This window comes from Nelumbo nucifera, chromosome 4, assembly GCF_055504915.1.
Source record: "Nelumbo nucifera cultivar China Antique chromosome 4, China Antique-T2T, whole genome shotgun sequence".
Lineage (NCBI taxonomy): Eukaryota > Viridiplantae > Streptophyta > Magnoliopsida > Proteales > Nelumbonaceae > Nelumbo > Nelumbo nucifera.
Genome location: NC_142652.1, coordinates 85,285,464 through 85,408,991, shown reverse-complemented (window position 1 = coordinate 85,408,991; position 123,528 = coordinate 85,285,464). Strand labels below are relative to the sequence as shown.

Genomic DNA, 123,528 nt, shown 5'->3' with positions numbered 1-123,528 from the left:
CTTATGATGATGATGATGATGATAAATTAAATGACGATGATAACAAGGATCATAATTTTTCACTGGGTCTTTCAATGTTCCTTCTATCTCATTCAATAGTTGACGGATCACTTCCTCTAATATCGGGTTTGTTTGATACCATTGTCGTTTCCAGCTGAAACCCTGCCACATCAGTGCCACCTTGACATTTTAAAATACAATGGGAATTTTTTATTTGGTTGAGACTGTTTTAACTCAAAACAGTAACAAAAAAAAAACGTTTTGTCTGAAAATAGCAACAAGTCATTGCATTAAAGAAAACGTCAAATTGAGGTTTCCCCCACAGTCATTGCATCTCACAATGTTTTAGCTGATATGGCACATACCTGTCATCCGATGTGGCACGGTGATGAATTGATACGGTGCATCACGTATCACACAACACTTTGAGCAAAGATATAAATTTATATAACCTCAGTCTTCTTCATTGTATAAACTCCATCATCTACTTCTCAAAGCAGCCTGAAGCTCTTGACCACACATTTTCAGACATAGCACCCCCGTACATTGGATAAAAATAAAATCTGATGAAATCCCAAATTTGAAAAATTCTTATCCATTAGATTGGCATAACAGTAATTGGAAGTGTGATTGGTGTTACATAGAATTAAAAAATTTACTTTAAATACTTCAACATGAAACAGGACATACAAAACACGTATTTACTATAAATGCCTAATCAGCATTACTGTTGAGATTATAAACATTAAGTATTAACCAAACAGATTTTTCCTCTACCCGTTGAAACTTGCATCACCCACACTACTCAAGGTTTCAACCTGAAATGGTAACGATACCAAACACGACCATCATTTACATTGTGCCTTCTTAAATTTGAAAGGGGTGTTTGGTGAACTTGGATCTTCTACCCACGAGAACGTATTCACACCTACCCAGAAAATATCTCCTTCTGTATGAGGTCATAATGTGTTTTTGGTACAATAGTGTAGTCAAGTGTGGTATGGTTGAATCCGAGTCGTTAGTGTGGATTTGAACAATCTTTACATAGTTGTAAAGCACGTTAAACGCATGCATATTTGATGAAATGTCTACGTTACCTAAAATCCCAAAAGTAAACAAACAGAAATTGCAAAATCCTCTTTTCTAGCAACTTGTCACCGACCAAAATCTCTCACAGATCAAACCGCTTTATTTTTTGAGTAGGTAAAACCAAGTAATCGAACCCGGATTTTCTGCAGTTGGTATGGTGTGGGACGCGGTACACTTCCAATGAGATTCAGCCACGTCTCACTCCACATGCATTCTCAACTCGCATGTGCAGATGTGTTCTAACGGTAAGGTTAGGGGTGTTGGTCTCCAATTTCCTTGTTTTGATATCTTAAAAATAAGAAAAAGGTAAAGAAAAAAATAGGAAAGTTGACTGTCCAGTCGAAATAGGAAAAAGGCTAAATAAAAAAAAGGAAACTAAAGCTTTTTCAAATCCAGACGCCATTAACAACCAATTTTTAGAAAAGTGAAAAATGTTTCTTCTTTCAACGGCATTGAGAGAAGAGATTTGCTAAGAACGGTGGAGTGGAGAGTGGTTACCATGCATGGTTTTTAAAACTTAATCTGCTTGAGTGAACTGTTATATGCATGGTTTTTAAAACCGACTTGGAGACCGAACCGGTTAGGGGTCTAGTTACCGGGTTGAATGCTCGGCCCGTTTTGACAAAAAAATAAAAAAAAAATGAAAACCGGTCAAAACCGTTTGAACGGTTAACTGCCCGGGTCAGCGGTTTGCTGATCAAAATCAATGGTTTTTATGGAAAATCTGGTTTTGGGGAAAACTGGAACCGGTCACCTAACCGGTTCTTGGTTTTTTCCGGTCCGGTCTGGTTTTGAAAACAATGGTTATGACCCATTTTACCATCCATTAAATGATCGTTACAAAACATGCTTTTTCAATACATAGTTTAAGAGCATTGGATGTTTTAACATAGTTACTATTGACCAAGGTTTTCAAACCGCTGTGACCCCGACAGCCGGACTGTTTGGTCTGGGAACCGTCCAGGCAAATGGTTCCGTTTTACCCCAAACCCATTTTTTTTGTTAAAAATTATTGAAAAAGTCAACAACCCGTTGACTCAAGCGGTTGAACAGTCGACTCATCGACCCCTTCAACGATTTTGACCATTCTTTAGTTTTAATTATTTTTTTATTTTATTTATCAAAATGGGCCATTCGTTCGAACTGCCGACCCAAAAACCAGTGGCCGATTCCGTTTCCAGGTCATTTTTTAAAACGTTGCCATTGACAAATCTCTATTCCTGGGTTGAGGTTTTTTTTTATTTGTTTTTTGTAAAAAGACTTCCAAATGATGGTAGCCATAAAGTTGTAACTATTTAATACAAAATTGATTTTAAACATGTCCCATCAAATGGTTAAGAATATGGGCTGAAATTTCAACTCTCTAAACTATTTATCACAGTAACATAGATTTAGTGTGGTTAAAATAATTCAGACTTAATAGCAGTGGTTCGATGGGATTAAAGTAGAGATGTATACAGAATCAATCTATAAAAAGGAGTGAGATGTCACAATTTTGGTGGGAAGTAAGTTACCTATGATTCGTCACTGTGTGCTGTTCAAACAACTGCAAATTTCTTGTTAGTGCTGCCCAAAGAACCACTCTCCACCGTTCTTAGCAAATCTCTTCTCTCAGTGCCGCCCAAAGAAGAAACACTTTTCACTTTTCTAAAAATTGGTTGTTAATGGTGTATGAATTTAAAAAAGCTTAAGTTTTCTTTTTCTTTTTTTTTTTAGCCTCTTTCCTATTTCGACTGGGCAGTCAACTTTCCCATTTTTCCCCACCTTTTTCTTAGTTTTAAGATGTCAAAAAAAGGAAATTGGAGACTAACACCCTTAACCTTACCGTTAGCCACATCTACACATGTGAATTGGGAATACATGTGGAGTGGGACGTGGCTGAATCTCATTGGAAGTGTACCACGTTCCACACCATACCAAGTGCAGGAAATCCGGGTTCCAACTAATCTGCCAAAGAATCATTGCGTAGTAGGATTTGAAAGGATTTCTGCTGCAAATGAGAGATGAGAAGAGGGATATCACTTTGTTCGCTTTCCAGTTTCAGTGATCTGGGTTCAACAGACTCGATCCAATAATGGAACAAATTGGTGGAAGAGTCTAACTATGGCACATTTATTTTTCATCGGTTCATGTTTCAAAGATATATGCATTCATATTTATCATTGTCTATATATATATATATTTTATCATTCATTGTCCAAATATGTTTTTTTTGGTACTCAAGAAGTGATTGCATTACTGAAAAAACAGGAAATCAGCCAAGGAATTACAGTTTTGATTGGTGTAAGAAAACAGGAAGTCAGTCTTCACTAACAAGGAAATGTCATGCCAGATGGCCCCAAGAGGGGAGAAGGACAAAGATAGCAATTGCAAACGGTCCCGTTAAATGACTCGCACATGTGACCTGGGATATCATGCAAAGTCTGACGTGTTTCAATGTAATTGGAAGTGCACTACAGCGCACACATAACCAAGTGCAGGAAATCCCGACTCCTTCATTTGAAGGTTCAAATGTGTATATATGGATACAAATGGCTAGCTCATTAATTTAACCATGTGATTCTTGTCACGTTGCACAACCAACTGTTTTTTGTTATAACCAACCTACTTCTTGTCTAGCACCCCCTCCCCCTCAAGTTAGGCAGGGGATTCAACAGTGCCCAACTTGGACACTAAGTAGTGAAAACGATCAGCACCAAGAGCTTTTGTGAGAAGATCAGCTGATTTATCTTGACTAGGAAGATGGGAAGTCTGGATTTCATCGCGCTAAATATGTTCACGAACAAATTGACAAGCGATGTCTATATGCTTGGTGCGTTCGCGGAAGACCAGATTTGTAGCAATATAGATGGCTGCTTTGTTGTCACAATGAAGGGGCATTGGAGTAGAGAGATATAGTGAGATCAGGTAATACGTGTTTGAGCCACAGTAATTCTGATGTTGTAACGCCATGGCACGGTATTTTTCTTCAACAGAAGAGTGAGAAACTGTGTGTTGCTTCTTGGTCTTATAGGAGAGTGGTGAGTTGCCCAAGTGATGTACCCAATGGTGGAGTGTCGAGTAACGGGACAACTTGCCCAATCCAAGTTAGAGAAACCATGAAGGGTAAGGTCATTGGTTGAGGAAAGTAGTGACCCATGAGAGGGTGTGGCTTTGAGATAACGGACCACTCATAGATCTGCAGTGAGATGCTCTTGTCATGGTGGTTGTAGATGTTGACTGAGAACATGAACTGCAAAAGGAAAGTTATGGCCGTGTCACTTGAAGATAAACTAGGAAACCGACTAGTCGTCTGTATTGTATTGGATCCCAGTAGAAGTGGACTTGATTCATCATTGAAGTGGTTTTACTGTTCCATGGGAGTGTTCGATGGTTTACAATTTGTCATTCTTGATTCAATGATGATGTCTTGAATATATTTCTGTTGGCCAAGAAAAATGCCCTCATGAGTCCGGGTTGCTTCAATGCCTAAGAAAAATTGTAACGGGCCCAAATCATTTGTTTGAAAACATGTATTGATGTAAGACTTCAAAGAAGAGATATAACTTGGGTAATTTCTTGTGATGATCAAATCATCTACATAAACCAACACTGCAATGTATGACCCAAATTTATCAAAAATAAAGAGGGAGTAGTTAGCTATAGACTGATGAAATCCATAGTCAAGTAATGCTTGAGTGAACTTGGCAAACCACCGGCATGAAGCATGCTTCAACCCATAAAGGGATTTGTTGAGACTACACACTCTATGATCATGAGGAGAACGATAACCTAGATGAGGAGTCATATATACTTCTTCATGAAGACCACCATGAAAGAAAGCATTGTTGACGTCAAGCTTATGCAATTCCCACCCTTTGATTGTGGCAATGTCTTATAGACATTTGACATTACTAGTTTTGCTACAGATGCAAAGCTATTGTAATAATCAAGGCCCTTGGCTTGGGTGTGACCTTTTGCGACAAGGTGTGCCTTAAAACGCTCAATGGAACCATCATCTTTAAACTTAATACAATATATCCACTTACATCCAATTGCTTGTTTTCCCAATGGAAGATCAACAAGTGTCCAAGTATGATTGCACTCAAGAGCATCAAGTTCATCTTTCATAGCCTGCTTCCATTTTGGGTCTTTGGCAGCTTGAGTATAAAATTGTGGTTCGGAGTGGGCAGATGAGGAGATGAGAAGAGCATGGTGGGAACCGGGAATTTCATAAATGAAGTTAGCCAAATGAGTGGGTGGTCAAGTCCAAATGGGCCTTGGTGGTTCAGGCTTAGAGGTGGGAGGTGAAGCTAGTTCAAGTGTTGGTAATTTACGTTGAGTTACGGGCTACTCATATTCAAGTTCATTAGTGGGCATGGGTGAGGAATGGCACTGGTGAAGCCAAGAAGGTGAGTTGGATTGCAGTCCGCCATCAACCACAGGTAATGGCACAATTATATGTTCATTACCAAGGAGCTCAATTGGGGATTGAAATGGGAATACATCCTCATAGAAGACATCTTATGAGATAAGAATTTTCTTTTCAGCCAGGTCATAAACACAATATCCTTCTGTGTTTGGGAATATCCGACAAATATGTAGTGAATTGCTCTTGCAGCAAATTTTTTAAGTAGTTGAGGGCGAAGTTGCACATAACAAAGATGACCAAATACTCATAAAGTGTCATATGAGGGAGCATGACCATGTAACACTTCAAAGGGTGACATGTTAGATAGCAGTGGTGAGGGTGTAAGACTGATGAGAAAATCTGTTCTAAGTAAACATTCACCCCAAAATTTGATAGGTAAATGGGCTTGGAATTGGAGAGATTGAGCTACTTCCAAGAGATGGCAGTGCTTGCATTTAGCCACGCCGTTTAGTTGTGGCGTGTCTATGCAAGATCACTGATGGATAATACCTAGTTGTAAGAAAAAAAATTGTAATGGGTGAGATAATAATTCAAACCCATTGCCTGTCCAGACCTGTTAAACATCACGATGGAATTGTTTTGCAACCATATTCCAGAAACCAATAGGGAACTGAGTTGCTTGTGATTTATTTAGTGATAGAAAAATCCATGTACATCTTGTAAAGTCATTTACTACTATTAAAAAACAATGAGCGCTAGAAAACAATGGGGTTCTATAGCCCCCCCCCCCTAAATGTCACAGTGTATCAATTCAAAAGGAGAGGAAGTGTGAATGCAACTACGAGGAAAGGGAAGTCGTGGAATTTTTTCTAGATGACAAGCATCACAACAACATTCAGAACTAGCTACAAAGACTAGGAATTTGAGCAATACGGTCATGAGCAACATGACCAATTCGTTGATGCCATAGAACGTAATTTGACAAAGTATTGGCGGAATGTATCACGGTGGAAGGGTCTAATGTTGCGGTGGGGGAAATGAAGTAAAAGAGGCCTCCTTGAAGCTTACCACACCAATCAACTTCTTCGAGGTTAGGTCTTGAAAGATACGACAAGTGGGAAAAAATTGCACAACACAATAAAGTTGTTGTGTTAGTTTGCTTATAGAGAGCAAATTACAGTGAAATTTAAGAACAAAGAGTGCATGAGTAATGAAAACACATTCTGTCAATGGGATAATGCCTTGGCAGGAAACAGAGATATGATTGCCATTTGGCAAATAAACTATTCTTGCAGGTGAGAAATGAGAATGAGAAGTAAATGAAGACTAAGAACAAACAATGTGATCTGAACAATCTTATCGGAAAGATTGATAGAGGCATCCAAAGATTCACGACTAAGAATAGATAGAAGCTAGTTGTACTGTTGCAAACTGAAACCAGCAATGGGAGAAATAGTGGGGCTTACTATTGAAGGATCAGTGACGCAAGAATTTGCACATGAGTTACAATGATCAGCCTTTGGTTTGTTAGATTTCAAACGATGATTTTTGTCCCAATTTCTTGGATACCTGATCAATTCATAGCACCATTCTTTTGTGTGACCAGGCTCTTGGCAATGACCACAGAAGTATTTACTTCAGTTTATTGATGCTCCAATTTGCCAAGAGGTGTTTTTTTTTGTGGAAATTTGCATTACTGTGGCTTCTAAAGTCGGTGGTGTCTAGAGAGCCATGGTCTGTTGGTGACATTTCCTAAATGATGAGTGCATAATCTCTACTTAGGCTAGGTGGTAGATTGGATCCGAGGATGCTTGATCGGATCATGTTGAAAGAATCGTTGAGACCCATAAGGAACTAGTGGAGTCTCTTTGTTTTACATTCTTCCATAAGAATCTTTATAGCTCCACCGGATTCACTGTCTGAAGCAGAGATCGAGAGATTCAATTCGTCCCATAGGACTTTCAACTTCATAAAGTGAGCAACAACAGGAAGATCTCCCTGTTGCAACATGGCTATCATGCCTCAACTGGTAGATGCGAGGGATGTTGCGATCTGAGAATCTTTCTTTTAGTTTTTGCCAGATCTCATATGTTGATTCAATGAAAGCAATGCTCTGTTGTAGATCCTTTGATATGGAGTTAATGAGATAGGGAAACCACCATGCTATAGCAGTTTATCCAAGATTCTTCATTTGACGATGAGTTTGGTGGTTGGGGAATTGAACCATCAACAAACTTGTATTTGTTCATGGTTTGGAGGGCATTTTTCATTGCTCTCTGCCAAGTGAAGAATTTGTCTCCTAAGTGGAGAAGAAATAGAGAAAGCTCCTAGATTGTCCAAGGGATGCAGAAAATACAATGACCTTGGATCCAATTCATCAGAGATAACCATTGATGTTCCTCTTGTTGAAGAAGTTTATGACATCGTTAGCGGTGGTTGTTGCAGATTGCTACCTGTGGAAAGAAAGAAACAAAAACATGGGGAAGCGGTTTAAAGCCAAACCATGTAAAAATGGTATTAAATGCAAGAGAAAGGTGTCTTCATTTGAAGGTTCAAATGTGTTTATATAGATACAAATGGCTAGCTTGTTAATTTAACCATGTGATTCTTGCCACGTTAGACAACCAATTGCTTTCTGTTATAATTGATCTACATCTTGTCTAACAAACTTTCTAGAACCCTCTTCGATCTACCTCAATATAGGCTGGTCTTAGTGCTTGGCTTTCCGCCTCTTCAACTGAATTGCATAGAAGGGACAAGGTGCTCCCTCTTATTATTCGACTTAAGGAATCTCTATTAACACAGGTCACCGAAGCACTGCATGTTCTTGCCACAAAATTAGCACCTAAATTTATTTTGATCCAGTCTTTTGGGGGGGGGGGAGCCAAGATGGGTCAAATTCTGATTGAAGATGACTGGCGGGGTTTTAAAGAAGCTAACCCATGCAACTCCGACTAGAGGGAGGAGCCTAACTCTATCACTTGTGTAGGAGAAATTCTTCATCTCTGGAACACCAATAAGTTATGAGCTCTCTGAATTCCCTAGCATGTTTTTACGAAGGTCTGGAACCACTCCTCCGTAAGAGAACTCCGAACAGGAAGGCTGAACAATGGACTCCACCCACTCTGCAAAAGACTCTTGAGAAACGTCACCCGATCGAATGGTCAATCAACTGGCCATCCACACAGCCCTAGAAAACTGGCATTTACATAATATGTGCATAACATCTTCAGTAGAGTCCTCACAATGAGGGCAGAGTGGAGATGAAATAACTTTTCTCTAGAACAACAACTGGTTAACTACAATGGCAATGGCTTGCCAGATGAGGTTCTTTAACTTGGATAGGACTTTAAGCTTCCATAATTTACTCCACACTTTGCGTGAAACGTGAGAGGTGCTACCGGAATGGTGGGAGCTACTAGGAAGGGTGTTAGTGGAAATATACCTTGCAAGGTGATACCTCGATTTCACTGAATATCTGTCATCCTTGGTCAACTTCCAAATCAACTTATCCTCCATATCATTCAAACTAAGGGGAATTTTGAAAATAGCCAAAACCTCGAGGGCTGAAAAAATAGTGCACAAAAGATGAATGTTCCAACGTTTTGGGTTATCCAGGATTAGCTCCTTGACCAAATGAACATCATAAGCCGCAAGCTTGGGGGTGAAAGACTTGTAGTCCAGTAAGCCTGGGATCCAATTATCCTCCCAAATATGAACTGAGTTATTGTCTCCTATGCACCAAATAAGACCCCTCTTAAGTAACAAAAGTCCATGGCAGATACTTCTCCATGATCAGGAGGGACGCCGACCTAGAGGAGATGTGAGCAAAGGGACTCTTAGAAAATAAACTCCTTTGTGAACAGACCCCCAGTGAGAACTAGGATCCTTGAGAAGTTGCTATCTAGCCTTTGCGAGGAGGACCAAGTTGAAACTCTTTAGATCCTAAAATCCCATTATCCCAGTCCTCCTTGACTCTTGTTTGAACAGAGATGACGCTAGCTTATCCAACTTGATTATTTTTTTTTCTATTGATATTTTTATGCCCCCAATAAAAGCCAACAAGTTTTCCATTAATTGTAGTGCAAAGTCTGTCTAGAATTTTGAAATGACTCATAAAATATATTGGAGTAGGGATCGCAGTTGCTTTGATTAAAACTTCTCCACCTGCATGATTCAGCAATGCCCGTTTCCAACCATGTAGTTTGGAATCAATTCTCTCTGCTATATCAGCTAACATTGTGGATTTATTTCTTCCAAAGCTTCTTGGCAGCCCTAGATATTTGGGTGATCCCAGCCCCTCTTTAATCTCGAGAATTCTGGAGATAATCCTTCAAATTTTACAAGGGGTATTCTTGTTGAAGGTGACCTATGAATTTTGATATTTTATCAACTATCCTAATGCTTCTACATAGTTAGCTACGATCTTCTTGAGGTACTCAACATTTTGAATGTCCTCCTTAAAGAATAAAAGGCAGTCATCCGCATAAAATATATAGGTGGGAGACATCAGGGCCGTTATGCTTGAGATTCATATATTGGAGTCTTCCTTCTAAGATGGCCTTCTTGATAGTCATTGAAAGTGCATGAGTAGTGAAGATGAAGATATAAAGGGATAGAAGGTCTCCCTAATGGATCTCCTTGTAGGTTGAATTCTACCCTATTGAGTCTCATTGATGTTGAAGGTGTACATGACTAAGCTCAAACAACTCAGAATTAATTTCCTCCTGTGCACATTTAACCCCATATGCTCAAGCACATTTAAAATGAAAGACCATTCAAGATGGTCATATGCCTTGTTGAGGTCTAATTTAATGGCCATGTAATAGATTCCCCCTTTCGTTCGGCCGTTTAAGGGATGGAAGGCTTAATGGGCTATTCTAATGTTGTTAGAGATAAACCTATTTTTAACAAAGGCACATTGAGATTGATCCACCAAGTGGAGGAGCAAACTTTGGAGCCTAAGGATCATACACTTAGAATCCAGTAGGAGACATTAGTAAGACTAATCGGGCAATACTGGCCCACCTCGGTTGGGCCCTTGCACCTAGGGATAAGGGTGATCCCTATAAGATTAGTTGAAGTTGGAACTATCGCACTGGAGAACCAATTCTGAATGGTAGCAATTAAATCGGGACTAATGGTCTCCCAAAAAGTTTGGAAGAAAATTGTTGAGAAGTTATCTGGTCCCAATGCTTTGAGACCGTCAATGGAGAAGATTGCTAAGCAAATTTCATCTGCTGATAAAGGTGCACAGAGGTCGTTATTCATTTCCTCATAAATAACAGGGACAATTAAGTTAGTAATACCATTACCAAGGTTTGAGCAAGAGATGGAAAACAATTTCTCAAAATCTATACTATATAAAAGTGTGGATGCAAAGCGAAAGTTTTTTGGACTAAAATTACCCTATGTTTCATTGTTTGAGAAAGGGTTGAAAATATAACTTAAATTATTACTTTCCACCTCATTTAATCCCCTCTCATTAAGTCTTATAACTCAAGGTATTAATTCACATTTCTCTTATTAAATCCTATATTTAAGTTATTTTTCACTAATAAATGCTACTAATTAGATCTATGTTGATATTTTTAACAATATAAACCCGTATATTTTAACACTGACTCAAAAACAAAATCATTCTTTATCAAAGTGGTGACTAAGAAATTAATTCAACCATCCGAAACAAATTGATCAACCAATGAAGTCATAATTAGGTAATAAAAATTTTAAAATAGAAATAAATATAGAAAATTATAAAAATGTAGAACAAATTAGACACATTTATGGTATTTTTATTAAACAAATTAAAAAAATAAGTGCAATAAATAAGAGTTGTTTTTATTGATAATGAAAATTAAATACATAATTTAGAAATGACAAAAAACGAAATTATTTTATTGTTTGGCAAAAATCAATAGTTCAACTTTTGGGTCAAATGCATTAACATTTAATGCCATAAATAAATAATAAAAATTAATAAAATAAAAAATACATAAATTTTGCAAAAGAACATTTAGGCAAATGTATAATATCATATAATTATCATATTAAACAAGAAGCAAGTGTGACATATTAGAAAAAAATATATATATATACATTTATATATAGAAAAAATTGAACACAACTATAATTTTATATTTACACTACCATTAAAAATATGAGTAAGATTATAGAACTTTCTTTTGACTAAAATACTCACTTTTGAATTTAGTCCCTATTTAATTATGAAGTTTAAATTATAAATTGAATTACTACTTTTTACCTTATTCAATTTCCTTTATTTAAATTTTATATTTCTTTGATAAATGAACAAAAAAAAGATACATAAAAAAGATTAAAAAAATACAAAAAAAAATCTAGCCAAGTAAGTAGGCCTGTCAATTATCATCATATATTTGAATGAGATGTTTATATAATCAGATTCGGATTTTGCAATTTGCATCCGATTAATAATAAAAAGAAAATAAATAAAAAATACATATTTATAAAAATTTTTGAATACATTATTATTATCATTATCATCATTTAGAATTATCACGTGTAAAGTATGTGCAAACTTACTAATAATTTAAAAGAATATATTCTATTATAGCAAGGAACATATTCTATTTTAGCAAGAGAATTAACCATCTGACCTTATAACAGTGGAGAGGTGAAAGAAACAGGTGTTTCAATCACCCTCTTTGAACCATTGTATCTTGACTCTTTTAACAATGGAGTTCCTTTTCAAGTTTTTAAGATGCACACACCGGTGACCGAATATTTCCAAAATTCCTCTCTGTTAGGCCTTCTGCAAATCTAGGGTTGTTGGGACCCCACTAATGTCAATTCAAACCTTGATACTTCACTTGATATTCCCATCCGCTAGACTACTTTGGCCTAATTCCCTAACCGAGTAGGAACCAAAAACCAGAGATGAAATATTGAGATGGTTTTGGCACCAAATTTGAAATTTCTGATGAATTGGATTCTGAAGTTGAGAAAGATACTTTTATTAGAACAACAATAATATCATTAATCATGTTCTAATAAATAATATATCTCATGCCTAACAATATTATCATTAATCACGTTTTAATAAATAATATATCTCATGCTTTTTTGTTTACCAAGTCCTCTCTTCCTATACAATGCTTGCTATCAATATATTGATTCTCTATCTTAATTAATTGTTCTCTATTTAGTATTTACATGAGCAATGTTCTCATCTCTTCTAAGAGAGTTGCGCCTGGAGCTTCTTCCCTGATTCAGAAGCCTTCGGCAAAGATAAAGAATCCTCTCCATCGCTTGTGGGTAGGTCATCAGACTGTAACTCGGGTTGGTTGAGGTTCCTCACGAACACTGTGAAAGAAGGAAAATGTTCTGGTGAGAAGAAATAAGCTCCCATCCTCTGATAAGTGAATGAATCAACAACCACTGCATTCTCCCCTGACAGATGCTTCATAATCTGTTCTAATCCCCCAGGAACTCCAGAAACTGATGAATTCTCCCCAGAAACCAGTACACCATGCTTTAAGCATGCCTTCTTGATCTGAGAGAGCAATGACTCAGGGCTGGAGAGCGATTCCTTTGGTTGGTTTGCATCAGAGAGGTCCATCCCTGGCACTATCATGCTGCATGAATTCTTTGCAAACATCTCAGCTATGGCATCATAACCATCTTTGTTGGCAGAGTTGTAGAAACCAGCCGTCAGCTCGGCAGGGTGGGAGCGGGTCTTGTACCATGAATGCAAGACGGGGACTTTGGCAGACACAGTCACAGGAGAGTCACTGAATGTGGTGGAGGCGAGGGAGAGCAGGCGGTTGCCATGGGAGATGAGTTGGTTTGAGTACCATGTGAGGAAGAAATTTCCATATGGAGTCTCCCATGAGCCTCCTCTTTCCCTGAAGAAGTTGTTGGAAAAGGGTGACTGATCAAAATTGGGGGCGTCGTGGGGACCGGCGAGGCCCCAGTAATGGTTTCCGGTCGCCTGAGCGTGTTGTTTGAGATGGCTCAGCATGTGTTTGTCATAACACTGGAATTCTCCTGCTCCCATAAGCTTGTTACCTTTTGCAGATGGTCTGGAAGGGTATCTGAGCTCACCATCTGGACCCAGACTCACCGAGACATCCTGAAAATCACAGAGCAGCCATGGATTAGAGCCAGTGTTCCAATAAATAAAGATGGGTTGCTCAGAATTAAAGGTTGGTTGCTTAGTGCTTACCACGATTGTAGAGCCCATGAGACCAGAGAATGAAAACTTGAAGCTCTGCAAAAATTCCTTGTAAACTTGAACTGGAGTCTTCCCATCAAGGACTGGTAATTCATCGACGGCCAACGACAAACATTCCTTGAACCGCCGTCCTGACCGGTCGTTGAAGAAAATGTCCGGCTGTGCTTCACCAATCTTTGACACCCAGTCAGGGAGTGGGATCTTTGCTTGCTTGGAGGCATGGAAGTTGAGGGAGACCCGAATCTTGAGACCTGCGTCACGGATCATCTCTGCAAGTTCAAGGTAGCTAGACCACTCGTACTTCCCCCGGCCTTCCTTCTCGACTACCCCCCACCAGATTGGGAATTCAACCCCATCCACTCCCAAGAGCTTCAGAGCTTTCAGCCCTGCCCCAACTGCTCTCACATGGTTGACTGTTTTGCCGTCGGAGACAACATCCAGAGGAAGCCCAACAAATAAGCTTAATCCCTCCTCTTCCTGTAGACACAAATCAAACGGTTGGTATACATACAAAGACTGGCAGAACTGTAAACCATGAAATTGAACAGGAAATCTTGATTCATAAGTTGTGATACATGAAACACATAACGCAGAAATGAGGACTTTGATCTGATCGGATCAAATCAAATGGTTGGTTATGATCCAGAGGTTACTAATCACTCTACAAAAGCCAATTTCAGAATTCAGAGGTTTACTAATCACAGTCGAACGGCTTCTGGACGGCGGGAATCGGGAAATTAAAAGATTACAAAGATTAACAGTCTAACTAAACCCTCACTGAGTAACGTGCAAAAATACCATGTTTCGTACAGTTAATCGAGAGACAGGAATCATCAGTATAGAAAACGCGGAGGTTTTGGGATTTTATAGGGGGAAAAAAAAAAGAAGGGTGATTCACAGAGCTAAATCAATCGAATCAAATTCGAGAACTTAGTTGTGAGAAGCACCAAAGGAAAAAAAAAAAAAAGGAAGAAAACAGAACACTTACAAGCTTGGATCCTCTAGCCATGGCTGTTGTGTCTCCAGCAATTTTTTCCGATCGAGAGACCTCCGGTTGGGTTGCCTTGAGACTGACTTGAATTCCAGATTTCCTCCATCTCTTCTCCGGATCAAAAGAAATCCCCAATTTTCTAGAGAAGACCTGCTTGGAACTAAAAAACCCAAGTTCCCGGGGAGCTAACTCGGTCTTTCCTATCTTCGCCTGAGAACATCCAACTACTGAGACCTCCATCTCAATCTCAACTCACAATAAAAGGAAACTTTTCCAAGTCGAAAAACTATGGACAGTAATGAGAGACAGATATTTCAAGGAACCAAAGATCAAAGAGACCTCAAAATCTACCAAAATTCAGGTAATAATCTGCGGAAAGAAGCCTTTTCGGAAGAAAAATATCAGAAAGCAAACTGGGTTTGTAGCCCGTTAAGGCAATCTGGGAAGAATAAGTAGGATAAAGAAGGTGTGAACCTCAGAAAGGTTACTTCTAACTGAAATCGGAAGCTTCGTTCTTTTTTCAGGTGGTTGCTCACGGTGGTTCAAGCCGTGAAGCAAAGCCACCCTTATATAGAAGAAGCAAGGGAGGCCAGCGGCATTTCGGAAAAAACGTAGAATTCTACCAGAAACGCCACGTGCAGCCACAGGATTTTTGCTTCAATTATGTTTGCTCAAATTCGCCCTTTTATCCAGAAATTGAAAATAAAATATCCATATCCTAATGCTCATTTACATCTATACCCCTAGCTGGGCAGTAGATAGAGGATGAATCCGAACCGCAGAATTGGAATATTTTCTTTGATGTTTCTTATAATCAATCCTGAGAGGCTGTGAGAGAATATCCCGCCATTCTGGCCTGGGCCATCCATATCCACTCCAGCGATTTGGAACTTGGAGCACAACTCGGAGGATTCCCATTTCCCAGGGGTATTATGGTAATTTTGGGAATGGGGAATATTTTTATCCTGATACTTGGAGGGAAGAGGATATTTCTGTGGATATGGAAAAACGAGGCAGGTGAGTCTACGTGGAAAGCGCAAAAGCCAAAAGGTTAGAACCGTCAGATGTTTCTGTGGCCAGAGACTTTTCTAGAGAAAAGCATGCGGACGGGGAGAGGCACATTGCCACGTGGCAAAGTGCTACCATTGTAGCCTTGTAGGATAGACGATTCGAAGTTCGAACTCATCCACACCGGGTTGTCGGCGCGGCGCGTTCGAAGTTGGATCGGCACGCTGACTCAGGTCCACGCAATACAACAAGGCTACAAGCGCCTCGAGTTGCGGGTTTAGCCGTGATTCCGTCGCCGTTGATCACCGACACCAGGAAAGAAAACGCGTGTGTCGGCGACTTTCCGTGTGAATGTGTCGTCCATCTTACGGTCAAGACTATCTTACTCTTATCTGGATAAGCCAATCTCAACCGTGTAACAAGACGCGACGTGATGTGATGGATTCGGATCCGAAGTGAGGGCTGTTCGATTGGAATCTTTCGTTCTTCTCCACAACCCATGGTGTCCACGTGTCAACTATGGAGGGGACCCACCAAAAACAGTGAAATAAAACCAAATTTGTCTGTTTCTCGGGTGTCACATGTGAGCAGCCAGTGGCCTGCCGTTTTGAAGTTTGAAGTATTCAAGACGAAAAGGGAAACTCCACGTCCTACGCCACGAGAGGTTGTGGAGTGGAAGGTTTCATCTTTCATCTTTGGAGCTTTGGGGTTTGGGCCGGATAAAGGAAAGAATGATCGAACGATTGAAAATTGTTCTATGCGGCTACGTTTCTGGCGTTGGCAAGGCAATCTCCAATGTAGCAGGACGAGCGAATGAGTGGGTCCCGGCATAGTCAGGAGTGTTAACTGCCAGCCACATATCCAGAGGAAAGAATAAATGGTGGACCCTACTCATGCATCGCAGCTTACTCAGCTGGTGGGGTCTACCACTTACCTCGCTCCAAGTCACAAGACTTAATTATGTACTTGTTGCAGTGAATAATAATGGCATAAAATACATTTTATTTGAAAGCAAAAGCCAATGCAGTTGGCTTTTGAGAGGTTCGTTGATATGTTAGTTGATTTATTTAATATTAATATAAAATAGATTCTTATAATTATTGGAGAAAATAGGGTTATAGTGGTGTAAGCACGCAGCAGCACCATTATTATTGATATTCCGAATTGACCCTGCATGAAATTTATATAAGTAAACCAATATTGATGTTCCGAACACAATAAACATGACTATAAATTACAACCCTTAACAAATCTTTTGATTTGATTTGTTGCCATGACTCCACTTTGAATTAGATAGAGTAATTTTTTTTGTGGGCTATGATTTTCTACTTTTACATAGCTAAAGTGAATTTTATAAATTAAGTATATGTTTGGTATCGATGTTGCAGTTGTAATATTGTTGATGTGTGGGTTGGAAGCATTATTTTTGTTTTTTTTTTTATTTGGAATCGTTGCTATTAAGTAGGATGTTTCTTTGAGCAATAGTAACTTTTTCTATTTGGTACCAATATTCCAAGAAACGTTTTTTGCACTTCTACCCATTATCCAGTGCCACATCACTGCCTTGTTGGCAGCAACGAGTTACAGCTCCAAGAAACACCAAATTTGGCGTTGCTCCAAGCCATGCCTTCAAATTTCCAAGACATGGCTTGGAGCACCATTTTCAATGAAAAAACAGTTCCAAACAGATGACCATTTCTTAGAGCACCGTTTTTTCCTATGTGGTGCTAATATGGCATCGTTGCTCCAGGAAACGACAACGATGCCAAACAGCCGCTAAAGTTACTTCAAATAATTTATCCGGAACACTGGTGTTTAATGATCACAGTTCAATTAACCTAACTCACCTCCAAAACAGAATCCCTCCCAAACAGGCTCATAAATATGAAAACCCAATCAGTGTTGTGTTGTGTTTAGATGAGCTTCAAGATTTGTGCTTTTAAACCCAAAAGGAAAAAGCATGAACCCTAATCAAGTTCTAAATTTTATTTTAAAAGAGTTTCCTTTTCAGTTTTTTCTTATGTTTTTAAAACCAACTATTACCAAATGCTCAAAACATTTCTTTTTTGGCTTATTTTCTGTTTTCTACCATCCAAAGATCGAAAGCTAAAACTTTTCCAAACAGGGCCTGAGTTTTGCTTTGAAAAATAATTTTCCACATCCCAAACCTCAGAAACAGAAATTAATCCAAACAGAGCCTGCGTTTTTTCAACCGAAAGTATATATGCGGTCTCAAAATTGACGTCTGGGATAAGGTTCTAAATTTCAGCAATTCCGGCTGTCTCAAAATTCAAACTCTTGGACCCTAATAAAAATATTCTAGTTTTAATATTTTACAAGAAATTTTCTTTTTAATTATTTAATTAATATTTTTAGTATATGTAAATAAATAATTGATTTTATCCAACTCTAATAATACTTCAAAATTTTCCTCATAAAAAATGAATAATTTATAAACATAAGAATTTCAAAATTCTGACTATTATTATTATTATAAATAAAAGAGCCCAAATGTCCAGTGCAACGAGTAGGTGATCAAGACTCAAGAGGCAACAGTTGGAAAGAATGAAGGAAAGAGAAACCGTGATCGACGCCCCTGGATAGTGACTAACGGTTAACGGAGTCCACAAGATTGGAAAAACTGGGTCTCAATGTCCGTGTGCCATGACATAAAGAGTCACGGATGGAATTCGGTTAGGCCGTTTAAGTTGAGGCTGGTCCTCATCTCCTCCTATAATTGCATTGATTCAGTTCATCTTTGTTCTCTACTGCCCAGTGCCCATGTGCTCTGTGTTCACTCCTCCATTTCATTTCAGCTATGGCCCATGGCCTCACTATCATCTATTGGGAGCGTTGCCATGAATTGGGCTTCAATTGGACACATGGCATGGGCTTAGCTTGTGGGAACATGACAACATGCCCATGTAGGAATAATGGGTGAATAGGGAACATGTGGGCCTCTTCTTTTGGGCCCCAAAAGATGATTCTAATGTTCAGAATTTTCTGATTCATGCACGTCATCATTATTATCATCATCTATGCCTTATATGAGGTTGATTACATGAATCCTGTTTCTTCAATCTGTTTTTATTTAAAGTTATATTCATTATTAAATTATTAGTGATTAAATCATTTTTTATTCTGTATGAATCATTTGAAAAAAGCTTACAAGAAATTAAGCTAAAGTGGAGGAGCTGATACATGGCCAAATGTGCCCTATCCTATATATAGAATTTAATAAATGAAGCTAGGCTGCAACTGCAAATTGATCCTATCCAGATCCGAATTTGATTAGTCGATACTTAGATTTGAACCGAATCTTATCCATTGGATTTATATCGGATTTGGTTCGAATTTTTAGATTGTAATTGGATATCGAATAGTGTTAATAAATTAAATTAAAAATGACCAAAATATCACATTATCAATAAAATTAACTCCAAATAACCTGAACCTATATATGTGCAACTTTTAAACTAATTTTATTAATAGACACAAGTTGGGTACATGATATACATGAACATTTGTAAGGATAAAAGTGTAAGAGTGGGAAAAAAATCCTATATAATATGATGCTAGTAAAATATTGTGATTTAATTTTTATGGCCTACACAAAAATGAAAGCAAATGTTTTTATTATTTAGCATAGGTTTTGATTTAATTTTTATACGTGAAACCAAAAAAAAGGTATCCATACTATATAGTAAGGAAAGATAGAATCACAAAATAAAGGAAAAAAAAACTATGGTAAAAGAGTAAGTGAGATACAATTTAATTTACCTGGTCGTAGAATCAACCATCAAAGACTCCTTACTTTATTATTTACCCCAAGGGTGTAAATGAGCCGAGCTTACTCATAAATGTAATAAATTTTCTAAAATTTTTATAAAATTATATTTTTGAAAATTAAAGACAATTTAGTGTACTTTTAGAAATTTACCATGTGGTATGGTTGATACTCAGTATATCTTTTTTATCATTTTTGTCATCATATTGAATATTGGGTTGACGGGGAGTGGGTGCCTTGCCTTGAACCCGCCTGACACTAGGGATGGGGTGGAGAAAATTCAAGGATTCCCCATCCTTGATGAGAAGTGGGTGCCTTGCCTTGAACTCGCCTGACTCTGAGAATGAGGCAGGGTAATTCGAGGATTCCCCGTCCCTAACAAGGAGCGGGTGCCTTGCCTTGAACCCACCTAACATTGGGGACGGGGCAGGGATGGGGTAGAGTGTATTGACTACAGGGCAGGGATAGGGGTGGAGTGCTGCGCCCCGAACCCACCCCATTGCCATTCCTACATAATTGTTAATCATTAGTGAAATTACTAAAAATGTTAGCTTTGTAATTTTATTTATTTATTTAAATTAAATCAAAATTTCATTTAAAAATAATGAAAAAAATAACAATTATTAAAATTACTACAAATGTTTAATAAAATTAATTTATTAAAAAATATTTGTTCATATTAAATTAACAATAATTATTTTCTCTAAATAAATATTAAATGAAAATACAATTATTAAAATTTTAAATATTAACAATAACTTTGAATACTTTTAGTTAACTAACAACAAACTTTGATTATAAATTTATCAATTAATTAATAGTAAATAAAATTATTCAATCTTTCAGATCTTCCCATGCATCACACGGGTCCCCGCTAGTTTGTCAAAATCAAAGATCATTATATCACCATTAAGGGAGATTGGAAAATTGTCATCAACCGACTATTGAAGAAAATTGACCCCATGGAGATTTAAGAACATCATAGAGGAATGTCCTGTTAGAAAGATTGGAGAATGGCATCAAATGTTGCCAGTCAATAATTTTTTTTATCTTATTTTTGTGATTTTTGGAGACATGTTACCCCTATCTTGTGTAGCCCTTTTTTCAAATTACCAAAAAAAAATCTAACATAATCAGATTGGAACAATCTTCGGTCAAATGAAAGCCCTATAAATGGATATATGTAAAATTGTGAATGCCTATTAAGTTTATATAATATTGACTGTTATGTAGCACATCCTGTGTTGCTTATAATTTTGAATTTTGACTAAAATATGAGTTGAATTAAAATTTATACATTTTAGTTAAGATTACAAATAATTTCTTAGTTAAGTTGGATAAAATAATAAGGTATTTAGTTGTATATATTTACTTGGCATTGGTATTTAAATTAATAGGGTTACAACAATGTTTAATTTCTTAAAAATTATGTGTCCAACCTTTTGTAAACAGTGAAGTTTATAAACTGTCATTGGAATTTACTAGATTGGGTTTTTTAAATGAGATTATAAATCTAATTTAATATGCCAAATTCATGCAAAATGCAAATTCTGTCTGCAATTTTTTATTGTATGATATTCAGTTAACTAACATTTGGCTTATGTATTATTTCTATACCGAGGAACAATGTATTTGCCTTAGTTTGTTGTTTGAAGCTAATATAGAGCAGACCCGCACTCACACCTGATCATCACAAAAATGAAAAATCAAAAGCATTTAATTTAGAAATGAATTCCGATGCAGCCAAGCGAATTACGCCAATGAAGAGGTGACACGTGTCCCACGTCAGAGGGCAATTCGGTCAATCCACCTGAAAGAGTAAGGGTAACAGCTGGCCATTAATTCATGCGCTTAATACGGACCAAACGGTGGCCTCGTGCACAACTTTCCGAATGGGATCACCTGACAACAGAACACGTTCCAATGCCACACATGTGAGATGGGTCCCAGTCTCATAGTGACATGCGTAGTGTACGATCATGTTGGGAGAGGGTTGGAATGTGTTGTTGGCAGGTGATACCAAGTCCAACTTGCCTGCTATGAGCAGAGAGGAAGCGGTTCGAAATGGGGAATCATTACGAGATATAAAATACATATATATAAATATGTATTTTATCAATAAATTATATGTATTTTTATATTTTTTTTATTTTTAATTTATAAAATATATTAAAAATTGCAATTTAAAGTCAAAAAAGTTTTTTTTTTCTGAAAATAGTGGGGCAAGGTGCCTACGACACCTAGAAACACAGATATCGAAAAGTTGCCCAAAATAAAAAAATCACCACAATCAGACATTATAGTGCAAAGTTATGGCCTTCGAAAGTTTGCATACATTAAGTGTGCAACCTACAACCCGGTGACCAGGTCGAATGGGTCAATGGTCGAACGGTTCTTGACCAAGTCAATGATTTTGACCATCTAACGGGCCTTGACTGAACTGAACCCAGAATCCTAGCCAGGTGATAGTTTGAACGGTTCGACTAACCAGGTTAACGACAAGTTGAAAACACTACCCTCCCCTATAAACATGCGAGCTTTTTTCAAAGTTACAACTCTCTAGACACTCCTATTTTCTTATGGTCAAAAGAAAATATGGACAATTACTATTTTACCTTGGTAACGTGGTATTCCCAAGAAGTTCTCAACAGCATACGCTGCTGGCCCCCAACATCCAAAGTTTCTCCCCGTCGGGATATCACCTCAAGATCCCTAACATTTGCTTGTGACCACAGGTGACCTCCACGATCTTGGTGCATTTATAGATTTCACCTTCCCTGCCAAAACTGGTCAGCATCAAAATTAAATCTATAAACTTACAAACCCTCACCAAAAGAAAAACCTCAATCCAAGGCCCACTAACCTGTATAAATTGATTAATATATATGTATATATACATATATATATATATATGGACTTAATTAACGAACCAAACTCAGGCCACGTCCTAGGAGAAGTGGATGCTTGCATGATGACATTGGTAGAACTAGACAAGTAGCCTGAGAATGATTGAATGATGTGGATATCCCTATCTTACATGTTGTCACACATTCAAATTTGCTATGAAACCAAGAGAGATGAGATTCATGCTGTGACGTGAAATGTGAACAAGAATTTTGGAAGGCATCCATAAATGGACTGTATCAGGGTTCCTTAATTGCAAGAGATGAGTTGCTCTATGATCTACATCTACCACATGTTTTTGTGAAGAGGAAGGCGACCCACCATTGAATAAGTCCATGTCAAAGATTGCTACTGTTAGGACCAGGAATTTCCTGCCATACGAAGCAAGCCCAGAATGAGAATGGTCCTTGTGAACAATCAACAATAGAGAAAAAGAAATCAAAAGTGTTTCAGGGATGAGCAGCTGATCATACTAAAGGAGATACATGAAAAGTGAAAGTGCAAACCATTGTGGAGAAGTATAAGAGACCCATTTGGTAAATGGTCAAAATCATGGAGAGAGTGACCATGAATGGAACAACACATACCAAAACTATCCTCTTAATTATGTAGATCTGGATTATTTTCTGGATACATGGAGACTGATCAGAGTGAAGATATCTTGTCATCATGGGAAACCCATTTTTGGTAAAGAGACCTGTCTAGACTCTTAGAGGAGGGTTAAGGAAGGCTTTTGGGTAGAGAGAAATTTAAGTGATTTTGTAGTACAAACATCATTTGCATTAATTCTAGACTCTTAGAGGAGGGTTAAGGACCCGGAGTGCAAATTCTATTTTAATTTTGCTTCAGATTTGACTGTTTTATTTGTTTGTGAAAAATGAAATGGTGTGGTTGCCATTTTATGTTAAAGAAAATTAAGACAGGATAAAGGGTTTATTTTTTAGGGAAAGTTGGGGTTACATTTTAGTGGGTATTCTGGTGATCCAACTTTTTTGAATAAAAGAACTAAGGACTTGGGATTGTTATTATTTTTTTTTGTCAACTTTTAGATGGCTGATAAAGAGAATCAGATGACATTTGAAGTGTATTTGTGTCTTTTCAAATGCCACTCAATGACTAGTTAACGGGCTGGTTAGCGACAGGTACTGGATTGACATGTTTTGAAAGTTTGGATACCAAATGGTAACACTTTAAAGTTTAAAGATTAAAATGGCAGTAAATCCAAAGTACAAGATACTAATAAGGAATTCTCCATAATTTTTAGAGTAACAAAAATATATAAACAGGAGGTATAATGATATGAGTCAAAATCAGCCCCCCACAAGATAGTTTCCCACAGCACATCCCCACTGTGTATTGGAAATATCTCCTGATGATACCCTCATCATATTTGGTACTATCATCGGGAGATGTTTCCAATACACGGCGGGAATGTGCTATGAAATGTTGTGGGGGGGCTGATTTGAACTCTAATAATATAATCCCATGAGAAAGGCTCGAAGAAGATGGTGTAAATTTTGCATCAATAATTAAGGTTGGTGTTTTTTTATTTGATGCATCAGCGGCTGAACAAATGTGACTCACACTAAACACAATGGAAGTCTTTCTGTTTGAATTTTCTTCTTAAATAAGAAAACTGAATTGCTATCATCTCTCTCTCTATCTTTGATGGGATGAGGACTAACGATAGAGAATACGAAACCGGTCAAAGACAAAACACAAAACGGGTGGAATGCTTTAACCAAAAACGCTGTGGTCCAGTTTGAAAATTGTAAACGGAAACCGTGCGGTCCAATCCAATTGTAAGTTTTCTAACATGACCGGCCTTTTTTGCTTGGATATCTTTATTTTATTAATCTCAAAATTTATCGATAAGCTTCAATAAAGTAGTAAATGGCGACGAGACGTTATGTGATTGATCCGTGGCGGTGACGATTCTGATCTCATCCCCTTCCTACCACGACGAATCTTCCTACTTCCACTGATTGGATCTGGATCTGGGACAATTAATTAGTGGGACCCAATAGGGTCATCGAGTGCCAGCCACATGTTTCTGTTTAGAATTAACAGGTGGACCCCAGCTTGGCGTGGGCTCTACCAACCGACCCCAGCTTTCTCAGTCAAAGGCTCAAAGCCATGGCCAAAGTAGTGGTCGTAATACAAGATTCCAGCAATCTTAACCTATTTTTGCTGAGTCCAGACTCCAGAGTCCTTTTGTTTTCTATGTTATCAGATAACGCCATAACGGTACACAGCTTGATCACGTAATGGTGATGTCAATGACTGGACAAAAACTCCTGAACCGAACCAATATTCAAGAGAAGAACGAGGCGACTGAATCGATGCAATTCTAGCTCTGGCGTTTTCCCAAGACAGATGCAAATTTCTCAGTTGTCAGTTCGTGTCACGGTTATTTTCTATCCATTCTTGGTTTGCCTTTTGCACCTTCAACTACTACGTAGTTCTACTAATCAATGAATACTTTTGGTATATTACGATAGAATTTTTTTTATCGGATTAAAAAACCCGGTCCAAGGAAGAACCAGACATTCAGTCGAGAACCAAAAAATAAGTGGGGAGCGATTATTTGTTTGAATCAGGTGACCTTTTCTTACCAACTGAGGTACGCTGGCTCGTTCAACTGCGAATCGAATCCAATGCATAGCTGTATAGTGTATAGATGTGGGTAGGAGATCTGAATTGAATTGAATCCCCCACTAGGTAGGATTGCAACTTGAGCTGGCCAACCCGAGCCCAACTCGATTCAACCTAAGTTTTCACATGGGCTGCCCGTGTGTTTTTAGGCTGTGGGGTGGATTGGGCTGGGCCAGAAAATTCAGGCCTGTCCTAAACTTGGGTTGAAGTCTCAGGTAAATTGAGCCCAATCCAACCTAATCTGGGCTGGATTCAACTCGAGCCTGTTCAAACAAATACATACATACTCATGGATTTTAAAACCAGGTTGGACATGATGGTCGGATTGGAAAACCGGAAATCAATCACTTCATTGGTTCTGTTTTACCTCAAAACTGCTTTTTGGTAAAAAACTGTTGATTTGGTCAGTGAACCACTGATCTGGGCGGTTGAATTATTGATCCGGACAACAGTTTTTAATCGTTTTTTGCTTTTTTTTTTTTTTTTTTATTTTTCTATCAGAGCGGGTCATCCGTTTGGACTAAATGGTTGGACCGATCGACCTAGGACCGGACCCCAGAACAGTTCCCTATCCAATCTAGTTTTAAAAATCTTGTACATACATACATATATTCTAATTATATATATATATATATATATATATATATATGCACATTTGTAAATGAAATCTATACATATTTTCAATCAACTCTACTCTTAAATTAAGCTATAAAGACCATTAAAAGATGGCTATATGAAAATATATACATAAATTCTTTTAAACCTTACCATTATCAACCTGCCTAAGCCCGACTAACTCAACCCGGCTGGGCCTATGGGTCTAGGGAATGACTATTCTCTGTGGTTGTGTAGTCCAATAATAAAAAATAGAAAAAAAAATAGCTTAATTTCTTTTAAGGTGAGGCTGCAAATGAGTGGGACCTGATCTGATTTCAAAGGTGGGGGCTTAGGTTTTCTTTCCTTTTCTCAAAGTGAGCTAATACCCAAAAAAATGTTAATGCTTGAATTAGAACTCTGCACTGCTTGGAGTAGATTCGGGCTCCATTCAAAATTGACAAAAAGTCCAATCTCAACCTACCCAAGTTGCAACCCTAATTTTACTCATTGGGATAAAATCGTTTTTACCCTAATGCAAATAGGTAGGAACAACGCTAATTCCACAAAGATTCAAAATTTTGTCATGTATCAGACTATCGATGAGCCACTAATACTCCAAATTTGCATTTTCTGGAAATTTGACTTATTTCAGCCTCTACTTTGTTTAAAAAAAAATAAAGAAATAAATAAGAAGAGTATACTTTGAACTTTAGTCCCACATCATCTAATAGAGCTAAGAGATATCACTGTTCTGGCTTTCAGTTACAAAATGTTTGCATAAAACTTAAGAAAAAAGGGTTCGACAAAGATTTGGGGCTACTTGGAGAATCCAAATCTGCTGGTCACAAGATCTTAACAGCTGCACATTAGGAATATCTCTTGTATTTTGTGTTCTAATTCATGGAAAGATATTCGGGATATGCAACACTGTGGCTACAGTATCTTTTGGTTAGATGTGATCTATGGTCAGCATTAAACCAAACACCCTAATCTGGATTTCCAGCACATTATCTATGCTCATGAACATTCATACCCATAAGATAGAGTATTTAAAAATTAAAACCAGTTAGCTTAATCGATGATGTTCATTCCATTCATGATTCATTTGAAAGAGAATATAAAAAACGACTAGATCTAGGAAGCACACTTGATTCCAATTGATTAAATCAAGCTTGGCCTGGCCCAAATCTGAATATGTCAATTTTCAGGCTGGGCTTGATTATTGAAAAGATCAGACTTAATCTCAGGCCCAGTCAGCTCAGGTCTTAGGCCCAATATTTAGGGTCGGGCCTGAATTGACCTTAAATCCCATCTTCTTTGCTTCACTTGCACCCCTAACTAGTAGCAGATGTAGCGCTTCTGCATGACACTTTTTTCAAACCTTAAACATGGCTAGAAGAAAAGGTAGAGCAACAAATGCACATTCATCTCTGTTATCATTCATGGAGAGATATTCCTAATACAGGGGCTAATTTAATTATTGTCTGTGTATAAGCATACACCAACGAACCAGCTAAGCTAATACAGAATACACCAACGAACCAACCCTCGGTTGGTAAATTTCAATTTGAATACTTCAAATTTTTTGTGTAAACTTTATTTCATACCTTATTAAGTGGTGCATTTGACATGAACATAAACACACAAATTAAAACTTCATTCCTACCCATTTTATTCCATAAACATACATGCACCGAAACAGTAATCAATACACAATAGATTGAAAGAGCTTCCCGATCAAAAGGGACGTGGAGGTGGGCCACCAGGACCAGGGGGTCCACCAAAGAATGGTCCACAGCATTCTTGTAGGATGCAGCAACAACACAGTACATAAAAGCTGCAACCAAAGCAACACCCTTCCCTTAGTCTCGTGTAAATTCTACCATAAAAGTAAAGAAGTGTACTTTTGCCCCATTGGTTTGTCGGTATGTAATAGATGTTAGTTGGTCAAATGGGTAATTGATCATAATTCCTACTTTCAAATGCCGTTATATTAGGTAAGCTAAGATAACAGAGAGTATCAATTTTGTAGGTAATTTACCCGTGCAATGATAATATGTTTTTCCTTTTACCTTTCTCTTTACACAAACAAATAACTCGTATTGCACAAGAACATTAGACAAGTAAAATCTTAGAAATAAACATATTTATCCATCTAAGTGAAAACGATTGAGGCCTTTGTGACATTACATGTTGTAAATGTTGCACTTTAGAACTATAAGTTAGGCATCCTCGGTGCGTGCAACTATAACCGCAATGCTTATGATCATAATGTATGCAAGATTCAAAGGACTCCGGATCTTCTGCCCACGAGAACCCTGTTCATGCCTACCCACAATATACTATCCCCATGAATTGTGAACATCTCCCCCTGCATAATACTATGCAGAGGATGAGATGTTCTCCATGTGTGGCTGCGATAAATATGGACAGGAGATCCGAACTCGATTCAAAGTCTTATTGGGGTGTTCTACAAAGTAAATGTTTTTGTTTTCATTTATTTTGGTAATTATCACATCAACAAACAAATAAAAACATATTCCTAACTGTAAATTTGTTTTAACAAGCAAAAGCAAGTTGGATTGTTTTCTTTTGTTTCAAAAAGCAATTTATGTTTTTAAAACCATCAAAATGATGATTTTTTAAACAAAATCAAGTGTTCTAGTGCAGATATTGTATTATTTACGAAAGATAATGAGATATGTACTATGGTTTAAAACAAAATCATGCTTTTCAAATCAGAGATTCAAAAACACATTTTTTGTTGTAGTTTCAAAAACAAAAGAAATTAAAAAGCATACATTTACAACTAATAACAAGTTTTCCATGTTTTTGTTCTGAGAAACAATTTATTTTCAAATCAGATGGTTTTTAATTTGTTTTTGAAACTTACAACAAGAAAAAACAATTCACGTTGAAAAATACCCCTATAGTATTTGGGAAAAGTACTCTGCAGCTCACTGCAGAATTCTGAATTACAGCCTCCCTCCCCTTATAAACCATATTCTGTCCATGAATTTGACATCAATCCACGGTCACGATTCATCCCCCCTATAAGGTGGGGCTAAAGAATTCTAAGCTGGGCTGATCAGTCATTCTCCCTTAGTATTTTGGTGGTACAGATGCCATAAAACTAGTCAAAAATTCTAATATATTTCAAATAGAAGAGAGAGAGAATATATATAAAAAAGGGCGGTTCAACTATGATTACAGAAAGACATGATATCAGAAAAATTTGCAATCAATCAACCAGTATAACACAAGGGGTGACCAATCAGGTGGTATCATGTCCTTCCGGTCAAGGTTCAAGGATGCACTAGTAGGGCATATCAGCCTGTATTGATACTTTTTTTTTAAATTCTATTTATTTTTTTCAAAACTAGCATGGCTACCTTATGAACCATGATCTGACCCGATACAACCCCTGGAGGGATGTATCAAAAAAATCATCAGCATGATACATATCAGTCGATACAGGCTGATACATATCGATACTTTGAACCTTGCTTCCGATACCATAGATTTTCCCAAAAAACGTATATAAACAAACAATACAATTTGATTGAGTGCTAGGAAATTTTAGGCAGCATTGAATTGACTTACCATGACGATATGAGTCTGCATATCCCATCACAAAGGAAACCGAAACACCCAAAAGGAGATGGAGGTAGCCCTCCTGGTCCAGGTCCCCATCCCGGCGGCATCTCTCTCTGTCAGTCTGTCTGAACAAGAAACCCAACTAGTTTGTGAAGAATACAGTAGTTAGGCTGAAACACAGCTCCGATTGATACTTTATAGAATTGAAAAAGACTGGTTGTTGAGCAAGTGGGGTGACATTTTAACGAGATCCCAGTTAGACTGGTAAGTGAAAGAGTCATGCCTTTCGAGATCCCAGTATGTAATTGACACCTACTTTTCAAACCGACCGACACAATTTATGTGCAATCAGTGTGTAACAGGTGTTTTACTTATAAGATTAAAGAGTCTATATCCAAAAATAGTCCCAGTTATTGAGGGCCATTGGTAGCAACCTCACACTTGGCATTTGTTATATATCAAGTAGCCATCTTCTAAAATAGTCTTTCTCCAACAAGAGAAGTGAAGATGGTGTCTACTTAGGTATTTGCTAAATTTTTGTACAAGTTAAAATATTTAATGTATTGAACCCATTTGGCTAAAAAAAAAAAGTGATTATATTCCACGTCAGAATTTTGAATTTCACTGAAGATCTATAATAATTTAAAATTTTAAATATTTTCACACATATATTGGCATCAATTCCAAGCTGTCATCTACCTTAACCGTACAATGAAGATAAGGTTTGTAACGGTGGACTGAATAGCAAAAACCCCCCAAAAAAATTTCTTAGCCGGTTAAGCTAATATATGATCTATCAAAGTGTTCATTCTACTCCACATGTTTCTAAATTGAAGGTTTATTGCTTTGGTTTAGTGAAAACAAAGCTAGCTGCATTTAGAATCGAGGTAAATGTAAATTAAGATCGATGTAAAACTTCATTCTCGGTTCAGATTTATCAGTGTTTAGATGGAAGTTTAATTTGGTTTGGTTTTCTTGGCATTTGGATGGAATGTAAATTAAGATCGATGTAAAACTCCACTCTCGGTTCAGATTTATCAGTGTTTGGATGGAATGGAGTTTTACATCATAAATTGATGTAAAACCTCATCTAAAATTTTACATTGGTAATCGATGTAAATAGTATATCGATAAAATCGATGTAAAATGCCACATTTTTCGAAACTCAACGATCAGAACCTTTTTAAGGTTTGGTGTGAAACTCCATCGATGTGGTTTTACACCACTTCCAAATGCAGCCAAAGGCTCAATTTGGTAAGAGTAAAAATATAAATATGTACAATATAAATCTTGTATTTTATATTTTTAAATCTTGTATTTATACTATATATATTTATAATTGTACCCTTTCCATATCGAGTATAAGAAGTCTATTTAAACTTTTAAGGACAAGGGGCAAGTTTGAAATGTTAATTTTAGGGTAAAATCAGCACAATAATGAAGGGTAGGTGGGATGTGAAAAAATAGGTTGTTGATATAACAGATGGCTTTTTGTGATTTTACCTGTGGTCCTTGTAATTTATAATCATGGACCCACATCAGAAAAGAAAATAAGGGAGTGTTTGGGGTCATGAGAATGGCCCCATCAAATGGTTTTAATTAATTAATTATTATTAATTAAAAGTTAGAATGACCCCAAAGTCCAGTGGTTTTTAATTAATTAGCTATTATTAGTTAAAAGCTAGAATAGGAATTAGCTATTATTAATCATTTTCAAAAATAAGTAATGATTAATGAATAATAAACAATTAATAATGAGTCTAAGTTTTAATTAACTATTATTAATTAAAAATTAGAATGGGCCTAAAGCTCGATGGGGAATTGACAAATTGTTTATTGGGAAATATAATAATTAATTAGCATAAAGTATTAAATAAAATATTAATGTTTAATATACATAACTAAATAACAGCATTAATTTCGTTTTCAGTTCGGTTGGATTGAAAATTTCAGTCAAACCGAACCAGGACAAAAAACCGATTTAAAAAAAAAACAAACAAACCGAACTGGTACCCAAATTAACCGAACTGAATTAACTTTTTTGGTTTGGTTCGGTTTGATTTTTGATTTATCAATCGAATTTGAACACCCCTAGTGAAACATTTTTTAAGTTGATTAATACAAATTACCATTTCTTTCTAAAACGTCAAATTTGATGCTTCTCATACACATGCACTTTTGGAGTTAAAATGACACTTCTACACATCTTTCTTGTTAATTTCTATTGATTAGCCCAAAGCACAACAGCAACTCAACAAAACCACTGTACCAAACACCCCGTAAGAAGGCAATGATCTAACACGAGTCAAGGTCCCTCTGGTGTAGGTCTGCCAATTTATGACCCAACCTACTTAAATCTGTCACTATATCTCTCTCACACACGTATACATATAGAATCCTATTCATCCATTTAAAAGCTTCTCTCTGTTTAGGATAATTTGAAATAGAAAAGGACTGGTTCATATGATCTTTGGCTACTTGATCTACCCTATGTCATGGGATATTGTACTGTCTAGAAATAAAGTTAATATTTACATTACTAAACAACAAAAGAGAGTTCTTAGTCTTAAGCAAAAGATTGAGACAAGTTCACATAATTGGTCTTTGATCGCTTTTGTTGCTGCTTAGGATGAGCCAAGGGCAATAAGATAATTTTATTTATGTGCGGAGGGTTGATTGAAAAGTCCGAGGTCTGTTGTGGCCGAGGACCAATAGGCCAGTCCTATAATGAGGGAGAGAGGGAGAATGGCAGAGGCCCCGAGTAAGTATCCGAGGCGGAGACTTTGATGGTCAAGTTAGTATAGGTGCAATACAAGGTGGATGAAGCCTGAAGTTAAGACGCTCAGACGAGGCCACGAAAGGAGTAAGGGAGCTCTTAGTAATCTCGAGTCCAAATGCTTACCTTGGAGGGGTTGCCCCCTATTTATACTTAAGGTCGCCTAGAGGTAGGTGGGCGCGGATGGCCAGGAGGTGGTCTGGCCCTGAGGAGTGCGGCCATCCGAGGCCGCTGCATTCGGCCATGCCATTGGCCCTATGACGTGTGTTGGCCTCTGCTCTGCATGTGCCCTCGTTGGGTCCACCCTGTGCGTCACCGTCTACCACGCTCTATTGGTTTGAGACATGAGCGCCTACATCAGCTTTCACCACATGACCACATGAAGGGAGTCACAAAAGTGCTTCAAATGAGACCGGATATTGGTTCCAATTGGTTCCAATTTAGATTGGGTCCAAGCCAAACCTGGTCCATTGACACTAGTACTCTTATCTTGTTTTAATGGACCGGATATCGGTTCAACCTGATCTAATCCAATATATATCCATTACAAATGGATCAGGTCCAGTCCAATCCAAGTCCATCCAATCAGTTCAAATTGATTTAGATTAAAATGGGATCCAACCCAAATCCGACCTATTAACACCCCTACATATAAGTTATTTTTTGTTCTAAAAAATATAAGTTATTTTCAAGATATTTTGTTCGTGGTACACAGTTTCAGAACTATTTTTTACTTCATGCTATTATAATATGAAATATTTTGATTATTTTTAATTTAATTTATTCAATATTATTCAATATCCCATTACAGTCCAAATTCAATTTGGATTATTATAAATGTAATGGATATGATTCTATTCGAATACTCGAATATGAATGTAAATGAATCAAATTTGGATCTACCTAAACCCAACATTGTTTTGCAGCCCTAGTGGGTGGACTTAATAAGTAGGTTGTTGTTGTTGAGTGGGCATTCAATTTATGTGCAAATTCAAGATAGATAATGGTGTCAAGTAGGTTGGACTGCTGGTCCATAAAAGTGCTTCAAATGAGGGCTGTGATTCGATCCGCATTGAGTCTCATTATCAAATCTTTAGACCTTTATCCTACCTTGTTAGAGAATAATAAATTTATTTTGGGACCTCACTTAAGTGCTTAAGGTTGTGTTTGGAAACGATGCAAATAAGTGTAATGGATGCAAGCATGAATTCTAATAAAGCATGTCTTTTTTTATCAAAAGCCTACTTAAATATAGATTTAATTTTTTTTTTATTACTGTATTTTTATATTTTATTATTCATGTAAATTTGTATTGAAAAATGCATTTTCTGTCATTTGTCAATGCAAAAATGTAATGTTATCAAACACAGGCAAAAGTGAACCAGAGTATAAATTTACCCTGAACTGAGATTTACACTTTATTTGCATCGTTTCCAAACGCAGCCCAGTCTTTTAATTTGAGCAATTCTTTGATACAGTATCATAATCTGTTTGAACAAGTGGTTTAGTGTTTGATTCTCGTTGTCCCATTATAATTAATTAAATTTCAGACAAGGTATGAATGTTTATGTGTTTGTCTAAGCTTCAAGCCCAATAATAAAATTTCACATGAAAGATGTGTTAAAGAACGAAAATCGGTAGATAATACAAATTAGGGTTCCACTATGATATCGAAAAGACATCATACTAAACAGATTGATTAAAGACATATTTTAAGAGGCATGAAGGGTAGATAAAATTAAAGTGCAGCAACTGAATCCGTATTTGCCTTTCACAATCTCCATGTGGCAGTTCATTAGTTCATACTTCATACCAGTAAATTGAAACTAGATCTTCTTTTATGAAACGGGCAATCAGTGATCTGATCACACCGCTGTTTTTCATACACAACACAAGCAGGAACACTGGATCAGTAGAGAGGTCCACCAGGCCCAGGTGGGCCGTAGGGTCCTCGAGGCCCACCAAAGCACTCTTGCAGCATCCAGCAACAGCAGCAGAAGTAGAAGCTGACAAATGAAACAACAAAGCACAAAGTAATTAGAACTGTGTCATTTGTAAAAAAGAAAAAAAAACAATATTCTAAATCAATATCCCTTCGGTCTTTGTTTGGTTGAAACAAAAAAAAAAAGTTCACGAAAGGTTCTCAAGAATTTTCACAAAATTTGTTCAGAGTTTTTCCCTTGATTTCTTTTTCTCTCTTACTTTCTATCAAACCAAACATAGCCTTAATGAGTTCATATGAAAAAAAAAAAAAGCAAAAGTATTGTTCCCATCATTCAACCAAGAACATAATTAATGGCAGAAGAAAATAAAGATGACAAACTCAGAAACAGCAACAGTTAATTTTGCTTACCAAGAAGAAATTAAGCTGCACAAACCATTTCCAATACCACCAAAGAAGCCACCAGGTCCCCAACCAGGCCCAGGCCCCCAACCTGGACCAGGACCCCAACCAGGATCAGGGCCCCAACCAGGCCCAGGTCCACCAGGTCCAGGACCCCAACCAGGCCCAGGGCCTCCTGGTCCTCCTGGTCCTCCTGGTCCTCCTGGTCCCATCCTTTAGCTTTATACCACCACCTGCTGCCACCACCACTATGCCCACCGATAGTATCTGCAGAGATAGAGAAAAGTCTTGAAGCTATAAGGTGCCACCACCTTTGAGCAAAGCCGAGAGGATCCAAAGAGAGGTTACTGATTCTTATATAGAAGACTTTCTATGGGTTTGGGGTTGGGATTGGGATTGCTTAGCCTTCAAGTTTTCCATCATAAATTCTAAATTAAGTCCAACAGTATGTCAACTCTTCTTATCCTATCTACCATTCAAAACAGCCCTTCCACATATGAGGTTTTCTTGTATTTGCAAGTAATTGCCAAAACAAGCTACAATATCTTCATATCCTGGTCTCTCTGCTTCTTTTCCCTTTTATATGATTCAATGATCTTTTTCTAGGATGAAATATTTTAGTTATTATTTTCACCCACCCTTTTAAGGTGTGTTTGGTTTGATAAAAAATAATAGAGAAATGGTAAGTTGAGAGTGAGTTTTAAAAAGATTTTACAAAATATGCTTGGAATTTTCTGCAAACTTTCTGTTTATCTCTTATTTTATTTTATTCATCAAACCAGTGTTTTAAAAACTGACCCAGCTGGTTGTAGGTCATCGGTTTGACCAGCCGGGTCGAATGGTTCAGACCGTAACACGCCACCGCATGTATGTGTATATATATAAAAGAAATAAATAATATATAAATATGTTTTAGATATGTTATATGTATTATTATGTATTTAATTTATGTTTTAATTCAGTTTTAAATTATTTTATTTATAAAAAAATATTAAAATTTGTAATTTGAGGCCAAAAAGGGTTTTTTCGTGAAAATAGTGGGGAAAGGTGCCTTGGGATGCATAGATCTCAAAAAGTTACCCAAAATAAGAAAAAAATCACTCCAATCGGGCATCGGAGTGCAAAGTTATGGCTTCCAAATGTTTTGCATGCATAGAGTGTGCAATCTGTGACCCGGTCACCAGGTCGAACGGATTAATGGTTGAACCGGCCAGGTTGAATGTTTTTTTACCATGTCAATGGTTTTTTACCATCTGATGGGTCTTGACTGAACTGGACCCAAAATCTTGGTCGGATAACGGTTCGAGCAATTCGACCAATCGAATCAATAGCGGGTTGAAAATATTGTATCAAACCAAAATTAGCTTGACAAACATGAACATAAAACATGGTGGTTGAGTGATGATTTGACTGATCGGGTCAACAGCAAATTGAAAACATTGTATCAAACCAAAATTAGCTTGGGGAACATAAACATAAAATATGGCCAATATGAGGTTGGGGTTAGAAAGACGCCTACTCATGATTAAGTTCATCGTTATCATCATCATTAACATCTAAGCCTTATCCCAACTATATAAAGTCAGCTACATAATCTTGTTCGGCTACGTTGAACCTACAGAAATATTTGCTTTGGACGGTGCAATTAGACAGACAGATAGCTTCTATCTATTATTTGCCTATCTAACTTCAGTTTGGATCCGGCCGGCACACATTGTAAGCATGTTCAATGAGTACTTAAAAATTTGTTTGACGTCTCCCTTAAAATACCCTCAGTCCATCCTTGAAAATGATTAAAACCCACTTTTGATAGTTGTCAAAATACTTGTCAAATGCTCATTTAACTTGCTTACTTATGGTGTGTCTACTAGATCTGGTCCCATCTAACTTGTACCTTTAGAGTAAATATTTTGACAAGTTCAGCCTTTAGGCTCTGATTGAGAAAAGTGCAAATACAAAGCTTAGAAAGACAAATATGAACTGTATACAAGGTTTTGCACTGAACATATTTGTATTTGCACATTTCCAAAACAGATCCTTAGGCTCAACTTGGAAGGAGTACAAATACAAATATGCACAATACAAATATATAAAAAATAATACAAAATACAAGATTTTGGGCTCTACAAATTTGTATTTGTACTCTTTATAAAACTGAGCCTTAGGTTGTGTTTGGTTGCAGTGTAAATTTATTTGCACTAATACAAATGCATGGGAGTGCAAATGTAAAGGATGCAAAATTCTTGTTTAATTTTGTTTTAGATTTTACTTTATTCTGTTTCATGTCTTAATTTACTTCATTTGTACTGCAATCAAACAAAATAAGTTAAAACTTGAAACAAAAATAAGTCGGAATTTACACTCAAATCATTTGTAGTGCCATAGTTTTGTATCAGTGGAAATTTATTTGCATTGCAACCAAACACAGCCTAATATGAATAAAATTTAGAAGGGATATTGCCTACCTGATAAAGTTTTATGTCACAGTTAGTTTTCCCAAAAGATTAAAGGGGTGTTTAACAAGTTGTGTGGTTCTTTTTTTTTTTTTTGAAAAACAAATCATTCATATTAATGAACACCCTCTAAATTTTGATAAATCAGAACACACCATTATTACTGGAGTAAATATTTGTTTTGCGTTATGACCTATTTGTTCCATGTTGGTAATATGGGATGCTAATGTGAGGTATCCCACATCGATAGTATGGGATGTTATTGTGGGGTATATATGTGCTTGGATTCCCTCCCTTCAACAGCTAGCTTTTAGGGGTGAATTCTCCTAAGACACATAACGTTTTATTATTTATTCATTTTTTTAATTTCTTGCATGCCCCTTCCACTATTTTTTTCGATCCTCTCGGCCTCTCCTTCCTTCCCAAACCCTTTTCGTCCCCAAAGGCGACCTCAACGAGTTTAGCACTATTTTGTATATTCAAGATGTTGATCGAGGCTGTGATTAAAAATAGTGATCGGAGTGAAAGCTAGGAAGATGATGGTCATAACAAGATCAAGACTGCCAAGTCCTTCTTCCCCAATATCTGTACGTGTTTGGCACACAATCTTGTATGCTCAACTGAGATTGCATCTATGGTTGAAATCAGACCAAGGGTAAAGGAGAACCATGAACTGCATATAAGCTCACAAAAAGCCTTGTAATAAAATTTGTAGATTAACGTTTGGGGAAGAAAGAAAGGTTAAGAAAGACAGAGAGGGGAACGTGAAGTACTTAAAAAGAAAAAAGATTTAAAAAGTTAGATAAATCAAGGCTTTTGAAATCGAATCGGACAATGAACCAGTCAGGGGTCTGGTTTCCGGGTCGAGTGATCCGACTATTTGAACCGAATGGATGGCCCGTTTTGATAAAAAATAAAAAACAGTCAAAACAGTTGAACAGTTCGAATGGTTCAACTGCCCGTGTCAGCAGTTTGCTGACTAAAACAACGGTTTTTGGCAAAATGACAGTTCTGGGGTAAAACAGAATCAATCACCTGACCAGTTCCCGGTTTTTCAGTCCAACGGTCCGGTCAAATCCAGTTTTATAAACCATGAGATAAATAATGAAAGAAATATATTCTGTATTCTATTAATTATCGCACATAGGAAGAAAGCCACATGTGTAAGTGGCATTTAGTTATTGGGTATACAGCACAGTTCAATGCTTTAAGACTACAGCAGATCCGGACTCCATATTTAGGCATGAAGAGCCTTTCTAGTTTCTACTACAATTTTCCACCTGGCTATTCTTTTGTCTTTTTTTTTTAATTTTTAGTAGAGAATACAGTGGTTAATACGTCAACAAGGCAGAACTATTCTTATTCTTGAACGGACACGCAAATACAGACCCACGATTGCATGAATGCCATCACGCCTCCTCCCAATGGCAAAAATCACCAAATCACTAGGGTGGTCCAGGTGGACCAGGAGGTCCTGGAGGCCCACCAAAGCAGTCTTGTAGCATCCAGCAACAGCATACGAAGTAGAAGCTGTAAAACATGTAAACAAAATTCAAACAGTTAGCAGAGGTTCATAAGAAAGAAAAATGCTTTGCTTATACGCAATGTATACATACAACCTGTATTTATCCATGGTTCAAAGTATCGATATGTATCTTTTCAGTCACTGAAACCCTAAGGCTCAGTTTGGAAGGAGTATAAATACAAATTTGTAGAGTATAAAATATTATATTTTATATTATTTTGTATATATTTGTACTTTTTCCAAAAAGGCTCAGTTTGGAAGGAAAATAAATACAAATTTATAGAGTACAAAATCTTGCATTTTATATTATTTTGTATATATTTATATTTATACTCTTTCCAAACTAAGCTTAAATATTTCAGAGAAATATGGATAGGCCAAATGCAGATTTTTTATTTTCACTGCTGAGCTATAAACATCCAAAAGGTCAAAAACCCACACCCTATACATCCATACCGTCCATGAATTAGCATCAATTCCGAGCTGTCACCTACACCAAATGTACTTTAAGCCTACAAATTCTGACCCTGGGCTGAACCGTCATTCTTAGGACATGTAGTCATGTTCAATAATTAGAACGCTTCCTAGCTAGAGATCGTTATGTTCAAAGCTTGACACCTCCAACAACTTTTATCCATCAGTGTCTTCGAATCATTCATTCACTTTAATGGGTTAGGTAGGGTGATTTCCTACACGATTGCACCTGTTTCTAGCATGCAAAGGGATCTTATGGTTAATCTAGGGACTGTTTGGTTCCATTGCTGTTTATTTAAAAAATGTCTTTTACTTTTTTATCATGAAAAATAAGGAAAACGGTTGAAAAAGCATGGCAACTATAGATGCCACATAAGCTAAATAGTGAAAAAATGCACAAACGTTGGTAGAAATATTAAAAAGAAGTTTTTCCATAGCGTTCCAAAGGAAAATGTCTTTGTGGCACTAAACTAGCATCATTTTTCAAATAAACAGTAACGGAACCAAACACCATATAGATCAAATATACTTGAGAGGTGTGAATCCGATAGTCTTAACCCTTTTCTTTTTTTTCTTTTTTTTTTTTGAACAAAATGACTGCTCTCATACTCAAACCGGCTTCTTACAATAGAAAGCTTGAGATTTTACCAGTACACCAAATAATCGCCTTTAAAAATGACTAAAGTTAGGGCCATCAAACCAGAGAAAACAACACATAATTAAAGAGACACTAACAGACGCAAAACACAGCAGGACCCAACAATACAATTAGTCTACCTAAAAGACAGCAGCAGAAGAAGAAAGCTCCAAGAGAAGCAGCTCCTCAAGCTATCTTGGTGGATACCCCACCGAGAGGCCGCGATCCGTGTTTCGCAATTGCAAGGGTTGCATAGTTGCATTGTATTGGCCTGTCAAAACCTAAGCTCAAACCCGGAATTTTCGGGTCAGACTGAAAATATCATCCCAGTGGTTGTTCAAACTTCATACTTTTAATAAAAGCCGTCTAAAGGTCAATTTTAAACACGTGGCAAGATTTTCTGGGCTAAACTCTTTTCCTGAACTTTTAACTTAAGTTGAAACCGAATTCAGCCAGTGCAAAGCCCGTCAAACACGCATAAAAGTGTGGAGATATTCCCTATGCAACGCTGTAAAAGCTGTTCCAATATGCCTTGCACTGATTGAAGCCGATCTCACCTTAGGAAAATTGTTTCCAACACAAGATACAATATAAGAAAATTGTTTAAAACTCATCATGAGTTTTCAATATTTTTCTTAAACTCATAACTTTTCAAAATGTCTAAAATTCATCATCTCACTAACTTTACATTAAACAGACTAATGGGTGTTAATATATTATCATTTTAACCTTTATAGAAAAATATAAAATATATACAAAAGAAATTAACATGTGTTAATATATTACCATTTTAATATTTAGACATGAAAAAGAAAAAAGTTTAAAAAAGTTAAATATAAAACACATAAAAACATAGAAATTACAAAAAAATATAAAAAATTATAGAAATTGCAAACAAAATAAAAAATTATTTTCAAATTATAGAAACTAGAGAAATTGAAAAACGAAATTAGAAAATAAAAATTGTAGAAAAACACCAAAAATTATAGAAAAACACAAAAGTTGTAAATAAATAACAAAAATACAGGAAAATTTATGGATTGTAGAAAATAGAAAAATGTAAAAAAAAACAGAAATTATAACAAAACACTAAAAATGCAAAAAAACAAGAAAATTGAAAACTGAAAAAGACAATTTTTCCTCTTACTCACCTCCATTAAGAAGCATTAACGGTGCACTAACGGAAGGTGAGTTTTGGAAAATAAAAAACTTACTGAGTTTTAGACAATTTCCCTACAACATAACACTTTGTCCCAGTTATTCAACCCACTGTGCAAACTACATCTCTAATATAATGGTGGAGAATAAGAGAACATTGAAGGGGAGTGGAGTTGAAGGTGCATTGGAATCAACTGCCGGCTGAGTGGGTAAGGTCTTTGGCTGGTTGTAGCAGTGATTTGGGATCAATTTCTGTGAAGGTTGGGGAATGAGAGACGGGTTATTCCCATTGAATAGTATGCGTGAAGCCCCAAGAAAATACATCATTTAGAGAGATGGAAAAATCTATGATACCGGAAAGACATATTACCGAAAGAGATTTAATCAATTAAAGCACCCCATGAATTCCGATATCATAGTCGAGTGCTTTAGAGGTAGAAGGCAAAAGAGGGTTTTCTTTTTTGGGGGGTATAACTATAAAGGAAGAGGAATTTTTAAAACTACGAAGTTAGTGAGATTGCTCACCATGAAGATATGAAGCTGCACAAACCATCTCCTATACCACCAAAAAAGCCACCTGGACCTGGAGGGCCCCAACCAGGCCCAGGGCCAGGTCCTCCAGGTCCAGGACCCCAACCAGGGCCAGGTCCTCCAGGCCCAGGACCCCAACCAGGGCCAGGACCAGGTCCAGGTCCTCCAGGCCCAGGGCCACCTGGTTGCATTTTTAGCTTTGCTTGTCCACCACCGCCACCGCCACTGCCTCCACCACGAAGGCCACCACTATGCCTTGCCAAAATCCACGAAAAATGGTGAAACAGAGCTTTGAAGCTTGAAGTCTAAGATGCCAACTTTGGATAGAGGGAATAGAAGGGAAGATATTGGTCTCTTTATACAAGGATTTTCTGGGGTTGGTTGCGTACAATGTAGACTCGAAGCTTTCACTCTTATATCTTCTTTAATGGTTCCTAGTCCTCCAAAGCCTGCTCCACTCTTCTACAAACTTCTATGATCCCATCTGCTCTTCTAGTTTTGCATTTCCCTTCAACCTACCATTCAGAATTCAGAAGTCAGATCTCTCTCTCTCTCTCTCAAGCATACAAGGTGGATGGTAACCGGTGGATATTACACGAGTATCACTGTTACCGTATCTAACCAACGTTTTAACCATAAGTCTATAACTACAAATCAACGAATACATAGGGTTCTGTTTGGTTGCAGTGTGAATTCATTTGCACTGGTATAAATGCATAGGAGTGCAAATGGATGAAATGTAAATCCTAGTTTACTTTAGCTTTAGATTTTATCTTGTTTTATTTGTTTGTAAGAAGTAAAATAATTTGGTCCATAATTTAAATGAAGCAGAAATGAGGTAAAAGGGTATTAATTTGAGGGGAAGGTAGGAAGCAAATCCATGTGATCCACACTTTATATGAAAGAGAAATAAAGAGAAAGTGCAAATTTTGCATTAAAAGAGTACAAATCATAAAACTATAAATCAGGCACAATTTGTACTCAATTCAGATTTACACCACAAACAAATGCAACCTAAATAAAGAAAAGTTTAGAACATTCCCATTCCAACCTGCAAAGTGCATAAAGATAAAAAGCTCCTTACCAACTCCATCAGTGTTGCATTTTTGCTTTTTTGACTGTGTTCGGTTGCAATACAATTTTTATTTGCACTAATACAAATGCACAGAAATGCAAATTCTGATTTAATTTTGTTTTGGGTTTTATCTTAGTCTTCAGATCTTATTTTACTTATTTTGTACTGCAATAAATCAGAATTTGCACCTAAATCATTTGCACTATCATAATTTTGCATCAGTACAAATTTACTTGCACTACAACCAAATGCAGCATTTAAATAAATAAAAATTTAAAATTAAAAAAAAAAATCTGGAACACTCCCACCTGCAAAATTTGCATTCCATCCCAAGTTTTTACATATCGAGACTTTCCTTTGATCAAAACCCCTTTTTTTTTTACTGTCACATGAGTTACATCTCATCTTATTTGGGCGACCCTGAAAACCGTTCGAGGGGAGTAAGGTTATTTTATTTGTAACGCGTACAATCTCACAAGTCACAACTGATGCATAAATGACTGTTGAAGTTCAACAATTCAATCAAGGACGAAATAGTGATGAACAACAGCAGAAGGCAACGCATAGATACAGTCCACCTGATGACTAAACCAATGCTATTCCTTTCACAAATTACCTCTCACTTCCTTGCAGACTTAACAATGTTGCCCAAAATAAATGAGAAAAGGAACTCAATATAATAATGCAATGAGATAAATAAGCAATGTTCTCCATTTCGGATTCCATTTGTTCTCTTGTGGAATTGAGAATAGCCAACATTTTTACTAACTTGACTAAAGCAAATTCCATAAACTCCACAAATCTTCACTCTTCAGCCTTGTTAGCCTAATTAATCTGTCATTCAAATTCCGTTTCCAACAAGTCTTTACTTTTTGTTTCTTGAAAGATGAATCACTTTTGCTGCCGCTACAGCAGAGTCTTCCCGCTTTACAATGTTTTCAAGCTCTTCAACCTTCTCTGAAAGTATTTTGGCATTTGAATTGGCAAATTGGACCAATTTGTCTGCAGTCTCCAACGCAGTACATAACTAAAATAACATATTACAATCAACACAATCAGATTAGCTGGAGATTAGTGCCAGTTCAATGAAGTGCCTAAAAATAGGGATCCATCACCTTGAGAGTAAGAGATGACCACGAGTGGTCAGTCCCCGCCAATGCCTCGTTCAACTGGTTGTAGTTTTCCTGATGTAAGAATCATGGAATGAGACAACAAAGACGATTACCAGAAATGTTGTTATTGAAGTAGTCTATACTCTATATGCACTTGGCATTTGTCTCAGAGAAGGTAAACCAACTGTTCCTTTTGTTATTCAGGGTTATATTTATATATAAAAGAAATGTTGTTATTTGTTATAGCAGGACTTTGGCATTCGTTTTGTGCACCATCATTCCAGCTTTCAAGTATGATATTAAGGCAATTCTTTGTACAAGTAGCACACTTAATCATACTCTGAATTCCAAAGTAATGAAATGAAAAGTGAAAACGCTCAAAATCTGAAGAAAATTTACAAAAAGGTTTAAAGTAAAAACAATGATAAATTACTTTTTTATGGTTGTACATAAACTACTTCAGTGAACCTGGTTAAATTCAATAAACTTTAGTGGCACTTCTAAAACAAGGGCTTGTAGGTGAAACAAAAGGGCAACAAGATAAACTAGTCTAGACTCCAGATAACAAGGTAATAGAAAGAATTACCTGGAAGAGTTGCTTAAGATCAACTGGTTGAAGACAAGCATTTATATTGGAACCTGAAGAAGATGAAGATGATAAGGAAGGGGCTTCCCGGTGCTCTCCACCATCTCTTTCCCCGACATCACCCAGCAGATCCCCTATGCACAGTAATGGCCCTCCCACTCCTCTCATGTTTGTCTGCCCCGAGATTTCAACAGCTGGTACAAATAATTTGCTCGTATAAAATAAAATGTCACATTGGTCTGTTCTACTTACCAGCAAAACATCTCTAAGATTTTGCAGTGCATAACAGATTTCCCGATAATTAATCCACACATACACATACATTCACTTTTTACTCCATGAAGTTCTAAATGTTTTCTTTTTTCGATAGGCAAAGAAGAATTTTATTAAGAACTAGCCAATCTGGCATACAGAAAGGCATCCCAAGAGGAGGTGCAAGATGCAGCCTCAGGTAAAAATCAGCTTACAATTGAGCCTGAAAGATAGATTTCCTAAAAACCCCTTGCTTAGCTAAAGAATCTGTTAAGCCATTAGCCGACCTTCTTTGCCACTGGATTCTAACAATCATATTAGAGGTTAGCCATTTGAACTTCTTTGCAGCTTCCTTGTAGTTCCAAATAACTGAGTCTGGATCTTTTAGCCACCCAATTACCAGCTTGGAGTCCCCCTCAACTATCAATGAAATTCTAAATGTTTCAATTTTTAATTAGGGGTGCAATGCTGGGAGTTTCAATTCCCACACATTGCACCCCTGATAAGGACATCTAGCAATATCTCATTTTCTGAAAAATCTAAATTAGCAAATTTTAGCAAAAACCACTTGTACCCACATCTATTTCTTATGCAAGACAATCTATATAAATTTCTATGGGCATCAACTTTCTCAATCATTCACAGGAGTGCAAAAGTTTGAGTTTTCTAATCTGACCAAAGACAATGCCCATAGTGGATTAAAGAAGAGATTTCTCCCTATGTTACCTATATAGGTCATATCGTGTGCATGTTGGACATCTTAACTTCTAGTGTAAATTCTGTATCCAACACCTGCCTTGAGTAATATAGTTTTCTGCAATGCCATTAGGGCTCAGAGGAATCTGAGTTATATCAAGATCCTAGTAAGTGAAATACAACTGGTGACATACAGAAGTGCACTTACATCCAATGCTATACAACTGAAAAGAAACATAAAGGCAAGGTCATTCAATTTAAAATTGATAAAACAATCACCCAACCAATACCAATGCAAGTACTTTTTTTGGTTACTAGTGCATATCTTATGCACTCAAGCTCAATGATTTAAACGTTTGAGTTCTTTACTCACAAACTTATCAAAAAAAGAGTGATTTACTTGCAACCCTCGTATTCCAATCTGGAAAATAGAAATAAAGAAAGCATACATGGTTGGGGGATAGCTGCATGTATTTGTTTGCACATGTCTAATCATACTAATAGGTGAAGCCTCATATTGGCAGTGGATCAATCATATGGCAAGGACATGCTGTAAAGTTAAGATAGACTCATGGTAGATTTGAGCAGGACTATGAAGAACAATTTATGATTTCATGTTGAAGCATTTGGGAATTTCAAGATAAATGGCTCAATAAGTTTTGTATGAGGCTTGTCCATGTCAAAATATTACTGAATCTGGTTTAGTAAGGAAAGTAATATTGTGGTGAGTTGCAAGAATGGTTGAAGATCATGTATGAAAAGATTTGAATCATATAGCTCCATCAATTGTCAATATCTAAACAGGTTCCTGTAAATAGTACTCAAAACTCTGGTAGAAGAATATCTCAAGGATCAAAGTGAAGAATAACACCATTTGCAGAGAGTCTTGACAAATCTTCCAGGGATGATGTTGTTGATGCCAGAAGCATGATGGAGGAATATGAGTTAGAGGATGATGATGAAAATGTCATTTTACATGAAAGTCAGTAAGATTGTTAAGAAAATTGATTTGAGCAGGGTTATGGAAAGGACATTCAAATTCAATAACATGAGTACTGCTTTAAAGGCATTAGCTGTCTAGGACATATAACCATTTTACTTTTCAGGTTTTAAATATCATTTTTTTGATTCATAGGTTTTAAATATCATTGAAGAACATAATTAGAAGGAACACATACACACACATACATACATATATATAAACTTCATTAAGTATAATATTTTCAATCAAACCACAGTACAATCTATATGTAACACATTAAAAATCTCCAATGATTTCAATTACAAACTGGTTTAATAACAAGAAATTATGCAATAGAAATTAATAGTAACAAAAGCACACCAGAATGGATAAATTGTTTCATCTCCAAAGACAACCATGTCTAGAAACAGGTTTGTGATATTAAAATCTCAGATTAGCATTTTGGCACATTCTTCCCTGCCACCAACAACCCAGGTAAAAAATTACCTTGGTGCGCAGATGTTGTTGAGGCTCATGCCTAATGCTGTCATCATTGATAGCACGGAAATCACTTTTTTTGAAAGCTAAAGAGAAATTCACTAAAAGAAAGAGAGAATGCAAAAGGAAGGTGATAAGAAATCACCCGAGAGCATGGAAATCACTACCAAGTTAAATATTGTTTGAAATTTGGGTGGAACTTATTTGCAGGGGCTACTAATATAAATTTAGGTGGAATAAACTCAAAACCTCAGATTAGCATTTTGGCACATTCTTCCTCACCACCAACAACCCAGGTAAAAAACTACCTTGGTGCGCAGATGTTGTTGAGGCTCATGCCTAATGCTGTCATCATTGGGAGCATGATAATCACTACAAGTTAATTATTGTTTAAAATTTGGGTGGAATAAGCTTAATCCAATCCATTACAATCTATATGTAACACATTAAAAATCTCCAATGATTCCAATTACAAAGAACCTAGTTTAACTCGGTTAATAACAAAAAATTATGCTATAGAAATTAATAGTAACAAAAGAACACAAATGGATAAATTGTTTCATCTCCAAACACAAATATGTCTAGAAACAAGTTTGTGATATTAAAATATCATATTAGCATTTTGGCACATTCTTCCTTGCCACCAACAACCCAGGTAAAAAATTACCTTGGTGCGCAGATGTTGTTGAGACTCATGCCTAATGCTGTCATCATTGGGGGCATGGAAATCACTACAAGTTAAATATTGCTTAAAACTTGGGTGGAATTCATTTGCAGGGGCTACTGATATAAATTTGGGTGGAAAAAACTCAAAACCTCAGATTAGCATTTTGGCACATTCTTCCTCACCACCAACTACCCAGGTAAAAAACTACCTTGGTGCATAGATGTTGTTGAGGCTCATGCCTAATGTTGTCATCATTGGGAACATGAAAATCACTACAAGTTAACTGTTGTTTAAAATTTGGGTGGAATAAACTTAATCCAATCCCGTTACATCATTTGCAGTGGCTACTGCCTACTGATATAAATTACATACTCGAGCAAGTTACCCAAGTCATATTTGACTTTATTTAAACAAGTGGAGAGAACGCATGCAACATATATGGTATTAATTGTGAACAGAAAATGCAAGATTGAGAGACCCACCTTATGCAATTTTCTATGTGCATTCACATGTGTAAAATATATGCTTTATATGGTAAAGATATGGAACAACTAAGAAAACTCAAACAGAGCTCCAGCATCGGATGGAAACAGCCAATATGACAGATTGTGACCCAGAAGAGAAGTAACAGGACCATAAGTTGCAACTTGGTTGGATCAGAGTGGGTTAGAACGACCTTAGCCAAAAGGTAGAAGACCTGAAAGTTTACAAGTGGACCAAATCCAAACCCAATGAAATAGATTCTTTTAGTATGTAATAGGAGTTTCCTGGACTGGATGAGTCAGCATGTACCATTGTGATCCCCAGTCTGGATATGAAGCCAGGTTTAGAGCTGTCTCTTTTATTCATCATAAAAGAAACTTCTTTGATCATGCTGATGATTAAAGAAGAAAAGAGTTGGATTGGGTCAAACTTGGGTTAAACCAAGTGGGAATTTTTTTTTCGTAAAGGTAAGGTAATTTTATTAAAACCAAAAAGAGGATACAACAGGGCCTTCATCACCAGGGGGGCTGGTCCAGAAAGAAAACAAAAACAAAAAAAAAAAAACAGAACACAGACCCACAGAGACCAACTCAAATTACAGGTTCCAAATGAACTGTGAACTAAGCAGCTGAGGCACACTCAGGTGCTTAAATTCAAAGTCAGCAGCCACCCAAGAGATCAGCTTAATTACAGCCCTTTTCACTAACACATTTGTATTTTTAAACCTGTTACAGAAGAATCTGTTGTTTCTTTTAGACCAAATGGACCAGGGGACAGCTGCTGGAATAGTTTTCCACACCAACAATCCTTTTTTTATTAAGGCCCCCCACCTTCCAGCAACACAGCAAGTCTTTAACCACACTCGGCATAACCCAGATGATTCCCACAGCTTTCAGAAAATGCTTCCAAACCTTAGAGAAGATAGGACAGTGAAGACAAAGATGATCTGTAGTTTCCTGATGAGCTCCACAAAGCCCACAAGAGATATCTGGAAGCTGAACACCTCTTATCTCTAGATTAGATCTAGAAAGGCACTTATCTAGAGCCATAGCCCAAACCAGAAAATTAGATTTTGAAGGACTGATCAGATTCCAGATCTGCCTGAAAGGGAAGCTTGTAAGGCCTGAACTGCTAAGCTTGAGGGCCACAGATTTTACTGAAAAGCAACCATCACCATTCCACTTCCAGCACCACTCATCCTCCATGTTAGTATCAATCCCTTATCCCTGTAAGAGCTCCAGCAAATGGACAATTTCGTCCAATTCCCAGTCATACAAATTCCTCCTAAATTGAGGGGTCCAGGTCAGTCCATTTTCAGAAATAGAGTTAAGAGTCAGCCACCGAAGCATCAGGACTAGCAGCACAGTGGAGCAGTAGGGGGAATGCCTCAGCCAAGGGACCCTCCAAACACCAAGCGTCCTTCCAAAAATTAATTCTGTCACCCTTACCCACTTTAAAGCTTACTCCTAAGATAGTAGGCAAAATTTTCATTATGCCTTTGCACAAGGAGCATCCCCAACTTGAAGGGGGATAACAAGATCTCCAATTACCACACTCCACCCCATATTTCACAGCCAAAAGATTTCTCCACCAAGCTGTTCTTTCTAAGGCAAATCTCCAGATCCATTTATTGAGAAGTGCAGAGTTGAACACTTTCAACTTCATAATTCCCAATCCACCTCCCTCAGTGGGGGGGCAAACCTGGTCCCAACTAACTAGGTGAATTTTCTTCTCTTCATCCCAACCTTTCCACAGAAAATTTATCTGTAAGTGTTCCAATCTTTTTGCTGTTTTAGTTGTGATAGGAAATAAAGACATAAAGCATGTCGGCAGATTGGATAGTGTGCATTTAATTAGTGTCACTCTGCTCCCAGCAGAAAGGTACTTGGTTTTCCAAGAAGACAACTTTTTCTCCATCCTTTCAATGACTAGAAGAAGAGGAGGAACATTTAGCCCCGAGAGGTAAGCCCAAGTATTTAATAGGGAAAAAATCAATCAGGCAAGCCAACCAACTCAGAATCCCCAGAAGGAACTCCAACTGATCAGGGGAATCATCCACAAAATAAAGAGTATCATCAGCAAATTGAAGGATGTTCACCCTTTCCTTCACAGGAGCAATCACAAAGCCTTCCCAATAGCCAGAAAGAGCAGCCCTCTTACCGAACAAAGAAAGAATTTCCATAATACAGATGAATAATAGGGGAGAGAGAGGGCCTCACTGTCTTAAGCCCCTCAAACTTTCAAAGAAACCTGCAGACTGCCCATTTATCAGCACAGAAATTTAGCGCAAGAGATGCAAACTTTGATCCAGTTCCTCCACTTTTGGCCAAAGTTCATTTTCTCAAGCACAAAATCCAAACACCTCCAATTTACATGATCATAAGCTTTCTCAATGTCCAGCTTACATACCAAACTTGGAATTCCCTCCCTCTTCCTGGAGTCAATAACTCCATTAGCTATAAGAACAGAATCAAGCATTTGCCTCCCTGGAACAAAGGCAAACTGATTATCAGAGATCACACTGCCAATCACCCCTTTCAACCTTTCAAGCCAGCACTTTCGCCAAGATCTTATATAAGCTGTTCAGAAGGCTTACAGGTCTGAAATCTTTGATATTAATAGCCCCTTCAATTTTTGGGATGAGAGTGATAAAGGTGGCATTTAAACTTCTTTGCAAAGACACATTGGAATGGAAAGACTGAAAGATATTCACTAAGCCTTGTTTTATAAAATTCCAGCACTTCATATAGAAGAGATTGGTTAAGCCATCCAGCCCAAGAGATTTATCCCCTTCCATCTTCCAAATTGCAGTCTTGATCTCCTCCACCGAGAAAGGTCTCTCAAGAAGCAGTTTCTGATCCTCATTTAACTGCTTAAAAGGTCTTATTTTATAGCATATATAAAATAAAAGTGTTTTATGATTTGAACTTGAAACATCCTCCACTCAGCAACAGAATCCTAGTGATCAGCCAACCTCCTACTACTTTGCTGCTTCTATATACACTTTATACCTTTTTAGGATTGCAACAATATTGCATCCAATATGAAATATATAAGATGATGTAATTATAATACCTCAATACCAGACATATCTCAATTGGGTCCTCTACAATAAAATGTATAATGGATGCCCTTAGATTGGAACGATGCACCCAATAAAGCTCACTTCTTGATATCTATAAGATGACAGAAAAATACACAGGACTAGTAACACAATATCAGTCTACTGTCCAGTCCAGCACTACCAGTGAATCTCCTATATGTTTTAATACATAACCAAGAAGATGTAGAATTAAGGTTTGGACTAGTATGGATTGCCTAAGGCCAACCTGAGCCTAACTCAACCTGGCCTAGGTCTGGAGTTTGGATCATCATCATCCAAACCTTATCTCAATTATATGGGGCATCTACACAACTGTTTTTTTTTATTTTTTGATATCTTGTGAAGGGCTACACAATGGAGGTAGCCCAACCCCCAACCCAGGTGCAAGTGAGATTTGATCCAAAATCTCCGCTACGACTAGTAGGAGACCTTACCAACCCGCTGGTTGGCACCTTGCAACTGTTTCACCATCATCATCCAACTATATAGGGTTGGATAACTTACGTAAAGATTAAGCTGGATGATGATCCAAGTTGCACATTTACGAGGCCCTTGCAAAATAATTAGTTTCCATCCAATTAATCAAAAAAAAACACCCCTCAAAAACAAGAAATAAATTGCAAGTAAATTTAAAAATATCAATTAAAACCACCATAATTTATAAAAAAAAATATATATTTTCTATCACTCAAATAGTTTGAAGGTTAGCAGTTAGTTTTATTAGGTATAACATTCTATTGATGCTCTCAATGATTAAACAGTCCACACAATCAAATGCTCAAAACATTTTGAGTAGGGATGCAACTTGGGAAGGCCTAGATTGAGCATTTCTTAAAATTTAAAGAGCCCAGATTTGAGCTGGGACCAATGCCTGACACAGAGTAAAATTTCTAAATGAGATACTCAATATGGAACTCTGATTGGTGAATGGCATGTGGAACTGACACACTTATACTAAATTGTGCACAAACAACTTTAGGCCACTCAAAACTGTCTAAACTTGAAATGGACACATGTTTAATGCAAAACAAACCTTACCAACCACATCAAAATATACCTCTCTAAGTTGCATCATGTCAACTCAGATTAACGTTTTGGCTTATTCTTCCTTACAACCAACAAGTCAACAACCCAGGTAAAAAGCTACCATGTTGTGCAGATGTTGTTGGATATTAGGATCCACAAATCTGTAACATGACAAATGAATAAAAATAGAGAAACAAGCAACAAATAGCCCACTTCAGGGGGACAGTCTTCCATACTCCAAATCACTTGACAGTGATTGCCTCCTAAACATGATTCTTTCTTCTCTACTCAAAGGCCACACAGCATCTACCTAATTAAGACAAAGAAACCTTAAGTTGCTTAATGTGATACAATCTGTATCTAATAATAGAAATTTAACGTTAACTAGATAATGGGAACATATCAGCTGTAAACCCCTGATCATTCTGAGTTGCTTTTAAATACTAGATGTGTCAGGGGCCCAAGGCCAGCAAATGTGACAGGATAGCATGCATAGGCCCCAAGAAGAATTGGTGAGCTCATGTCAAGGAACCAATTAAGGCATTATATCAGACAGTTGGTGAATGTTGTGATCTAATATAGCATGCAAGCAAAAATACTAATAATAAATATTACCCAATACAAAACTGCTACGGAATTTACCAGAGGCTTCCAAGGCAACAGGAAGACAGATTGACACCAAAAGGAAATACAAAAGACTAAAGATCACAGCGCAGAATCTCTAGAAAAATTGACCACACAATCAGAACGAAAGTTTCCATAACAGCATACATTTGAAAAGAGAAAACAACTTCGGTAAAATCAAAAACACAATTACAGATGACGCCATTGTGATTCGGTGATAGTTCTCCACGAGTGGAAACGAGGTGGAGAGAGGCTTCCTCTGCACAAGTTAGAGAGATGTTTCAGGTTTAGGCATAGTTTTCAAGGTGCCAAGGCGAGGCTAGGCGACAAGGGAGCACAGCCTAGGCAATGGATTCTTTTAAGTAAAAAACATATATCCTAGGGTAGTTCCCTAGATTCCATAACCATATGTCCTTAATAATTATCCATAGTTTTCATAAGAAAAGTATAAACTTCATGTTGAAGAATAGAAAATCAACATATTCATAAGAAAAAGAAGAAAGAAAAGAAAATTCAAAAAAAAATGGGGACTACACCCCTATTTTGTTATAGAAGAAGAAGAATAAGAAGAAGAAGAAAATACAGCATTTAGCAATGTTTGTGTTGATCAAACCTAACAAATAAGAAAATAATAAAAGGAAATTAGTAAAATAAACACACAAAATGAAAATTTTAGTTTAATGATGTTTATTTTATAATTATAATCTCAAAAAATTAAGAATATAAAAGTATTTTATAACACAATGTACAAAACTACTTGGCAATTAGGCGAGGCAAGCCTCCAAGGGCGCCTTGTCGCCTACGTGTCGCCTTGAGGCCCTTGACAACTATAGGTTTAGTGACTAGGGTTTCTTCCAAAAGTTTCATCTCCTAATATACAGAACGTGGGAATTGGGAAAAAGGGAAAAAGAACCAGGTTTTGGATCGGACCTACAAAAGTACAAAACCATTTGGACAGTTAGATTTTTGGAGCTATACTATACAATACTGCTCGGGTTAGTGATGTGGGCCCCTGAAAAGTAGATTGGCAATTGTATAGAGGGCATCAGTCATCCCAATCAATTTCCAAGTTTGGGAGTGCTTATCTGAAAAATAAGTGGTTATTGAATAAGTGCTTATTGGAATAAACTTATCTGTATTTGGTACTCACCTTTTTCAAGTGTTTATTTAAAAAAAAAAAAACACTTATTTCATATTGGGCAGTCGATGGGTTTTTTTATTCGATAAGTGCTTATTCATTTAAAAAGACAAATTTAACCCTCATTTTAAGACAAATTTATCCAATAAGGGCTTTTGTTTTTCTGATATACATCCAGGCCATGGCTACCCACTCACTACAAGACTTGTTGGCTTGCCCGAAACCACAGCAAGAGAAGAGATTGAGGCCTCAACTCAACAGGCTCTCAAATGTCCAAGATGTGATTCCACCAATACCAAGTTCTGTTTCTATAACAACTACAGCCTCTCACAACTACGGTATTCCGTATTTCTGCAATGCATGTAAGAGGTATTGGACCAAAGAAGGATGATTGAGAAATGTTCCAGTGAGCGGATGTTGCAGGAAGAACAAGAGAACTTCATCTTCAAAGAAGACACAAGATACAAGACCAGACAAGACCAGGTTGAATATGACTAAAATGAATTTACCCATGCCTTTGTTAGACTACAAGAACAATCGACTAGGCAGTTAAAGATAGATATCGGGTATATATATCATTTTCCCATGGTCGAACGAAAATGAAAAACTATTCTTCCATGATTGAAAGTTGTACCGGATCTAAAAATCCTCTCCAATTAAACGGGTGAGATGATTGAACAGCAGAAAAATAAGATATTCAGAACAATCATGAGTGACTGGAGAAGAAGAACAATGAGATTGATTTCAGTAAGAAGAAACGAGTATTCAAAAATATATATGAGAAACAGATAGCTTATGGTTCAATTGAAGATGAGAAAACAAAGAAAAAAAAAATAGAGGAAGAAGAAGAAAACTAACCTGGAAAATACGAGATTCTGCTTCAATTCTGGAGTGGGGAGGCCACTGCTAGGAATTTGTGAAGTGATAAAGAAAAGTGGAGAAGCAACATCGTCACCGATGAGAGGGAAACCCTATGTATGCTATTTCAATAAAGGGTAATTTAGCATTTTAAAAAGACAACAGGGACTTTTTGGAACGAAAAAAATCGAATAAGCGCGTTATTGCATGAGAAATTAAAAACAAGCTCGGTGTTTTTTTTTTGTAAACCCAAATTTGGGCTTCTCAAATAAGCGCTTAATTTCAGATTTGGCATAATCAGATAATTTGAATATGATAAGATTCATAACCGGTCGAATTTGATATTCTACTCATATCGTTTAACTGATTCAATTAAATTTGGATATCACATGTGATGGAGGGAGATTTGGCCCGACCCCTTGGCCACGTGATACGTGGAAGCAACCGAGAGTGATCTGGTAGGAGCGCTAGCTCGGCACGGCAGCAGGCCCACAACCCGAGTTCCCCCAAAAAAGGAACCCACGACCCGAACTCTCCCTTAGAGGTCCTGAGCCTTACAAGGAGCGCAAAGGGCAAAAAGCCCGAGCTAACCCACCCCGGGGCAGTTCGAGCCACACTTCTATCCGAACTTAAGACTTCATCTCGCACACCACTTCGGCTCCAAGTCACCTGACTGAACAACCGTACCTGACGCCAAGGAAGCCCGTACACGGAGGCGACGCGCCTGACTGATTAGGGGTCCGACACATGACAGCTGCCCTCCAACGGCCACCTGACACCGCCATCTCAGACGTGGCAGAGATGGCCCTGACAAGGAAGACAGTGGCGGTTATGACACCCGAACTGGCATCTAGCAGAGGTTATGACACCCGAACTGGCATCTGGCAGAGGTGATGACACCCGATCTGGCGGAGGTGATGATACCCGATCTGGCAGAGGTATGGGAGTGAGTGTACCAGGGTGATTATAAAAGGCCCCCTTCCCCCAAAGAAGGAAATATGTGATTTTTGTGCTTTCTGGTCTTGAATTTCCTCATTTCCCTTGCCTTCTCTAGAGCACTAACTTGAGCTTCAGAGTGTTCCAACCGGGTTTCTCCCCGGAAGTCTCCAGTTTCTTCCTTATTTCAGGCACCTTCAGCTCCGTCAGAGGCGAGGTAACCGACAACTAGGACCGACCGGATTGCGAATCATCATTTGGCGCCGTCTATGGGAAAGACTTCAAAAAGCCTCCCCTAACCTTTAACTCTCTCTCTCTATCAAAGAAACCTTAGCTTCCATGGCTTCCTCCAACAGCAACAAGCACAACGCCGACTTGAATGTTGTAGGGGAACACCCTCAGCCCGCCACTGTATGCATCGAACAGTTCACCATCCCCCTCTCAACGGACGGAATCCCTAGCCTCAATGCACCAAGCACGGTGGCCCCTGTGAGTGTTCCCCTTCCCCTCCCTACCAAGACAACCTTCGCCGAACCAACCGTTGTCCCTCTGGCGACCAGCCATAACTAGCTTGATGACTTGATGCAGTGCATGTGGGCAATGCAAGCCCAAATGCAGCAGTTCCAGCAACATCAGCTCCATCAGCAGCAAGTACTACACCACATTTCCCAGCATCACTACCAACAGCAGTTCCCCCAACTGCCTCTGAACCAACCGCAGCTCCCACCTCGGCACCCTGCTCCCAAGCCGGTCAAGCCCTCCCCTCAGAGCAGGCGCCTTCACCGAGGGGAAGCCTCCCAACTTCAGAACCCCTCCAGGAGCCAGGCCTCATCCATGGGCAGGAGGGAAAGACTAATTACCCCCGCCTCGCAGCTCGCCAGCGGATCGGGAACCTCCTTGCCGATCAAGTCAGCACCTCGACACTCAAAGTTCGAGCTCCCGCTCGCAGAGAACCAATTCGGCGTCCTGGCCGCGAACTACCAACAGTCTGGGCCAATCGAGCTCGGCAACACCGAGGCAAGTAGCGCCAATACCAGGCCTTCTAAGCAGCAGCGAAGACGCCGACGAAGTCGCCGAACTACCACCCGCATCCTGCCCGAGCTCCGAGGTAAAGAAGAAACAAGCTCGGACGAGGTAAAAGTTGCCCCTATTCTTTCAGTTCCTTCCCCCCTGTCATCAGAACTCCTTGTGGTTCTCATGCCCAAAGATTTCAAACTCCCTCCTCTAGACAAGTATGATGGGTCCTTTGACCCCAATGACCACGTCAATGCTTTCCAGTCCCAAATGCACCTGGCAAGGACCAGCGAGTCCTGCATGTGCATGGCCTTCACTACCACCTTCAGGGGAGTGGCCCACACCTGGTACAAGAACCAGGCCCCCGGGTCGATAAGAAGCTGGACCCAGTTGGTGCAAGTCTTCACCGCGCACTTTGTTACTAGCAAGCGGTGCCCCCGAACCGAGGAGAGCCTCCTCGGAATAGTCCAGAGGGAAGGAGAGTCCATCCGGGGCTATGTCAAATGGTTCAATGACGCGTGCTTGCAGATACCGTGCCTAGACCCTGCGGTACAGCTCGCGGCAGCCAAGAGGGGTGTGACACACAAGGAGTTCAAGTGGCACATAGTAGTCAACCAACCCGCAACCGTAGCTGAATTCCTCAAGCTCGCGGACAAATTCATAAGAACAGAGGAGGAGATCAACCAAAGGACTGAAAGTGGGATCGAAAAAAGGAAGAGGGAAGGCGAACCCTCCAACCCAGATGACAGGAGAAAGAAAGACCCAGCTCGGGGGACGAAGCCAAGCCAGCCGTTTCGAGCTCCCTTAGCAGGTCGGACGGACTACACGCCCTTAAACGCGAAGCGGGCCGAGATCTTAATGACGATCAAAGATGCCCCGTACGTGAAATGGCCACCTCGTCTGAAGGGAAACCCGAACGAGAGGAATAAAAACTTATACTGCAGTTTCCATAGAGACCACGGTCATAGCACCGAACATTGTAATAATCTCCGCGACGAGATAGAAGAACTTATCCGTCGCGGGTACCTAAGAAATTTTGTACAGCATAATAATAATAACAATAATAGTAATAAGACAGGTCGGCAAGGAGAGCACAACAGAGATGCTCCCGAGTCCAGCAGCCGGCTAGCCGAACCGCAGAAGCAGCCCCCGGAGGAAAGACCAGTTCGGGGAATAATCCACGTGATCGTTGGAGGATCGATCGTAGCAGGATGCACCTCGGTAGCAGCTCGGGCATCAACCCGGGAGGCCGCCAGAGAAGAACAAAATCCCCCAAAGTGGCCTAGGACCGAAGACCCCATATTCTTCACCGAAGACGATACGCGTGGGGTCCACTACCCCCACGACGATGCACTTGTCATAAAGGTAAAGATCAACGACTTCGAAGTCCGACGCATACTCGTTGACTCCGGCAGTTCGGCAGACATCCTTTTTAAAGCAACCTTCAACAAACTCTAGTTCCGGGAGAGTGACTTGAAGCCCGAGAACACCCCGCTGGTCGGCTTCAGCGGAGAGGAGGTCAGACCCCTAGGAAAGGTCACAGTACCTGTGGAAGTCGGCACGTGGCCTAGCACGGTAAGACTCAGGCACGACTTCTTGGTGGTTGCAACCCCCTCCCCCTACAATGCCATAGTAGGTCGGCCGATCACCCACACTTTAAAGGCCGTGGTGTCCACTTACTATTTAGCTATGAAGTTCCCCACGGGCTTCGGCATTGGGGTAGTGCGGGGCGACCAGCTCGAGTCCCGCAAGTGCTACGCCGTCGCCCTCAAGGGAAAGGCCAAGGTAACCAGCGACCTCGAACTAGAGCGACCGGTAGAACAGAATGAGGAGCGAGCTGCACCCACGGAGGAAATTGTTCCCATCCCTGTCTTGGCAGAGGACCCAGCCAGATCGCTTCAGGTCGGTGCTTCCTTGGAGGAGCCCTTGCGATCCAAACTGGTACGCTTCTTACTCAGTAACTTAGATGTTTTCGCTTGGTCCGCGGCAAAAATGCCCGGCATAGACCCTAAGCTCATAACTCACAAACTCAATATTGACCCTGTAGTTATACCCATTAGACAGAAGAAACGCAACTTAGCCCCAAAACGCTGGAGGGCGGTCGATGAGGAGGTCGAGAAGCTCCTCGCAGCAGACTTCATAAGGGAAGTTCATTACCCGAGCTGGGTAGCCAACCCCGTTCTGGTAAAAAAGGCAAACGGCAAGTGGCGCATGTGTGTCGACTACACCGACCTGAACTGAGCTTGCCCAAAAGATTGCTTCCCGCTCCCCAGGATTGACCGCTTAGTGGATGCGGCCTCGGGATACGAGTTGCTAAGCTTCCTGGATGCCTACTCGGGCTACAACCAAATCAGGATGGACCCAGTCGACGAGGAAAAAACCGCCTTCGTAACCGAGTTCGACCTGTACTGGTACAAGGTTATGCCCTTTGGACTGAAAAATGCTAGTGCAACCTCTCAGAGGCTAGTGAATAAGTTGTTTCAAACCTTAATTGGCACAAAGATAGAATGTTATGTAGACGACATGGTCGTCAAGACACAGTTTTCGCATCAATTGATACAAGATCTGCATCCAGTCTTTCAAATTCTGTGTCAATTTAACATGAAACTATACCCAAATAAGTCTGTCTTCGGTGTCCCCTCGGGTAAGTTCCTAGGGTATATCGTCAACCGATGGGGTATTGAGGCCAACCCGGACATGATAAAAGCCAACCCTGAAAAGTGAAAGAGATTCAGAGGTTAAACGGCAGAATAGCCGCTCTGAGTCGTTTCATGTCTAAATCAGCAGACTGTTGCCCGCCCTTCTTCAAGGCTATAAAAGGCAAAGGGTTCGAGTGGAACCTGGAATGCCAGCTCGCATTTGACGAGCTCAAGAGATACCATGCCAGTATCCTAGTATTGACCCGGCCCGAAAAGGGCAATATTTTAGAACTGTACCTCTCGGCAAGCGACGAAGTGGTCAGTTCGGTACTGGTAAAGGAAACAGATCGGGTCCAACGACCCATCTACTATGTTAGTAAAATATTGTAAGGAGCAGAAACGAGATATCCAGAGATAGAAAAGCTAGCCTATGCGCTGGTCATTGTGGTCCGCAAACTCCGTCCGTATTTCCAAGCCTATACCATCATCATCCTCACCGACAAACCCTTGAGGCAAGCATTACTCAGGCCCGAGGTCTCTGGTCGATTGATGAAGTGGGCCATCGAACTCAGTGAGTACGACCTCCAGTACAAGCCACGAACTGCTATCAAAGCTCAAGCCTTGGCGGATTTTGTTGCAAAATGCACGTTCAGCTCCGAGGTCCTCAGCCCGATTGAGCACGAGGCTCCCAGTTCGGGTGAGCTCAGTGGTCCCAGGCCGGTTGAGTCCGAGCCCCTTGAGGTCGCACCCAGTTTGGTATCTCTCCTGGTTTGGCCGAGCGCGAACTGGGATGAAGAACCCTGGATCCTTCACGTAGATGGCTCCTCAAATCAACAGGGCAGCGGAGCCGGTGTAGTTCTTTACGGTCCGAGTGGCACGAAACTGGAGTACGCGCTATGCTTCAAGTTCGTGGCATCCAACAACGAGGCAGAATACGAGGCGTTGATAGCTGGGCTAGCCCTGGCGAAAGAGGTAAAGGCAAAACACATAGTTATCTGCAGCCATTCCCAGCTTGTGGTCAACCAAGTTACAGGGGAATAAGAAGCCCGCGAGCCAACTATGACCGCTTACTTGGCAAAGGTAAAAGAGGCTCTGCTTAGCTTCCAGTCACACTTCATCAAGCAAATCCCGAGGTCAGAGAACGCTGAGGCCGACGCCCTATCCCGGCGAGCCAGCACCAGTGACAACACCATGAGAACTGTGTACATAGAGGACTTACCTCGACCTAGAATTCTCCAGGGGGCAGAGGAGGTTGCTCCTGTCGCCCAAGCAAAACCGAACTGGATTGATCCACTCGCGAGCTTCCTACTACACGGAACCCTCCCCACAGACCGCAACGCCACCAGGAGGGTAGAGCGTCAGGCAGCCAAGTACATGCGCTGCTTACAGCCTCCCGAAGCCGAGCTCGTACTCCACGACATTCATGAAGGCCTATGTGGCGGACACTTGGGGGGCAGGGCCGCCACTCAGAAAGCACTATGACAGGGGTACTATTGGCCAACAATGAAAGCAGACGCCGTCGGGCTAGTCAGGAAGTGCGAGAAGTGCCAAAAGCATGCCAATATTCACCACCAGCCCACCGCCGACCTCAAGTACCTCATCAGCCCATGGCCCTTCGCACAATGGGGTATCGACCTACTCGGGCCATTCCCGCCAGCAACAAGAAGAAGGAAGTTCCTAGTAGTGGCAGTAGACTACTTCACCAAGTGGGTTGAAGCTGAAACTCTCGTAACCATCACAACTCGAAACGTCCAGAACTTCTTCTGGAAGAACATAGTGTGCCGATTCAGGCTACCTCGGGTGCTGATCTTCGACAATGGCAAGCAGTTCGAGGACATCAAATTCCAAGAGTGGTGCCAAGACATGGGAATCCGGCAAAACTTCACGTCGGTTGCGCACCCACAAGCAAACGGTCAGACAGAAGTCACGAATAGAGCTATCCTCCGCGGACTAAAAGCTAGGCTAGACCGAGCTAAAGGGTTATAGGCAGACGAGCTGCCCAGTGTCCTATGGGCATACCGAACTACAGAAAAGACCGCCACCGGAGAAACTCCCTTCAACCTCACCTATGGCACGGAGGCAGTCATCCCAGTCGAAATCGAAATCCCCTCACTTCGGTTGGAGGCATACAACGACAATACTAATAACGACGAGCTACGTACCAACCTCGACCTACTTGACGAGGTGAGGGACCTCGCATACATCAGGACCACAGCGTACCAGCAAAGGGTAGCTCGGAACTACAACACCAGAGTTAAGAGACGAAACTTCTACGTCAGTGACCTGGTTCTCCGCAAGGTCATGGTACCTGAGCCCGGCGTTGGCAAACTCGGACCGAACTGGGAAGGACCCTACCGAGTAAAGAGAGCACTCGGGGGAGCATACGAGCTCGAGACCCTGGAGGGTAAACAGATACCCCGGGCATGGAACATCATCAACTTAAGACGATATTACCTATAAATTATCAAACTAAGCAGGCCATGAGCCACTACCAGAGCCTAAGGGCCAGAATGCCGAGGTAACAAGGACCTCGACACCATAAGAACCAGAATGCCGAGGTGAAGATGACCTCGACACCTCATCAACGAAGCAGGTTGCACGAGTATGGATCCCGAGGTGCATAGCCCAGGTGAAAAATAGATCGGGCGTATAGCCTTACTATGTTAACTCGCCTCGGGGCCTAAGTCTAGTAGTTTGGCAACATAGTCAGTTCGGCAAAAAGAGAAAATGACTGCCCAACACTTAAACAAAAAAGGGGACTATTCATTGCAAAATAATTTTGCTTACATTTCATTCCAAAAACAAAAAAAAAAGAAAAAAACAATAGCGACGAGCTCATTTGCCCGGAGGTACATCTTCCTTGCCTTTGGAAGGGACTTCGACAATACCCGAAGGTCCCGCTTCGTCTTCAGAATCCGCGTCATCATCAGCTGCTGCAGCCATTTCCGGAGTGATGCGCGAAGTGGTTATGGCACTAATGTCAAGCTCGGGGTACGTATTCCTTATCATCCATCGACTCAACTTGAAACCCCTTCTGTACGAGCCCACCATCATGTCATCAAAGTGCGGCGAAGCGATGTAATCGTTAACGGCCTTCACCTTCGTCTCCTCGATGGCCTAAGAGAAGATCTCAGTCTTCTCTCTGATATCATCCTGAAGGTATCCGACCTGATGCTCCAGGTCCAGCTTCAGGTCCGCCATGTGTTTCACCACCAATCCTAAGGCCTCGTTGTCCCTCCAAGACCTCGTTAGCTCGACTCGAGCAGTGCGGGAAGCCTCTTCGGCAGCTTGCGCTCGCTTCAAGCCCCTCTCCGCCTGGATTTTAGAGCATGGATGGAGGAGTTCACCTGCCAAAACGAGAACAAATCAGCCCGACAAAAAAAAAACTACTTCGACTTACCACCATGGCGTGAGTAATTGCACGCACGCCTATGTGTTTCGGAGGAAGATCGACCCACGCCGCGACCTCTTCAGGGCAAATAGCCTTCTTACTTTTTTGGAGAGCGTACCTCGGCTTCAGCATGCTCCCAGCCCCATCCTAACTTCCCGAGCCTGAAGGCACAGCCCGGGTATAAGCAGTATCGGCTTAGGGGACCCCTGCCGCTTCCTGAATTGGAGGGGCCACCTCGGGCTCCCCAAAAGGCTCCATTCTCGGTGCCTCGGGCTCCACAACCCGGGAAGGATCGGCACGGACCCACTTAGCGGCTCGTTTCCTCCTCCTCATACCATCAAACAAGCTCGCACCTCGAGTCTTCTCTGCCTCCATAACACCTGCAAAAAGAGCTCGACGTCAAAAGACGAGAATAAAAACAAAGCAAAAGCAAGCCTCTGAGCAAGAAACCTACCCGAACTCAGATCGGCCTGAATAAGCTTGGCCTCCGTCAGGTAGACTTGGCATTTGAGTCCAAGCCGGGCCCAGTCCTGGAGGCCCTTCACTATATCTTCATCTAACGTGGCACCTGTTAGACAGTTTTGTATGCCCTTAGTGTAAATAAATAAAGTGCATGTTTGATTCATGTTGTTTGGTATAATTCTGTGTAAGACCCTAAAACTGGACACTTATAGAGACTCGTGTTAGTTTTAAATGTTCACAGCCATTGGATAAGTCTGGGGAGATTTATCCTGCCAAGGCTGATACCGGTGTGCCACCAAGTGTTGGGATGGCCTGTCTCGGCCACCAGGGTAAGACCCAAGGCACATACAGTATGGGATTACTTGAATCCTTGAACCGGACCAGATTTCCAATATTGCCCTGGACCTTGGAGACAGATGGGCAAAACTGGAAAGTTACACCTGACCCCTAAACTCGATTATGATACTTCACTAGGTGTCGGATCATACTGTCTTTGATATGCCAATCAGTGAGATCCTTAGCGGGGGTCAAAACCTAGGTATGTTGGGACAGTTTGAGAATTCATCTGAGTGGGTGATCATAGTGACAGGATCAGCCCCTTTGTCGGACAAAGGTAATGATCGGGAATGCACTCTCTCTGATGGAAACCAAACTGCCGGCAGTTGATTTCAATCGTTGGAATTTTGTTTTGCAAAATTTATATATATATACGGTTTCAAAATGTTTGCAAATGGTTTTAATTCCCGGGATCCATGTGAGCAGAGAGTGCGACACTGTTCCTTGCAGCCGAGGGAGAGGTCATCTCTTGTCGGGCAGTGCTTGATCATTAAGGGCTGAGAGGTTAAGTGTAAGACCATTTAGGATAGTACCTGATGGGCTAATCTTGCACCTGCCCACAGTCCCTAGTTTTTTATAAGATGGCTTGGCCCAGGGACCTCTTAATGTAAGTGTTGGGCCCATAGGGTCCATGTGAAGGGCTCAGGGGTTCACTGAGCTTTTCAGTGAATTCGGATGGGCCTTGTAATAAAGGCTGGGCCGAACCCATGTGGCTGGTGTGTAGATCAATGCTTGGGTCCCACGCCATAAAAAGAAGCCCAATTGGGCAGCAGATTGGAAACTTGTTAAGCACTGAACACTTAATGGGCCAAAAGCCCATTTCGAGCTGGGCTGATATGATCACCCATCTATGGGGCGGATCTGAGATTAATGTTAGCAAAAGGATTGGGCCTTTAACCTTATCCACTTTGGGAGACCAAATTCAAATCAGATTTGAATCTGGTAAACTCCTGATAAGATTAGGAGTAAGCTAACTTAATCTGCAGATAGGATTAAGATCATCCCCTATCCAAATACTGATTTGGATTGGGATAACACCTAATTAGGAGGTTTCTTATTCAAGAAGAAAAGAGGAGAAACCCTAAGAGAAAAATATCAGATTTTGAACCAAGGGTGGTAAGCAAGAAAACATCCTACGAATTGAGATTAGATCTCATTTTCACACTCCAGAGAGAAGAGAAGCAATTCAGCCCTCTTCGTCCCAGGAGTTATCCTCTAGGCGCCACCATTCTTCCTTACAAGATTCGATCTTTGAAGAAGAAAGAGATCAAGAAATTGTTTCTTGACATCAGTCTTGCAGAAAAGACTGTAAAAGATTTGGTGCTCAGAGTTTCCAGAGGGTTCTTGAGAAGGATCCAGTGTGTAGGACGCACTTTGCTGGTTCCGTTCCACCTACAGTTGTGTCATCTTTAGCAGGAGCGGATCTTGGTGTCTTCTTTGGACGTGAACACCAACTTTGGGAGATACTGCTTCTCCGGATCAGGTATAATCCTCCCTTTTCTTTTTGGTTCAGATCTGGTTCGACTATGGTTCAAGTAGGATCCTTGAATATTGTATTCTAAATTTAGGGAATACGATTCCAAGTTGGGAGAAGGTAAGAAAAATTTTGAAATTCGCCCACCCATTCCGCAACCTTTATGGCGTCCATTAGATGGATCCTACCATTCTTTTAGCACCGGGGCCAGGAACAACCAAACCCCACTCGGTAGGAAACGGCCATCCCATAGCACTTCGAACCACGAAGTAGTCCCGCTTCCATGCCGGGACCTTATTCGAAAGATCGTGCAAAAGCTTGAACCTCAGATGAGGAGACAAGTAGTAGGCCCGCCTACGCCCGGGCAGGGGACCCGCTTGCTTCTTGAGCATAAGAATGGCGGAAAAGATTTCCAGGTCCAATGAAAGGCAGTGTTCGCAACAAAGGGAGATGGTCCCAACAAGGTTACGAATAGAGTTCGGGTGGAGCTGACCAACAGTAACGCCGAAGTGATTCATGACCTTGACGATAAGGGGATGGAAAGGAACGCGCAGTCCGGCAACAAGCTGCTCCCGGAATATCACGATCTCGTTCGGACCGTGCTCCCAAGGGAAGTTGCCCGAGGGTAAAATGTAAGTATACTCCCCGAGCAGGTTATATTGAGCAATAAGGGACCAAAGTCTCTCGGGCGTCATAGTGGAAGGCCCGAACTTATCTGGCATCCGACCTCGATGGGAGGTGGATGCCAAGCTACCCGAGGTGACTCGACCTACGGGCTCGAACTCGAGCTCTACCTCGGACTCATTAAGGCTATTAGGGGCAGCAGCTCGGTTCGTGGAACCAGCATCTGACCCCCCCAGAAGACTATCTAAACTACCCGAGCTAGACATTGAATCGAAAAGAAGGCTGAGGACTCACCAGGGAAAAGCTACCGGACTACGAAGAATGACGCGAGCTGACAGCCTTGGACGCGAGCTCAAGGAATGAATGCTAAAGAATGGCGAAGGAAAGTGACTAGGGGCCCCCCACTATTTATAGCCACTGTACTCGCGCATCAACGACCAAGATCAAAACCATCCAACGGCTCCCCGCAAAACTGGCTGCGCGCCCCCCGAGGTGAAGTCAGTTTAGCGCGCATTTTTTACGTCCGAAAATTTATAATCGTTTGGCGTCCGCGCGTGAGCTGCACGCAACCCGGGATTGACCCCTGGTCGAACCAAGCTGACCCTGATCGGGTCGAAAGCACAAGCAGGTAAGAGAGAAGCTCCAAACCAAGGCCAAAGCGTCACGAGGCAAATCCACCCGTCATCCTGTGAACTCCCCACGCCGGGTCAGGACCCCGGGCACGGGGAGTGGGGGGCAATTGATGGAGGGAGATTTGGCCCGACCCCTTGGCCACGCGACACGTGGAAGCAACTGAGAGTGACTTGGCAGGAGCGTCAGCTCGGCACGGTAGCGGGCCCACAACCCGAGCTCCGAGAAAAGGAGTCCCGAGCTCCCCCAAAAAAGGAACCCACGACCCGAGCTCTTCCTTAGAGGTCCTGAGCCTTACAAGGAGCGCAAAGGGCAAAAAGCCCGAGCTGACCCACCCCGGGGCAGTTCGGGCCACACTTCTATCCGAACTCAAGACTTCACCTCGCACACCACTTCGGCTCCAAGTCGCCTGACTGAACAACCGTACCTAATGCCAAGGAAGCCCGTACACGGAGGCAGCGCGCCTGACTGATTAGGGGTCCGACACATGACAGCTGCCCTCCAACGGCCACCTGACACCGCCATCTCAGACGTGGCAGAGACGGCCTTGACAAGGAAGACAGTGGCGGTTATAACACCCGAACTGGCATCTGGCAGAGGTGATGACACCCGATCTGGCGGAGGTGATGATACCCGATCTGGCAGAGGTATGGGAGTGAGTGTACCAAGGTGATTATGAAAGGCCCCTTTCCCCCAAAGAAGGAGATATGTGATTTTTGTGCTTTCTGGTCTTGAAGTTCCTCATTTCCCTTGCCTTCTCTAGAGCACTAACTTGAGCTTCGGAGTGTTCCAACTGGGTTCCTCCCCGAAAGTCTCCAGTTTCTTCCTTATTTCAGGCACCTTCAGTTCCGTCAAAGGCGAGGTAATCGGCAGCTAGGACCGACCGGATTGCGCATCATCAACATGATTTGATTCAATAAATATTTGAATTCAACGAATTAGTTAATATTTATAAATAATAAAATATAATTTATATATAATAATTAAATTATAAATAACTTATATATGTATATACTTTATATAAATAAAATATTTATTTTATATATTTATTAATTATCTAAAAGACCAAATATTCAAATATTTAATCGAATTAGAACATTTATTTTCAATATCCTTCAAATATCAAATAATCGAATTTGGATTCAAATTCAGATATTGCTTGATTCGTATTCAGTCTATTCAAAATATTTCAAGCTTTTTTTTCCAACTGCCAATAAGTGTTTAATGGTGTGGTCTCAACCCAAAATAAATGCTTATTCGAGTTGGCACTTACTAAAATATTCTTGACATATTACTTTAAGATATGTTTGATTTGATAGGAATGTTGAAGAAATTCATTAAAATGTATCCCCTAATTTCCGTTTCTCTCTTATATTTTCCCTTAAACCAAAGTACCAAACACAACCAATCTCTTATTCAAGTATCCTCCTTTATCTCCTCGTTGATATCAAGTTCATTGTTTGCATTACAAACGCATAATCTCTAATTAGGAACCAGGGTTTTGGAACAGAACCTATCTGTCAAGACGGTTTCATAGTTGGTTCTAAGGATGATCATTTATGACCCTGCCTAGTCCGATACACGAATTTCTAGGCCTATGTAGTCATGTTTCTATCAAACCCGGCCACCCCAAATGTCCGGCCCGGTTTAACCCAAGATTGGGTTTGGACATGTAATATCAGGCCCAGCCGGGCATATAAAGAATTGGATCACAATTCCTAAAAGTAAAAATCCTCTCCCAATGACAACATCAAATATTAAGCAATAACAACAGGTTGCAGCTCACAAAGGGCGCCTCACACTGACCTCACATGTACATCCCACCGTGTATTGGAAACATCTTCCATACTTGTGTAGTTATGTGTTATTATTTACGGAAGATGTTCTCAATGCACGGTGGAATGTGCCAGTGAGATCATTGTGAGGCGCCCTGTGTGAAGAGCAGATCCCAATTCCTTTCAAGGTATTTAAAACTATATATGCTCTATTATTGTCCATTTTCATTATAATTCAGTCACTATTCCTATTCACGTTACTTTGGATACTGTTTATTATGTGCTTCTCACAAAATACATTTGTTATCTTGGAATGTAAGAGGGTTAAGGGTATAGAAACCCGAAGAAATGGTGTAAAACTTTGAACCTACATATAATTTTCCTTTTTGAGACTAAGGTGAACGCTGAAAACTCCATTAAACTTTGTAAAATACTCCATGGGTTCTTGTGGGGGATTTAAATTATATCCTCTTTCTCTCTAAATGTGGGGTTTCCAACAGACATGTTCATACCTCTCAACCCCTCAGAAGCTTTATAGATTTTTTTTTGTTCTCTCTGATCTTGGCCATTCTGGACCTTACTTCACATGGACAAACAATCAGCCTAGATGGAGGTGTGTTCGTGAGAGGTTAGGCCGAGCCCTTGCTAGCTCACAATGGCTCAGTTGGTTCTAGGAAGCTAAGCACTTCATTCTGCTAGCCATTAATTCAGATCACAACCCTCTTCTCTTAGGTTTTGTTTGTTTGTAACAATGCAGCATACCCAGGTAAATGTTATTCATGAAACATTTACTTGGGTAAGTGCACTTGCCCATGTTCTTTTGATTTTTAGGATTTACAGGTAAATAATAAAATGACATTTTTATTGTAAAATTTTCTCCTAACTATGAAAGTTACTTACCCACCTAGGAGATGGGTAAGTCTTATCCAATAAAGTAAGGGTAACTTTACTGTGGAACCCATTGCTTAATGCAAAAAGAATATGGAAAAGTTGGTCAATAAATAACTTTTACCCATTGACCAACTTTCCCATGCTTATTTACCTACAAACAAACAGGGTCTTAAACACAAATCCACTGCCCTTAGAAGGGAAAAAAGTCTTTCCATATTCTGCTCTAGAGCTTATCGTGTTGTCAATGAATTAAAAGATATTAAAAAGAAGCTTTCCTCTTTAAACAGAGGTTTTTTGAGACATTACAAAAAAAAAAGAAAAAAGATGGAACTGGAACTCCAAAGGTATTTATTTGAGCAAAATGATTCAACAAATCCTTCAACCCAAGCAAATTAAAAGATGTTGAATCCCAATACAATAAATGCCTGAAATTTGAAGAACACTTATGGAACTTGCAATCAAGAGAGTTGTGGCTTAATGAGGGCGACAAAGCGTCTGTTTGGCATCGATGTCGTTGCTCTAGAAAACAGTGACACATCAGCGCCACATCGGAAAAAAACAGTGCTCCATGAAACATCAATATTTTAGGAACCGTTTTCCCATAAAAATGGTGCTCCAAGCCATGCCTTGGAAATCGAGAAGGCGTGGTTTGGAGCAACGCCGCATTTGACGTTTTCTCATATTGGAGCTCATTGCTACCAACGAGAACATGATGTGACAGTGACATGGACTTCCTATAATGGGTATCAGTGCTAAAAACAGATATGGAGCACTGGTACCAAACATAAAGTATTGTTGTTGCTCCAGGGGAAATATCATACTTGACAACAATGCTTCCAAACAAAAAAAAAGGCACCGTTTTCTCAGAAAATGGTGCTTCCAACCCACACATCAGCAACACCATTTTTTATTAAAGGCATTGTCACAATAACCCCACGAAGTCCCTACCCAACTATCCCTCGAGGTAAAGGAATTTTGATTCTCAACTCATTAATCATTATTACATCCATAGGATCCTTCTTAGTTTGGATCCATCTGCTCTTTTACAACTTGTCCTGATAGACTATTCATCTCCCTTATTGACTTGAGCATCGGAGTACCTTTTTAGGGAAAATCTCCTTGGGCATATGATATCATTATGTGCTTGCAAACCTTAGTGCATGATTTCATCCTTCCACCTTAGCCTCGTCTAGTTGGCAGGATCTCTTTGTTGTGTGTTCAACTCGACAAACCTTAGATCGAACAACATCACAAACTTTCGAAGGCCCTAACTTTGCGCTATGATTTCCGATTGAGGTGATCTTTTTGTAGGCACCTTACCCCACTAATTTCATGAAAAAATCACTTTTTTACCTCAAATTGCAAATTTTTAATATTTTTTACAAATAAAAATTTAAAACTAAATTAAATATAAAACAATACATATATTACCTATAGAGCATAACTATATATTATTTATTATTTATTGATAATACATACATTATCAATAAATAATAAATAATATATAATATATAATTATGTTCTCTAGGTAATATATGTATTGCACGGTCTAATCCATTCAACCCGAAATTTATAGGCCACCACAATCGCACATTCAAAACAAGCTTTTACAACAAAAACTATCCCAACATGCTATGCATATGATCTGTATCCACACATCTCACCATGAGACTGGAACCCACCATAAAACTTTATGAGACCCATCATGTTTGCGATGTGCAGACACAAATCATATTGAAACTTAGGGAAAATCTATGATATGAAAAGAGTTTTGACCAATCAAAATCCACCCATAAATTTTGATAAATAACACCATGTTCCCTACCCCTACCATGTTTATGATTTTGGTTAATTGGTCGGTTGTTTTTTCGGATATCATATCTTTTCCATATCATACTCGAACCCTAAAAAACAAATTTTTGTTGTACTTGTGAGCAAGGTTAATTGGTCGGACTGTTCAGCCCGGGAACCATCCAGGCAAGCGTTTCCATTTTACCCCAAACCCGGTTTTGGTAAAAATCCATTGAAAAAGTCAACAAATCGTTGACCCAAGCAATCGAACCATCAACTCGTTGACCTATTCAACGATTTTGACCATTTTTTATTTTTAATTATTTTTTAAATTTATTTATCAGAATGATATGTCCATTCGAACCCAACAATTGGACCGTTGACCCGAAAACCAGTGGCCAAAACGGTTTCGTTTCCGGGTCGTTTTTTGAAACGTTGCTTGTGAGCAGACCTGAGCCACTAGGGCATTGTTGGTACAGTAGGTTGGTAGCCGATCCGAACTCGCAAGTTTAGACTATACACTAATACAACAACTTCGAGCCCGGATCGGCTCACAACGAAAAATTGTTCGCATTCCAACATGATCTGTATTCGCATAGGCACTGATCAGATTCGAACCGTGTTCGGTTCAATTTTTGTTGTGAGTAGATCCCAATTCCACAACTCCGATCAAAGACTTCCCACTACATCACCTGCTGCATTCTGATTTCTGGCTCGATCTCTGAAAATGTATTCCCGTCAGCCCCCGACGCGAGTGCGGAGCTCTCCAAACATCGAGAGACACAGCAAAGAAGTGGGAGGCTTAGAATCTTCGTTGCTTCAACTCGTCCAGGATCATCAGCAGACCTCCCTCAGGGTCCGAGAAGAAACCGGTCTGTTTTCTTTCTTCTCAATTTTTTTTTTATAAAATTATTTCTTCTAAAGTTTATAGGATGGAGACGAATCAAATTCAGTTCACTCTGTCTCTGGTTTAACAAATTTATCATCTCATTTTGAGTTTGTTTTCTATTATGGAACAAATCGTCGATTCATTTCTTTTATTTTTTCTTATAATTTCGTATTGATGATTGAAACCCTAGTGAAAGGAAGCCCTAAAAAGTGCATTTTTTCCCCATTTAACAGAGAAAGCAAAGAAGGCTGCCATTAAAACTGCAATTCGAGTTTCAGATGCTTTGCTGGACACGGTCAATGGTGGAGTGCAAGAATCTTTCATCAATGAAAAACGAATTGAACTCGAAATTCGATCTTTATCTGCTACGATTATGCGATATGCGAAGCAAACAGATCAGTGGCTTGCTGCTTCTCATGCCTTAAACTCTGCTGTTAAGGTTAGTCATTTGTGGTTGGCTGGCAAGTAGAGCATAAGGCCTTTTCATGGAACTTTAGGATTCGTTAATCGTTATATATTGTTTTCCTTTTTGGCTCTTCCTCTGGTATGGTCATGCCTTAATCTCTGCTGTTAAGGTCAACCAATTGGCAACGACACTGCTCCAGCAGAAGCTATCAGAGCACAAAACATACTGATACATAAACCTCGAAGATAATACATACAAATAAATTCAAAGAAAGTCCGAACAAAAACGAAGACATCAACTACAAATGTTGGCTAATTTGTAAGATCTTAAGCTTTCAAGAAAAGAAAACCGAATTTGTGCTGCGAGGACGTCAAACTACAATCTTTTCAGGGATGGAAAATCAAAACAAGAGCAAAAACCAACCGGCTTAAATAGTTTTAATCCATATCTGAAGATTAGGCAGTAGTTTCCACAAATCGATATGATCCAGCACGATAGCTACTTACAATAAAAGAACAAATGTCCAAATTTCATGAACACATTTGACAGAAAATTAGGATTGATTAGATTGTCCTTGGAAAAGCATTTTTCTTTCTTGCTTCAAAAGCAAAAGAAATATTGTTTTTCTCACCAGGTAACAACCTTCTCTCAAAGGAGCAATTAAACCATTTCTTGTTTTTGGTCAAAGTCCCAATTTGGACACAGAGGTATGGTGAGTTCACACATGATGCGCACTTGAGTTTACAGTGCCGCCTTAGTGGGTTTTACATATTTTGCAATTGAGTGGATCCGGACATTGAAAAAAGGGTTTATTTCATGAAGATGTGTTTCCAAACCGATGTATTTGCAGTTTTTCTTTTTGTTCTGAAACCAAATAAGATTATATGTTTTTAAAGTCACATCAATCCAATTATATACTCTAGCTTAAAGCACTTTACTCTCGCTTTTTCTTAGGAGTTCAACTGAGCACTCAAGCAAAAGCAAACTTAATGCAGCTTGAAAGAAAAAAAAAAGACAAATTTGAAGATTCTTGGGTAAACTTACTTGTTTAAGATTATTCAGGACAACTGAAAAGATGTGTCCTATGGTTTAAAGCTACAATGTGGAAAAAGTTTACACTCTCCTTGATTGAAATAGTTGCAAAGTTCTTATAGAGCTTGCATCTGTTCAGAATCGAAAAGTAATCACTCAATGTGCTACCAAGAGGGTTTGAAGACAAACCTTGTTTAGGTTGAGGCGTTGAGTCTTGAATATAACTTGGGGATTTTAAGTCATGACCATCCTATATATATAGTCCATTATCAAAATATCTGGACATATCTGTGGTATATTAATCCTAGGTTCATCAATAGTAATCACCTTGAAATCTTATCTTCCACTATGTCCTTCTCCTACTCCAAGTTTCCATGATTCCCAGTTTCAATGGATTTGTCTACCTTCTTGACCTGGGAAAGTTGTTATGATTCCAATCGAATTTATTTATAAGGAGCAAGGAGCAGATTTCCCACAGTAAGTGGGAATTGAGAGAAAATGCGTACACAAGGAAATCAATAATAGAATATTAAAAGGAGAAAAAAGGAAAAATTTAATGGCAATTCATGAGGTGACCCAAGTTAAATTACCACTTGAAGGTTGAGATGTACTTGGAAAGTTCCAGTTGTAAGCCTGGGCCATAAATATAAGTATCATGCAGGGCTAAAACTCAAGTTGTGGTGGTCCTAAAACAGAACGTGGATAAACAAGAAATTGTATACAAGAACTCAATCTTCACTTGACAATCAAGAGTTTTAATGGATTGAAGTTCTGGTACCCTATTGGACTCCCAGAGGAATCATTTTCCTTTGTAAGAATATTCAGTTTTATAAGAACCATTTTCTCTAAAATGTACAATAAGTGAATACCATGTACAAGTGTGATAACTATGACTAAATTTCTGTGTCAAAATTTCAAATTTCAATTAGATATAGGATGCTTCTTTCATTTAGGAATTTTCTTGTATTTTCTGTGTAATTTTTATGGCATTTGACATTATGGCATGCTGTCATGTGTTACTTCATTCACTAGGATATGCTATTTTCATTCCCCATTCTTAGAGTACCTTTTTACCAGCATCCAACTTTTGCAAAATAAATTACTGGTTTTTACTTATATGTCATTAATGATGATACCTGGAATCCTGAAAATGATTAGTGTGTCGATGTTGACACAATATGATAAGATACCCACACTGTGTACTACATTGATATGTGTACAGTAATATCGTCATTATTTTCAAATATTATCCTCTTAACTTCTAATAACTTATGTATTTATCCTGTTTAAAAAATTGTAAGACATATTTAACAAATCTTACAATAAGATTTTCATATTTTTCATTGAATTTGAGAGGATATAAGTGTTTGGTTAGATAAATAGCTTAAAACACTGACAATAGGATCATGGGATCAGCTTATGTTTCCTAGATTTTGATAAATAAAGAGTCATATCCACATATCCCATATTAGTACAAGTATCTAGGCATCTTGGATATAAATCATATAGTTAATGTTCTTCCTCTCTTTATTCCTTCCAAGGGTTTGCTAGCCTAAGCATTGAAAGAAGCTACAAGAATTGTGGGGGGGGGGGACTTTCTTTAGCATAAATTGATCTCATGCTTAGCAGTATGGGCTGTTATAATTTAGATTAAAGTAGATTTAAATCTCATATTGATTATCTAATATTCAGATGAGTTCCTTGCCATATTTATACCTCCCACATTTTTTGTTGGGCATTTACTTGAAAAAACCAAACTATGGCTATGCAAGAAAATTTACCTGCTCAAATGGGAGATGGCATTAATAATCAATTCAAAGGTTATGCACAAATGGAGTTCTATGAAAACAATTGCCTGGTAGGGGGTAGATCGATCTAATTATACCAACTACAAAGAAACATTTCTAGCATCTGGCAATTGATAGTGCTTAGTTGCATACTTAATACTTTTTATCAAAACATTAGCAAGATAATTAGGTGTGGAAAAGAATTCTCCATGAGGGCCGATATGAAGTATCTTTTTGTCATGCAGGTTTCCTTTGCAGTGATTAGACCTGTTCATGGGTCGGGTAGCCCTTGATAATAGTATATATATAATAGAAATATAATAATTATGTTAATAATATATAATATATATTATATAATAGTGAAATTAATAATGAAAAAAGTATTATATATATTAAATATAATAATATATGCTTAATATAATATAAAATACATGTCAAAATTGGGCTTTGGGCTTTATATAGGGCCAGGCTCAGGCTTGGGCCTCGTGATTTTCTGTTTATAAAGAGGCAGAGCCTGGCCTGGGCCGCCCGGCCCGTGAACAGGTCTAGCACTGATTAAGTATTATGTTGCTTTAAATTGAATACTTGTTTCCAAGCCTGTTATCCTCTTAGTAGATAGATCATTTAATGGTTCATTAGTATGTTGATGACCTCAAGGAGGATGCATGAATTCAAGACTTTGCCAACAACATAACCTTTTTGAATTGTAGGTCATCTGGTAGTGTTTATTTGTCTTCATGTTAGGTATCAAATTTATGTAAAAGCATGTGCAATCCAATCCCAAAGCATCATCTAATGCTCTTTGTAATCTTTTCTTAAAACTTATGATCAGGAAGAAGCCTTTCATGTTGATTTGGCTAAAACTACCAATATCATTTAGTGAATTTAGTTCATTTCGATGCATTCTGGAAAAGCAGAAACACAAGATCCAATTGTTTGGAAGCTCAAGTGCTGAATCAATTTCTTAGGCAATTGCAGATACTGCTATGTGTGTGTGTGTGTGTGTGCAAGTCATAAAAGTTAAATCCAAATACCATATATACTATGATATGTATGATATATCATATATGGTTTGTACAGCAAATTAGTGTATATATATATAAGCCCAATTACTTTGAGTTCTAACATTCTTATGGAATATGGATCTGATGACACAGGAAATTGGAGACTTTGAGAACTGGATGAAAACAATGGATTATGATTGTAGAAGTATAAATAAAGCAATTCACAACATTTACCAAGCATGAACTCAATGTAATGATTTCTCAACTCTTGAAAACCAATTTGTTGAATTCCTTAGAGAATACACATCTGGAAGAAATCCACTTTAATCTGGCTGATCTTTTTCTTCTACTTAAATATATATATATATATATATATATATTAAAAATACAGTGTATTAATGTGGAAATTATCAACAACCCTTACCAGATACTAGTGTAACATTAGCAATGACCAATATTGCAGGGAATTTCAATATTATCTTTCAATGCAGCTGCATATTTGATTATCTTTTCATTGTACTGGAACTTAAAATCAAACATGTCAGACATTCATTGCTACCATCAATCTATCAGCTTGGAGAAAGACAGGAATAATTGTCAAAGCTTTAGAAAATGGCTTTGCTTCTTAGCTTGTCTGTATGTAGAGGTGCAATACCCAATAACAAGTATGTAGGGGTGCAATGTCAATCAGCTTCCTTGCTCTAGCTTGTGATGTCCCACTTGTGGGCTGCACATGTACAAAAGCAAGTAGTTTTTTTTCTCAGAGCGAGTAAAATTTCACCCCTTGTTTCTATTAGGTAGAGTACTTTAAAAAGGAGACGGAGAAGAATAAAATATTAACGATAAACGATGAGAAACAAAACCATCATTAATTGCTATGCAGTTTTTGAAAGCTAAGGTTGCATTTGGATAAGCTTCAGGATATGTGTTTTTAAGGTCCAAAATTTTAGACTGTGTGTTTTCAAGGTTTTGCCCTTTGGGGCTGAAAAAATGTTTTGGTTTTAGATTATCATCAACTTAAAATAACTCTCACCAAACACTCAAAAACACGTTTTTGCTCAACTTCGTTTTACATAGTCCAAAACTGAAAAGCAAAAGCTTATCCAAATGGAGGCTAAAATTAATAGGAATATAGAGGACACTGTTTTCAAAACTGGCCGGACCGGAAAATTGGGAACCGATCACCTGACCGGTTCCGTTTTCCTCTAAAACTGCTTTTTCCTCCAAAACAATTGATTTTGGTCAGCAAATGGCTGAACTGGATGGTTAACCGTTTGAACAGTTTTGACCATTTTCCAATTTTTTTATTTTTTTGTCGGAATGGGCCGGCCATTCGGGTCGAACGGTCGGACCATTCAAACCGGTAACCGGACCCCTGACTGGTTTGATCACCGGTTCGTTTTTAAAAACCATGATAGAGGACATTTGCTATCTTTATTAGGTTCAAAATTCAAATCATTGGATTGTAAATTTTAGTCTTGGAAGCTAGATGAGACTTGAAACTTGAGACACGAGACGTAAGATTGATCCTCAGAATTCTACAATCTCTTTTTTCCCCTGAAGCCTAACAAGGCAAAATTCATTAATTACGTGCTCAAAATACAATCCTCCTCGATACAACTAGGAAGAAAGGAAGGGACACACAGACCAGGTCTGAACATGGTTAATGGATAAAGCAAACCTAGCTAAATAGTGTGCTTAAGAATTAACAGAATGTACAGTCGGCCATGGTTAATAGATAAAACAAAATCTACAGTCGGAAACACATTATTTAAACGCCAAAAAGGAGAGCAATTAGTCTCCAACAGCGCCTTTTATGATCATAAAAGCATCTCCCTCAATAAAGGATTTTTCACTCCAAGCTCACTAGTGAATTTGAGGATTGTCTAGCCTGTTGACGCAACATAAATGGTTCGAATTCGAATTGAATCAGAAAGTATCCGAATTCGAATCTGATTATAAAATTTGATATCTGAATTTAATTCGACATCCGACGGACATTGAAAATTAATATTCGGATTTAAATTCAATTAAATATTGAAACATTCTATTCAATTCAAATTCAACCAATTAATTTAGGTAATTAATAAATATATAAAAAATATTTTATTTATATAAAGTATATAAATATATAAGAATTAAATAATTGATCGAATTCGGATATTTATTGAATCAAATCAAGTCATTCGAATTCGATTTGATTATGTCAAATCTCGAATTCGAAATTGGATTTTCGAATATCGTAGACACCCCTAAATGAAACTCTTTATAGGCAGCAGACACAATTAGTACCCCAGAAGATTTCTTCGTCCAAGCTAGTAGGGATGTCAATTTGACTAGATTCAGTCCAATCCGATATGGCCAATATGAGTCCATTATAGATGGAATAGGTCCAATTCAATCCGATGAACACCCTGGACCATTTTGGACCAATCCAATTCAATGTCTAGACTATCCAATCTGTTCAAATTAGTTTTAATTTAGATTGTTTCCAAACCAAACCCGGTCCATTGATACATGTTTATCAATGGACCGTATATTGGTTCAATCCAACCCAATCTAATACATAAATCCATTATGGATGGACCAGGTCAATCCAATCCAATGAATACTTTGGACCATTAAGTTTGTATTGGTCTAATTTAATATGTCTTATAGTCCATCCAATCTGTTCAAATTGATTTTGATTGGATGGATCAAACCCAAAACCAGTCCATTGGCAACTACAAACTAGGACATGTGCTCGCTCAACTATATGTCTATTGGCAATCTGATTTGCTGTATTGCTGCATACTGTACTTGGTTGAATGTAGACCTGAGTATGTGCTATCTTCCTTTGACCTGATATAAAAGGAATCATTTCTTCAGTAGACGTAAAAGAGGAGATCACATCTGCACCCAACACGCACATCTCAGCGTGCATTGGGAACATCTCCCAAATTTGTTAGTGGGAGATGTTCCCAATACATGGTTGGAATATGTTGTGGGACACAGATTTGATCTCGTAAAAGAGGACCAAGTATCCATGGGTCAGAGAGAGCATCGATGAATCAACCATTCCCTACCAATCAACAGGTTCCTCGCCAAAGATCAGCCCTACACAACAAGACTTCAACACACTACACACCGCAAATTAGGGGTGGATTCAAGCTGAGTCGAGCTGAATAGTTAGCTATTTGAGCTTGGCTCGCCAAGACAATATGAGGCTCGAGCTTGAGCTTAGTTTGAGCTAAAGACTTGAGCTCGAGTTTGGCTCAGCTCGAGCTCGACTATGAGCCAAATGCTTTATAATATATATATATATATAAATTTATTTTTATTTGATATTTAAAAAATTAATAATTATAATAATTAGTTATCATTACTATATATAAAAATAAAAATATTATATATAATATAGAAGCTCAATTAGGCTCACGGGCCTCATGAGCCGAGCTTTATTAGGCTTGAGCTTGGCTCGTTTAGCAAACAAACCTATAAATTGGACTCGAGCTCGGTTTAAACCAAGTTGAGCCGAGATTTTCACGAGCTGAGCTCGAATAGCTCGTGAAAAGCTTGGGTCCTTGCCACCCCTACCGCAAATATAGTATTTGAGTTTTTGGGTGTTGCCCCATTAAGATACTTAGCTCAAAGCACTTTGGACCAAAGATCATTTGACATAAGAAACCTCCAACAGAGTTTCATCACCAAGGCTCTATTTCTTGGTTAAAAAAATTTTCTTAATCCCCAACCCACCTTTTTCTTTAGGTAAGTTCACAAGTTGCCAACTCCAAGAAGGAAATATTTGTTTCTCATTGGAGCCATCCCATCAAAAGTCCCTTCCAAGAGAAGTAATAGTATAGCAAATATTCTTAAGGAAATGTTTAGTAGGCATATGATAAAATGGGATAGCAGCTATGTACTTTTCAAAAGTACTGTTCTTCCTCGTATAATAAAGAAAGCTAGACCTCTAACCATGGATACGTCTCATGTTAATCCATACACTTCACTCCCAAGACAGAAAGTAGCATGTATTTGTTCTTGTGGTGGGTATTTATACTGAAAAGTTGGGTTAGAGTGAAGGATATAATTTTGACCTATGGAGAGTGGTCATGTCTACAAGTAAAATTTTCTAGCAAAGTGCCAACTGGTTGGTTGGTAAGGTCTCTTGGTTGTAGTGGAGGTTTGGGATCGAATCCTTTCTACACCAGGCTTGGGGGATGGACTACTCCCATTATGCAGCCTCATGGAGTAGGAAAAAAAGTAAATTTCTCTAATTCTACACTCTAGTGCTCATTTGGGAGGGTTTTTGGGAAATATCTTCTTGTGACGGTTCATCCACCAACATTGCCATCAGCACGCCATCCGAGTGTTGTCATATGTCTCTTGGGTGGATCATTGTATTGTATGCATTTTGTATAGGGGTATGCCAATGGCAACATTGTAAATACTAGTATGACTATTCAACATTTTGATGTATCCTTCTGTCAAAGCCCCAAAAGCTTAGGTTACTCTTTGAGGGGAGGTAAATAGTTGAGTGGTGCTAAGATCGTGTAAAGGTTAAGCATGAGGTCCCCTCGACACAAACTTGTGTGCTTGTGCTTTCAATATTTTAAGGCAATACAAAGAGCATTTTGTCTAATTTATGTGTATTTGTTGTTGCCTTATTTTTTGCTTTGTTTACTTCTTAGGCTTACTCGACTACCATCGGGTGTCGCACAGGGCCCCAATGCATAGCCTTGTAATAGTTGGTACCAGAGCACGGTTGACACTAGGAGCTACCAAGCCCACATAGTCCCAGGTCTACAATAAGGACATGCTTAAATGTATTTCTCCTAAAGAGAAAGGCACCAGATCGAAGGCTAGAAAGCGTGAGAAGTCTATTAACATGTTTGCAGCCATGGATAGATGCATCATGCGTTGCAAAGTAGTGGTTGGTGAAACTTGCGATCGTGTTGATGAGCTTCACCTTAACCTTGAAACCATGGTAGCGATTGTTGAGAGATTGGAAAAGTGGTCCATTGACAACCACAATGGACCAAGGAACCCACTAAAAGGCTTGGTGAAGTGCCTATAAACTCAGATCAAGGACTTGAAAAGCGGTTCATTCACCTCACATCCTCTTCATCCTAAGTGCAGAAAATTTTCTACAACCACCAATGACAAAGTTCCACATTGCTCCCCTTATTTATCACAAATTAACGGAGTTTACCACTATTACGGGAGTCTAGAACTCCAAAAATTTTAAATTTTTAATCTCGCCTTTATTCCCTTTGCCTTATTTTCTTTCCTTACTTCTCTTTCTCCTCAAGTCTTCAACCCAACCCTCATCGCCCAAGTTGCTGCTACCACAACCGTCGTTGGCTTTAAAAACACTAGCATTTTTCTCTCTCCCCTTCTTTATTCTTCTCTCCCTTCCTCCTTTCTCTTCCCCTTCTCCATTCTCCTTCAACTTTGGCCATCACCGCCCGAATCATTACAACACTATTGTTTCTCTCAATATTCTCTTTCCCCTTCTTTATCATTCTCTCTTTTTCTCCTTTCTCTTTTCTCTCTCTCTCCATTCTCCTTCACCTATCACCATCACCGCCTTAACATTCACAAAAACAAACCATCCTCCACTGGCCAAAAGGACAAAAAATAAAAAATGCTCTATTGATATTAAAATCTATTGTTCATTGGGATTATATTTCAAATTCAGCAAGGGGTGAGAGTTTCATTTTTTTAGAAGAATTGTCCTTTTAGAGAAAGATGGAAAAAAATTGTCTATGATAATTTCAAACCGGAGAAAAAAGTTCATAAAATTTTGGCAAACATAAAGGTTGTTCCAACGCAAAGCCTCTTCAAATTTAGGATCAACAAAAAACAATCAAACCAAAATTCTAATTCGTCATATACAAACATACAAAACCAAACAGAACAAATCAAAAACCAGAAAAGAAAACTTACTTTTTTCAAACCAAACTACGAATGAAAAAAGAAGAATAGGGAGATGGTAGACATAAAATTCTAATTTCTTTTCTTATTTTCCCTCTTGTTGTGTTGTAAGACAAGAATGATGAAAAATATAAACACGATAAAGGATGTGTGGTTAATCACTTAATCCTAACCAGATAAATAACAGAAGCAAAGAAAAATGGATGCTTGGTTGTTAAGACTTAGAGGCAATGGGTAAAAGAAACAACGAATCCTAGCTAGCATTTATAATAGTGACTCCAGCGAAGAGCGTTGGATTGAAGGAGAACGAAGGAAGAGGAAAGGGAGACAATTAGACTGGGAGAGAAAAATGAGAAATGAGAGAATAAAGCCATAATTAAAAAGGTTATAATTTTTTAACTCCAAACTTCCCTCCCATTAAGGGCTTAGATTCTGTTAAATTGTGATAAATAAGGGGAATGACATGGGTTTTTGTCATTTGTGGTTGCAAAAAATTTTCAGCATCTAGGATGCAGAGGATGTGAGCACCCTTTTAAAGAGATTGGTGGCCAATGCCGCCAACACCACTGCAGCTCCAACACCTCCCAAGATCAAAGCCTGTGAGCCTACCCCTTATGCGGGGATTCGAGATGCCCAGGAACTCAACAACTTCCTGTGGCAAATGGAACAATACTTCACCACCACCGAACTTGTTAAGGAGGCATCCAAGGTATGTATTGTTGGTATGTTTCTTATTGATGTTGCTATGTTATGGTGGCATAGGAGGTGTGCCTACGTGGAGCATTAAATCCGTGAGATGTTGCTATGTTGCACATGGGTTTTTTGAATGAGTACGTGAAAGAATTTTTCGCATTGTTGCTTGAAACCACTGTAGACATGTAAATTTTTAAGTCAAATAAATGGGCTTAATTTACATGACAACCTCTAAATAATATGGGCCTCCATGGGCCCAAGGTCCAAGTTTACATAAATATGTCTTGGTGGCATAAGGATCGAAGTGTATTAAGTCTAGTTTGACCCATCTCCTATTATAATAGGATGGTTCCATTGGCAAGACCACTAACTCCTACATAATGGTGCATGTATAGGAGTTAATGCTAACCCAACACCCCACTCACATGGGATTGGTTAGTTAAGTGGCCTGAGTTGGCAGCCTTAACCCTTGGCTATAAATAGCCTTGCCTAGGAAGAAAGATGTTCCTTTTTCTCTTTGGAGAAGCACACCGCAAGAAACTCTCACACACCAACACTTGAGGATTGCAGGCAACCACAAGCTCCTGCAAATTTTAACAACTGTAAGATCAAGAGAAGGAAAGAAGGGAAAAACTTCTTCATTCTCAATAACACACTTGGATTCAAGCTCTCCAAAGAAGATCAATCCACCACAGAAAAGGCCCTTCTTAGAGAAGCATCCTTCACAGCCGATCAAGCACGAAGCCCAGAGTGAAGAAATCTACATCAAATTTCCCAAAGCACCAAAATCAAGGAAATCTACATCAACACTTCAAGAAGTATGAGAAACACACCGACGACCCTCATCTTTATCGAATTCGATCGTTAATTAGAGTTTGTCACGTCATCGAGCAAAAATCAAAGAGAGTTCATTCCCTTGTTTGTTTTCTTTATTACAAATTTATTTTTGTAATTTGTCTCCATATTTTATGCAAATTGAAATACACGAAATTTGTGTCGACAAATTTCTGGCATGCTCGGTGGGACTCTCTCTTCCTCTCATCTTTCGAGTCAACATCTACAACAGTCATCTGATCGCTACCAAGAAGGCTGCAACTTCCTTTAACAAGTCCTCTGACACTTTCGGTTCTTCCTACAACCGCCCTATCACACGTGCCATGGCGAAATCCAACAAAGCGCAGCTACCGTCTCTAGTGGAGCTTCCTACACAGAAAATCACCAAGGCGACTACTCTGCAGAAGGAAAGCCTCTTCAACTCTCCACACATTGATGTGAAGGGAAAAAAACACTTTCTCCCAGATGACCAATCCAGCACTACGTCGAGGATGGGGTCTCACTCCTCTCCATCACACAACTCTTGCTCTGCTTCTAGTGGCGTCATACCAGTGATGATGACAGAAGCCGCGAGCAACAATGGAAGAACGATTCCAGAAGATGGCTGAAGCCATTGACAACCTCAAGAGCTCCAATGCTGAGAAGGATCTCCAAATTGCCTTCCTGATGAATGAATTAGAGATACAAAACCGCCAAGCAGAGTCTAGTCAAGGACCTCCTCACCCTCCAGGATTCACTCCAATGACTCCTAACCTCCAAGAGCAGCAAAAGTAGCAACAAGAGGAGCATGATCGGGTCACAATGCAGAACATGATGCAAGACGCCAACCATGTTACTGTCGCTTCTCTGATGGTGCAACAACTCCAGTACATGATCGCTGACACCATAAGGGCTAAATATGGAGGAGTTCCATAGACCTCTCTAGTGTATGCCAAACCATACGCTCTCCGCATTGATGAGATGCACATGCCAAATGGCTTCCAACCTCCTAAGTTCCAGCAATTCGACGGGAAGGGCAATCCGAAGCAACCATAGCCCACTTCATCAAGACTTGCAACAACATGGGCACCTACGACGACCAAATGGTGAAGTAGTTTGTTCACTCCCTCAAGTCTACAACATTTGATTGGTACACCGACCTGTAGCCTGGCTCCATTGACAGTTGGTACCAGCTTGAGAGAGAATTCCTCACTCGCTTCTACTGTACACGACAAATTGTTGAACTTCCAAAACTTTCCACTACGATGCAAAGAAAGGATGAGTCTGTCATCGACTATATCGAGTAGTGGAGGAACCTCGCCCTTCAGTGCAAGGAACAAATCAGTCAATCCTCTGTCGTAGACACATGTGTCCAAGGGATGCATTGGGGACTACTCTACAGCCTCAAAGGGAACATGACTACCACCTTCAAATAGTTAGCTACTCGAGCTCATGGCTTGGAGATCTAGATAGCCAAGCATGGGAATCCCCAACTAAGTGATCCTCGTGAAAAGAAGGATGGAAAGAAAGAAGTCAAGAAAGACCTTAAGACCTCCTCCCCCAAAGGAAAGGAAGTCATGAATACTACCACTGTACCAGTTAAGATCTTCGGCAAGAAGAAGAAGACGGAGATCAAAGTGAAGTCTTTTGCAAACCAAGGCCAAGAAAAGTCTATGACTACTTTGAAGGAACTAGAAGAGAAGGAGTATCCATTCCCTGACTCCGACGTTCCAGAAATGCTCAGCGAGCTACTACAATCAAAGATGATTGAGCTTTCACCACCCAAGCGACCTGAAGAGCAAGGACGTGTGACTGACCCCAAGTACTTCCAGTACCATCGGATGATAAGTCATCCAACTGAAAAGTGTTTTGTCCTGAAGGACAAAATACTTCATCTCGCAGAACAAGGAAAGATCGAGTTAGATCTTGGTGATAATTTTGTTGCTACTAATGTCAATATGGTGACTTTTGGGTCTTTTGACCCCATACCTCTGCAACCCGCTACAGGTTCTTCCTCCTCTACTCAAGCTATAGTGATTGTCCAGACCTCAAGGAACTCTGCACTTGCAAAAGGAAAGTCAACACCACAACACAACTCAATGGATTCTCCTCAAATTATGGAGACTGGGGGCAAGGTAGATGGACCCCCAATGATGTCTTTTCCTATGGTATCCTTTCCACAGGGGGCAGTTCTTATCCAATTTATTGTTGATCAAGAGGTGACCACGGTTTATGCCTATCTTGACACACCAAGGTTCGGGAATCCCGACATCCTAACTCTCTATGAGCTTATGACTGATGACTTGGACTACTAGGAAGAGTCGTCTATTTTAGAAGATGAGATAGAAGATGGGTGGTCCACCTTCACCAACAAGAAACCCAAAGAGAAGGTACGACACCAACTCGAAGGAATCATTTTGAATGGGGGCAAGACTATCTTCGTCTAGTCTAGTGACTTAGAAACACCTCTTCAAGACGAGATCAGATGGATTGTCGTCTCTCGATGTAAGATAAGGCCCCTCGTCCCGTTGTCCCTGTGTCAACCAGACCAAAGCAGACTAAAAGATGGCGAGTACACAACGCCTCCAAGAAGAAGAAAGTGCTAAAGAAAAAAGCACCTCAGGTACCCCCAGTTAGTGAGGAGGAAGTGCTTCAACAGCCTCATCCAACTCTAGTAACCCTTTGGGAGTTCATGCCTAGAGAACTTTTCCTAGAGGAGTGTGTAGCAACATACATGGTGATAGATGATGAAGAGGAAACATCACCATCAGTAGAAGAAGCTTCATCCAACGAGGACGAATACATGACAAGGCTTCTTCAAGAGCACCCCATGTGTGACGAAGAAGTAGCAAAGCAGCTAGAGGAAGTGCCATCCCATTTGAGCCTTACCCAAGCGCTACAACTACCGCAGAAGGTTCGCTTTGCAATGGCAAAGACCCTGATCCTCCCCAACAAGTACAAAAATGGGACAACTGCACGGATTGCATGGCGACAATTACCTTTACAAATGAGGATTTACAACTTGGGTCACGTCCACATAACATACCCTTGTATGTTGCTGGATATGTTTAGAAGATGTCATTCATCCTCATTGATTGTGGATCTATTGTCAACATCATGCCAGTGTCTACTATGAAACAACTTGGGATTGACAAGGATGAATTGCTAAAGAGCAAGTTGACAATCCGAGGCTTCAATCAAAAGGGGCAACGTGCAGTGGGCATGGTGCATCTCGAGATAGAAATATGGGACTTAACATCTTTGACCCTTCTACATGTCATCGACGCCAAGACATCCTACCAATTACTTTTGGGACATCCTTAGTTGCATGAGACAAGAGTGGTTCCTTAAACGTGGCACCAATTCTTCAAATACTACCGTAATGGAACACAGAGGAAAGTAGTCGCTGAGCCAAAGCCTTTTAACAAAGCCGAAGCACATTTTGCTGATGCAAAGTTATATATTGACAAGGTCATTTCAAAAGCTCTTACAGTCTCTGTGTTGAAATCTTACACAATGAAGGTTTGGAAGGAAAATGAAGACACAACACATGAAGAAGAAAATGCATCTTCAAGTGGTGACAAGAAGCATCTATAACAAGGGAAAAGCTTCTTAGAGAAGCATCTACAACAAGCAACCACAAGTTCCTACAAACTCCAACAACTGTAAGATCAAGAGAAGGAAAGAAGGGAAAAACTTCTTCATTCTCAACAACACACTTGGATTCAAGCTCTCCAAAGAAGATCAAGCCACCACAAAAATGCCCTTCTTAGAGAAGCATCATTCACAATCGATCAAGCACGAAGCCCAGAGTGAAGAAATCTACATCAAATCTCCCAAAGCACCAAAATCAAGGAAATCTACAACACTTCAAGAAGTACGAGAAACACACCGACGGCCCTCATCTTCACCGAATTCAACCGTTAATCAGAGGTTGCTCACGTCATCGAGCAAAAATCAAAGAGAGTTCATTCCCTTGTTTGTTTTCTTTATTACAAATTTATTTTTGTAATTTTTCTCCATATTTTGTGCTAATCAAATACACGAAATTTGTGTTGACAAATTTTGTGCTAATCAAATACACGAAATTTGTGTTGACAAATTTTGTGCTAATCAAATACCCCTAGTCTTTTTCATTGTAATGTTCTTGGCCCGCATGAGCTTAAACTGTGAACGACAAAACAAAACAAAAAGCTCCTGGTCTGCATGAGCCTAAACTGTGAATGACAAAACAAAAAAAAAACTAGTCTTTTGCATTGTAATGCTCCTGACCTGCATGAGCCTAAACTGTGAATGGCGAAACAAAAAAAAAAAAATAATTTTTTTTCATTGTAATGCTCCTGGCCCGCATGAGCCTAAATTATAAACGGCAAAAAAAAAACAAGCCTTTTTCATTGTAACGCTTCTGGCCCGCATGAGCTTAAACTATGAACAACAAAAACAAAAAAACAAGTCTTTTGCATTGTAACGCTCTTGGCCCACATGAACCTAAACCATGAACGGCAAAACAAATGTCAAATATGAGAATTTCTCTCTTATAAGGAAAAGAATGAAGTATCAAGTCCATTTCCAACATCATATAACTACAATGTAGAAGTTGTTTCATTTACAAGAGAAAAATCACTTCTTGGAGTTTCACATAATTAAATATACTTTTACAAAGAGCAATGGATGCTTCTACAAGTTGTGTTTGTCACTTAACATTGACTTGCATCTCTTGCTTGTTGGTTGCTTTCAATTGTTTCAATTCGCCATGCCGAGCTTTTCTACTACAAGTGCTTTACTATCTTCCTACTACTTCTTGTTAGAGTATTGTCTTTGGAGGTTAAGGAAAAGTGTTGCTCCACCTACTTTTATTGCTCCTCCATTCCATGTTGTTCTCCTTAAAGGTACAAGACATTACATCAATGTGGGGCTTCTTGTTGTCACCGGAAGTCATGTCAACTGTGATTTGAATCTTTTGGTTGCTAGAAAATGACTTGTTTAATTAATATGCATTACTTCAATGACGATGAAGGTACCCTTCTCTGTAAGCAATGTACTCTTCTCCACATAATGATGAGGAACCAACCTCTTGGACAAATGATAAAATGTCAAGATGGTAAACCTCTTCAAGAACCTTGTCACCATGGGTAGTTTGGTCATAGACATCCACTCATGTGTGTAAAGATCTTCACAACAAGCTTCCTTAGAAGGGGCATGATCTCATAGAAGTCAAACAAACTCTCTAGAAGCAACAGAGGACTCTAGCACTATGTGAATCATGACAACTCCTCTATGTTGGAGGGGTAGAGATGAATCTAGAGAAATTAAAAAGCCGATACTATGAGATTAGCGAAGGATTGTTCCTTAATGTGACACATGCCCAAGCATCACATCATCAAGGAGAGAAATCATCATTATTGTCTTCCAATACATCTTTTATGCCTTCATCCGATTCAAAGAGCTACTCCTACTCAACTTTGCATTGAAAATAGGGACATATCAAAAGTTCACCAGTTACAAGCATAGGTGTGTTAAGACTTCTGCAAGGAAAGTAGAGAGATCACCCATTCAAAGTTGGGTATTCAGGCTTTGCAACCTTCCTTCTTGAGGCAAGTTCTTCGTTGGAGGATGTATCGAAGATGGCGACGAAGCTTCATGACCAAATGATCTAGAAGAAGACATCACCTGTTTAAGAAAAAGAGAAGTATTAGTACAATAAAAAAAAGTAAAAATACCTTACCTTGAAAAGAAGAAAGCTTCATGCATCAAGTCCTCTAGGAAAGAATCTCTTTGCAAGCTAATCCCTAGATTCGAGAGACCTTAGACTCGAAAGTCTACAAAGCTCTGGACCTAGGGACCCCAGACCATTGAAGGTCTGCAAGGGCCTACTGCTGATGAAGCTCTGCATGATGCAACTCTCTGGTGAAGAAGCTATGTGCAAGATAACTCCTAAATCCAAGAAACCTCAAACCTGAAAGTCTACAAAGCTCTGGACGTAGGGACCCTAAACGATTAAAGGTTTCCGAGGGCCTACTACTGGTGAAGCTCTGCATGCTGTGCTCTCTGGTAAAGAAGGAAGCTCTATGCGTTGTGCCCTCTAGTGAAGAAGCTCTGTGAGGGCCTGCTGCTAATGGAGCTCTACATGTTGTGACTCTTTGGTGAAGAAGTTTTGTGCAAGCTAATCCCTAAATCCAAAAGACCTCGGATCCAAAAGTCTATGAAGCTCTGGACCTAGGGACCCCAGACCATTGAAGGTCTGCGAGGGCCTGCTGCTGATGAATCTTTGCATGCTGTGACTCCCTGGTAAAGAAGCTCTATACAAGCTAATCCCTAAATCCAAGAGACCTTGGACCTGAAATTTTATGAAGCTCTAGACCTAGGGACCCCAGACCATTGAAGGTCTGCGAGGGCTTGCTGCTGCTGATGAAGCCATACAAATGTACCAAGTGACGAAGCTCTAACTCAACATGTATTATAGAAGTAAATGGATGCTTTGATACCTGAAGACAATGAATCCTGCACCAAGTAAGCAAGCCAATTTGTGGGCCCTGCATACATAAAGGGAAATATATACATAAGAATACAAGAAAAAAAATCAAATTTTCCTTAATTAAAGGGCTAATGCATCCATTAGAGAGAGGATGAAGAAAATTCAATGTGGTGATCATGCCACAAGCTGAAATTAACACCATTTAGATGGAAACGTTGGTGCAGTCGTTCATAGTCTTGTTTCAGATCAAGAACTTAAGAGGACATATGATCGACATGATCACAACTATTTACAGTAATTCCATGACAAAGGAAGGCAGCAATTTTAGTACTCAATGGCATTCAATCTCATGACATTTGAAGCGATCCAATCAAGGGACTGATCGCATGCATCAATTGGAATTGGAAGGGTGATGAAAGATTCATGCTTCGTGGCATTGTTGTTGAGGAATGAGATGTATAAAATATAAACAATTTGTGAACTTAGCCAAGAGTCTAATCATGGGCGAACAGATTGAGATTCAAACCAGATGCAAATGGAAAGGGGCATCCCACGAAAAGGTGACCAATTGGATCGAATTAATTAGTGTTTCCTCACATGGTAAAAAAATGACAAAAAAATTGAAGTAAACCCTAATGCCCAACGCCCAAAGAATCCAGAAACAAAGGGGTTAAGATTGAGAGAGAAGATGAAGAAACTCCACCTAGGTGGGCCCCGATGTCCATTAAGGGTATGGATTCCATGGTTCAATCTATAATTACATCATATTTACTTATTGTTTATTATAGAGTTGCATCATTATCAACATGATGCCTCTGATACCCATTGACCATTAATCAAAATTAGCAAATCAAAAAATGAGAGGCCAACAGTTAGGACATCGGCGTCATATTTCGTCACCTCATCTTTGAGGGGGTATTTGTAGACATCTAAATTTTTAAGTCAAATAAATGAACTTAATTTACATGATAGCCTCTAAATAATATGGGCCTCCATGGGCCCAAGGTCCAAATTTACATAAATATGTCTTGGTGGCCTAAGGATCCAAGTGTATTAACTCCAGTTTGGCCCATCTCCTATTATAATAGGGTGGTTCCATTGGCAAGACCACTAAGTCTTACATAATGGTGCATGTATAGGAGTTAATGCTAACCCAACACCCCACTCACATGGGATTGGTTAGTTAAGTGGGCTGAGTTGGCAGCCTTAACCCTTGGCTATAAATAACCTTGCCTAGGAAGAAAGATGTTCATTTTTCTCTTTTGGGGAAACACACTGCAAGAAACTCTCACACACTAACACTTGAGGATTGCAAGCAACCACAAGCTCCTAGAAACTCTAACAACTGTAAGATCAAGAGAAGGAAAGAAGGGAAAAACTTCTTCATTATCAAAACACATTTGGATTCAAGCTCTCCAAAGAAGATAAAGCCACCACAAAAAGGCCCTTCTTAGAGAAGCATCCTTCATAGCCGATCAAGCACGAAGCCCAGAATGAAAAAATCTACATCATACTTCAAGAAGTACGAGAAACACGTCGATGGCCCTCATCTTTACTGAATTCGACCGTCAATCAGAGTTTGTCATGTCATCGAGCAAAAATCAAAGAGAGTTAATTCCCTTGTTTGTTTTCTTTATTACAAATTTATTTTTGTAATTTGTCTCCATATTTTGTGCTAATTGACATACACGAAATTTGTGCTGACAACCACGAACATGTCAAACAAGGACTTCTTCAATTTTATGGATGGCTTGCAACAGTGGGTCAAGCTTGAACAACAATGAGGTGTGAAGGACCTTGCCACAACCATGGTCGTTGCCAAGAAATTGGTGGACAACAAATGGCCAAGCAAAGATGGCCCTAAATCCAACACATGTTAGGGCCAAGGCAAGGTAGGCGGTGACAAGAAACCTTATTATTAGACCTGGCAATCGGGTTGGGTGGGTCAGGTTCGGGTTGGGTTAAGGTATTTCAGGTCGGGTTGAATTTCAGGTTGGGTTGTCAAATGCAAGACCCTAACTCTAAATGTTCGGGTTAGGGTTGACCCATGGGTCAATTCGGGTCATCCAAAAAATAATTGAAATTTAAAATAATAAAGAAAAATTACATGAAAATTTTCAAAATTAAAAGAATAAACCTTAAAATTCCAAATATAAAATAAAAACTTGAACATTTAACAATTTAAAGAGTAAACAATAAAAAGTAAAGACTAAATAGAAAAAATTAAAGAGTGGAAACTTCTAACAATGCATAAATAATCCCAATTAGACTTGGCAATTGGGTCAGGGGGTTGACCCATGACCCAACCCAACCCAACCCATTTTTTTGGGTTGGGTCGGGTCGGGTCATTTTCACATTCGGGTTGCTAAATATGAGACCCTAACCCTATTTTTTCAGGTTGGGTTGGGTCGGGTCATTTTCACATTCGGGTTGCTAAATATGAGACCCTAACCCTATTTTTTCAGGTTGGGTTGGGTCGGGTTCGTGGGTTGGGTCAACTTTTTGCTAGGTCTACTTATTATGGCCCAAGGGGGACTCTAGTTCAAGCAAACCCAATGAGTTTAAGTTCTATAAGAGATTTGAGGGGGATTACAAGGGTGGCCGATTTGGGAAGAGGACTCCTCCCATAGGCCACACCTTACTTCATCTACGAGGGAAAACATTATACCAAAGACTGTCCTAGTCGAGGGAAGTTGAATGCCTTGCTTGCCAAGCTTAGTGATGATGAACATAGCAAGGAGGAAAAAGAGCCAAAGGAGACATAGATGGGGGCTCTACAAAGAGTCAATGAAATGAAGAAGGCAAGTTCATAGAAAGCACCACAGTTCAATTAGAAGGGGTTGTATGTAGAGATTTGTCTCAATGGTATGCTCACAAGAGCTATGGTGGATGCGGGTGCCACACAACTTTATTTCTACCAAAAAGGTAGTTAGATTGGGGCTTGCTCCTACCAAGGATGTTAGCTGGTTGACGGCTGTGAACTCTAATTCCAAACCAATGCAAGGTGTAGCTCATAGAGTAGTTTTGCAAATTGGTGACTAGGAAGGAAAGATGGACATCTCTACGATGCCCATGGATGATTTCCAGGTTATTCTTGGCATGGATCAAGTGAAGATGATGCCCATGCCCTACCTCAATTCCAGTGTGCATATTTGAAGATCAAGATCCTTGCATGATACTAGTGGTGCCTAAAATGAAGACTACCCCCAAGATGCTCTCAACATTGCAACTTGGAGATAGAGTGCAAAAAGGAGAAACCGTCTACCTAGCTACCGTAGTGGACAACTAACTTGCCTAACTAACCAACCATGCATCTTCCTCCAATAATCACAACAGTCCTAGAGGAATTCATGAATGTCATGCCCTCCAAATTGCCAAAACAAGCTTCCCCCAAGGTGAGAAGTTAATAACAAGATCGAGTTAGAGCCTAGCACTAAACCATTGGCTCACCCACCATATCGAAAGCCTCCTCTAGAGTTGGCCATGCTCTGGAAGCAGTTGAATAAGTTGTTGGATGTTGGGTTTACTCAACCTTCCAAGTCCCCTTTTGGAGCACTAGTTCTATTTCAGAAGAAACATTATGGATATCTTCTACTCTTCATTGACTATCGGGCCTTCAACAAGTTAACTACTATACCCTTGGAGGCTGACCTCTTTGACCAACTCGGTCAAGCAAAGTACTTCACTAAGTTAGACTTGAGATCGGGGTATTACCAAGTTGTTATTGTTGAAGATGATGAACATAAGCCAACTCTAGTAAGTAGATATGGGTCCTTTGAGTTTCTTGTAATGCCCTTTAGATTCACTAATGCTCCTGCCACATTTCGTACTCTGATGAATAGAATATTTCATCCATATTTAGATCAATTTGTTGTTTATATTGATGATATTGTAATTTATAGTAAAACCTTAGAGGAACATGTTGACCACATTCGCAATGTTTTCCGGGTCTTATGAGACAACTTATTTGTTAAGAAGGAGAAGTGCTCTTTTGCTACAGAAGATGTAGCCTTTTTGGGTCACGTAATCCAAGTAGGCATAGCCAACATGGATCCAACCAAAGTCAAGGCCATTCAAGAATGGGAGCCACCCACCAAGGTCACAAAATTATGCTCCTTCCTCAGTCTTGTGAACTACTATCGAAGATTTATCTCTAGATTCTCAACACGTGCCACTGCCCTCACTAACCTACTAAAGAATTTAAGCACTTGGGCCTGGAATGAGGTTTATCAAATAACTTTGGATGAACAAAACTTGTCATTGGCTTGCCAGATCCTAGCAAGCGCTATGAGTTATACACAGATGCTTCTGACTTTGCCATTGGTGGGGTCTTGTTGCAAGGACATCCCATTGCTTATGAGAGCCGTAAGTTGAATAATACTGAGAGGAGGTACACTGCATAGGAGAAAGAGATGACTGCCATTATCCATTGCCTTCGTACATGGTGACATTATTTGCTTGGATCCAAGTTTGTGGTCAAGACTGACAACATAGCCACTAGTTATTTCAAGTCATAGAAAAAGCTAATCCCTTAGCAAGCTTAATAGCAGGATTCCTTAGCAAATGTTGGCATGATTCTAGAGTACATGCTAGCACTAATGAACAGAGTTGTTGATGCATTCAGCAAAAAGGCCGAATTAGCGGCTTTATCCATGGGCAAGGGTCTATCCAATAGCCAAGTCAGATTGGACCTCATTAACCACATCAAAGGACTCAAGAAGGATCCCATAGCTAAGAATTTATTGACAGTAGCTCGCAAGGGGAAGATCAGGTGTTTTTGGGTTGATGAAGGCCTTCTTTTGACAAAGGAAAGGTGGATATTTGTTCCTAGAGTCGATGACTTGAGGAAGACTCTCCTACATGAATGCCATGACATCTTATGAAAAGGACATCTAGGGAGGCAACGTACTTTGGCCCTTCTACAACATGCCTCCTATTAGCCTCGAATGAAGGAAGATGTTCGCGAGTATACAATGACATGCCTACTTTGCCAACAAAACAAGCCAAAACAGGCCAAGCCGCTTAGACTTCTACAACCTCTTCCAACCCCTCACGATCTTAGGAGAGCGTTTCCATGGATTTCATCAATGGACTACCCAAGGTGGGAGGTTATGCATCCATCATTGTTATTGTTGATAGATTTTCCAAATATACAGCCTTCATCCTAGCACCAAAGCACCTCTTGGCAAAAGACACGACTTATATTTTCTTCAAGCATATTGTGAAGTATGGGGAGTGCCGCAGAATGTTGTCAATGATTGGAATCCTTGATTTCACCAGTTCCTTTTGGACAGAACTATTCAGACTCAGTTTGGAAAGAGTACAAATGCAAATATGTGCAACGTAAATACATACAAATAATATAAATTATAAGGTTTTGCACTCTACATATTTGCATTTGTACTCCTTCCAAACTCAGCCTCAAGCTTCTTGGTTTGCACTTGAACTTCTCCAACAGTAGCCACCCAGAGTCAAATGGGTAGACAAAGCAAATGAACTCCCTCCTCGAAGAGTACCTCAACCATTTTGTTTCAGCTATACAAAAGAATTAGGTTAAATTGTTGGACATTGCACAGTTCTCCACCAATATAGAAGATCTCCTCCACTAACCAAAGTCCTTTTGTAGTTGTCAACAGCCAACTACCAGGGTGTCTGCACACCATCGCCAACAACTATCAAGGAAAAAGCCCTTGAACCTTCACCTTCACCAAGGATTGGAAAGAATACCTTGACCTCACCAAACCCTCACTAGAGAAAGCAGCCAGAAGAATTAAGAAATAGGTCGATTTGGGTAGGCAACCTGAAAATTTCCAAGTAATGACATGGCCTTAGTCAAACTCTATATCCATTGCCTTAGGTTTTTCCGAAAAATATATCATGGGCTTGTGAAAAAATATGAGGGACCATATGAAATCTTAGCCAAAATAGGTCCATCAACCTATAGATTCAAATTACCCCTTGGCTAAAAGTCCATCTCATCTTCCATGTAAGCTAAGTTAAACCCTACCATGCCGATACCCAAGATAACTCTCATAACCAAACTCAATGCTCACATCCAACTTACCAACCACCCAAGAACTAATCCCTTGACTCCATCAACCATAGGTTGTTCCAATCCTCCCAAACACCACAATGGGAGTACCTGGTGAAGTGGAAGGAACTTACAGAAGAAGTCACTTAGTAACTTGCTAAAGACCTTCCATTTGCAATGAAGCTGAATGAGTACCTAAAGAAGAATCTTCGAGGATGAATACTAAATTGAGTGGGGGAGACTGTGACGGTTCATCCACCAGCATCACCATCAGCACACCATTCGAATGTCATCTTATGTGTCTTGGGTGGGTCATTGTATGCTTTTTGTACAAAGGGTATGTCAATGGCAATGTTGTAAATACTAGTATGATTATTCAACATTTTGATATATCCATCTATCAAAGCCCCAAAAGCTTAAGCTACTCTTTGAGAAAAAGTAGGTAGTTGAGTGGTGCCAAGACCATGTGAATGTTAAGCATGAGGTCCCCTCGACACAAACTTGTATGCTTGTGCTTGCCATATTTTAATGCAATTCAAAGACCCTTTTGTCTAATTTGTGTGCATTTGTTGTTGTTGCCTTGTTGCTTGCTTTGTTTACTTTGTAAGCTTACTTGACTACCATCGGGTGTTGTGACATTCTGGCGTTCTGAGATGAGCCCATACAGGAACATCGGAAATTGTGTTTGGTAAAAATCTGGAGAAACTGATCACCGTGTTCTGGACACAAGAAACACAGCTGAAATAGGAAGGTACTCTAGGTATCTTTAGCTTTTCTAGAACACAGGTGCTCAACCACCACAGCTGAATCAACGTTCCTTACCTAGAAGGCTACAATGCAGAAGCCCACCCAAAAGTGCTCCTAGTTTCTAGTTTGTGATTCCAGAAAAACATTTTCAAAATTACAGAACAATTTGACAAAACAGGCTGTGCTTTTTTTTTTTGGGAAACTACAGTTCAAAACCACCAGAGATACCAACATCACAACTACAACAGAAACTGGCAGAGAGACCTAATAGATGTGCAGCACGATTGATTTCACGAGGAACCCAACAGAAACTGATAGAAAGACCTTCACAGAGCTTCAATATATCATCTCTAGCAAAATGGGCTGTGCTGAACACAGAATTTTAGGTCTTTTTTTATTGCCCATCGTTTTAGGCCTCCAGCCCAAGCTGTTGAAGGCCCAAATTAGATATTCCCTCGTTAAAGGGAGACTTATCTCGTAAGGGTGGGTGGTGGGCCAAATTAGGCATCCTTGTTAAAAGAATAGTAATTCGCATGGGAACGAGATGCATCTGGCCAACAAAATGGACCCATAAAATAGTGAACCCTAGTTAGACCCAACACTAATCCTTCTTGGAAGCTTCCCCTAATCAAGTGACAGAGGAAAAAGAAGATTTGTTTTCATGTATGTACCAAAAATCTTGTCACTGAATTAAGCAATCTGCTACATTAATGTGAACAGATAAGAAACGATAGAACTAAATCATCATCTAAGCCCTATCTAACTATATGGGGTAGGCTATATGAATGAACCACGTTTGATCATTTTGTTCTATTCATTGCCATGTTCATGATTGAATTATGGGTACTTAAACGGAAAAGTAAGGAAGGCTCAATCCAGATTTCTGAATTCTACTATAGAGTTATAAACATTTAAAATGTCAAAAACTCCCATTTTGTACACCAATGTTCATTCATGAATTGACATCAATTCTGAGCTGGCACCTATTCCAACTGTACTTTAGGCCTAAAAATTCTGACCCTGAGCTGAACCGTCATTCTTTCGTACTTAAATCAATCAGGATTTATAACGGTTAAGTGTTTGACAAAAAAAGTTTAGTAACAGCTGTCAACCTATCACAACCCTCCTTTATTCGAGTTTGAGACTAAGTGTAAGACAAAGCTCGCACTAGTGGAATTAAAGCAAAAAAGCAATAGAAACTTAAAAAATGAAAATTTGGCATCTGATAATGGTTACATCGGAGTCATAAATGTTTTGAAGATTGGGGACAGCAAGTCTGGTCCCTTTTTAAGATCACCATCAACATCAAGAAGAGTATCCAGCACCTGTTAACCCATATTAATCATTACAGCTTGGAGATCACTTAATGCTGACAGTGAGGGAGAGGGAGTGTATGATAGATGGGTTGTGTGTTTGGCAATTGGCATGGACAAGCTTTTGCTTTTCTCATTTCTTATTTTCTTACATTAATGGCACCCCAAATGATACAATATCATTGGCCTCACAGCTACTCAAGTTTGGTGTTTGTTATTAATATGGGAAATTGGGAGGCCCCCCTATTTGGTTGGTGAAGGATCAGGAACTGCCGTACCCATTGCCTGTTGCTTTGGTGGTTGGTTCATGGCCATGGCTTTAGTAGTAGAAGTAGACCTTTTTTTGTGTAGCCCATCATGGGACCCGTTTGGTTGACATAACTACTGATTTAGTTGGATTGGAGATACATCCCACCTTCCCACATGGGTTTGCATATGAAACTCATAAATTCCTGTTTACATCTTATAAATCTCTCCCAAAGGTTTGTTAAGATTTCAGACACCTCCAGTCGGTTTAACTAAATGTCATGGGCTGATGAGCCTCTCCATCAAAATGATCTTGATGTGAATATCAATCACCCTCCATTGTACTTGAAACTTGAAAGCCATCACTTTAGAGGTGGCATTGACATGAAACTAGAAATATATATATATATATATATTAAAGATCATTTCTTGATCTAGTGATAAGTTGTGTAAATTTCTCACTTAAAATTTATTTCTAAGTCATTCATCATCATCATCCAATCCTTATTCCAAATATATGGGATTGGTCACATGAATCCTATTTCGCTATTTTGTTTTGTTTAATGCCTTATTCCTCATTAAATTAATTAAGAGCATTTAAATAATTTCTTACTACCTCAATCCATATCCTTTTTGATCTACAATAAGCACTTTAGCCCCTTTAACTTGCAACAGATCACTTCTTACTCTTATCAGCACATTTCAATGTCTTTATAAGACCCACTGATACAATGTGAAAAACCTACCTATATGAGGTTTGGAGTTGCACCAACTTACTATGAGAGGTGTCTGACAACTAACGAAAATACAAGTGGATTGGTGGTGTCATGTGAAATTTCATCGGTTATTTGTTTGTGTGTGATCAAATATAGGCAAAATCTATGTATGAAAAGACGTAATTAATTGAATGTAATACTAAATGATCTTGTTAAATATGAAAGTATACTTTATAAAAATTGAATCGATAAAAAATAAGTAAATTTTAAAGTGATTGAGTGAGATCTGGATTTAACATACAACCAATAATAGTGAATGGACTGTAGCTGAATTCTAGAATAGAATAATAGACAATTTCTTTATGATACCTAAAAAATGCTTTTAATTAATAGGGGAGAGAAGTCATATATAATTAAAAATATCAGTAGGGTTGGTAACATCCATGAAACAGTTGAGGTCTTTCCTTTTTAGGTGTTGACAACTTAGAAGTGGTTTCTGAATTTTCATTGATTTTCCGGTTTTTTTTTCTTTTTTTCTTTTTAAAGATCCCTAAGTTATTCGAGGTAGAGGGTGGTCACCTTAAACTTTATTAATTAACCATTATCAAAAGGGAGAAAGATATAAAAAAAGGAAGGACTTAGCCCGCTTTGTTCCAACATAACCTCACCATCTCAACCTAGTGCAAATGTTTTGTGACTAACAACTTACAACACCATGACCATTCAGCCAAATACTTTTCCCTTAGGCCCCATTTTTCATGGACCCCACAAATTTGAAAAAAAAAAAAAAAACGCATGGATTTTTTTTAATGAGAACCCAACACCAACTTTCTCCACTCTTAAAATCCAAAAATCAAACAGATCATTGATATTATTTTAACTCCTACCACAAATGGGAAGGAGATGGATTGCCAAGATTTTTTGTAGGAAGTTTTTATGCTCTCCTTCATAAAATTGTCATTACATTATGTTGATATTTTAATTATTTTAAAACATTTTTTATTCAAAAGTATTATTTCTTATTCTTTTTTCATATTGTTCTTAACCACAATTTTGTTACACCTGTTAATGTATGGTGCAACTTATTTGGGTCAGGTTGGTCGGGAATTTGTTAAATTCTAAATACGTCCAAGCATGTAGTTGAAATCCTTCAAATCGGACAATCTAACTTGAAGCTCTATAGTCCCATTTGGTTCATGGGAATAGGAGTCTGGAATCGGAATCACAATGGGTCATTCCAATTTTAACTGTTTGGTTGGATGGAATTGGAATCCCATACCCATTCCTAGTGGAATGGGATTCCTCCATTTGAGGGAATGGCAATTCCCTCCCCCTCCCTTGAGAATAGGGGTGGATTCAAGCCGAACCGAGCCGAATACTTGGCTATTCGATCTCGACTCACAACAATAGTATCAGGCTCGAGCTTGGCTGGTTCATATCTCATAAGTTCGAGCTTGGCTTGGTTAATGTCTCATAAGTTCGAGCTTGGCTCGGCTTGAGCTTAACTATAAGACAAGTTTTTTTATAAATAAAAAATATTCTTTTTATTTTTTAGACAAAAAAATTAAGAATTATAAAAATTATTTACTATTATGTATGTATGTATGTATGTATGTATGTATGTATAATAAAAATGATTTATTTAATACTAGGCTCGCAAGCCAAGCTTCATTGGGCTCAATTATCAAATGAGCCTATATATTGGGCTCGAAGCTCGGTTTAAACCAAGCCAAGCCGAGCCGAGCTCGAATAGCTCATGAAAGGCTCGACTCATGGCCACCCCTACTTGAGAATGAAATCTCATTCTAGTCAATTCCAATTCTCATTTTGATTCCTATCTGAACCAAACAAATTATGGAAATAGGCCATTCCTATTCCATTTCTGATTCCGAATTAGAATCAAATGGACCCTATGTTCATGGGTTATAGAATTAGTGGCATATTGTACTCCGAGCCACTAACAATGTAAAGAGCCTACCTATTTTCAAGCATTGATAATAGAATTTTCCTAATCCCCACATAAATCAGAAAAAAGAACATGGGTTTCTTGGCCAACTTCCCCCTCAAAATCCCGAAAACAAATTCCCCCTAAAAATTGCACAACACAACATGACTTTTGAAGGGGCAATGATCTATGCAAAATGTTCAAGCTTTGAACCTGAACATGTTTGGGAAGGGTGTTAATTATCGAATATAACCACATGTCCTAAATCCCGATAATTAGAATTTCAGTGACCCTAAAAACTGATATGTATTATATAATATGGGTTGACACACATGATGCTTTGAACTATGTTTGTGGGTTTGAAACCATGCCTCTTCGTTGTGAGAGATGCCTTGTGACCAATTAACTACAAGTGGATTAGCCATATTAAGCATTTTGTCGGATCCTCAGGGCAAAACTAAAGGTATGTGTGATGGATTTACGATGATATGAAGCCATCCCTCTTCATATTTGGTGGCTTTTCATTTTCTTTTATATGAAGGAAGTTTAATTCATGTTTACATTTTTTTTCTTAATCCATGGGCCGTTTTTGGTTTGGAGAGGAATAGAAAGTTGATGGAAACTTCGTCAAGGATTCTTGTGAATTTTGTTACAAATTTCTCTCAATTTTTATTTTTCTTATTTTAAATCAAATCAAACAAAGCCTAAAGGTCTGTTTGGTTTGTAATGGAATCGGAATCGAAATAATCTATTCCTCCCACCCGTTTGATTTAGACTGGAATCAGAATCAGTTGGAATGGGATTCTTTTTCCCAAGGGAGGGGGAGGGAATGGATATTTCCTCAAATGGGAGAATGTCATTCCACAAAAAATGGGAATCGAAATGGCCTATTCCAATTTCTTTGACAAAAGCTTCTTGCTTCATGATACAATAGAAACAAGCACAACAATCTTCTATTGCCCAGTTAGCCTAACCCAAAAGAGGGTGAATTGGTTCTCTCACTATTCTATGTTGATTGTTCTCATTTCCTAAACTTGTGAGTGAAAATTTATTGAAATGGAGAAGTAGGATTGCAGAGAACCGAACGGCTTGAATGCAAGTGTGTGAAGCAAAAATAAGAAACAAGAAGAATAAGAATAGCATACACAAGATTTTTATAGAGGCTCGGCCAAACCTAGCCTACGTCCTTTCCCCTGGTATACCACCTAAGCATTCCATTAAAGCCAGTTAGACTTCCGAGTGGCTACAAGATCTTGAATAGACTTTCAGGTACTATCCCAACCTTATATTGTGCCTCCACCTTCACACTTTGAAGACTTGACGCTAGTGAATAGTCTTATAGGTCGTATCCAAACTTTTTACATCTTCAAAATATTACATTGAAAACATAATATAAAGAAATTCCTCTCAGTAGGTTGATAGAACAATTGCAAACAAATCTACCTAACAAACAAGATAACACAATGAATACTCTCGGCTCAAATGAGGCTTTTCTAATTTTCTAAGCACAAGGGTTTTTACTCTTTTAGCTCATAGGGAATTCAAAAGACCACTCTTATTGTTAGCTCACATTTCCCTCTGCTTTTCTTGCTAAACCCTTTGATTTTCACACGGTTGCCCTTACTTTCTTTCTTCTTCTCACAAATTTTTATATGCAAAACAATATAGTCGTTATTTGACCATTATTGTACTGTTGGAGACTGATCAATCCTCTCTTCGAACACTTTGGAGATGATTTCTAACTTGTTTGGCACATTTTCCGTAGAGTAAAGAGTTGTTGGAGCATAAATGTTTGAATAGAAATTATGTGTGGAGCTTTTCTTCGCATAGTAATCGATTGCTAGACTCTGGTAGTCAACTACTCGACTTACAAAGACACTATTGTCACAGGTAGTCGACTATTGATTCAAGGTAATTGACTACTCACTATTGATAACAGTGGTCTGTAAAGGTAGTCGATTAATATTTACAACCTTAAAGGTTTGTGAATCATTTCCTTAGACTTCTAAACTTAGTTTTTCGACATTTATGTCCATGAATGTTTGAACATCTAAAAACCAGACCTACTTCTATCCATTGGTCTCTAAAGTCAACTGAATCAATTGCAGTTTTCTTTACGTCATATCAATGAACACTTTTTTAACTCTTTTAAGCTCAATTAAGGTAGTTTCACCGCAATTGCGCACTTACTTTTCATACCATTAATACCCTCAATGAATTTTTTATCATTAAAACACATAAGGTCAAGGTTTTCTGGGAATAAAATTCCAATGACATGGTACCATGTACATGGGGTAAAATACTATTTGTTACCAATATCTTTTGGTAAAAAATACAATCAAGAGATGGAGTGGCACATTGTGTTATGCATAGGAAGCTCCCAACAACTCAGTCTTTTTTTCTTTTTTTTTTTTCTTTCAAACAACCAAAGTTCTATGATGTTTCTATTAGGTTTTAAATGCATGTAATAGTGTAAGAACAGCGTGAATAAATATTAACCATATAATATTTGGATTAAACTTTTATATATACATACATACACACACTATATATATATATATATATATATTGAAAAGTACATATAACTTATACATATGCATTACGCATATATTCAAATGTTCAGGTTTTCAAAATCTTCACGTCAAATCAACTCATAGATTTTGTTAGTTGTTAAATATTGACTTTGTATCTGAAATTAAAATTTTAAATCTAATCTTGTCCCTATCTTAAAGTCTTAATAAAGAGTCCTAATATAATTTAAATAATTAGTTTCCAAATAGCAAAGATCCCTTGTAACTTTAGAATATTTATGATGATTAGTTAGAGGAAAAAAAAGAGAAAATTAAAAAAAAAATGTGGCTGATTTAGCTATGATGTTGACCTGCTTGAATCCTCCATATTTGATAAAGATGGTTTTCACGCAACATCAAGATGCTCTTGGTGGGCTGACTTGGGCGGATTCATGAGATAAATGGAGCAAGTCAAAAGGCCCACATCTGATGGAACTTCATGTAGCAAAGAAAGAAAAAAAAAATAAAAAAATATCAATACATATCTAAAGTTGGGTATCAGTGCGTATTGATATTATTAATATTTTTTTATTTTTTACTTTTTTATTTAGAATCATTTTAAGATTAGACCCCAATTTCGAAGTTTTAAATTTTATAAAATATTTTTATATTAATATATCATGTGTTTTTGACTGCACCAATATACGTATATCGGAATCGGAAGTATCATATCAATATTTTAATACTTGATTTAGAGACCATTTTCTTAGGGGGTTATATAAAATAGACTCACTAAATGACATTCCCTATTTCATCTCTATAATGGAAATATTGCCAATCAAGAATCCCCCACACATAAAAGCTATTGGATTGGCCATGTCATTATTGTGCCAGTCCACATCATCTCTCTACCTTATCATGTTTCAGTCCTTTTCATAAGTGATGGCAGTTGTTGAAATTTACATTTCTCTACAGAGATGAGCTTTGCTTTGCCACGTGGAAGGGGGTCCTGGAATGTAATGTTGACCCATGAATAGAGAGGTGATACAGTGAATTACATTGAAGTCTGAAGATCCTCACTTCTCATATGTTATTCAAATCCATATCCCTTTTGAAAATTTCAGTTTTCACAGGAATTAATCATGTAGCTATGTTTACTGCACACTGAGCTATGAATCTATGATCCCAGAGAAACAGAAGGAGGAGTGATCCAACGACTATAGACCTAATTATCATGCAACTGTTTTTCTTTCTAACCTTATCTTCTACTTCTGCTTGGGCCCACTGGGGGCCTTCCATCAAAGGCTATGGAGAGCAATGCTAAGCACACAATTTTCTTTTTCTTGATTGTGCCTTACAAATTCACTGTAGATCACACATCTGGAACATGGTGGGCCCCCAACTTAATACACTAGATCAAACATGTAAGGTGGGTTTTTCAAAAAGTATCCTTCTTCTCTGTTTTTTTTTTTGGTCGGTGGTATCAAATATGGGAGGGATCTCACTTCGCACCAGGTGACAATTCATTGTTTGAACATTTTAACATATTCCATTTTAATATTATTTTCTTTCAATTTCATGGCTGTGGACCTACCCAAAGAGCTTCTCCCTATCTCTAGCTTTTCTCTCCTCTTTTTCTTCTTCTTTTTTATATTTGTGGGTAGGTATAGCTAGGTCTAGACTACTGTTTAGCTTTGCCTAACCTTTCCTTGTCTGACCCCCATTGGAACTCAAAAAGTATAAAAGAAAAAAAACTCACAATCACATCTTTCTAAAGATGAGTGATCTAACAAGTCTTTGGGTTACCCAAGAAGCAAAATCATTCTAAGCCACTGCCTGATTCTTTCCTTCTTCCACAGGGAACCATGGCAAGAAATATGTCCCAAGTCCCAACCCACCCATTGGATAATAGTTGAACCTTGTTAGAGACACGTTTTTGGTAAGGAGTTAGAGACATGTTGTTGGACCTTTCCTTCTTCCACAGTTTTATGAATTATTGCAGACATTGATGTATGCTCAATTCAACTTGAGAGTGGTAATTCTTCTCCTTTGGTTTTGATTTGGAGCAATTCTTCCCTGGTTAATGCATCCAAGTATGAGCAACATCTAGGGTTCTCTTTATTAAATGAAAAATCATCTTTCATCCAAACAAAATTAAAAGCCATTAAGTTTTGTCGTCTTGATTCGAAATAATAGTCAGGGTTATGTTGGGTCGAGTTGGGTTAGACCATATATATGGTTCGGCCAAGAATTAACATCCAATTCTTATAGGATGAGCATATATATGAATGCAATTTGGACAGGTTAGGGTTGGGATTTTGTCAAAACTTGAATAGATTCGACCCGAAAATTTGAACCCTAAGCAGTGTAAAATATTAACTTGAGCCAACCCAAGTTGCACCCCTACAACCAATTATCATCTAGCTTTACCTAACAAAGATGAACATCTATCTATCTATCTATCAAGCATATATTTACAATAAAATGGGAATCAAATTCTCAATTGATTGTCCACAATTAAAAATTGGAATATTCTTTTCAACCAAGTAAAGTGATAAGAAAAAGGTATAAATTCAACATCAATCTTCCCTCCCTTCGTAGCAGTAAAAGGTTGACTAAAAACCAAAGACATTAGCCTCCTCCACCTCATTTGTAATTTCTTTCTACCATTGGCAAGGTGTGTGAGGTGGGTAATTGCTCATTAATTATGATCAAATAAAATTTCTGATACCTTTTTGAGTGGAATGGAATTCCTCAATCCCCACTAAGAGGAGAATGAAAAAAATGAGAACAGACAACAAAGATGAGACAACCTAATTAACCTAACAAATTGTTTAATACCTTGTAATCATAAAATAAATGGAGGGGCCTACATTGGCTAAAGTAATCTTAGCCCTCCATCCATCACCTGGTAAACGAGAATCCAACGGTCTTACCCTTCTACATGGTCACCATCTCACCAAATTCATCTCTCTTTGCAATCAAGAAAGAAGAAACCTAACGCTATTTATTATCATCAAAAGTGTCTCATTTCAATAGCCCCATATGAAACAAAAATAGAATAATTTTGATTATTGGGTCCCAAGATAAATGGTTCAATCCTCTACTTCACATACAATCATTCATCTTCTTTGTGAAAAACAAAGGCATAAAATGGCTCCACATTATCTTTAAAGCTATGTATTTTACATCAAAATAAACCTATATAATATATATACGGAATTCGGATATGCTACAAATAAAACATGTACAACAGGCTATGAAACCCGATCAGGAATAAACACATCACTACAATTATCGGATGTGCTCCTCACACTGACTTCACAGCCATGCATGCACATCTCATGAATAATAATTTATAAATAGGGGAGATGTTCCCAATGTGCGATTGAAACATGTTGTGAGGTCCATGTGAAAAGCATTCTATATATGAAAAGCAGATCCGGATTTTTTTCACATCCTTTTGTAAATGTATTTTAAGGTCAAGCGACAAAAAAAAAAAAAAAAACCATTTTGGCCGCCAATTCGCAATTCAAACGGTCCAACCATTCAGTCTAATTAATCCCACCGTATATGATAATACTGGTCCATATCACAAATCTATATCTTTACAACATATATTGTCCTTTATGGCTGACATTTGAAGAAAGGAAAAGAAATGCAATGAATAAAGACATCACATATTTTGACAAGCAAAAGTACTTGTGAGCATGCCCTTTTGTAAACTACTGAATCAGCTGAACTGAATAGCTTATTGTTTGTTTTTAGTTCAGTCTCAGTTTGAAAAGAGTACAAATACAAATTTATAGAGTGTAAATCTTTATATTTTTATATTATTTTATATATATGTACGTACATATTTGTATTTGTATTTATACTCCTTCCAAACTTAGACTCGGTGGATAAGATAGCCATCTAACCAAACAAATAATGAACAGCAAACTAATCACACCATTCTAATGCAAAAAAGCGCTAGCTTCCGAAAGGAGCATTTGGAACAGTATGAGCTTGGCCTCTAGTAATTGACATCAAAGCAACCTTATCCACACGCTAGGCTTTTTTTTTTTTTGCAGAAAATGAAGCTTTGTAACAAAAATGCATTTATCCATTTATAAACTTGTAAAGGGATAGGAGATTAAAAGGAAGTTTGGCTAGAAGGTAACTCCAAGATGGTGGCTGATGCATCTACAACAAAAATACAAAAGAAATCATACAATCATGTGATTCTTGAGGTGGGTTTATAAACCCTTGTTTGTCTTTGTCACGGAGAGAGAGAGAATTGCAATTCATCAGGAATTCATAGAGAGATATTGTATTGAATGGAAGGTTCTAACCCCATATAATCCAGTGGCCATATCTTCACAAGCATTGAATATTCATCCTGCAACAACAGTGGGGTACTAGTAACTTTCCTAGATAAAGGGTTCCTACACAAAAGGTAGCTTCATATATAACATTAATTTTCTTTAGGGTCTCTTTTCTTAGCTTGTTCATGGAAATCAGTCCACTATTACTTCTACTATTAAAATGTTATTTGAAATCCTCTTTATGTTTCAAACCTTGAGACCAATAGATTATTACACAACAAACAGGTGAGTCTAATAAACAAAGTATAGATTGTCAATTAACTATGCATTTGTTCAATTAGACAGATTTGTATTTGTATATAAAATATGATGAGAGCCACAGAGGCGCCAATATTCTCAGTCAACTTATCTGTAGAGTAGAGACCAGTCAACAAATGGAGGGGTGACACGTGTGTAGGAAGGGATGAGGGCAAAAGTTAGGACACCGACAGTGATCCTTAGGTGGGCTCTCCCCTACTTTTCTTCTTTTGTACCAGCTCTATTTGGCATTCTATTAACAAGTTTGGTGAGTTTAAAAGGAAAACAAGAAGTAGAAAGCTTTGCAGCAGGTCTCTCCTTGATTGATAAGACAGGGCAGCCGACCTTAGACACCTCCACCTCCCAATCCCCTCCACTGAGGGTCCCCATTTCTTTTGTCCTCTCTCTCTCTCTCTGTGGCCTCTTATGATGGTTTGAAAACCTAATTTAGGCCATTATTCTTATAACTAATTTCATTATTATAATATTATTTATATTTTGAAATACAAAGACCCCCTTAAATTTTCATTTGCAAAAAAGATCCCTCAGAATTTTCACTTTAGCTCAGTTTGGAAGGAGTATAAATATAAATATATAAAATGCAGAACCTTGAATTTTGCATTATTTTGTATGCATTTGTATTGTACATATTTGTATTTGTACGTTTTCCAAACTAAGCCTTTGCAACAAATATCCCTTATATTCTATTAGTTAACTTTGAAAACGGTTCTCATTCAGTTGTTTAAAATTTTTTAAATCTTCAAATTACCCTTTTTCTTATTTATCTGAACAACTATGATTTGATTAGTTGGTCCAATAGATTCTTACAAATTTATGGCTTGATTCAATAATCAAATGAAATGGTAGAGGTTTCTTTCTTATAGATATAAATTTGTGGTTTCATTTGGTTTTTCTTGGTTTATTGGAGAAAGGAGTGGATAATTGTTATATTTTAAGATGAATAGAGACATTTGTGTTAGTGAAACTAATCAAGAATTTGAATAATCTTTTTTTTTTCTAGTTATTTTAGTTAATTTCATTTCGAGAAAATGGAGGTACTTTTGGTTAATTAGGGCTTAAATGAAAAAGGGTGAGAAAAAAAGGAAAATCCATGTGGGCATTTTAGTAATTTAATGTATTCCGTCACCTAACTTAACACCCAAGTGCTATTTTTCACTAGGGGTGTCAATGGACCAGTTTTGGATTGGACTCCGTCCAAACCAAAATGTGGATGGATTGGATAGACCAACAACACATTGAATTGGACCAATCCAAACTTAATAATCCAAATTATGTATTGGATCTGGTCCATCCATAATGAATTTATGTTGGACTGGATTGGATTGAGCCAATATCTGGTCCATTGATAGAATATAAGAATATAGGTGTCAATGAACTAGGGTTGGATTAGAATTAATCTAAATTAAAATAAATTTGAACAGATTGAACAATCCAAACATTAAATTGGATTGGTCCAAAATATTCATTAAATTGGATTAGACCTGGTCTGTTTCTAATGAACTCACATTTGATTGGAACGGATAGGACCAAATCCAATTTAATTGACACTCCTATTGTCGCAAAGTGAAAGTTCAAAGGGGTTGTCACAAATGAAAGTTCAAGGTTATTTGTCACTGACCCATAGTACAAGGGGTCTTTTTAATTTACCCTGATGTGAATATTTTTCTAATAAACATGTTTGGGGTATTTTTGTCATTTTCTTTGTAAGCATACAATCTTGGTCAATTTATCACATGGGTTAGTTTAGCCTCTTCTTAATGAGAAAGGGGTTGTATGATAAACCGATAACTACTGAAATAGATATTCAAAGCAGAATTCAGCAAAAATTCCAATCATTTAAATGGCCTGAATCTAGGGCTATTGTTGGTACATGATAAAAATTTCAGGAGTTAAACAATCACCTCAATATCTGTGTTTTACCAAAGTTTCATCGTTCAGCAATTAAGTAGGTTTTGAGTTGCTGAAATGCTGAATGGCACGTTTTTTATTTTTAACTTTTTCTAGCATTTTGCTCTCAGCTCCTTTTCAGCAAATTATCAATTGCCATCTAAATAAGAGATAAATACATTGTTTCCTACCTGAATTAAGGGAGTATTTAACAAATAACAATATGATTGGTTTTGTTTTTCAAGAGAAAAACAACTGGCACATAGCAAAATTAATATCTTTGCTCACGTGGCAATTTTTTTCATTTTGAATACATTAGCAAAACACGCGCTAATTTGAGTTCGAATATCCTGTCCATAAAACACATTCCAATACCCTACTAACATGATTTGACATCGCACATCTCACCATAATGCGCATTGTTGGAGGTGTTGGAACGAGTTTTGTTGGCTACAAATAAGTCCATTCAGGTCCAATTCGAATATGAATTTGATCTGGTTATAGGATTCCCTTGACCTAACAAATCGGATCAAATAAAAAAAGAATTAGAATATACCCTAATCTGATCTAATCTGTTAGTTGTAAAATATTATATATTATAACTAGCAGGCTCCCGTCCGATGTACATAATTGGACTTAAAACTTATTACTCTTAGGAGCTACACAAATCAAGGTAGAAATGACAATTTTCTCCATCCCCGCCATGTACCCGACCTCCCCGATCAAGTGGTGATAGGATGGAGATTGCCTTAACGGGGATAGGTGGGGATGGAATTAATAGAAATACCTGATTGGGGACGGGGAGTGAAGTCCGCATCCCGACCTAACCCAAATTATATATATTAAATATATATATATTATAAATATATAATATTTTATGTTATTTATAATATTTTTTATATTATATGTATATGTGTGTATATATATATATATATATCAAAATATATTTCAAATATTATTTGCATTTTATTTTTTCCTTTATTTTAAATAAATACCTTTCTAAAAACAAACTTTTAATTAAAAAAATCAGGGACTTAAGTCCCCAGTGGGGAAGCCCTCTCTATCGACGACTGAGGATGCTGGCTAAAATTTTTGGCAAGGATTAATTTAAAACTCGAGGTTGGGATGGGGAGTATGATCCCCACCCCGAACCTGCCCATTGCCATGACTACCTTGGGGTCATCCCCTAAACCTTATAACACCCCACAAACCCATAAATATAGTTCCATTATTAATGTAATTATAAATGTAGTATCTAATACTTATTGAAATTATTGAAATTTTCCAATTATTTATTTGAAAAATTGGAAGTTTTATAATTTAAGTTTCACTAATTTAACAAAATCACTAATTATTTAAAAAATTATAGTAAATATTAAAATTACTGAAAATATAAAAAATAAAATCATATTTATTGAAATTAATTTTCCACTAAAAAATTACTGAAAAATTTTATTATTGTTTGATAATATCATTAAATATTAATAAATTGACCAAAATTACAGAAAATATCAATAAATACTTATTGCTGAAAATTACTGATGATTTTTAATTATTAAATTTGTATTTATTAATATTTTAATTAATTATTAATTTTTTAGTAATTATTGATTTCAATAATTAATTTTAAAAAAATCTGAAATTAAATTACCAAAATCAATAATTTTCAGCAAGTCATTCTTAGTACTAAACATTTTCAATTTACCAAAATTACAAAAAAAATTATAGTTTAGGTGTTGATATTTACTAAATAATATTAGTTATTATTGAAAATAAAAAATATTTCACATATTAATTTAACTATCCAATTTGATTTACCCACGTTTTTGGTTTTTAGATGGTTTATAATATTGATTAAGAGGTGTTTTAGTAGGAATTTTACATGGGAGAAGCCGATTGGTAGAGAGAGAGAGAGAGAGAGAGAGAGTTGGGGTGAAACTCTAGTAAAGAAGAGAGGGCTGCCACGTGGCAATATAGACTAAGAGGTGTTTTAGGATGAATTTTAGGTGGGAGAGATAGTTTAGCAGAAATTTTAGGAGAGAGAGAGATATTTGGCATGGCACTCTAGTGTAGAGATGAGAGGGCTGCCACGTGGCCACATGGAAGGGCTAGGAAGGGGTAGGGGAGAAAGGAGAGAGGTTTAAGAAGAGAAAAGAGAAGGGGGAATTGGAGAAGGAGAGGGCTGCTAATGTGGGACCTAATCTCTTTATAATATATATATATATATATATATATATTAACAAGGACATGTGCAATGCACATGCTTTGTTAAAACAATTTCAGGCAATAGAGCTAGGGGTGCAAGTTGGGTGTACCCAATTCAAGCCCGGCCTGATTCAATCAAAGCTTTAGCATAGATTGGGTTTGAGTTTTTGAGCTTTAAGATGGGCTTGATCCAAAAAAACATGGGCCTAAACAAAACTCTGATTGGGCTTACGTTAAGGCCTCAGGTACTAATCCGATGCAATTTAAGTTAGACCAACATTTTATGAGACACACACAGACCAAGCACTACACTTAGATTTATTGGATTTGTTGCTAAAATATTGTTATTAAACCCGAAACCCCCAGTGGATGGCTAGATTCAAAGCTCAAAGCTCAATATGCCCAAGCCCAAGCCTAACTCGTGCAAGGATGACAATAAAATGGGTTCAGGGAGGGTTTTGTAAATTCTAGGCTATACCTGCCTAGTGGGTTGAATTTTGACCAAATCCTCCCCATATTCAAGAGTAGGGGTGGGTTAGGTTTAAAACTCACATCTAATTTCCTATTATTTCTTGTTATATAAAAGTAGTAAATAAGTAAAATAACATAAATAAACAACAAAAATTCCAATTATTTGATTAAGGTGTAAAAAGAACACATAAACTATCAATTATCCTTTACGTCTAATTCAAAATATTATTAAATTCAATACCTAGTACATAAGGTTTATATGCTTTCCAATAATTTGCAGGTTAAGAGGGTCGGGTTTAGCCTGATACCATACCCTACCCATAATGTACGGTTTGTAGACTTCCAAAACCCAACTTGCCCCAAAATCCATCCTTCAAAAAAAAAAAAAAAAAAAAACAGCCCCGTCGAGGTGGGTAGGGGTGGATACCCATTGGGTAGGGTAGAAATTATCATCCCTAAGCCTGAGATGCATAGTTAAGGTTGAGTTGGGCCTAAGTTGGTTAACTTAGGCTTAACCTTGAATTGGACCAAGCTTGAGCTTGAGGTTTGAGACTTAGGGATGGATTAACCCTTAACCCGACCCAACCCATTCAAGTTGCACTTAGTAGGGACCCGTATGATGCACAAGCATTGTTATGCGAAAGCTAAACAATAAAAGCACATAAGAGTAGACAATTGTTTTATATTTTAACATTTTAAATAATTAATAATTTGTTATATTTTATTTACACAATAATTTTTTACAATACAAAAACAACAATAACTAATTTCAGCTAGGTCGATGAAACCGACCAACTCGACTCGAGTTTGTTGGTTTTCTAGTATTTATGGTGGGTTCCAATTCAGCAATTTCCCAACCTAACCAGGTCGGATCAATATTTAAGTTTAAATTTTTTCAACCAACCAACTAAACCTAAAATTGACCCAAACCAATATAACCCAAGTTAGCTGATTTTCACTAATAGTTGGTTGGTTTTGGGTGACCAACCCCCCAACTTGACTAGGTCAATTTGGTTGATTAAACAACTTACAACTGAATCGAACCAACCCACAAACACTCCTAATTTTAACTAAACTAATAGTTTAATATCTAATAAATGACAATAGTTTAATCTCCTATAATTATTGAAAAATTTCTATTAAATAATATAACAAAAATAGATTTAAATATATTTATCACAAAAGTAGAATAAATAATTATTAAAAATACAATAAATATAAATTTTAGTATATATAAATATATAATTAATATATATTAAGATTTTAAAATTATTATTAATAAATATCAATTTTCTGAAAATTTATTTTCTAGAATTATTAATTGATATAAGTGAAATAATGTTTTTATTATTAGTACATTAATAATTGCAATTATTATTATATTTTTTAGTATCTATTAAAAACATTTTTGAAAGTTATTACCTATTTTTGTTATTTGAAAGCTTCAATACCTGTGAATTATATAACCTATTTTCATTATTTTAATTATATTAAAAAAATTAAGTTATTTATATTTTATATTCTTATTATCAAATATTATTAAATCTATTATAATTATTTTTGTGTTTTTGATACAATTTTAAGGTTAGTACATAATTCCTTTGTTTAATCTATTTTATTTGTTTTTAAATAATATTTAAAATATGATTTAGTTATTAATTTTCTTAAATTTAAAATATTAAAATTAGTTATTTACAATATTATTTGTCTATTTAAATAATCTCATTACTTAGTTATTCCAATATTACTTATTTATTGAATTTCATAATCCATAAAATTGCACATTATACTATTATTACATAACTTTGTTATTTTAGTTATTTAAAATTTAGTTATATTAAATATTTTTTTTACATATTTAGTTATTTAATTATTTAAATAAGATGCAACATATTTAAAAATTTTCATTATTTAATTTTTATTTATTTTAAAGTTATTACATAATATTAAATATTTTGTTGTATAATATTTAGCTATTTTTAATATTTTGTTATTTATAATAATTAGTTATTGAAAATTTTGAATAATATTTTTTAATTTTAAATTTTTATTATTGAAATAAATGTTTTAAAGTTATTACATAATTTTATTATAATATTTAAATAATTGTTAAATTTTTTAATTAAAACTTTCTTTTGATAGTTTTAGATGAAAATTGGGGGAGAGGATAAATAGGAATTAGAGATAACTTAGGAGAAAAACTATACTAAATTAGATATAATTTAGGAAAAAGTGGGAGATAGTGGTGCCACTTGGCTAGATTAGATTAGATTTTGGTAGAGAGATTTTAGGAATAGTTTTAGGAAGGGATATCCAAAGGTATAAATATAGAGTAAAGAGGGGTGGGTCAGACATGATGAGGTGTCATTATGAGAGAGGGAGAAGGGAGTGGTGAGGTGGCTTCACGAGGGAGGAAGGAAGGCTAAAATGAGAGGGGCTGAGAGTTCTCTATTGGGGTAATGGAGAAAGCTCATGCCATGACATGACATCATTATATTTTAGTATGTATATAGATTATTATTTATGAATAATATAGCATATTATTTATATTATATCTTCAATGTTATTTTGATTATAATCCAAATCAATGTTCGAATTCAAATCATAATGTTGGAAATCTGACAAATTCTTATCGAAATCGGATTAGTTGGATTTCTTACCGAATTGGATCAGATATACCCTTTATGGATTCCGAACCATTTTGCAGCCCTAAATTCAATAATTAATCCTTTCACCTACAAAATTGTAGGTAATAAAAAGAAAAAAAAAAGAATAAGAAAATAGTAAGAATGGATATAACATTGAATAGAACATAATGGTGAATGAAGATCCATATAACCAACCTCATATAGTTGGGTATAAGGCTTGATGTAAATATGATGTGACCCTATATAATTTAACAATCGATATGGAAAAACAAGATCCATGTAAGACCCCATATAATCAGAATAAGGGTTGGATGATGATGTTGTTATGACCCCAATTGCCAATCGGGTCACCCTTTGGACTACCTTCTTTGTATCGGATATACTAATGTTTACACTTGATTCCCTTTTTATATATTGACAATCTTCCACACTCTTACACTCTTGAATTTCCAATTCTCCTCCCCATCTTGTGGGCCACCCCTAGAAGCCCATTCATACAGCTTCTATGATTGAAGCTCATTCAACTATTTCAATCCGTCCAGAGGTAAAAACAGTCAACTGATCAAGACAAAATTTCTCTCTTTTTTCATGGACCAATGGACTAAGGACCATCTAAATAGATGACCTTTCAAATCCATGGTTTGGAGCAGCTCACATGCATTACTTGAATCACCTGACGGGTTACTTTGCATTTTTTTTTCTCCCTCTTATACCCTTTCAATGGAGAGGGGGTTTTGATTTCACCCTTAATCAACAGATAAAACCTTACCTCATTTGATTAATTAATTGATTAGTTAAGATAATAAAAAAACCAAACTTTTCAGTGTATGATGGGAAAGAAAGATGGTCAAAAGTCCCATTATCAGTTAATTAATTAATTAACAAACCCTAATTTTTATACCATTCGATCGTACCATATGGCTTAAATTAATACTACTTAACAAAACAACAACAGTTTATGCAACTCTTGCATTCTTCGCCGTGCAGACACGGCGGGGGGGCCCACCGAAAGATATATTTACACAACAAAGATATTCGTTGTTCATGGGTCCTGTCCCCTCTCCGTGGGCGAAGAAAACCAAGAGTTGCATATTCGTTGTTCACAAGCAATTCTAGAACTTTACAACTTCGAGGGGAAGAGAGAATCCCGGAAAGCCATGCGTGGGCGTATTAATTAATTCCTCCTAAGACTCGTTTGTTTCCTTAATAAAATCCTTTTTTAATTTTCTTAATCTCGATTTTTGGCAAATATATGCTAGCCAACTCATCTCATTATTACTTTATTACTAAAAAGATGTTATTTAATTAAATTTCCCCAATTGTTGATTCCAAAAAATTATATTAAATTTTTAATTAAAAATTAGAAGGAAAATAAAAGCTTCTAATTTCCAAACAGGTGACAGGTCGGTCACCTAGGGCAAGCGCCTGTCTTATTTCACCCACGTGAACAGAAGACATCCCGAATCCAGACCGTTGATTGATTTGACGCTTGTCAGTTTAGTCAGTTCTGCGCCATTCCTTCCCCATTAGTCTTCTCTCAATCAAAGGTGGAACTTTGATGGAGATCTGAGAGGAGGACAGAGAGGATTCTCTACCTCCGATTACGACTGTTGGATCGGAACCTCTCTTACATCTTTTCGCTACCATTTTGGAATCCTTCCATAATTCCATAGTCCTCGCAACTTGCTATCCGTCGTAATTTACAATATTTAATTAATAAATAAAAAAGAGTAAAAACGGACAAGCTTTTACAGTTGCTATTGACAAAGACGCCTACCAGGAGGAGGCGAGGCGCCCATCCAACGGTCCAGATCCTTTCCTTTGCAATCTCTCAATCTGGACCGTCGGTTTAAAAAAACTCAGCTTTCGACGTAAAAAAGGACAGGTCCATACTGCCAACCATGCTAGAGTGTCCTTTTGCTAAAAGACAATCCTATCCCTTCATTTTCTCTTACCGAGACAAAACCCATATAACTGTTACGGGCGATAAGGTCATTTCACCCACCAGACATCAATAATTCGGTCAATCAGACTGTGTAACTATATAGTGAATATCGTACCTGTACTTTGCCCAATATCTGACGAACGACGCTCTTTTGTTTTTTCGTTTTATAGACGCAAAATTCCATTTGAAGCAGCGTATGCAGACCGTATTTCCGGAATATAAGCGGACAGACCGTATATAATCTCGACTGAGCGAGTCCGAGTGAAGGAGCATGAGCATCTCACTTTGGGTCTACAACCGTCCTGTACCGTCACATTAGTATGGTTGTCTCTTGTGGCCCATCCCGGAGCCCCGGGCCCACATTTCGTATGGTCCCCGATGTGGGCCTCATATTCCGTGATGCTAATTATGGTTCGTGGTGGGCCAACCTGCAAATCTCAATCCAACGCGATCTCAACTTTTGATATTGGATGCGTTTGGTGACAGAGTCCTTTTTACCCCTCACCCCGCTGCCAAACCCCAACACGAGATTCCATTTCCAACTGGTTACGCTCGAGAGGTTTCCGATTTCCGAATTCCGATACGATATTTTTTTTTATAAATCGAGTTATCGCGACACGTCTTCCTATACGTTTCCCGCTTCCGTAGGAATCCGTATTTTTCATTTTCAATTTTTTTTTCTATTTTAGCGGCTGCGCTTTCACACAGACGGATAAGAACGCTGGCTCTATGTAGACTGGTACAGGGAATCGAACGGCCACCATACACCTCCAGAGGCCTTAATTGTTATGATCCGTCGATTAATATCAGCGCCCACTTAACCCACGCTCAACCCCGGTTAAGATTTAACCACCCACCCTGCAAAAAAATAAAGCCTTATCCCCTTGATGCTTCTTACTGTTTCTTTCTCTGTCTCCGTCTCTCTCCCTGGAACTCAGCTCGATCTAAGATTGTTAATGGCGTCGGAGATCTCTTTTTTCTAAGTTATCTTGACCGGTTAATCTATAAATTTTTGTTTTGAGCTAATTCTTTTAAGCATCCATATTACTTAAGCTGTTGAGAAATCGAAGTTCTGCTAATCGAAGCTTCAATGGCGTATTCCTTTCCGGAAGAGGTCTTAGAGCATGTTTTCTCTTTCATTCAGGACGATAAGGACAGGAACGCCGTTTCTCTGGTATGCAAGTCTTGGTATGAGATCGAGAGGTGGTGCCGGCGTCGGATCTTCGTCGGGAACTGCTACGCAGTTAGCCCTAGGATTGTGATGAGACGGTTTCCGGAGCTGCGATCTGTGTCGTTGAAGGGGAAACCACATTTTGCTGATTTTAATCTCGTGCCGGAGGGATGGGGGGGATATGTGTACCCTTGGATCTCGGCCATGGCAGAAGCTTATCCGTGGTTGGAGGAGCTGAGGTTAAAGCGCATGGTGGTGACCGACGAAGCGTTGGAGCTGATCTCGCGTTCGTTTAAGAATTTTAGTGTTTTGGTTCTCTCGTCGTGCGAGGGGTTTACTACTGATGGACTTGCCGCCATTGCTGCCAATTGCAGGTTCTTCTTCCTGAACCATTTCTGTTGTTTTGTGTTCTGGGGTTTGTTCATGATCTTTAGTAGGTTGAACTGAAACCTCAAGTTGTCATTACTTTCAGTAGTTTGGTTGCTAATCGCTGGTCAATGCATGAAAGATTTTATTTTATTTCTTTCTAATTTTTCTTGGCTCCAACTTCTTGTCTTTGATGGAGAATGGCGCAAGTTTCCCCGGGACGGTTGCCGTCACTATTTTCTTACTTTTCCATTTTTGGTTGCAAATCTTCTCCCGTTTATCGCCCCGTCCTGAACTGACCTCTAGTTGTGATCGAAATGGTATCGGTTATTCTATTGAAAGATTTCATTTTGTTTGCTATTGCGGGTTTTAGTTCCTTGGTTTTTCGTACTAGAACTGGGAACCCATGGTTCTGGAGCTCTGTGTATTTCCTAGAGTTGCCATTTTTATCTCTGAGAGATCCAGATGGAAGATGGATTTTGAAATGAAATGACTAATGTGGAAAACCTAATGATGGCCATCTGGTTCCTTATTTTCTGTGTTTCTTTTGTTTTCTTATGGAATGATATCATACGGTTCTCCTTTTTGGATTTTGGAGGGTTGTGTTTGGGACAATGTGGGTTCCTCTGGATTCCCGGATTTCATTCTCTTTTCCTTTGCCTGTTTCATTTTTATGATAATAATGGTTTTGTTTACTTCGTTCTTTTGAGGTTCGTTTGAGTTGTATCTTTAGGATCCGGTTCGTTTAAAATTTTGGCAGTCGGTAGAAGATTAAAGGAACAAATTCCTCCTTGAGTAAAATCATTGAACTAGAAAAATTTAACCAGGGCAGTTACATAATTTCATCTTATGATATCAAATTTCTACAAGGACCCCTGGGTTGGATGTTCTAATTCAGTGAAACAATTTGTTTTCTTTCAATTTCAGTAGTATGCATTTGGTTGCAGAAATTGTTCTTCCCATCCTTTTTTTGGCCCTTTTCATTCTTTACCCATCTTTTTCTTGGCTATGGTCTAATGCAGGAATCTGAGGGTGCTGGAGTTGTGGGAATGTGAAGTGGATGATCGTAGTGGGAATTGGCTCAGCCATTTCCCTGAATCATGCACGTCACTGGTCTCTCTTAGTTTCCCATGTCTTGATGGGGAGGTTAGCTTCTCCGCCCTGGAGCGCCTGGTGAGTAGGTGCACCAACCTGAGGACCCTCAGGCTCAACAATTCTGTGCCTCTTGACAAGCTCCCTAACCTCCTTCGCCGAGCTCCTCAGCTTGTTGATCTGGGCACCGGTGCCTACACTGCAGAACTCCGTCCTGAACTCTATTCAAAGCTTGGAGATGCGTTTGCAGGCTGCAAGGGGCTTAAAAGCCTATCAGGGTTCTGGGAAGCGGTCCCATCATATCTTCCAGCGACCTATTCTATCTGTGCTGGGATTAGATCTTTGAACCTGAGTTATGCCACCATCCAAAGCCCTGATCTCGTCAAGCTCATCAGACAGTGTCCAAATCTGCAACGATTGTGGGTATGTCACTTATAATTGCGTGTCCTAAGAGCACCTTTTTATTTGCATGCCTTGCTGAAAATATACTCCCTGGATGATATCTATGTCTATGTTGTGGTCATTTTTTCTCATTTGAAATCTAAAGCAAGAAAACAATACAGGTATTGGATTACATTGAAGACTGTGGACTCAATGCCCTTGCAACAACTTGCAAGGACCTTCAAGAGCTGAGAGTGTTTCCATCTGACCCATTTGGTGTAGAGGCTAATGTCTCTTTGACAGAACAAGGCCTTGTCTCTGTTTCTGAGGGTTGTCCTAAGCTGCAATCAGTTCTCTATTTCTGCCGGCAGATGTCAAATGCTGCCTTATTTACCATTGCTAGGAACCGCCCCAACTTGACTCGCTTCCGTCTCTGTATCATCGAGCCCCGGGCACCAGATTACCTTACTCTGCAACCACTAGATGCTGGCTTCGGTGCCATTGTTGAGAACTGCAAGGACCTCCAGCGCCTTTCACTCTCTGGTCTCCTTACTGACCGTGTATTTGAGTACATCGGAACACATGCAAAGAAGCTTGAGATGCTCTCAATAGCCTTTGCTGGGGATAGCGATTTGGGCCTCCATCATGTCTTGTCAGGGTGCAATAGCCTCCGAAAGCTGGAGATCCGGGATTGCCCGTTTGGTGACCAAGCCCTCCTAGCTAATGCGTCAAAGCTGGAGACAATGCGATCCCTTTGGATGTCTTCATGTTCAGTGAGTTTTGAAGCATGCAAGTTGCTAGGTCAGAAGATGCCAAGTCTCAACGTTGAGGTCATTGATGAGAGGGGATCCCCAGAGTCGAGGCCTGAAAGTTTACCTATTGACAAGCTTTATATTTACCGGACAATTGCAGGGCCTAGATGTGATATGCCAAGCTTTGTTTGGAATATGGGTGAGAGGTCCGCATTGAGGTTCTCTTGACTCCAAATCTTTGGACCGAGCATGTATTTGCTGACAGGTTGCAGCTTGGAGGAATTGTGGTCAATGGTTTCAAATTTTTCTTGTGATGGAGCCAGGGTTTGTTTGGACAACAGATGAGATAAATGCGAAGGCGATGCTGAGGTTCTCTGAGCTCCATTCATGGGTTGAGCATGTTGGTCCGTCTGAAAGCTTGCAGCTTGGAGGGGTTGCAGGTATGAGCTCAATTTTTCTTGTCATGGATTTTATTTTTAATCTTCTTTAGCTTAATATAATTGCAGTGGCGTGGGCGGGGCAGGGTTGCTAGAGGGTATACAGAGAGTCGGGAGCTCAAAAGGCCATTTGTTTTATTGCTTGGCTGAGCAGAGGAGGAAGAAGAAGAGTAGTAATATGTATTGGTGGGTAACAAGGAGTGATATAGTTCTGATTGTTGTGAAACATGCTTAGCATGAACAAGCACTATGTATACCTTCTGACTAGCAAAGTGATGCATTTATTCGTATCTAGGCCGTTGGGAAGAATGATCAATGATGTTATTAAAACATCTATTTGGCAGCAGAAACTTTTCAGTCTTAGAAAATAATGAAGTTGGATTGCATAAAACCATTATATTGTTGTTTATGTTCAATTATTTATTCTTTTATTATATGTATATCAAATATCAAACACAGATATCAGACCCACTCAAGTCTTTTACCAAATGAGTGTTAAATTGACCATGCATCCACAGTGGTCAGAAAACAAGATGCCCTACGGGTCCCCATATGAAGATCTCTACGCGGATGGGGGAGTGGTAAGATGATCATGTCTCGATAGGTGTTTGTGGATTTGTTCGAAAGGAATGATGAAGATGATGTTCGAGTTAATTTCGTTCCAATTATGTTTCTTTTTGACTAAGGAAAAAAAAACTCCCCTACCCCCTCCCCCCCTTGGGTGAGAATCATAGGGTGGTGGGTCTGTTCCCTTTAGCCCCTCCAACTCCAAGGTAAGGTACGCGTACCACGCGTCAGTCTTGATGTTGAATTTTAATTTTTCATTTGTGTTCGTCCGCTGCTCCTCTACCACTGCCATCTGCCTGCCGCTTCACCTTTTTCTTTTATCTTTTCCTTCCTTGGAAGTGCTCTCTCTCTCTTTTAAGTGCTCATTATGAGGAATCTGTGGGGAGTCCAGTCCACCCTTTTGGTAGATAGATGGGTGGTGCCGCTGATTCTAATGGACTGTAATCACAATAGTGACTTAGTGGGGGGTGGGGGGGGGGGTTGGTGGGTTCCTTCACACTGTCTGCCATGGCATGGGTCCTTTGATCCTTTCCTTCAAAATGAAAAATGAAAAATCTCATCATGCTTGCTCAAGAAGGCATGACATTTAACTTGTAAGCCTTTGTATTGGAATCCTCGCCATCCGCATCAACGAAACATGAGTCAAGGTCCCTCCCCACCATTCTCGTGGGCGGTAGCAGTACATCAGTTGGCTTGGCTTGCCAATATCACTTCTGTCTGATCGGTTCATGGGGTGAAGGAGTTCTAAATTGGCTCCCTTCAATCGGTTGCAAAAAAAATAAAAAATAAAAAATAAAAAAAGACATCTGATACACCTATCGGTATCGGGCATATCTATATTTTGAACCTTGCCTATACGAGTCATTAGGCACCTGTACTCTTATTAACTGCAGGGTGTGAGACCAGCAGGTGGTCTGAAATCATTGCCTTTTCTTGCAAGAATTTTTAAGGAGATAAATGGGAACATCTTTCTCTTTCCCTCTATTAAGGCGTTGGGGAATGGAGAATGGAGAATGGAGATCCATCCCTTTACCCTAAAGTGGGGTGGGAGTAAGTGGGACTTATCATTTGCTGAGTCCAAATCTCTACATGCATGTCAGCAGTTACGTATTGAATCATTATTGCTATAATTGTTGTTAGTCTGATACATACGCCATACAATGACTAGGAGAGAAGACAAAGCTTAAAGCAGGGGGCACGCAGGAAAAAAAAAATTCTACAGGGACGTACCCTCATCAATTGTGACAGCCAGTCTGAGTCTGAGTCTGAGTCTGAGTCAGGCTTGGGGAGGGGAGGCCCCAAGCAAATGTAATCCATCTATCTATCTTTAATGCTAAATACATTTGGGTTGGAATCAAACTAATTATCACTTTGACAAAATAAGTCTGAAACAAGTGTTCATCCTGAGAATAAGGTTATTTTTAAGTGCTTACTGGCGTTTTTTGAGAAACCCAAAATTTACTTCCTTTAAGTTTTAAGTGCTTATTCAATAAGTGGCTGATTAGCTCTAAGTATTTATTTTTAAGCACTTTTTCAATAATCACTTATTTTAGACAGTATAGGATTGGTATTAAATGAAAGTTTGACGATCAATTCCACCCGGAGGAAGAGAGTAAAAAAAGAATACCAGACAGTTAAAATGGGAAAAAAAAGTAACTCGTGTGGTGTGGTTAACTTTTGCAGAGAGAGAGAGAGTGTGAGTGAGGGATGTGCTCAGCCTCGACTGTTGTGCCACGTGATATATTCCCGGAGATTTCATGGCGTCCACAACTTTGCTCCACAGACTCTCTCTCTCTCTCCTCTTTTGGAGAGAGAGAGTGCTGCTGAGAATTGAAATGAATGTCTAACAGACAGAGAGATGGGTGGATGGATATATAGATAGATGGGAGTGAAAGTAATGCAGCAACAAAGAGAGAATCACAGACTGAGTAAAGGTGCTGGTGCGTAGAAGATATTTGTCTTTGTGTAATACGTAATCACCTCCTCGTCTTGGCTTTTGCATCATTGTATCCAAGTATCCAACCCAAATGTTTATAGCTTTTCTTTCTTTTTTACACTCCATCCAAACGCTACTCTCCCTTGATGGCTGATGCCCTTCGTGTTTGGATCCAGAGTCATCCTACCCTGGCCGGTGATGGCCCATGGCCCATGGCCCATGGCTGATTTCCCACATCTATCTGCCAGTGTTTGATGCACAAAAAGGTTTATGGGAGAGACTGTAGTGATCTAAAAATCCTAGGAATGGTGCTCCAGAGGGGCTCCACATGTTCCCTTTCTACCTATTTATAAGACAATGAGTGATGTGGATTGACAAAGCGAATATA

At 38.6% G+C, this 123,528-nt stretch overlaps 5 protein-coding genes and 4 long non-coding RNA genes across 10 annotated transcripts; 3 read left to right on the top strand and 6 right to left on the bottom strand.

Annotated features, from left to right (window-relative positions):
• Positions 1–12,432: 12,432 nt before the first annotated feature.
• On the bottom strand, positions 12,433–15,307 carry LOC104585854 (inactive beta-amylase 9-like). Its single transcript, XM_010242867.3, has 3 exons — positions 14,644–15,307; positions 13,647–14,132; positions 12,433–13,553 (listed from the first exon to the last, which is right to left on the bottom strand). The coding sequence occupies exons 1-3, from the start codon at positions 14,884–14,886 to the stop codon at positions 12,657–12,659; spliced, it is 1,626 nt and encodes a 541-aa protein (XP_010241169.1). The 5' UTR covers positions 14,887–15,307; the 3' UTR covers positions 12,433–12,656.
• An 11,695-nt stretch (positions 15,308–27,002) lies between these two features.
• On the bottom strand, positions 27,003–29,409 carry LOC104585862 (uncharacterized). The gene is made up of 2 exons (XR_733365.3): positions 29,201–29,409; positions 27,003–27,434 (listed from the first exon to the last, which is right to left on the bottom strand). It is a non-coding gene; the product is annotated as an uncharacterized LOC104585862 (long non-coding RNA).
• A 4,203-nt stretch (positions 29,410–33,612) lies between these two features.
• LOC104585867 (uncharacterized) lies at positions 33,613–34,644 on the bottom strand. The gene is made up of 2 exons (XR_016068516.1): positions 34,324–34,644; positions 33,613–33,976 (listed from the first exon to the last, which is right to left on the bottom strand). It is a non-coding gene; the product is annotated as an uncharacterized LOC104585867 (long non-coding RNA).
• Positions 34,645–37,872: 3,228 nt separating this feature from the next.
• On the bottom strand, positions 37,873–41,256 carry LOC104585874 (uncharacterized). The gene is made up of 2 exons (XR_016085162.1): positions 41,087–41,256; positions 37,873–38,297 (listed from the first exon to the last, which is right to left on the bottom strand). It is a non-coding gene; the product is annotated as an uncharacterized LOC104585874 (long non-coding RNA).
• On the top strand, positions 41,082–41,479 carry LOC148800808 (uncharacterized). The gene is made up of 2 exons (XR_016085163.1): positions 41,082–41,207; positions 41,253–41,479. It is a non-coding gene; the product is annotated as an uncharacterized LOC148800808 (long non-coding RNA).
• Positions 41,480–42,639: 1,160 nt separating this feature from the next.
• LOC104585884 (histone-lysine N-methyltransferase) lies at positions 42,640–54,325 on the bottom strand. Its single transcript, XM_010242910.3, has 4 exons — positions 54,172–54,325; positions 43,866–44,059; positions 43,283–43,351; positions 42,640–43,194 (listed from the first exon to the last, which is right to left on the bottom strand). The coding sequence occupies exons 2-4, from the start codon at positions 44,031–44,033 to the stop codon at positions 43,033–43,035; spliced, it is 399 nt and encodes a 132-aa protein (XP_010241212.1). The 5' UTR covers positions 44,034–44,059; positions 54,172–54,325; the 3' UTR covers positions 42,640–43,032.
• On the bottom strand, positions 48,175–48,627 carry LOC148800807 (uncharacterized). The gene has a single exon (XM_088903846.1). The coding sequence runs from the start codon at positions 48,625–48,627 to the stop codon at positions 48,175–48,177; it is 453 nt and encodes a 150-aa protein (XP_088759972.1).
• Positions 54,326–70,636: 16,311 nt separating the features above from the next.
• On the top strand, positions 70,637–75,588 carry BLOS1 (GCN5L1 family protein). Of its 2 annotated transcripts, none has more exons than XM_088902759.1 (3): positions 70,637–71,006; positions 71,257–71,462; positions 75,081–75,350. In XM_088902759.1, the coding sequence occupies exons 1-3, from the start codon at positions 70,862–70,864 to the stop codon at positions 75,126–75,128; spliced, it is 399 nt and encodes a 132-aa protein (XP_088758885.1). In that variant the 5' UTR covers positions 70,637–70,861; the 3' UTR covers positions 75,129–75,350. The 2 variants fall into 2 exon arrangements, with proteins under 2 accessions (XP_088758885.1, XP_010241233.1); XM_010242931.3 differs by lacking the exon at positions 75,081–75,350 and adding an exon at positions 75,406–75,588 and having other exon boundaries at positions 70,647–71,006.
• Positions 75,589–117,316: 41,728 nt separating this feature from the next.
• Positions 117,317–121,028, top strand: LOC104585903 (protein TRANSPORT INHIBITOR RESPONSE 1-like). Its single transcript, XM_010242944.3, has 3 exons — positions 117,317–117,983; positions 118,998–119,490; positions 119,631–121,028. The coding sequence occupies exons 1-3, from the start codon at positions 117,529–117,531 to the stop codon at positions 120,426–120,428; spliced, it is 1,746 nt and encodes a 581-aa protein (XP_010241246.1). The 5' UTR covers positions 117,317–117,528; the 3' UTR covers positions 120,429–121,028.
• The last annotated feature ends 2,500 nt before the right edge of the window (positions 121,029–123,528 follow it).

Coding starts and splice junctions, on each gene's coding strand:
- LOC104585854 (XM_010242867.3), bottom strand. CDS start 14,886: ATGGAGGTCTCAGTAGTTGGATGTTCTCAGGCGAAGATAGGAAAGACC. Junction 14,133..14,643: donor TGGCTAGAGGATCCAAGCTT/GTAAGTGTTCTG, acceptor TTGTGTCTACAG/GAAGAGGAGGGATTAAGCTT. Junction 13,554..13,646: donor TCATGGGCTCTACAATCGTG/GTAAGCACTAAG, acceptor TGTGATTTTCAG/GATGTCTCGGTGAGTCTGGG.
- LOC104585884 (XM_010242910.3), bottom strand. CDS start 44,033: ATGAGAGGAGTGGGAGGGCCATTACTGTGCATAGGGGATCTGCTGGGT. Junction 43,352..43,865: donor ATCTTAAGCAACTCTTCCAG/GTAATTCTTTCT, acceptor TTCTTACATCAG/GAAAACTACAACCAGTTGAA. Junction 43,195..43,282: donor GGTCATCTCTTACTCTCAAG/GTGATGGATCCC, acceptor ATGTTATTTTAG/TTATGTACTGCGTTGGAGAC.
- LOC148800807 (XM_088903846.1), bottom strand. CDS start 48,627: ATGGAGGATGAGTGGTGCTGGAAGTGGAATGGTGATGGTTGCTTTTCA.
- BLOS1 (XM_010242931.3), top strand. CDS start 70,862: ATGTATTCCCGTCAGCCCCCGACGCGAGTGCGGAGCTCTCCAAACATC. Junction 71,007..71,256: donor CAGGGTCCGAGAAGAAACCG/GTCTGTTTTCTT, acceptor CCCATTTAACAG/AGAAAGCAAAGAAGGCTGCC. Junction 71,463..75,405: donor CCTTAAACTCTGCTGTTAAG/GTTAGTCATTTG, acceptor CTGATGACACAG/GAAATTGGAGACTTTGAGAA.
- LOC104585903 (XM_010242944.3), top strand. CDS start 117,529: ATGGCGTATTCCTTTCCGGAAGAGGTCTTAGAGCATGTTTTCTCTTTC. Junction 117,984..118,997: donor GCCATTGCTGCCAATTGCAG/GTTCTTCTTCCT, acceptor GGTCTAATGCAG/GAATCTGAGGGTGCTGGAGT. Junction 119,491..119,630: donor CAAATCTGCAACGATTGTGG/GTATGTCACTTA, acceptor AAAACAATACAG/GTATTGGATTACATTGAAGA.